The sequence below is a fragment of the Nilaparvata lugens genome, chromosome 2 (genome assembly GCF_014356525.2).
Source record: "Nilaparvata lugens isolate BPH chromosome 2, ASM1435652v1, whole genome shotgun sequence".
In the NCBI taxonomy this organism is placed as follows: Eukaryota; Metazoa; Arthropoda; class Insecta; order Hemiptera; family Delphacidae; genus Nilaparvata; species Nilaparvata lugens.
In genome coordinates, this window is record NC_052505.1 from 30,983,502 (window position 1) to 31,105,397 (window position 121,896).

The 121,896-nt window shown below is 34.2% G+C and overlaps 3 protein-coding genes across 4 annotated transcripts; all 3 read left to right on the forward strand.

The window, feature by feature from the left end:
• The first annotated feature begins 19,840 nt into the window (after positions 1 to 19,840).
• On the forward strand, positions 19,841 to 22,401 carry LOC120349850 (proline-rich protein 36-like). The gene is made up of 3 exons (XM_039421003.1): positions 19,841 to 19,922; positions 20,836 to 21,364; positions 21,755 to 22,401. The coding sequence occupies exons 1-3, from the start codon at positions 19,881 to 19,883 to the stop codon at positions 22,237 to 22,239; spliced, it is 1,056 nt and encodes a 351-aa protein (XP_039276937.1). The 5' UTR covers positions 19,841 to 19,880; the 3' UTR covers positions 22,240 to 22,401.
• A 9,748-nt stretch (positions 22,402 to 32,149) lies between these two features.
• LOC111047790 (phenoloxidase 1) lies at positions 32,150 to 120,647 on the forward strand. Of its 2 annotated transcripts, none has more exons than XM_039421002.1 (13): positions 32,150 to 32,285; positions 109,395 to 109,512; positions 110,817 to 110,997; positions 111,763 to 111,995; positions 113,099 to 113,301; positions 114,166 to 114,316; positions 114,754 to 114,855; positions 115,424 to 115,588; positions 116,118 to 116,246; positions 117,044 to 117,232; positions 118,396 to 118,531; positions 119,641 to 119,864; positions 120,270 to 120,647. In XM_039421002.1, the coding sequence occupies exons 2-13, from the start codon at positions 109,405 to 109,407 to the stop codon at positions 120,525 to 120,527; spliced, it is 2,079 nt and encodes a 692-aa protein (XP_039276936.1). In that variant the 5' UTR covers positions 32,150 to 32,285; positions 109,395 to 109,404; the 3' UTR covers positions 120,528 to 120,647. The 2 variants fall into 2 exon arrangements, with proteins under 2 accessions (XP_039276936.1, XP_039276935.1); XM_039421001.1 differs by lacking the exon at positions 32,150 to 32,285 and adding an exon at positions 106,728 to 106,882 and having other exon boundaries at positions 120,270 to 120,644.
• Positions 79,478 to 81,192, forward strand: LOC111047781 (titin-like). The gene has a single exon (XM_022333618.2). The coding sequence runs from the start codon at positions 80,347 to 80,349 to the stop codon at positions 81,190 to 81,192; it is 846 nt and encodes a 281-aa protein (XP_022189310.2). The 5' UTR covers positions 79,478 to 80,346.
• Positions 120,648 to 121,896: the final 1,249 nt, after the last annotated feature.

The following is a 121,896-nucleotide window of genomic DNA, read 5'->3' on the forward strand; positions in this document are numbered from 1 at the left end:
AGTACTCTGAAATGCTTGAATCTGATTGATGTTAGATGTTCTAGAGCAGCCCCATAGCTGAATTCCATACGTCCAGACAGGTTTTAGGATTTGTTTGTAAATCAATATTTTGTTGTCCAATGAGAGACGTGATTGTCGGCCCAACAGCCAATAGATTGTACTGTATTTGAGTCCCAGTTCGCTCCTTTTCATCTTGATATGCTCTTTCCATTTCAACTTGGCTTCAAGAGTCATTCCAAGGTATTTTGCTGTGTTGCTGTGTGGTACTACATTCCCATTTAGATTTATTCGAATCGGATCAGTGATATTTTTGTTTGTGAAGTTGATATGAATGGACTTCATCTCATTCAATCGAATTCTCCATTTTTTGGTCCAGTCACTGAATTTGTTGCCAGCATTCTGTAGTTTTGTGGCTGCTTCTTGTACTGTTCCCCTTCTGCTAGTATTGCAGTATCATCAGAAAAAGTAGCAATTGTCACTGCATCCAATTCAGTAAGATCGCTTGTGTACAGCACATAAAGAACTGGTCCAAGAACACTACCTTTTGGAACTCCAGACCTTATTTCCTTCAATTCAGGAACGTCGTCACCTTGTTTTACTCTGAATAATCTGTTCGTGATGTATGATTTTAAAAGTTTTACAAGTTGAGTGGGAAGAATTTTATGAAGCTTACTAATCAGTCCTTCATGTCACACTTTGTCAAATGCCTGTGCCACATCAAGGAAGATTGCTGAGCATATAGAATTTTTCTCTAATGAATTCTCTATCACATTGGTGACTCTATGTAATTGATCCAGGGTTGAATGCTTCCGCTTGGAACCAAATTGATGGACTGGTATCAGATTGTTAATGTAAAATTTTGCCACCAGTACAAATGAAATGGACATAGTCTTCATGCTGTAGGCCTATCATTGAATTTCATAGGAAAAACATGAATAGGTCACGATAAAATAAGTAATAATTTTTATTCTTCAGTTATAATGTACTATCATACACGAATTCGCAGTGAAACGAGTATTTTATATATTTTGTTTGGAATTGAGAAAACAAAAGGCTGCCTGATTCAAATTGAGGAGGATCTAATCGATACTAAAATTTATTGATGTATTGGAAAAATCAATATGATTCTGTGAGGTTTTCATGTATTATGTCTTCTTCAGTTTTCTATACTATAATAAAAGAAAGAACTGGCTTATACACGTAAGGAATAGGGAATTATGTTTGACGCACGAAATATCGTCACGTCTGAAATATACTCAACTGATTAATTTGAAATTTTGCATATACATTCTTAATTAACCGAGGATGGTTATTTATGCCTATTTTCAGTTCTTCAAGATTTCATTACGTCAATTTTCAATTTTTCATGCTTCCAGTTGTTGTATAGAAGCAGCTGAACATTTCTTTTAAAAGGGACATTAGATGATAGGTATGATAGTGATATGATTAGGATGGTAATGATTGGGGATCCTATTCGAATAAAAATAACTGATTTTCTGTCGCATCAAAACCGCACCGATTTCTCAATCCGTTCAAAAGTTATTCTCATTCAAAGATACTGATAAATCATCCATCTATCCATCATCTTTACTATAATAATGGAAAGAGCTGGCTCATACACGTACGTGATGTAGGAAAATTATGTTTGACACATCATCACGTCTGAACTACTGGACTGATTGATTTGAAATTTTGCATAAAGATTCTTCATTAACCGAGGATGGTTATAGGCCTATTTTCAAATGACGAATTTTTTTATTACGTCAAGTTTTCGTTTTTCAAAGTTTTAAAATAGACTCTTGCGAAGAACGGGTTACCTACTAGTAATCTATATAATACTAGTCGTCAGGCACGCTTCGCTCGCCATATCCGTCTAGCCAGGGGGCTCCGCCCACTAGACCCCCGACTGGATTGTCCAAGAATGAGATGAGCAGGCTCACTTCGCTCGCCTGCATTTTTCATTTTTATCATATGTTAGGACGATCCAGTCGGGGGTCCAGACTAAACGTTTGGCTGAACGGATATGGCGAGCAAAGCGAGCCTGACGGCTAGTAATATAATATTACCAGGAATAGCTCCGATTGAAGTAGCAGTGCCCAATCAATTTTTCCGCGATATATGCATTAATTTCAATTTTCAACTTGGTGCCAACCTAACAAAGACAACTCAACTTAATGCCAACCTGACAAAAATATTAATTTAGTTACCAGTTAACAACTGTTTCGAAGAGGTACTCTCTCTAGATTATATTTCTATATTTACATATCTATGGTATGGCCTTTTTTCAATTATAATTAAGAGAATAAGAAGAATATACATGCTAAAAGACAAACTTTAAATCCTTAAAAACCACCCTTAGAGTTAAAATATTGTCAAAAGATTTCTTAGTGCGCCTCTAAAGGGCTAACTGAACATACCTACCAAATTTGAACGTTTTTGGTCTGGTAAATTTTTAGTTCTGCGATTGATTGATTGATTGAGTACTTTATTTATGTAGATTACAATATATACTGGCTTATACAGTTATATACAATAGCTTACAATACAGCAAAATTATAGATGAATTAACATAATATAGACTAAGAAAATAATTATTGAACTGTATATGATATGAAAAAGCAGTTTGTAATATAATAACTATAGATAATAATCATATTGTTATGCATCTACATAAATTGGCGGAGCTTTGGACATATCAATGTCCATTCTTCGGAAAGAATATTAAAAATATCCTCCCCACTAACTCTCTACCAAAACGTTAATTTCGTTATTTAAACTAAGGATTTATTTATTAATGGAAATATTGTAAAAGTTTTAATCAATATGAATATTAAAGAGAAAAAAAAACAGAAAATTGATATAGTAAAATAATATATAGGTAGATAAGATCAAATAATTGATTAATAAAATGAAGTAGGCTGAAAGTAGATCAGGGTTATCAACTTTCAGTAATATACAGCATTATGCAGTGGATAATTGAAATAACATGAGTTTATATAATATATATATTATATATATATATATATATATTATATATATATATATATATACAATTCGTTCTATAACATGGTTTAAAGGTTTGTATTTGTGGGATGGGTGGGGGAAGGATGTCATGTGATCGTTCTAGGGCCGGACAGTTTCAGTCATTTGTTCCAAAAGATGTTTTTAAAGTTAGGATGAAGCTCGCTCGGCTCTCGATGGACCTGATAGAAACAGGAAGTGCATTCCATGCACGACAGGCACTGACTAAGAAGGATTTTGTGAAAATAGTAGTTCGATGATTGGGTATCCTTAAAGTTCTTTCTCCGGTTCTAGTATGTGAAGCATCTATCCTCCTACCTTCAGAGACAATTTGAAATCATCTTTAAAATAGTTCGGATTACCGTATATCAAGATATCTCTAACAAGCTTGACTATTCGAAAAAGCCTCTGATCGGGAAGCTTTAATGTTGAACTAGCAATGTGGGCTGGGGTGATATGATCATGGCGTTGGAGAGAGTAGACGAAACGTAGACAATAATTTTGGCAACGCTGTAGTTTATCATTCAGAGTGACTTGCATATCGTTAAGAACAGAATTACAATACATTAAATGTGGGAAGATGAGAGATTGAACCAATAATAATTTAATGTTTCTAGGGAGGATATCGTGCATTTTCTTCAATGCATGCATGGCTGAGAATACCTTTTTACAAGTTTTGTTCACTTGTTCTGACCAGTCAAGAGTATTATTCATAATAATGCCTAAATTTTTAACTGAGCTACAGTAAGGAATGTCATTACCGTCTACACTAATTTTGTGAATCGATTCAAGGTCAATATTGTTTATAAGACGAGAATATCCAATTATAATGGGTTGTGTTTTGATGGGATTAAGCTTAAGGCCATTTTTCTTTGTCCATTCCACTATCGAATTGATATCCTGATTCATTATTCCAACTGTTTCATTAATTTTTGTTATGGGACAGCTTAAATAGATTTGAAGGTCGTCTGCATAAGTATGGAAACTGGAGAATTTGATAATGGAAGAAAGGTCATTAGCATACAAAGTGAAGAGGAGAGGGCCTAAAATTGAACCTTGTGGTACTCCATGCATAACGTTTTTCCAAGTTGACTTTTTGTCACCGACAGATACACATTGTTTCCTACTTAATAGATAGGATTTAAACCAAACTAACGAGTTGTGACTGAAACCAAGAATAGCCAACTTATTCAGAAGGACTGTATGATCAACAGTATCGAATGCTTTAGAAAAATCAAATAGGGTAAGGATGGTGCATTTTCTTTGGTCCATAACTAACCTTATATCATCAGTGACACGAAGCAGAGCTGTCTCAGTTGAATGGAATTTTCTAAAGCCTGATTGAAAGTATGAAGCTTACTATGTTGTCTAGAAATTTTACAACTTGAGCATGAATGAGTCTTTCTAGCACTTTGGACAATGCAGGTAAAATACTGATTGGTCTAAAATCCTCAACTTTATTGGGTGATGGAACTTTATTTAGAGGGCGAACCAGAGCAAACTTCCAGTTTTCAGGGAAAATGCCTTCTTCAAGTGACTTGTTGAAAATGTATGTAATGGTTGGTAAAACAGCAAATAACATCTTCTTGATAAATTTAATAGGAATTTTGTCTACACCCATAGCATTACTATGAATACGTTGAATTGCTCTGAAAGTGTCTTCTTCTGAGATTGGATGGAAATGAAATTGATCAGTGATTGGTAAATCTAAGTTTGTAACCTGCTCTTCAAGATCATCAATGTGATTAGCAATGACAACTTCGTCGCGTTGGTTAGAGTGTGAAACGAAATGGTCATTTATATTATTCAATGGTAAGTCAATTTGTGGATTCGATTTCTCTTTGCCAAGCCCGAATTCTTTTATTCCCTGCCAAAGTGATTTAGAGTCTTGTCTATTGTTTGTCATAAACGAATTCAAGTACCTAATCTTTGAGTTCCGTAATTCCTGTTTAACCCTATTTCTAAGGCTCCTATACTCTATCAAACTGTCAAGTCAAATGTCTTTTTAAATTTTCTATGTGCTTTGTCTCTACGTCCCATCATCTTAAGTATGTCTTCAGTCATCCACGGTACTCGTCGTTTTCTATTAATCCTCCTTGTCACATAAGGTGCATGTTTGTCATACAAAGTCAAAGTCCAATTCTCGAAAGTCTTGACCATGTCATCAACTGAGGGTAATGCTTCAATTTGATGCCATGGAGTCTGAGCCACATCAGTCAGGAAGGCGGCTTCATCAAAGTTTTTGAAGTCTCTATAAGTGATAATTTTCTGTTCTGGCTTGGGTATCTTATTGGAAAGTACACAGTAGATCAAATCATGTCTAGAAATAGCTGGACTGAGATTTGGCCTGCTTGAACAACCTCATTGGGATCACTAACAATGAGAAGGTCAATGAGTGTGTCTGATTCATTAGTATGATGAGTTGGATCGAGAGGTAAAATAGTCATGTTTAGGCATTGGAAAATTGTAGTCAGTGAAAGTAGTCAAAGTTACGATTTGTCATGTTCAAGTCGGTGTTCATATCCCCCATAACTAGTATACGGTTATAACAAGGCATAAGAGAAAGCAAGGCACTTTCGAAATCTGTGAAATGACCTATTTTTGGTGGGCGATAACAGATACCAACGAGTAATTTATCAGTACTAGATAAGGATAATTCAAGTAGCATAAACTCTGGTCTGGAACAATACTCTTGTTTAGATGTGATTAAAACTTTTGTTTTGATACCTTCTTTCACATAAATTGCTACACCCCCACAAGCTTTATTTAATCTATCATTCCGGAAAAGATTATATCCAGGCAATGCAACAAAATTTGATGAAATACTAGGCTTTAAAAATGATTCGGAAATTCCGATTATATTGAAGTCCTGAAAACGGAAGATTGCTCTGAGTTCATCAATGTGGCAACTGAGGGATTGTACGTTAAGGTGAGCAGCCTTGAAAAGTTTTTTGAAAGAGTGGAGCTTATTTGCTAGAAACATTTGCGAGTGAGTGAGTCAAGTGAGTGTTGGCAACTGTTCTATTAAATCATTCACTACGAAGATATAGCAGACCTCGTGTGTCTCCAGCGTTATTGACCTATCACCAGCTTTCTTATATATTTGAATAGTAGACTTGAGATGCGCGAGAACACTAGCGTCAGGTGATCAATTTTCATAACGGCAAGGAAAGTTGTGTGAGTGTGCCACACCAGATTTTTCTGTGTATGTTTTAATAAAAGTAATAAGTGATTATTATATTTCCAAAGACAGTATTTTCAAAAATGTTCTCCACTTCAAATGATTAACAACCATTGTGAATCTTTTCGTGGAAGAGCTTAATAAAATCCTGACAACAGTCAATCGTTTCCCAACATCATCAACTTTGAAACCAAGACAACCTTTCCCAAAAATCAATCATCTAGCGAGAATAAACTCTTACAGAGAATTGATTCCAACTTCTTCAACATCTAGTTCCTTTAGTTGTAAAGCTTGCGATCGGTATCAGTGGTGCTGATGAATAGCCACTAAACTCAGACTAAAATAAGACTTGAATCGCCCGTGGCTATTGTTGCATTGAAAGGGCAAGAAAAACAGCCAGCAATGCATTCGCACCTAGCCCTCTTTCTGGATCACCCCCTCCGCCGCTCATAAGTTTTCTCAGCACGTACCTTTTCTCTTTTCTTCAACTATTTCTTCCATTTCTCATTCTCGTTCTCTTCTGTCTTGTTTTTCCTAAATCTTTTCTGTCTTGTTCTCTTCGTCCACTTTATCTTATTTATTGTTCTTGACTTTGTCACGTGGTATTTTAGCACCACAAAATATTTTTGAAATGAACTATTGAGCTTTAATGGAATTATAAAATAGAAAGGAAAGATAGCCTAGTCAAAGTACCACTCAAGTAAAATCGAATGTTATTAGTGATAAAGAGTAATCATATTATCTAAAGCGATAAGAAAAAACATGCAAAATTGTAACTCAACAATAATGAGAATCCTTTGGCAGAATTAAAAATTATAAAGCGGCTTATTTATTATAGGCAGATCATAAAAAATAAAAGTTTGCATGTACATTTGAGGTTGGAATTGTTTGTTTTTGTTTTAAATGAATCAATCGATCTAGGATAAATCGACAGTTCTTTGAAACGATACCTAACGAATCAGCTGATTGCTCGATCAACCCGTATAAATCTATATATATAAAAGCGAAATGGCACTCACTCACTGACTGACTGACTGACTGACTCACTCACTCACTCACTCACTCACTCACTCGCATAACTAAAAATCTACCGGACCAAAAACGTTCAAATTTGGTAGGTATGTTCAGTTGGCCCTTTAGAGGCGCACTAAGAAATCTTTTGGCAATATTTTAACTCTAAGGGTTGTTTTTAAGGGTTTAAAGTTCGTCTTTTAGCATGTATATTCTTCTTCTCCCAATCTCTTAATTATAATTGAAATTTCCATACCATGTTACTATAGAACTATAATCTACATAGAGTACCTCTTCGAAACAGTTGTTAACTGGCAACTAAATTAATAATTTAGTCAGGTTGGCATTAAGTTGAGTTGACTTTGTTAGGTTGGCACCAAGTTGAAGATTTAAATGCATTTATGGCAGAAAAATTGATTGGGCACTGCTACTTCAATCCTGGGAATGTTATATTACTAGCAGTGAGGCTCGCTTCGCTCGCCATATCCGTTTAGCCAGCCGTTTAGTCTGGACCCCCGGCTGAATTGTCTTAACATTATGATAAAAATACCCAAATGAAAAATGCAGGCGAGCGAAGCGAGCCTGCTGATCTCATTCTTGGACGATCCAGCCGGGGGTCCAGGGGGCGGAGCCCCCTGGCTAGACGGATATGGCGAGCGAAGCGAGCCTGACGGCTAGTTGAATTATAAAGTTTACTCACAAAATATTTATTATATACACTAGGGAAGGTTTATGAAAATAAATAGGGACAAATATTATTGCTCAAGGAAGAGATGAAATTTTTCTGAAAATCATTTCTCTTTGGCTTGTGATCCCGATCTGTGAGGACGCACATGGAGATTAGGGTTCTTTCTTCCTATTAAATTTTAAAATCATCAAGCCAATCCCTTTTTTAAATGTGAACTATTTGTAATTAATGTTTATTTATCTGTGAACTCAGTGTTGTTAAAGAGTTCTTAATTGTAATCGGTTCCCATAATATATTTATAATACTGAGAGAAATTTATAAGAAATCTGGACCACGCGCGAGCCCAGCAGAGATGAAAAGGACCTGCTTAATTAATTATTGGAAATAATTAATTTACTCTACAAGACCACCAAGAACATCATTACTGTGCGTGTTTAGTTCAAACAAGCTCGTTTTTTAAAGGCCTTTTAATAAGAATTGGGGAATTGATCAAAGCGCTATATAAATTAATTCAAGTTTAAAAAATTCGCAACGTGTTGAGTGCTATCATATAGTCTATAAGAACGTTTTATGAATTCATTTGATTTATGTAGGAAGCTTACTTCCATGCACGGCACGAACTCATAAAAAATCCTGAGATCATTGTATGGTTAATTATTATTTGCTCATTGATTGAAGTATGTCATGTTAAATCTACAGACCGAACAGGTTTTAAGTTGTAGAATTCTGAATTGACTTGAAGTCCACGTATCAGTATTAAATACAAATTTATAATTTCTAAAGCTCACAACGGTGAATGCTATTAAGCCTTGTGATAATCATTCTATTTATAGAAAAGAACTTATTTAAAGAAAATTATAGATATAAGAATATTTTATATATATTTATTTTATGGGAATATATTTTGTGTTTTATGTCAGCATATAAAATCATAGAAGTTTTTATTATATCCTAATTCATCTCGTGATATACAGTTTGAGCTGTCTTGGTACAAAGAAAAAATATTCTGCAGCACATAAAATTAGTGAATCAAATAATATTGATCTTATTAAGAGCATTCAGTACTTATCATCCTTTGATGATAGTCATACTAGTCCGCCAGAAAAAACATATTGATAATTATATTAATAAGGTTCCAGTTATATCATATAAGGATCCAGAGAACTTCAAGAACTGGCGTTGTAAGTTCTAAGGAATTTCAGAAGGATAAGTTGGTGAATACCTGTATTCATGACAAGCCTTTTAAAAATCAACTACAAAAAACCATAGTTGGTCTTCATTATTCTCGATTGGATACATGGTTACTGGTAATCAGTCATCAACTGTCTTTTTGATTTCCTTATTGGTATTCTTCAAGAACTTCACGGAAGCAGCGGTAAGAATTATTAATCACCAGTCATTGAACCCTGTGGTGATTAATTGTATTTGGAAAATTCATGCATCTACCACTGAGCTAGAGCTGTGGTTCGAACCCAGCAATTTTGTGAGCCGGACGGCCTTAACTTTTTGCGAATTTATTTGCAAAATAGGGACTTTAGCAACCGCTCTTACAAATATCAAAAATACCGCATCACCTGTAAAGGATTTACAATTTACCACTTTACACAATGTCACCCAACAAGTGGGGCAAAAATCTGAATCCTCATAACTTCCACGTCTTCAGTTATCTAAACTTATCTCCCTTTTTCTCCGTTGCATAATCTTCCTACCATCTCTTTGTCCTCTTAACTTTTCCATCTTTTTTAATGAATTTATCTTCTGGTCTATCAATTCCCAATGCTTGAGTAATTTCTTCAATCTAACATTGTAGTTTTTCCTGTTCTCTTCCCATTCTCTTTCACATCCTCATTTTATTCTTCTTCTTCCTCGGGACATTTCCTCTTTTCATGTGTCTCGTTAAACATCTTATTTCTGTCCCGCAAAACTCCCCCTCTCCAATTTCTCGTTGTCTATGTGCTACTCTTGTCCATACTCTTCTCATTATTAAAATAGTAAGCTCTCCTATTTCTCTTCAATCTCACAGACTTCTACCTTTTTGTGCCTATTACAGACCCATCTACTTCTATTCTTCTCCCCCTTGTTCTCCAGTCATCGACGCTTCCTCAATTTTTCTTCCTCTTCTTATCTCTCTCTACTTCTTCATAACATTCTCGCCTTATTCTTCCCAAACTCTGAATTTTTTCCTCATTGTCTTCTCTTCTTCACATCTTTCTCTTTTTTGTTATTTTTGCTCTTCTTCTTCTTATTCCTCCGATCTCCCATCCTTCTTCTTATATCCTCCTTTTCTTTATGCTATTCTTTCTTCCTTCTCCTCTTCTTAATTTTCCCACTTCACTTCTCCTCTTATTGGACCCCTGCACTTCAGTCTCTCCATAAATGATATATTGGAAAGTCTGTAATGTGAAACGCTCTTGTATGCAGATGAGCTGAAATTCTTCTGGAATATAAACACAAGAAAGCATCCACAATTTATTTCTTCAGCGGGATATTGATCAGGTGGAAGTCCAGTGGTCAAAAGAAAACTCAATGTCTACAATGTCCATGAGCACTTGGAAAACATTGGCAATGACCTTCACCAGGAAAACTGTCCCACTTATAGCCAGCTACAAGATTGAAGGTGAAGAGGCCAGAATAGTTGACAATATCCAGGATCTTGGAGTTCAATTTGATCTCAAGTTATTGTTCACTTCACATGAGGAGAATGTTGAGGCCAAGGCTAGAAAGTTTTTTGGTATTATGAGATGCATCTTAAGAGATTTCCAAAATGCCAATACACAGATGTGTCTCTACACAGCACTTGTGAGAAGCCATCTGGAATACGCTTCGGTGATCTGGACCGGGATACAGTCTGCACATCTGTAATGCTGGAGGGAATACAGAAGAAATTTGTCAAGTATTCGATGCGACGCTTCATTCCAGGCTTCGATGACTTATCCTACAGGAAGTTAGTTGTGCTTGGACATAAACTTGAACAGCTTGGAAAGGCGGAGAAAGGAGACCGATGCCATGTTTTTACATGCTTGCCTCTATGGTCAAATTACCGTTGGTGAATGTGGGATCGACTTGATTGTACCGATTCGACATTTCGGGCAGTTTCATGTACTCAAACCTGTCATACGAGGCTACACACCGCCAGTAGAAAGAAGCATTGGTATTGCAAATAAGCTTTCCGAAAGAATGGAATTTTTTGTGCCGGTAAAGGTCTATAAAGCAAAGTTGAAGTCTCTTAAAGAAATTATTATTATTATTATTATTATTATTATTATTATTATTATTATTATTATTATTATTATTATTATTATTATTATTATTATTATTATTATTAATATATAATTATAATCATAATACAAGTATAATATTTTTTAAATTATTATAATTATAATATATATATATAATTATTTTTCTTACAGAAATTATTTTTAATGCTTGCTCATTCGCTATAAAGTGAGTTTTTTTCCAAGAACAATATTATTATTCCTGTTTCTGTTTGTTCAATTTCAGATAACACCGCATTAATTACAATGATGACCTTTCTGGAGACACTTGTATAGATGTACTGAAGAGAAAATAACATAACAAGGACTGGATTCTTTCATATAGACTGATACATTAAATAACTCCTAGACACAACGTTATTCCGTTATTTCAAGCAACATGAAGACATTTCATTTAATTTTATCAATTTTATTCATAGACAATAGATACAATGCAGGTAAAAACAACAGGCATTCGCCCAAAACTGCTGTAAACCTTAATTTGGAATACAAAGTCTAGAGGTTATGTAAATGATAACTTAATTCACACACTATTTTGAGTCCAAGACAACAGGCATTCACCCAAAACTGCTTTAAACCTCAATATTTGGAATACACAGTCTAGAGGTTATGTAAATGATAACTTAATTCACACACTATTTTGAGTCCAAAAAATGTATGTACTACAATAATTTAAAATTTATCAGATTAATTATTCATGTATTTATTTATTATTAAAATATGAATAAAAACCTTTATTTGCACAGAAGCTTTTCTTTCTGTGCAAATAACGGTATTTATTATTATTTTAATTATTTTCCCTTCCCGTCCTCTACCACCGCATTCTCTCCTCTTCTCCTACTTGTCCAACTTCTTTCCCTTCTTGACAATTTTTCTCTATATTCTTCTAACTCTGTCTTTCTCCTTCAGCAGCATTTCTTCAAGAATTTGCTCTGGTCAGAGTGGAGAATTCGCGTCACGTGCGTACTCTCTTTCAGGCACATGTCGTGTCGTAAACAAAGGCATCCAATCAGCTCATTGTTCGCACATGGTTGGTTGCTTGGTGCCTTCTCACTCACTCCCTCCCACTCTCTTCTCGTCACTCTCTTACTCTATCTCTCTCTCTCTTTCTTTCTTCCTCACTCTCTTATTCTCACTCACTCCCTCCCACTCTCTTCTCGTCACTCTCTTACTCTCTCTCTCTTTCTTTCTTCCTCACTCTCTTATTCTCTCTCTCTCTCCCTTCTCTTTCTTCCTCATTCTCTCTCTCCTACCTCTTTCTCTCTCACACTCTCTTTCACTCACTCTTTCTCTCTCTGTTAACTCTTTCACTCTCTCCTGAAAGAGTTGCATTGTTTCTTTTCTGTGTAACTGGTGTGCCTCTAGAAAAGTTGTAGAATTAAATTAATTTTATAGAAATGTTTTTCCATATTGGTATCCCCGAATTTGAATAGTTTTCTAAGGAGAAGCTCAAAATCTCAATAATTTTTGTCAATGTTTAAACACTATCGCACCACAGATAATATAAAACAGAATTGGTATTATTAATTTATATGAACTTCAGTCCCGGACTCTTAACTTGATCCTTGGACTAATTTACCACTTCCAGAGCATCAAGACTCTACTACTCGTAGCAATAACATTTGATCATCCTAGCTGAGTTGTAAGCATCTATTTGATTATTTGTAAAGCCCGTATACTGATACTCAGTTTGAACGGAGAAATGTCAACTGTTCGTTTAAACCCAGAATGAAACACATTATGATCAATGCAACCATATCTACAAAACTTGTAGATGCTTTCACAAAGTTTGCCAAATTGTATCCCATGGTGAAAGCCAATGCAAAAACTTTAGTCAAAAAGGTTAAGAAGTATATTGATGAGTATTACTATGAAGTTTGACTTAGTATACGTGGTTTAGCATTGATCGTAGTTTTACTGTTAGCATATGGCCCTCAACCAGCCAACTTGCCGTCACGGGTAGCCGTCTAGTTGTCACCCCGACTACTTGACACCTGGTCATTTTGGCCATAGGCGACTACTTGTACCCTCGTAAAAATATGCCATTGCCGTCAAGTTGTCCCCCCGACTACTTGACACCTACTGGACCAAAGGTGCCAACTAGTCATGACCGTAAACGACAACTTGACACCTCGCACCCTCGCGTCAGGGTGTCCCCTCGACTAGTTGTCACCTCCTCAGAAAGGAGACAAGTAGACGGGGATGGCTCACGTTTACATGACACCTTGCACGCTGGTGTCAAGTTGTCACCACGACTACTTGTCACCTACAGAGCACCAGTTGGCACAACTTACACCCCCGCAGCGTAGGGAGGAGGGATCAATTAATTTTTATCACTGGTTAAGATGTCAAATTGAATTCTAAGGACTTTTGGTTCAGTAGCATTTTCCCGTCAAACGCACGGTTCGGGATATATTCGCCGTCTTTGCTATTTTTAGGACAATTTTTTTCGAGTTGGTTGAAAACAGGAAAAAATGAATAATAAGCCCTTTTGATGACTGAACCAGATGTAGAACACAATTCCAAACACATTTTGTTCAGTTACCCCCGCCATCATCAGTCCAATACTGTGAAATACTGTCCAATACTGAATCTAGAACCAAATCATATCAATTCAGTCCAGAAGAAACTAATTGAACTTGCATCATATTAATTTTGAGACTTATTCAATCTCAAATGACTGTATTATATTCAATGTTACACCTGCGTTAACTTGATGCAGTGCTGTTACATCCATATATTTATATCTAGCCACTAAATTCACATATTGGATAAGAAAATTCAACCCAGCTTAATATCGAAAATGCAATCCCAACTCATTTGAGAATCTAAATCAGAAAATTATAACACACATTACAGAACAATCACAACTCAATTTACAAATAAAATCAGAACTTAAACTGCAACCACTATCACCTCCCAATTGTGAATTAGGAAAATCGGGAATTGGGAATCAGATTGATCAAAAATTTAATATCCTCACAGCACCAATATCACAGTCAGGTATGACTCATAAACATCGGCGATTCCATTTATAAATCCGGTTATATTTTCCAATTAGAGCTGGGTAACAGCGCTAATAACCCGTTACTAAAGGGTATATACATCGTTATGTTCTATATTGCGACAGCGCTAATAACCTACAAAATCGCAGTTACTATGTAATATCTATGTAGTCACTGTGAATGGAATTACACACGATTTCTGGGCAACAGGTGATGGAATTATATAGTTTTACATGCATTTCACACGTAAATTGCCCCCGATAACGACGGCACGACATCTGTGTGCAAAGTTTAAAATTATTGATAAATCATCTCTCCAATATTCGTTTTGCTATTAAGCGAGCGGCGGACGATGAGTGCCATTGGAGGGGAAGGGAATGGTTAATCAGGCGCACCTGTCGAGTTTCTAGAGTGTTGGCTGGTGAGGGGGCGGAAGAATGGGATTGACAAGGTTGAAGAAGAGGTTGGAAAAGGTGATGATAATGAGTGAAGTGGTTGAGGGGGAAGAGGTGGAGGATGACGGAGAGAAGGAGGTGGAGAAAATGGAGAATATGAAGAAAAAGAAGAAGAAGAAGAGGAGGCAGTGGAATAAGAAACATGAAAAAAGGAGGAGAGAAGGAAAAGAAGAAGAATGAGAAGAAGAAGAAGAAAAAGAAGAAGGAAAGGAAATAGAAAGAATGAGAAAAGAAGATGAGAAGGCAGTGGAATAAGAATCTTGAAAAAAGGAGGAGGGAAGAAGGAGTAGAAGAAGAAGGAGGAGGAGGAGAAGGAGAAAAAGAAGAGAAGGAGAAGGTAAAAGAAGACAGGAATAATATGAAGTAGGAGAGCGAGGGAGAAAGGTAGATTATTGAGCAAGGAGGACATGGTGGTAGTGAAGGAGTTGGAGAAGAAGGAAGAGTGGAAGAAACGATGAGAAAGTGAAAGGAATTGAACAGCAACGAGTGGTGAAGATAATGAATAGGATGAGGAGGAACGGGTGGACGTGAGGCCAAATAAAAGAATACAAAGGAGCGATAAGAGAATTAGTAGAGAAGCAGATCGATGAGGAGATGAAAATTGGGAGAGAAGGAAATGTAGAAATTGGGAAATATAGTCATAAAAAAGGAATAGTAGGCTAGGATTTTTCTCTCTGAGGACGGGAGCATGAGACTGGACAGGACATTAGAAATGGCAATAATACAAATATATTGGATGAAGGGGTACATTGAACTTCTATCGATCTAATCAATTTGAAAAAAGGAAGAGATAGGACATAATTTTGAAGAACTATAAAAATATGAAGATAAAGGAGATTGGAGCAGTTTAATTGGAATATAGGAAGAAGAAAGATATAAATGTAGAGTTGCAGAGGGCTTTGCGGTTGGGATTGTAGGAGGGGTGCTTCAGAGTGAGGAGAGAGGGGGTTTTTGTAAGGTAGGGGCTGGTTTCAGCCCCCTCCCATGAACACGGTGTTTAATACTCGAGTATTAGCGTGTTGGATATTATCATTGATCGGCAAAGCTTCATTACCGATTACAACTGTCTCTACGTATTCCACTCGAACTGTGTGATGACATTGTTAACCTAAAATCTGTTCACGCTTGTACATTGAAGAATGTTCTTAAAAATCACTATGTTCTAAACCAAACACTATGTTCTTCAAACACTATTCTTATGTTGTATGATCCCAATGCTCTTTTCCTCATGTATAATAGCTTTCCCAGCTTCTAGTCTAATGAAAATGTATAATGAGACAAGTTTGTAACAACAGAGAGAAGTTTCACAAAATGATTTAATCAATAAGTGGTTGTGACAATTTAATGGTTATTGAAAAGAGCATTTTGTAATTTTGTGCCTATATCATCAGACTGATTGCAGCCAATATTCAAAAATATGTATTGCTCCAATCATACCAATATATATAATTATGTCGTGCTGCTTGATGTTGGTTTCAGTCTTGGCCATAGGCTTCTGTGCTTAAGCTTGATGTTTTCATATCATTATCAGCAAAATAGGTAACAGTGAGTAAAATTGTAGAATATTTCGAAGGGAATAGTTTCAAATTATTCTAGATAGATTAGATTGAAAACAACTCTAGGGAGTGCTCATTTTTAATAGTTGAAACAACAAATAGAAAATAAAAAACCAAACAAGTTGTTCAGTTCCACGTTGTGATATTTCCTAAAGAAAAGTACTTCAATCAAAAACCCCGTCGCTGAGATTTCCCTCAAAGTGAATGTTTGCTGTATTCTGTGATAAGGCCAGGCCACTATAGTGCGATTCACTTCACACTGCCAGTATCGATTGAATGGGAAGCATTGATATTATTCATCAAGAATGCTGACAGTAGAGTATCACCCTACTGAGAAACATATAATAGAGCATGGACTTATCCGCTGCCCTCTATTTGATCGCCTGTTGTAGAATAGTACTACTTTCCAGAGGCCGAGGAAAGAAAAAAGAAAATCTGAAGGAAAATAGAGATGTGTGTATACCCTCATTTTCCGGCCCATCGAGAACATAGGGGAACGGCTGAGAAACCTGTGGGGTGGAGTAGAAGAGGGGGATTAGGGAGGAAATAGAGAGAGAGGAATGAGTATGTTTAGGAAGAAAAGATAGGGACATGTGTGACCCTTAAATAAGCAGTAAGAAAAAAGGAGAAAAAATGAATAACATGAATATTGAAAAGAAGTTTGAGTATGAGGAGTATGGAAAAGGGTGGGAGAGAGAGTGATGAAAAGTGGGAATATGAATATGAGTAGCATGAAAATAAAAAAGAAAGGGATATGGAAACAGGTAGGAGAAAAAAGTGGAAAAAGTAGGAGAATAGAAGGATGGATAGAATAAAGTTTAAAAAGAACCGAATGGGTGGAGAATGAGGAGATGAATAGATGAGGGAGCAAGGAAAAAGAAGATATAAAAGTTTGAATATGTGGATGGGATATGTGATAGGACGGAGAAGAAAACGGACTTACATTACAAAGGATAAACTGAAATACAAAATGGAAGGGGGAACAGGAAAGTGAAGGTAAGTTGGGTGTAGGGAAGGAAAGGAATGACGAACACAGCAAGAGAAAGAGGGTGAAAGAGAAGAGTGTGAAGAGAAGAGAGTAAGCTAGAAGAGAAAAAGCTGAAATTGTGAAGAGAAAAGTTAGCAGGAAGGTTGGAAACAATTTGAAACAGTGAAAGAACTGGAGTAAAGTGAGTAATGGATGAAAATAATGATAGAAATCAGGCAAGTGGATATTTATATAGTAGAGAAGTGAGGATGAACCGCAAGATATCATATCAACTGAAGAATGATTTCTAGAAATATGAATAAACTGGTTGTCAAAGAGGAAGAATGAGAATAAGAAGAATCAATTATAAATCTATAATAAATAGAGCGGGAAATGTGAAAAAGGATGGAAGTTATAGAGCATGAAAGAATAACTGGAAAAACTGAAAGATGATAAGGAAAGAAAGCAATTTTCAAATAAAAAAATAACATAGTGAGTGAGACGAGGATAAAGTAGAAGAGATTTAAAAAAGGAAAATATGACAAGAGCATGAGAGGAAAAATGTATGAATTTATGGATGACGGGAAACCATAGTGAGAAAGAAACAAAAGGAGAGAGTGAATGATGATGGATCAAAATGGGATAAATCCGGAAACAATGTCCTAACAACTCAATTTTGTGAGCAAAAGGCCAACAGAGTTCAGAAGTACTACTTCTATAGTGAAGTCTATCATATAAGTATATATCTATACGTTCTCTTCCTAAGTGAGTCTGCTATAGAGAAATCATTTCAAACAGTCAGTGTTCTTTGAATTGAAAGTACTGATTCTATTCATGAGCAACGCTGACTGCTTAGAGTGAATCTCACTATACTTTTAACTCAATGAGGGTGCTGTACTTTCTGATCCTGAGTGGGCCTACTACATAGAGTCAATGAGGGACGAAAATCCAAACGAGTCTTTCAATGTTTGTGCTCTGCCGCTGTAATCCTCGGGGGAATGTCTGCAGAGTCTCTGCAGAGATCAGTTGGCGACAGAACATGATTCTGGGAGTATGTGGGCATATGAGTGAAGTGGGAGTGATCGGATTGATTTTAAAGATCAGGGATTCGAGTGAGATGGGAATCCTTGGTATGAAGCTGATTGGAATAAGACTCCCTGGAATTAAACTCCTTATTGTGATAAGTGGTCGAAATTGGAGTCAATGATAGGCTCTAGATCCAAGTAACTGATTTTGATCATGATATCATGATATCATGACTAGCATGATACTAGCTCAGCATCCCTGGTTCAGCTATCCTAGTTGTTCTTGCTATCCTTGTCTATCATTCCACAAATCAGATACCACTATTCTTTTCTAACTTCTTAGCCAGATCGATTTTAACAATGGAGAAACATGATTAATCAACAAAATGTCCCATTTCAATTCTGGCAATTTTTTTAAATCCTAGATAAATATATTTTCTTGACGAATCCAATAGGCTATAAATAAGAGCTGCAAATAACGAAAGCTTTACAGCCAATTCTGCTTGTTCCCTGGCAAAACCCACCTCGAAATCAGGAAAGGTTGTTTTCAAAGAGAATTTTACATTCAAAAATTTAAAAAACTTCCATTCAAAACTGTACATTTCACAATCATCGGAAAATGAATTTTCTATATCAAAATTTCACTTAAATATGGTTGAAACGATATGTTAAAGAAACTTGCATATAACTAAATACTAGATTCTTGAATAGAATAATTTATTACTGAGGTAAGAGAAATATCACCCAAGTAGTCACAGCACAAACTAATCAGTAACAAAACATGAACGATTGTTACACTGCTGTTTTGTAGGTAACACTGTCAGCTAGGGGAATACACGAGACTTACTATAGGCAGTATCAACAGACATGAACAACTGAATTTTCCATGCCTTGTGATGAAGGGTTCTAGCAACACTGGTGCAGAAAAACTTCATACATTAACACTGTAACCATTTATCATGTTGTTAGAATGGGACAAAAAATGTCAACTTTATTGAGTTCTGAGAATGATAGTGATTAATAATTGGTTTACTCAAGTGAGTCTAGATGTTCAAATTGTTGACCTTTTTACAATGAAAAATGTACTTAAATATTTGACATGGATATATTATAGTTAATACTACATGGGAAATTTCAGTGCATTAAGTAGTTATATGGATTTTTTTCGATAAATCAATAATTTTTTACGAACTCTACACAGTTCAGTAATAGTAATTTATTATAATCTGACGTTATAATAAGGTGAAGATTCAAAATTAAATATCGAAAATGCGTTTGGAATAATGAAGAAGTGTCAAAACGTCACCATTACTGCAGTGATTGTTAACAAGACGATTCATCATTCAACTTTACAGCTCATCAAAAAATGAGGAATTGTCATACATATTCAGAGCTTATAGGATATTATTCATCACATTCTGTAAGTACCACACTTTCCTGGTGTTAATATTAGTGTGAAAATTATATGCATAACCACAATCAAACTCCAAAGACAATAATAATTGCGATAGTAATGCGATATCATTAGAATAATTACAATAATTGTCTCAAAAAGTATTATTCATCAGCAAGTTTTTTGTAGAAATAATATGGAGTTTTGACATTATTCAACGAATTAGAATATTGGATTTGTAGAGTATAAATACAGCCGCAAAATAGGTTCCTATCACAGACAGATAGCTTGTGCAGTCAAACAATGAAGTCTCTGAGTTTGTGTATTTTTGTGGTTGCCGTTACGGTAAGTAGTGATTATATTGTTACCTCAACTTTTTATTTCTTCCATCAAGCATACAATTAGATGTCTAGTAACTGTATTTATTTCAAATTGACTAACAGGAAGGCCTCTAAAGCTGGATTCACACCAAAAGTATTAACAAAATGTTTATTTCTCCGTCCTTATAGATTCTATTAGATTGAACATAACTTATCATTCACATGATGAACATATGTGTTTGTCAAGTTCCGTTCAATCTAATAGAATCTATAAGGACGGAAAAATAATCATTTTGTTAATAACTTTGGTGTAAACGCAGCTCTACTGAACTCGAGAGTAACAATTTGAAAGTAAATTCTCATCTATGACATGTGGGTTCATAGTTATAACTTTCAGTTTGTCAACATAATACATAGACTATTTTGAGCTTCTTAAAACTATTCTGGAACCATTTATTTGGAGTGTTGAGAAAGATTTTTCTCAATTTTGCATTTTTCAATTCCAACACAATTTATGCTATATCTCTGGTTATGATATAATGTTTGTTTTCACATGACTCCTTGCTGGTCCAGACTTGTTGAATGGTATCAAATTCTTCGTGATCATGTCTAGAGAGATCCATGATACTGGTCATGAGATACCTATCCATGAATATTATAGGTCAAAAATATCAGAAATATTATGGGTCCAATCAGAGTATTACTGTATAACTGATGTTATAGCTGTCGTTTGTAGTTGTGTTACAGAAATATTTTTTCCCAAGAATGCTGAAAGTGGAAACATATCAGCACCTTATATTGTATGAAGAGATGACAAGAAGCTAACATGGTGGCAAACCAGCATGAATGCTCAAGTTACTATGAATCTGACTATTATCTTATAGAGAGACTCACTGCGAAGGTTTGACACACTCATTAATCTCTAGAATATTTTCCAGGTATCATCAGGCACTCCAATCATGAAGCTTGATGGACCAGTCGAACGTGCTGCAGCATACAAGCAACAAGGGCCACCAATCACAACTATTATGCCAGTTGAAGCAATGGATAAGCAACAGGGAGGTAAACAGCAGGTACCACCAATGACAACTATTATGCCAGTTGATGGACCAGTCAAACGTGCTGCAGCATACAAGCAACAAGGGCCACCAATCACAACTATTATGCCAGTTGAAGCAATGGATAAGCAACAGGGAGGTAAACAGCAGGGACCACCAATGACAACTATTATGCCAGATGATGGACCATTCAAACGTGCTGCAGCATACAAGCAACAAGGGCCACCAATCACAACTATTATGCCAGTTGAAGCAATGGATAAGCAACAGGGAGGTAAACAGCAGGGACCACCAATGACAACTATTATGCCAGATGATGGACCATTCAAACGTGCTGCAGCATACAAGCAACAAGGGCCACCAATCACAACTATTATGCCAGTTGAAGCAATGGATAAGCAACAGGGAGGTAACAGCAGGGACCACCAATGACAACTATTATGCCAGATGATGGACCATTCAAACGTGCTGCAGCATACAAGCAACAAGGGCCACCAATCACAACTATTATGCCAGTTGAAGCAATGGATAAGCAACAGGGAGGTAAACAGCAGGGACCACCAATGACAACTATTATGCCAGTTGATGGACCATTCAAACGTGCTGCAGCATACAAGCAACAAGGGCCACCTATTATGCCAGTTGAAGCAATGGATAAGCAACAGGGAGGTAAACAGCAGGACCACCAATGACAACTATTATGCCAGTGATGGACCAGTCAACGTGCTGCAGCATACAAGCAACAAGGCCACCAATCACAACTATTATGCCAGTTGAAGCAATGGATAAGCAACAGGAGGTAAACAGCAGGGACCACCAATGACAACTATTATGCCAGTTGATGGACCATTCAAACGTGCTGCAGCATACAAGCAACAAGGGCCACCAATCACAACTATTATGCCAGTTGAAGCAATGGATAAGCAACAGGGAGGTAAACAGCAGGTACCACCAATGACAACTATTATGCCAGTTGATGGACCAGTCAAACGTGCTGCAGCATACAAGCAACAAGGGCCACCAATCACAACTATTATGCCAGTTGAAGCAATGGATAAGCAACAGGGAGGTAAACAGCAGGTACCACCAATGACAACTATTATGCCAGTTGATGGATCAGTCAAACGTGCTGCAGCATACAAGCAACAAGGGCCACCAATCACAACTATTATGCCAGTTGAAGCAATGGATAAGCAACAGGGAGGTAAACAGCAGGGACCACCAATGACAACTATTACGCCAGTTGAAGCAATGGATAAGCAACAAGGGATATGTTGTATATAGTTAATATAATTTACTATGTAGTAATGAACATATAGCTATGAAAATATCAATTTGATTAATAGTCTTCCTGAATGGAATTTGCTATGTTGAATTGAATGTATATCCCCCCCCCAAAAAAAAAGCATTGAATATTGTTCATTCATTGATAAACTTTGTATCTGAGATGATGTTTTAGTTATTGTATTACAAATACCACAATAATTTTCAAATTGATACTAACCAATCCATATTTTGTCACGTTATTCTTTATATTTAAATAACGATTAGCCTCCTGCTTGGCATCAGTCGGTAAAGCATGAGATTTCATATAATTAGGTCGTGGCTTTTCTAATAGTATTCAGTCTTAAAAAATCTTGATAGGCCTAGATATGGGCTTCTCCTATAACTCTTGTAATTCAATAAATAATAAATATATATAAATATGATACTTATACTATAGTGTTGAGGAATAAAAAATAAATTGCACACCATGAACGTTTCATACATATATTAAACAAATAATGCAAAAAATAGATCGAGGCAAAAAATATATAAAGAGCGATAAAAAATATAATATAAAAACAGAACAATAATTGAAATCAATAAAATATCACAGGCTAAACTTTATATTCTAGATTTATGGCACGAATCATTACCATGTGCCTTTATCTTAAAATCATATGCATTCTTTTGCATGTAGCTGCGATATGCGCTTGCTAATACTTGTCGACTTGGACAATTCAATTAAAAATGTGTGCTTTAAGATCAGCTTGATAAATTAGCTACTAATAATCCAAATATATATATATATATTAAAATCTCTAGTACTTAGTAGATTTCTTTGTATCGAATATATATTTTTATCTCAGGGTGCAAGATTCGGCACCTGACGGAATAGGTAGAGCCATTCATCTAGTGAATTAGAGCTATAATAAACTATCGCAAATTATACTGCAAAAATTAAATATCATATGCATATGTTTTAATAGCCTAGATTTTGTACTTCTTTGATTTAATAGAAATTTCTGAAATATTGATCTATATTTTTCTTTCAATGAAATACCTTTAATACTAATTTTACTTGCGCAAGTATTACTCTTATTAATTTCTTAATTTATAATAAAAACCCTTTCGGCGAGCTAGCTTTGATCATCAGATTAATTCGAAGCACTAGGGCGCCCATCACTAATTCAAATTTATCACTCACGTGTCGAAAATCTTCTTGTAAGCCGCCTATGTCGATCCAACTCCATGTGGTCCGGGAATATGGTAGCCGGAATCGTTTCCTCCAAGGGGTTGTAAATTTAATTAAAAATGAAAATGACTTCTGCTTCACAATAGCATCACGAAGTCTTTTAAGAAATTTAATAATTTAATTTAACTTTAACTTTTACAAAATCATTAGTAAGGTACTACGCTCTAAAATATTTGGGGTCCTCTTATGGTGGCATTTGGTTGGCGAGTGCTGGTTCTCCTTTCTCAAGTTTTACAGATCCTATTTCCGACTTTCAAATTAGCATAAAATTTAAATATCTTAGTCCTCCGCCATTTAGGTTCAAATAGATCTTACAAAAAATACCAAAATATTACTTAGATTGTATGATTAATAATTTCTTTGCTTTCGAGCCATATCGATAACATAGACTATATAACAATTCAACATAGATTCCGAACATTTATAGAAATATATATAAATATTTTTGAATTGGCCTACAATTGCCGCCTATTAACTGCCGTTTTACTATTGGTGCATGCAAATTTTATTTGGTATTCATGCGCCTGGTACCTCTTATTTCCTGAATACATTAAATTATTTTTATTTGGTTTTTTATTTATGCTCTTTACATGCTAGCTAATATTCTATACATTAATATTAATTCCATGCTACTTAATAATTAGCCACGTGATCAGGTGTTTTTTCACATTGCACACCATCTGATTGCAATAAAGCTCTGCCAAGGGGTTTTGGTCAGATTCTACGTTTCTCGGTTTGATCGATCTCTAGGTCACCGATCCGTGAATACATGTACATAACCTCAATCTTCAAATATTTTATATTTATATTTATCCTGACAACACTTAAAACATAGTAATTTTTAAATTCGCCGCTTGCAGGGCCGCCAACCTAACTACACACATTTCATAATTCTCACAAATGATTCCTTTTAGACAATAATTTCGATTCACAAAACTTCTGGGCTTATATCTTATAGTATTTCTTAGGTCTTAATACAAATAATTTTCTATACATCAGGTACAATACTTTTCTTTTGCTAATGGCTCTTTGGTTTTTTGGTAGCTTGTATTCACTTTAGGTCTTTTCAGGTAACAAACGTGGCATAATTAAAAGTAATAAATATAAAACATATAAATAAATATACCGACATTAATAAATATAATAAATAACAATAATAAATAACAATAATAAATAACAACTTTGGGGTAACCATACTTTTTCATAATCATATGTTTGCAGGCATTACATATTTGATTCAGGTGGCCTTGCCCAGCTGGTCACTGGCTCTACAGAATTTGCTGTCGAATTTCATAATTAACCTAACTGCTGCATTTTTTTCTCTTTAAAGGTAATTTACAAATTTTAAATATACTATCCCCGCTTGTGTCCTTTTTTAGTGGATGTAGCTAATTTAATCACACATTTAAAAATTATTCTTTTTCTTATTGCAGGCTTCTACCGGTTGGAAGGAATTAAAACACTGGATTGTTGCCATGCGGTCCTATGCCAAGATTAAATTTATTAAGGAAGGTCAGTAATCGGTTTGATAATAATGTTTTCCTTGATTTCTTATCATATTTATTTCAAATTCAACGATATTGCATGTGGAAATGTTGTGATTTACTTGCATCTTCTTGCATTCTGTTTGTAGATGTTGTAGGCTGGTGAGGTTATCTGCTGTTGATTGTTGAGGCTGTCCTAATTGATAATTTATCCTTCATAAATTTAAAGCCCTGGTATCTTGTGTATCTTTTAAAACAATTCCTTGATCTGGTTCTGTTTTCTTCCTTATTATTTCTATTTATTTCGTTGAGTCTCAATATTTTCACTTTAGTGGCATTGTTTATAATTCTAGTTACACCAATAAACGACTTTATAATATAAAGCTTCCAATCATCTTCATCCGATACTTTCCACTTAAATTCATTATTAGGCTTCATCATCATAATAAACAATTCAATAATATAACACTTCCAATCAACACTAATAAATTCTTTCAACAATAACATGGTCTTAATTATAGCATCACCTTTCCATATTATCACAGCCATTATAACAAACATTACACACCATATCAAAACATTTATCAACTTCTTAACAATATAATCTTTCAACATATAGCCAGGTACTTCCATTTCCTTGTTGCCCATGCATGATTCCGTAATATTCCCTTTAGTAGCTCTGTTTTTATCCCATTTCGTTGGCCCATTATTCCGGTCACATCGCTGATTGGCTCTCTTAAAACGTATGTGCCGCGGATGCATGACGTCGGTGGTCTGTTCTCCAACCTGGTCCCGGTCCGGTATCCTCCTCGGGCGTTTGAACCGTGCATGCGGCCGGTATGCGCGCGCGCGGTTCCTCCGTTTCTTTCGCTTCTTTCTCCGGGCCTTACGATGCATGCTTCTTGTGTCCGCTAGTCCGTCCTCCTCGTCCTGATGCCGGTCGGGTGTCCTCGGGCGCCTCCGTCTCCGGGCCTTACGGTGGTCGCTCCTCTTGTCCTGGATGCCGTCCTCCCTGGTGTCGTCCTCTTGATCCTCTATCTTGGGGTCCTCTGTCTGCTTCGGTGGTGTCCATTGATAGGCGGTTGTAGGTTCAGTGCACGGATCTGTTACATTTTTAATTTGTTCTGTATCCACCAACTCCTTGATTATAGCATGATCCTGGTGGCTGTTGCTGTTCTCCGGCGGTGAGGGATCTTCGGTAGGGAACAGGATGCTTAGTATGGGTTGAGGTTTGCGGCTGGTTTTTGGTGGTGGTTTATCTGGTATTGGCTTTTGTTCTTCTAATAATATTTTAGGTAAATCATTTCTAAAGGTGGTGTATGATGTTGAAATATCTGGATTTTCTTTGTTTGTTTCATTGGAGCTTGTAGGTGTTATATCGGGGGTATCATATAGTCCTGGTTTATTAGCTGTAGCTTTCTGTGTATCTGGTGGCGGGTTGTTGGGTGTTGGTTTCTGTGTTTTTTGGTGATTTGATCTGGACGCATGCTCTAATGTGTAGTTTGTACTTATTTGATGAGGTGGCGGTTTGTAATTTTTGTCATAATTATTCTGAGTGTTATCATTATTTGTGTTAAATCGATCACGGCCATAATAATACTTTCTTTCATAGGTTTGCTGTGGATAATGGTTTGTTTGACGATTCTGAAAACTTCTATTATTCCAGCTGTTATTTTGATTATGATTATAGCAGCGTTTAAATTGAGGGGTAGATCGTGAGCAATCATATGGTACTGATTCATAATTTTGGCTGTTATTCTGACTAAATTTTGAGTTATGTTGATTTTGTGCGTATCTCTGGTCTGAACGGTGGTTTGATATTGCCATCACAGACTGTATGCCATATAAATGATTTATCAGCTGCTTGCAATCAGTAATGGGTTGTGTGGCGAGTGCCATTCTAACTTGATACGGTAGCTTCTTTAAAATAATACTTGCTAATGCCGATTCATTAATGGGCTCGCTCAATTGAGAATTTTTAAACTGTAGGGCAGTGACGAAAGTGGTACATGCACCGTCTAAGTTAGGGTTGAAATCGCATGATATAATGTCCGCTAGCACGTCCAACTGTTTACTTCTGCTCCAATACTGTTCCAGGAAGACAGCTACAAACTCATCCAATGATGTAAATTCATGGCTCTACTCCGAAAGAACATCAGGGGTTCGCCAATCAATAAATTAGTCAAACGAAGACGCCAAAAATTCCAAGAGGTAGGTGCAAGAGTTTGTACTAATTTTATCTGATCAATGAATGGTTGAGGTTGCAAATGGCGATCAGTATTATCAAATTTTCCTAGTCCTTGTAATATACTATGTACGTTGAGGTTGTCTGTTTGAATCCCTTGAGGTCGTTGTTGAATATGATTTTCTAATGCTGTTATTTTTTCCTGTGTTATCTGCCATTGACTATTATGTGTAATTTTATTTGCGTTTATTTCTTGATTTAATTGAGTCAGAGTGGATTTTTGAATTAGTAGAGTTCCGTTTAAAGCTTTACAGGTTCTGTGTTTTGATTTATGCTACCTTGCAGTTGGTTCATTTTTGTGGACATATTAATCTGTTTATTTTGTATTTCTTTAATACTGTTAATATTTTTGTCAACTGTAGTTGTTAATGTTTGATTGGCAACGGTAATTTGTTTGTGGATTTCTTGGTGGCAATCGGCCTTAATGTTATTTGTTATATCCTGAATGGGTGTAGTGATTTGTGTGGTTAGGTTATCTATCCTTTCATTGAGTTCACATGTAACCGTATCCAACCTTTCCGATAATCCTGCCGTAACTTTATCCTGACTTTCGTTTTGTAGAGTTATCATTGCTTTTAATTCTTCCCTATGATTCTCTACTTTAGTTTCAATATTATCCAACCGTTGTTCTACTGATTTTATAGCGCCTGCGGTCTCTTTCATGCCCTGTTCCACTGTTTGTTTATTTTCCTCTTTTACTGTAGCAATCTCTTTTTTAATCTCCTGCATCATATTATCCATTGTTTTTTGTAACATAATATTGAAAGTACTGCTAGTTTGTTCCATTATTACCTTTTGAAGCGGATCTAACTCTGTGATTGAAAATATACTTTGTTTGCTCAGGTGTGACTCGGCCTCCGGCGATGCGGGTTCTGCAGGCTGCTCCTCGCCCCCTTCAAAGTTGATCTCTACTATCCGTTGATTCAATGGTGTGTCAGCGGCGTCGATTCGAGTGGATGATAGAGGTTGCAGACCTGGTGGATCGAAGACTATCGACCCGACGCTTCCTGGTTCCCTTTCTCGTGGCGTATTGGCATCTACCGTGGTGGGGTTTGATGTGCTTGGAGTCGACAAAGTGGGATCTGTGCAACCGCCGTACATATATGAAACTTCAGAGTTTGCGGGAGTGTGATTCATTATGTCAAATATGATAAATGCTAATTAAAAGTGATAAAATGATAAGCGAAAATGCTTAAAAAAGAGACACAAACCGGGACTTACAGTGAAACAGTGATGTGTAAAGTGTTTGGATACTCATACAACAAGGTATTTATACTTAAGTTTTTTATAATGCTCTAGCGCCCCCAATGTTTTGTTTTAATTTATTCTTGGCTAGTTTACAGGCTGTGACTTATTTTCCAACCGGCTTAAACACATAATATATTTTTGACTAGAAAGTAATAGCAGTTTAGGCTTATAAAATATAATCTCTCTCTATAAACATGTATTTTTTTTTTTTACAGTACTAATAATATAAAATTTTCTTTAAAACATATAATTCTCTTTATTTAAAGCTATTGATTCCCCAAAAAGTAATACAAATTTCCCTTCGCCAGTTTTCCTCAAAACTCGTATAAGTTATCTATAATTTTCAATATGGTTATTGACTTAATTTCAAATAATTATTCAATGAGCTTGGCTCTCATCATCAGTCCCACGTTGGTACGGCATGTCTTTATGTCACGTTATTCTTTATATTTAAATAACGATTAGCCTCCTGCTTGGCATCAGTCGGTAAAGCATGAGATTTGATATAATTAGGTCGTGGTTTTCTAATAGTATTCAGTCTTAAAAAATCTTGATAGGCCTAGATATGGGCTTCTCCTATAACTCTTGTAATTCAATAAATAATAAATATATATAAATATGATACTTATACTATAGTGTTGAGGAATAAAAAATAAATTGCACACCATGAACGTTTCATACATATATTAAACAAATAATGCAAAAATAGATCGAGGCAAAAAATATATAAGAGCGATAAAAAATATAATATAAAAATAGAACAATAATTGAAATCAATAAAATATCACAGGCTAAACTTATATTCTAGATTTATGGCACGAATCATTACCATGTGCCTTTATCTTAAAATCATATGCATTCTTTTGCATGTAGCTGCGATATGCGCTTGCTAATACTTGTCGACTTGGACAATTCAATTAAAAATGTGTGCTTTAAGATCAGCTTGATAAATTAGCCACTAATAATCCAAATATATATATATTAAAATCTCTAGTACTTAGTAGATTTCTTTGTATCGAATATATATTTTTATCTCAGGGTGCAAGATTCGGCACCTGACGGAATAGGTAGAGCCATTCATCTAGTGAATTAGAGCTATAATAAACTATCGCAAATTATATTGCAAAAATTAAATATCATATGCATATGTTTTAATAGCCTAGATTTTGTACTTCTTTGATTTAATAGAAATTTCTGAAATATTGATCTATATTTTTCTTTCAATGAAATACCTTTAATACTAATTTTACTTGCGCAAGTATTACTCTTATTAATTTCTTAATTTATAATAAAAACCCTTTCGGCGAGCTAGCTTTGATCATCAGATTAATTCGAAGCACTAGGGCGCCCATCACTAATTCAAATTTATCACTCACGTGTCGAAAATCTTCTTGTAAGCCGCCGATGTCGATCCAACTCCATGTGGTCCGGGAATATGGTAGCCGGAATCGTCTCCTCCAAGGGGTTGTAAATTTAATTAAAAATGAAAATGACTTCTGCTTCACAATAGCATCACGAAGTCTTTTAAGAAATTTAATAATTTAATTTAACTTTAACTTTTACAAAATCATTAGTAAGGTACTACGCTCTAAAATATTTGGGGTCCTCTTATGGTGGCATTTGGTTGGCGAGTGCTGGTTCTCCTTTCTCAAGTTTTACAGATCCTATTTCCGACTTTCAAATTAGCATAAAATTTAAATATCTTAGTCCTCCGCCATTTAGGTTCAAATAGATCTTACAAAAAATACCAAAATATTACTTAGATTGTATGATTAATAATTTCTTTGCTTTCGAGCCATATCGATAACATAGACTATATAACAATTCAACATAGATTCCGAACATTTATAGAAATATATATAAATATTTTTGAATTGGCCTACAATTGCCGCCTATTAACTGCCGTTTTACTATTGGTGCATGCAAATTTTATTTGGTATTCATGCGCCTGGTACCTCTTATTTCCTGAATACATTAAATTATTTTTATTTGGTTTTTTATTTATGCTCTTTACATGCTAGCTAATATTCTATACATTAATATTAATTCCATGCTACTTAATAATTAGCCACGTGATCAGGTGTTTTTTCACATTGCACACCATCTGATTGCAATAAAGCTCTGCCAAGGGGTTTTGGTCAGATTCTACGTTTCTCGGTTTGATCGATCTCTAGGTCACCGATCCGTGAATACATGTACATAACCTCAATCTTCAAATATTTTATATAATAATCTATTTATGAGCAATAAAAATTCCTTCAAATCCTTTTTAGGTTTTTGCACCATTTAGCCAGAACAAGCTGATGCTATCTAATCTTAGTTATTATCTATTTGGCGATATTAGCCAGTTACTTTATTTTCAGACCTATTACTGTTTCTGTTAGGGCTTTTTATCTACCCAGATTTAATACTTTACAATTTTCACATAACCATCCAATGAAAATCAACCATAATTCATATCAATATTATCGCATAGCCTATCTAAATCTTCAATATTTTTTGAACTCATTTTACTAATACTTCCTCCTATCACGTTTTATACAAACGTGATACAAAATTGCATTGATACTAGTTTTATTCACAATTCTTCTTTTTAAAGGAGGACTATGAAATGTTTTTGTGAATCATTGGCGTTGAATGTGGAAATATGTGCTGTATCAAGTATATTTTTGAAAAGATAAAGATTAATTTGTTAATAGGCCTGTTAATGGTTCGTAATAACGATAATTGACATTCCATTTTTTTGTCAAAATCATTGATAATTGGTAGATTTGGAGAGACTGGAATTTTTATAATATGGTGTTGGTGACAACTTCCCGTTGGCAAAGTCCCTCGAAAGAGGAATGTAGGGATGGGAGTATCAAATTTAGGCCTACGTATTGGAAGAGATCAGATTGAATGATAAGAATAGGATGAAATTCAATTCAAGTTCATATCATTTTCATGAACATTTATTGAAACCCCACAACCCAAGTTATGATCAACCAGCGTAGTTTCCACCGTGGACAGGGGAATACGTCCTCCCAATAAGTTTAAAAATGGTTTCATTCATCCTTCCAAAAATTCAAGTTTGAGCATTATGGTGAATGATCATGAAAACTTGAGAAAATTATGAGTCAAGAGAAGCCAAGGCCTACGGTGTTGAAGTTTGTTCAATAATTACTTTGGAGCTGAAATTTGCAAGCTATTCAATAATAGGTATGCTTATTCAATAACATTCTATTTCATTCTATTCTATTTGTTATTTTATCAAAAAACCTTAAGCCTTGTGACATCACATTTCATAAGCGGGCTGGCATAGCTCAAATTGATAGTAGCGAGCAGCAATATCGATAAGATAAGATGCCAGCCAGCTATTACTTCGGTTCATGCAGCTTTAATATAATAAAGATTCATTCCAATACTGTGATATTATAAATGTAATTGTCTCAAGTTATAGTTTTAATTATTATTATATCCTCTCTCTCTCTCGGAAAGGTGTTCTTCAAATTATCCCTCTACCTCCATGTTCATTATCTAGTCCTCTTACATTGAGAGTTCTCCCTTTTGCAATTGAGGGTGCTTACCCCCCACCTCCATAACTTTCGGGAAGTATTAGCCTACGGCGTTATCTGCTAGAGTAACGGGACTCTCTCCCGGCAACTGAGAAGGAACTCGGCCTGTTCTTGTCACTCTTCTCCTAGACTTCTCGGGACTTGCAATCGTAAAAGTGTGCGGATAATCGAAGTGAATAAACGGTTTAGTGAATACGCGTGTGAAAGAAGGCTGGTGGACAGAAGACTAATACTCTACCGGAGGATTGCTGTCCGGGGACGAATGCTTGAAAAAAAAATCGGTGAGTCCATTCCGATTTATCGAATTGAGGACCCTTAGGTCAATCCCAAATTCTCACAGCCTGTAAAATTTTTAAGAGAAATTCGAAATAATAAGTGGCCTACTGAACTGAACACAAAAAACTAGTATGATTTTTAAGTGGAAATTGAGTAGAATCCTACCAAATTGAAGGTATATTTTCATAATTTTCCGGGGGAGAGCCCACATACCCCAGCGAAATTTTGAAAATATACTTACAATTTGGTGGAATTTCACGCAAATTTGAATTTTTGTAACAATATGTCTATCAAAGCAGGAGGACAGTTATAGGAAACACGTATAGGAAACACGTATATTTCTCCATATATTTCTGTATGTAAATAAATGTATCGTTGTAACTAATCACTCTGTTATATGGTCATTGTAGAAAAATTTACTCCCGCCTATATTCTCCTGATTGGTCAACCGTTTGTAATGTATCCAATTCATGTAGTGCCTCAACTGGCATGTAGCGACATTTGCTTATGGGAGAACCCCCACACCCCCCGGTGTCACCCCCAAAGTTTAGATGCTTTCTACACCAATGTTATGACCCACCCCTCAAAATTATTTCTGGAAACGCCACCTTTGGAGAGGAGAATAATATGTAGTCGATGAATGATATTAGATGAATTCCATCATTCAAAGCATTTTCCAATAGATAAATTTTCCTGTTGAAGATAATGCCAACTTATTAAAAACAAGAAAAGTTTCCTCATCCAAAAAATTCATTCCTCGTCCAAACTAACAAGATGTAACCATATATTATATCATAAATAAAGTACAAAAGTGTATCAACTTTTGAGATATAGAATGAAGGATAACAAAGTATCCTAGCATACAACTTTGTAACATTTCTGACAGGAAAATCATAATATTTTTAAACTTATAAGCATTGTTAAATACTTTGATCAGCATTTTCAGAATGATGGATTTTTGCTAGCTTATGATATGAAATAGCTTTTAGAAGTTTGAAATTGGCTATTTTGTAAGGTTTAGTCAAGAGCAATCACTAGGGAAGATTTACAGCTGAAAATTCTTCAAGCCACCACCATTTTCATCTTCCTTCCCTACTCAATTTCCATCCAACTGTTCCTCTCTCTCACTCTTTTCTTATTCGTTCATTTCAATCTTATTTACCTGTTTATTACTCCTTTTCTTCCTACTACAACCTACTTCTATCCTCATCCTGCTGCTTCTGATTATACCTTCTACTCGTACTATTACACCTACTTCTCTTCCGCCTTCTTATTCGCATTTTCCTTCCCTACACCATTACCACCTCTACCTATACTTCTTCTCGTCATATAATTCATTCTTTGCTCTTCTTCCTCATCTCATCTTTCACCTGTCGTTGTTGTGCCTGTCCCCTCTCTTAAATGCTACATCTTTGTCCTCGATTCTTGATTTTTTTCTCCATTTTCTGACTTCTCTTTTCAATAGCTAGAGTTGATTACAGTTTAAACTTCGCCATTCTATTCCATAATTTTATCCTCCTATACTTCCTCATTCTCATCCTTATTTCCTTTTCTCTAAATATACACCATTCCTCTTATCTTTCTTCCTCTTACTTCTTCTCATTTCTCTCATTTTTTCCTTTTTCTTCATTCTCTCTCTTCTCTCCTTTTTATTTATCACCATCCTCCCCTCTACATGCAAAAGTTCGTCTCATTCTCTTACACGTTGATCTTTCTATCCACGTCTTTTTCTGTTTCCCTTCTACATTTTATCCTTTTCGTTTATTCTTCATTCATTCTTCTTTCCATTGCTAATCTACTCGTTACATTTTTTCTCATTTATTCTCCACCTTCCACTACCCTCCTTTCAATTCTCCTCGTCTTCTTCTCTTTCTTTTCCTTCAGCAATTCCCTCCTCGCCATTTCTCCCGCACCTTATCTTCTTTTCTTTTTTGTATCTTTTTCATGTAATTCCAATTGTTCTAACGAATTTAACATTCTTAAAAATGTTCAACTAATCTTCAAGAATAATTCATCAAATAATTTACGAGAGCTTGAACTTAAGACAACATAACTTCGCTAAAATGATTCAGATTCTCGGAAGAGAGAATAAGTAAAGACATTGAGGAAGTGAGAGAAAAATAGTGATAGGGATTGAGAGAGAGATTAGGATAGATTTCTTTGAGTGAGTTGAAAAATCAACTTGCATATACAATAAGTTACAGGAACAATAATATAGCTTATTATTAATCAGTTCTTCACAGAATAAAGAATAATCAATCATAATTTGGGAGGAAAACTGCTATGCAATTCGGATTTCCATAGTATAATAATGAACGCTTTAAAATTGAGCGGATTTTCAACGAATGATTATTAATTCTTGGTGAAGGATAACGAAGAATATTGCCTTCATTGACACAGAATTTGAGAGGAGAGAGAAAATGAGAAAATAAATAGTAAGAGAGCATAAGAGGGTAGACGAGAGGAAAAAAGATCTAGCGTAACTACCATTACATACATCATCAAAAGTACAACTAAAAGTATATACATACATCAAAAGTGAAAGTTTATTCTGTTCAACTTTGCCTATATACGATCAAGCACGGGTTTCAAACCCTACTTACGCTAACAAAGTTTTCCAGTTATTCCATATAATATATGTACATCTGTATAATATATCAGATAATACATAAATATAGGCTTAGCGTACAGTCAGGAACATGGTAGTCTCTCACTATAAATTATGATGAACATACAGCTACAACCTCACTTTACTCCAGCGATTCCATCTAGGAATTTCTAGAGGAGAAGAGAGAAAAAGTGATAGATAGAGGAATGAATAAAGTGAGGAGGAAAAGGAGGAGCTAAGGTGTGGAAGGAGTAGAAGGGAGAGGAGTGGGAGAGAGAAAAGTAATGAAAGATATAGATAAGGGAAGGAGATGTCAAAGTGGAAGAGAAATAAGAATGAATAAAGGGGAAACACCACAATCACCCATCAAGGAGAAGGGGAAGGATTGATTGATTGATTGATTGATTGATTGATTGATTGAGTACTTTATTTATGTAGATTACAATATATACTGTCTTATACACTTATATACAATAGCTTACAATACAGCAAAATTATAGATGAATTTACATGATACAGACTAAGAAAATAATATTGAACTGTATATGATATGAAAAAGCAATTTGTAATATAATAACTATAGATTATAGTGTTAATTATATTGTTATGCATCTACATAAATTGGCGGAGCTTTGGACATATCAAGAGGAGAAGAGGAGAAGAAAAGAGAAAGAAGAAGAAGAAGAAGAAGAAGAAGAAGAAGAAGAAGAAGAAGAAGAAGAAGAAGAAAAGAAGAAGAAGAAGAAGAAGATGATGAAGAAGAAGAGAAGAAGAAGAAGAAGATTACATGAACACACCAACCAGCAAGCAAGATGAGTGATGCTCACAAAGTTAATTCCCGGCTAACAAGTATTAGTTGAACCATGTTGAATAGATTCTCAAGTGAATTGAAATCTAAGCTGTTTGATCCATCTTACCAATAACTTTTGAGTTTCACGTGATAACTTGACAAGCTGAGCCTGGAGATTTGATTTGATAGATTCTGCTATGAGTGGCTGAACTCAACATAACACATTTCCACAAAATCAAAGTTCTCGTTTTGCACAATCATGTTATAGAGAAAGATTCAATATCTAATTCAGGATATAATGCTGGATGGCCGGATCTAGAGTATAATAGTGAAGTTTAGAGAGAATAACGGCCAGTTGCACTAGAATCGAATTAAAATTTAACCGCCTTAGAACTTATTGATTGCAAGTCAATCAAAGCGAGCTTAGCAAAGAAAGATTTGAAAAATTATTTTTGAGAATATGGTATTAAGTATTCCTTCAATATGGAATTTAACTTTTAAGATCTTCTTCGCTGTCTCAAGCTCAATGATAATAATAATGGAACTTCATACCGGTATTTCAATATTACTCAACCACTTTTTCCTATCTTCAGAACTATCTATAAACCCTTGAATACATAATTATTATCATGAGTGTAAATGTTTCGAGCTCAACCTTGATGGAAAAATACAAAAGTGAATTTCCATTTCCAAAAACATGTTTTCGGAATTGATCTTGCAACCTTCAACTTCGAAGGAGAAACAGATTAAACCAAAGACCTTGAAGAGATATCTTAAGTTCTTTGGATTAAACAGAACTTGACAAACATCAACTGTTTGACATCATGTGTTTAATAGAATTTATAATGACGTCAAAAAATCGTACGTCCAAAAACGGCCATAGTTACTTCGAAGTGATATTGAAGAGCTCTCACATTCTGACAAAAGTGTACAAATAGCAAGATTTAGGTGAAAGACTTCAAATCACAAAATACATAGTTGGAATACTCTACAGTAACTATATTTTAATATATTGGGTAATATAGTTACTGTATAATACTCCAATTTTGAAGAGCATGAGCTCTATGTTAGCCACATGAGTCGGCAGTTTCCAGTTTGGTTGATCTTTGCGCCATGGTGGAATGATCATTACTGTTTCTACTACAGTATTATCATATTAGCTGGCCCGGCGAACTCCGTACCGCCAAAAATTTAATGCATCTCAGGACAAACTTTAGTTGGATGCACACCTGAGGAGAGCGATGCGGCAATTTTGCATCCAGGTGCAAATTACCTTCTAAGCAAGCTTCTTGCTTATTGGTTTGAATGGGAGAGCTCACACACCCTGAATCGGGCATGACGTGTAACGGGTGATAAGGCAATCTCCATAATATATATATATATATATATATATATATATATATAGATATATTTTCAATATGGACTTCCTTTGCTCTTAGTTAGTGTGCAGCCGTTTGTATTTTTAGATAAATAGTTGAATGCAGCTTGCTTGGAAATTGAATAGTATATATCTCCTTACTGCTGATTTTCCCATGAAAATTCTAAATAATTTACAGCATTTCGAGTTCTACGACCCAAGTTTGGACGTCGCTATTACCGTGGCTTTGTTATTAGAAATAAAATAATGTTGTGAATCAGTAGAAAGAAAAAAAACAGATCTTCCGACGGCTGTTGGATGACGCAATGATTATAACAGCTGATTTTTATTTCTGTGTGTGGCCAGCTCACAAATTTTCTCCCATAGGATTACATGTAAAATTTGAAGGACCGTAGGAAAGAGTCCTGAAGTCGGATCATAAATTTGATAGACCATAAACCTGCTCCTGAACATAACAAACACAGCTAAAAAATCATCAAATTCGGTGCAAATAAAGCACGAATTATTTATGAATTGCTCATTGAATTTTGAGGTTACACTTTGTTTACTATCGATCAGATGTTTTTAAAGCAGTTCGAACGCAGCTGACTGATTCAAAGTATTGTCAAAGGTCATGCCGGTTTCATGCAAAGTATAATATCATTTCCAAAAAATTATAAAAACTATCATTAAAGGACCAAGAATTTCGAATAAAAAATAAAATGTATGTATTATCATTGAAATTATTTATTATTTAAGAAATTATATTATATGTCAAGTCTTATTGTAACTAACTAGGTCATAGCATGAAATTATATTATTGATAAAGACTGCAGAAATTAATTATAACAGTCTCAGACATAATAAAAATTGTATAAGAATATTAATTTATTAATTATTACTTCAACTGAACCACATGGTAATTAAATCTCTTTGGCAAGCCTAAGCCAATCATAGTGCATAAAAATAGCACCAAAAAGGTGATCGTTTGAAAGCAACACATGTTAATCTACTATCAGACAACAAACCTGCCTTATCATATACGCTAGCACATGTACATTGTATGAGAGGAACTATGTCTAGAAGATTAAGCAGTTTTAAGAATTACATAAATTGAATTATTATTGTAATTAAAGGAATTATATTCTACTGCCTGCCACTGACGTCACGTCTACGTCACAATCGTTCTACCAATGGCAAATTTTCATGCAAATTATTACATCGAGATTCTCAGAAGAAAGGTCTTGCCAAGAAGCTTAGAGAAAAAGACAGCACTTCCCTTTTGAAATCCTCACCGTTCAGACCTCGTTATAGTTACCAAGACCTATTTGTAAAATTTTCGTTCGATTTTATATGTTTTATTTGTGAGCCAATATTTTTAGGCTAATCTATTTGTTATTTGTAAATTTATTTTCATCAATCGATAAATTGAAAGTTTAAAGTTAAATCATCCCTTAATTAATTTGGTGAAGGAAATATTTAATTAAAATTCCCCACGTGCTGAAACCGAAGCCTGGACCCGCTGCCGATCAAACGATTTTTGATCTAAAGAAGAAAACCACGACCGCCAAGGAAATTCACGTGAGTTATAAGTTTAAAGGGGCCCCAATCTACGCTTCGAAAATATTTCAGTGCAGAAAAATATAAAATTTTCTTCGTTAAATTATTGGCCACGCTGACAAGCACTTTTAGTTATTAAGAGCCTAGAATTTATTCCTATAGAATTTATAAGAACTTGTAGTTGATTAACTATCCTCCGCTGCCAGAACCACGACCCCGAGCAAACTTTTTAAAATATTTTATAATTTATTTTCACTATTTTTTCAAAACTGTTAAATTTTATCAATTGCAAAATTCTGTCGAATCACGCATGGTGTCATGCAAGCACAAGAACATTTTTAACTCTTTTGGTCAATGCTAAATTATTATCAATCTGTAAATCAAATTCTGAATCTGCACTGTATGATCATATATTTTATTATAATATATTTCAATTCTGTTAATTCGTTTTCTGAGTTCGATTATTTCTTAAGCCTGTCAATTATTGTGTCTGATACGTTCTATATCATCAAGAACTGATCGAATACGATCATTGGAATAATTGAATTAAGCTGGATATTGGAACAGGTCTAAGTGGATGTAGCGAGTGGGGTCAGATCAAGATATTTACTCTTTGTCCTTACCTGCTCATATATCAGCTTTTATCTGTTACCAACCTCGACTTAGGAGCGAATACATCAACAGTACCGCAGATGCAGCCAGAGATCATATAATTCCTACAATAGAGCATAAAACCGACAAGACTCTGTTCTCGAAGTATATTCTGAACGATATTTGGTCCAAGCACCGTCTTTTCATCCTCAGAACTTATTAGAGACGCAGTCCCGTAAATTATCTACATCGGGATTTTTGCTCGACCTGTATGATTTTGTATGCTCATTCTTCACAGGTAATAATTTTAAGGTATCCGATCTTCAGTGTTTAGCGGTCGCTACACTGCTTATAAAAATTTCATCACTATACAATCTGTCATTAGAAGAATCAAGGGTGAGCGAGCGTTTAGGCCTCCCGCGATTCCGACAATTGTATTGAATCTTGTAGTGAATCAATCAGTCTGGTGTGCACTTAGCGTCCACGCACGCAGTTACAAAATTTATAACCTCAACACCGTTGATTTAGTACAAGATTCACCCTACATGTGAAGTCGTTAAAAATACAGCACTACAATAGTTACTGTTTAATACTCCAATTTTGAAGAGCATGAGCTCTATGTTAGCCACATGAGTCGGCAGTTACCAGTTTGGTTGATCTTTACGCCATGGTGGAATGATCATTACTGTTTCTACTACAGTATTATCATTTGAGCTGGCCCGGCGAACTCCGTACCGCCAAAAATTTAATGCATCTCAGGACAAACTTTAGCTGGATGCACACCTGAGGAGAGCGATGCGGCAATTTTGCATCCAGGTGCAAATTACCTTCTAAGCAAGCTTCTTGCTTATTGGTTTGAATGGAAGGAACTCACACACACTGAATCGGGCATGACGTGGAACGGTGTGATAAGGCAATCTCCATGATATATATATATATAATATATATATATATATATTCTCAATATGGTCTTCCTTTGTTCTTAGTTAGTTGTGCAGCAGTTTGTATTTTTATATAAATAGTTGAATGCGGCTTGCTTGGAAATTGAATAGTATATATCTCCTTGCTGCTGATTTTCCCATGAAAATTCTAAATAATTTACAGCATTTCGAGTTCTACGACCCAAGTTTGGACGTCGTTATTACCGCGGCATTATTATTAGAAATAAAATAATGTTGTGAATCAGTAGAAAGAAAAAAGAAAAACAGATCTTCCGACGGCTGTTGGATGACGCAATGATTATAACAGCTGATTTTTATTTCTGTGTGTGGCCAGCTCACAAATCTTCTCCATAAGGATTACATGTAACTTTGAAGGACCGTAGGAAAGAATCCTGAAGTCGGATCATAAATTTGATAGACCATAAACCTGCTCCTGAACATAACAAACACAGCTAAAAAATCATCAAATTCGGTGCTCACAAAGAAAAGTTATTGAATGTCAAAATTTGAGGCTCACTTTTCATTTATATAAATAACTAATGCCCGGTTGCAGAGTCGTTACATAAAATCAAACATAGCTATGTGAGAAATAGTTTAAAATCACTAACATAAATGGTTGGTCGTTGCAAAGTGGAGTTATGGCTTCATAAATAAGTTAAATGACTGATTTCAACTTGATGTGACGACTCTGCAACTGGGCATAAGTGCTTGAGAAATTCTATAACACTAATATAAAGTATAAAAAGTTATATACTTGCTCTGAATTCAATCAGTTGGACACCTGATACACATAATCAAATTCAACATAAATCATGCACTATACCATAGTTTTTGGATAATGTTGGATGTGGAAGATATTATTTAAAAGAGCAACTGAATCATAAATGTATGAATACGAGTGTAGCAATGGCAGCTGTATGACGTTCACTGGAATGTATTTTTTAGATGAATAAAACCTGGTAAACTGAGCTCATACATGGTTATACAGCAGGTAAATAGTACAGATGGATGAGCAAATACTTTGAACAAATTTGATTGCGAGAAAGCAAGTTTTAAAATCCGGTGCAACGACTTTTTCAAGGATGAGTCTGCATTTACGTCCATTCAGCAGAGTGGCTAATTCGTAATATGTTGCTAATTGGCTGTAAGTCATTCAAACAGTTTCAATGTGTGCTTTTCCATGCTTAGTATAAAATTATATTGAAGTGTCCAAGTTCAAATCCCAGCGGAGTATCGAATTCATCTGGAATGAAAAGAGAGCCACAATTTATAATAAAAGCTCGTGCAATGTTTGGTCGTCAAGGCATGAGGACACATGCGTTTCTTTTCCTTTTGCATACATACATGGTGGAGTTTAATATAGGTAATGTGATAAATCTTATTATGAACACTCTATATTTACTGATGCGAATGTTCTAACACTAGAGGCAAAAGTGTTGCAGAAGTGTTGCATATTGTACATATTTTGAAAATTAAAAGCTTTCAAGTGTTGCTAGGTGAACAGGTGTTGCTTGTCGTGCAAATGTTGCAAATTTACTTTTTTATTCATTTTATATATAATTATTTATTTATTCATATATATATATATATATATATATATATATATATATATATATATATATATATATATATATATATATATATATATTCTCATATGTTCTTCCTTTGTTCTAGTTAGTTGTGCAGCAGTTTGTATTTTTATATAAATAGTTGAATGCGGCTTGCTTGGAAATTGAATAGTATATATCTCCTTGCTGCTGATTTTCCCATGAAAATTCTAAATAATTTACAGCATTTCGAGTTCTACGACCCAAGTTTGGACGTCGTTATTACCGCGGCATTATTATTAGAAATAAAATAATGTTGTGAATCAGTAGAAAGAAAAAAGAAAAACAGATCTTCCGACGGCTGTTGGATGACGCAATGATTATAACAGCTGATTTTTATTTCTGTGTGTGGCCAGCTCACAAATCTTCTCCCATAAGGATTACATGTAAACTTTGAAGGACCGTAGGAAAGAATCCTGAAGTCGGATCATAAATTTGATAGACCATTAACCTGCTCCTGAACATAACAAACACAGCTAAAAAAAATCATCAAATTCGGTGCTCACAAAGAAAAGTTATTGAATGTCAAAATTTGAGGCTCACTCAACAATTTCATTTATATAGATAACTAATGTCCGGTTGCAGAGTCGTTAGATAAAATCATACATAGCTATGAGAGAAATAATTTAAAATCACTAACATAAATGGTTGGTCGTTGCAAAGTGGAGTTATGACTTCATAAATAAGTTAAATGACTGATTTCAACTTGATGTGACGACTCTGCAACTGGGCATAAGTGCTTGAGAAATTCTATAAACACTAATATAAAGTATAAAAAAGTTATATACTTGCTCTGAATTCAATCAGTTGGACACCTGATACACATAATCAAATTCAATATAAATCATGTACTATACCATAGTTTTTAGATAATGTTGGATGTAGAAGATATTATTTAAAAGAGCAACTGAATCATAAATGTATGAATACGAGAGTAGCAATGGCAGCTGTATGACGTTCACTGGAATGTATTTTTTAGATGAATAAAACCTGGTAAACTGAGCTCATACATGGTTATACGGCAGGTAAATAGTACAGATGGATGAGCAAATACTTTAAACAAATTTGATTGCGAGAAAGCAAGTTTCAAAATCCGGTGCAACGACTTTTTCAAGGATGAGTCTGCATTTACGTCCATTCAGCAGAGTGGCTAATTCGTAATATGTTGCTAATTGGCAGTAAGTCATTCAAACAGTTTCAATGTGTGCTTTTCCATGCTTAGTATAAAATTATATTGAAGTGTCCAAGTTCAAATCCCAGCGGACTATCGAATTCATCTGGAATGAAAAGAGTTCCACAATTTAAAATAAAAGCTCGTGCAATGTTTGGTCGTCAAGGCATGAGGACTCATGCGTTTCTTTTCCTTTTGCATACATACATGGTGGAGTTTAATATAGGTAATGTGATAAATCTTATTATGAACACTCTATATTTACTGATGCGAATGTTCTAACACTAGAGGCAAAAGTGTTGCAGAAGTGTTGCATATTGTACATTTATTCATTTATCATTATTCATTTATTCATTATCATTTATTCATTTTTCATTTATTCATTATTCATTATTCATTTATTCATTTATTCATTTATTCATTTATTCATTTATTCATTTATTCATTTATTCATTATTCATTTATTCATTTATTCATTATTATTTATTCATTTATTCATTTATTCATTATTCATTTATTCATTTATTCATTATTCATTTATTCATTTATTCATTTATTCATTCATTCATTTATTCATTATCATTTATTCATTTATTCATTTATTCATTTATTCATTTATTATTTATTCATTTATTCATTTATTCATTTATTCATTTATTCATTTATTCATTTATTCATTTATTCATTTATTCATTTATCATTTATTCATTTATTCATTTATTCATTTATTCATTTATTCATTTATTCATTTATCATTTATTCATTTATTCATTTTTCATTTATTCATTTATTCATTTATTCATTTTTCATTTATTCATTTATTCATTTATTCATTTATTCATTTATTATTTATTCATTTATTCTTTATTCATTTATTCATTTATTCATTTATTCATTTATTCATTTATCATTTATTCATTTATCATTTATTCATTTATTCATTTATTCATTTATTCATTTATTCATTTATTCATTTATTCATTTATTCATTTATTTATTCATTTTTCATTTATTCATTTATTCATTTATTCATTTATTCATTATTCATTTATCATTATTCATTTATTCATTTATTATTTATTCATTTATTCATTTATTCATTTATTCATTTATTCATTTATTCATTTATTCATTTATTCATTATTCATTTATTTCATTTATTCATTTATTCATTTATTCATTTATTCATTTATTCATTTATTCATTTATTCATTTATTCATTTATTCATTATTCATTTATTCATTATTCATTTATTCATTTATTCATTTATTCATTTATTATTATTCATTTATTCATTTATTCATTTATTCATTTATTTATTCATTTATTCTTTATTCATTTATTCATTTATTCATTTATTATTTATTCATTATTCATTATTCATTATTCATTATTCATTTATTCATTTATTATTTATTCATTTATTCATTTATTCATTTATTCATTTATTCATTTATTCATTCATTTATTCATTTATTCATTTATTCATTTTATTCATTTATTCATTTATTCATTTATTCATTTATTATTTATTTATTATTTATTCATTTATTCATTTATTCATTACATTTCACAATTCCAATATCAAATTAAATTGTGGAAGAGTTGAGAGTTCAACAGAATTGCATGATATTGCATGTTAAACAAACGCTGCACGTTGAACACGTGTTGCAAATTGAATGCAGCAAGTTGAATGAACTTTGTACATTCTACTGGGCCAATATTTCGCAGAGAGTATAGAATGTTACATTATACCCTCTGATATCTCGTGTCCAACAATATGTTGCTGATTGTATAGGCAACATTCAACCTTGTAGCATGCAACTTGAACTTTGAATCATAAGTCCGCGACCCTCTGCCAATCAAACAACTCCAATCCAAAATGACTATAGTAAGATTCATGGCATACTGCCTGCACTCCTCATGAATGACTCACATTGGCGCTCCTCATTAATCTAATGCTGAGAGTTTGAAGTGAATCTCACTAAAGAGATATCCAATCAGTCCAATCAAGTCCCTAGGCTTCGTTGAGGATCAACCACTAATCCTGTATATCTGGGAGTCATATATGACCCTGGAATGAGGCTTTCATTCTTTACTCGACCTCAAAAACAGGATCAAGTTTTCAATTTCAGACCTTAGCTGTAAACCCATTTGATATTATGGTTGAGATGTTGATTGGAATGGAATTACATTAGTTAATAATACTGATATAATATTAAATTACATAGTTCATTAGAGTAATTAATTAATAAATTAACAGCTTGATATTATCTCCTTCTAATCAATCTACCAAATTAAAATGTAGATAAAATTTGTTTCTAAATTGAATTATCATAAAATAATGTGTAAATTGTTTCATGAAAAATGAAAGAATCAATATTGAATCGTTTTTACAAAGCAATTCATTCATATTATGCGGAAGTCACTAAAGCAATCATACAGGAGAAATAATAATAAATAATTTGTGAACAATAGCAAGTACTGAAGAGCTCAATAAATAAATCAATCAATTTCTTCTTTTTTTACGAACAAATATATATTTTGCGAAAAACACTGCATAGGATATCACACAAGAGAAATATTAGTAGATGATTTGTAAACAACAGCAAACACTGGAAAGCTAGATAAATGAATCAATCTCACTCCAATACCACAGGAAACATAAAAACATGTTCACGAGCAATACATATTTTGTAAAAAAAACATCACTACAAACATGAAGAAAGAACGAAATATTGATAAATAATAATCAAGTGAACGAAAACAAACACCCTAGCAATTGACAAATAATGAATCAATCACATTTCAGAACCACTAAAACATGGAAACGTGTTCACAAACAAATGATAAACACTACAAAAATGTGAGAGGGCATGAGAATAAAGAACACATTTTTGTAAGGGTTCAATGACCTCAGTCTCATTCGTTCAATTTCATCTCCCTAATAAATCTACTGTGATGATTCCCTGATTGGGTTCGGAAGCGTTTTTGTACCGAAATATAACTCACTCAATCCTTCTCTTACCCTTTTCCCAACTTCTGAACCCTTCATTACTTATCTCACTCCATCCCCCAGATTTCACTTTCCTTCTCACTTCTTCTCCCACTCTTTTTCACTCTTCGTCTGCTTTTTATCCCTCTCGCACATTGCAAGGCAGCTATTTCGCAAATGTTCTCGCTCCGTAAATGATTGGTCGCAGCTTTGAACAAGCAAACCGACGAAGCTCTAATTGAATTAAACTTTCGATGGATATTTATCATTCCATGGACGATTTGTCAGTTGCACAGGGCTTTTCTCATCATTTTTCTTTCCTGAACTTCTCTTTTTAACTTCTGAAGCTCTCTTCAACTTCATCCTTCTCCTCCCCCTCTTATTTCTTCTTCTCTCCAATTGTTTTCTCCTATCAACTTTCTTCTTTCTCTAAACCTTCTCCCAACCTGCTTCTTCCACAACATTTCCCTTCATTCAGTGATATACATGATTCACATGATATAATGTGATTTGTTGAGTTCTGAGTGTCCCAATGACAACAAAATGACTACTTTCTTATTGGTCAGCTCGTAACTTGTTGATTCGTTTTTACTTAACTGCTATAGGCTGTTGTCATGAAGAAAAAATATGTCTATTCTCCAATGTGTTAGTTTGTTATTGCAAGTATTCTCTTCTACTAATTTCCCACTATCTGATGACGGAATCGCTGCTCTGTTAGTGATTAATTTTTCCTACTCAACTCACATTTGTTTATTATTGTTTGTCGTGACTACTAAAATGCTGCTCTCTTATTGGTTAGCTTGTAATATTGTTAGAGCTTTTAACAATATTCCAATCAACTTCCTGTAGCTTTGGTCATGTTGACAAAATTTCTGTTTTGGTGAGCTTTACATCGGTGAATTTTTTTCTTTTTCACCTTCTATGTGCTGTTGTTGACAACAAATTTTCTACTTTCTCATTGGTTGATTGGTGATTCGTTGAATAATTTCACTCAATTCTCGAGTAGCATACTCTTCTCCCATTGGCTGTGGTCATGGAAACGGTATTTGTTCACTTTCTTAACTTGTGTTCGGTTGGATTTTCAGCCCATTGGCTGCAGTTATAACTGCAGAATCGCTGCTCCATCATTACTTATCTTGCTATTGGTTGAACTCTTTTTCACACAACTCTTCCTCACTGTCACCATAACAAACTGCAAATCAAACTGATAATTTTATTGTTATCGAATTGACACCCTTGATTAGCATCTTTTGCTCAAATTTAGCCTCAAATTGATGATTTTGAAAATGAAATGAAACTCGTGCTCTTCAGTAGATGGAATTGAAACTTACTCTACCTTGGCCATTGCTATGATCATATTCATCTCTTCTCATTGGTATACTTGTGATTGCTCAGGTTCTCTCTTTCTCAAGCCTCATTGACATGACAACAAAATTTTTAATTTCCGTTCAACTGTTATTTTCTCACCACTCACTTGAAATACTGATTATTATATGTTATAATACTTTTTGCCTACCTCCACTCAAAAAGATGACGAATTGATGTTGAAATTCATATTCACACAGAATTGATAGGCTAAATAAAGTCCAGGCCTGATGGCATTATACCAGAATGAATTTAATGCTCCAATCATTTATATTCTCACCGGAGAAAATCACTCTTGAAAAAGTAATATGAGAAATAAGTTATTTATCAATTTAGTTACAAATAGCATATCGTTGAAATGATTGGGGAAGGGCGAACAGACACAGCCCAAATTTTCCTTTTCCGAATTTTGATTAATACATAGTCCAAAATGTAGGTTATGTTTCATTCACTTGTGATTTAGGGTCCAATTTTTAGTGCAAACACATAAAAACAAACAATTTTGAATTCATATTGCTTAAAACCAAATCAAATAACAAGATTACAATCACTTAACACTTTTAAACTGTAAAATAATGAGTTACTTAGAAAATTTGATTCAAAAAATAATTAGAAACAAACTTATCCCCAAAAAGCAAGGCTTTTATGAATTTTGCATTTGGAAATGTTCCAGAACATGAATCGAAAAACACAAAACAATCTGAATATTTGAAAAATGATCAATCAATCATATTATTATAATATATACCTTACTATGAGAATGGATTTATCAGAATATTCCATTATTGTCAAAACTCTTAGAGGGTCTATAGAAATGTATGCGATTCTCCATTAACTGAGATGTTTTTTAGAAAAAAATATTTCATTTTAACTTCTTCCTCTTTCGTAATATCACACCAAATGCTACCAACTCCAACTCCTATCATCAACCCTGTCTTATAATGAGACTCCTGCTGAGGTCACAGGTTGACAATAATGCAGAAGGATTAAAAATGAATAATGCAACCAACTGGAGGCGTCTGATTCATGTGAATGCGACACCTTCATTCAAGTATCAGGATTTTACTTCCGCAAAATGAGGAGAAATGACTATGGCTTGATGAATTATTGAAACAGGACTGGTGGCACTGCCAAAGATGAAGAGAAATGCGAGAGAGCAGTCAGTATTCCACAAAGGGGTAAGGAAAATAACTGCTGAAGTATTTGTGGCGGAGAAGGTTGGAAAGATCGTGGATGGAGACCAAAATGAAGGAACTAAGGAAAAACATGAAAAAATAGTGAGAAGAGAGAGAAGACGGGAAAACCGACAGACCATGAGAAGGAGAATTATGGTAAGGAGGGTTGAGAGGAGGAGGATGAGTAGGAAAAAATATGGGAAAAGGATGAGAAGTAGAAAGAGGGGAAAAGATAAAAAATGAATGAGTGAGAATTTATAAGAATCAGCAATTGAATCATGAATTGATGAATCAGCAGAAGGTAAACGAAAAAGAGGGGGAAATGCAGATACAGCAGGAAAAGAAAGAGATGAGTGATAAAGGAATTGAAACTTGAACTTGTTGGGAAGAACATGTACTTCTAGGTAAGAAGCTTCATCATTCTCCTTCTCTCAGTCTCTTCCTATGCTTATCCTGTCTGCTACTCTTGCATCTTCTTCTAAATCAGATCTTTTTATTTATAATTGGAGAAGAATCAATTTCAGAAAAAAAGTGGTACAGTACAAAGAAGAAAACATGGATCTTCCTCTTTATTTCCTCTTTTTCTCAGTCCTTCCATTTTTATTACTTCGTTACCTCTCTCTCTAATCTTTCCCTTTTTCCCTGAATTTAGTTTATGCTCTTCCATGTTTTCTGTTTTGTACTGTTTCCCCTTTTTGTTTGAATCAAGAAGAGAATGAAATTATAAAAGTATTAAAAAGAAAACAATATTGTGTTCAGAAGAAAGATGAGAAAAAGGAAATGAATTTGAGGAGTTGCTAAGTATATAGGAGATGGAGGAGAAAGAAGAGAACGTTTTCGAATTATTGATAGTAGAATGATGAAAAATAGTTTTAAAATGTAGTCAACTAGAAAATGGAGGAAAGAAGCGAAGATGTGGTATGTGGAAATGAGGATGAAAGAAGACTGGAATAAGAATGAAGAAAAAGACGAAGGAGACGAAAATCGAGGAGAAAAAATATGAGGAAAATGATAGGAGAGTAGAATAAAGGAGAAGAACTATAACTAATCTAGGTTTAGACTGAAAAGCTGGATAACGGAGGTAACAAGCTGAGAGGAAGCTCTTCTTGGGGTGGAAGATGTTATTGGGCGGAGGATGCTCTCGCATAGAATGAGAAGAGATGAGACGAAATGAGAAGGAAGATATGATGAGAGATAACCAATGAGAAGAGAGTAATGAATGACTCGACAAGCTGTTGCCATCCTCATTCGTAATAGAGAAATAACTCAACATTTCGGGCCTTCTATCACCTCCCAAACTGAATTAAACGTTTTTCCCAAATCTAATTGAGCCGGTGCTTGCAGCTTAAATGGGTGGGAGAGATGGAGAAAAGAGAAGGAAAATAAGCAATGGAAAGAAAGAAGATGGGGATTTGTAGGAGAAGTACAAGGAGGGGGGGAGAGGAAGAAGTGCTAAAAAGTTCATTGTGAGCATAGAAAAAGGAGACAGAGACGACGCTGAATGGAGAGCGAGCAGAGTAAGGAAGAAGGAGAGGGAAATATTGAAATTGAGGAGAATAGAAGAGAAAAGGAAGGAGTTATTTCAGATTTACTTGATATTATTTGGGCAATATAATAGACAAGCCTAACAAGTGTTGTGACCTGAAATGGCTGTTTTTTAAATGTTATATTAATTCTGTTTTTAATTAATTGATTTCAATCAATTTAAATTGATTTGAAAGCTATTGAAATTTGAGTTTGAATCTTTCAAAGAGGTATCATAGAGTTTTCGAAATAAGATCTGACTTTTTAGTCTAAATCTAGATTCTAGATTTGGTCTAGATCTTTACAATATGTGATTCTCCATTGATAATCCACTGAATTTGAGATTCGGATTCTTTTAAAATGATGATCCCACTCAAACTTCAATACGTAGTATCGACCCACTGAAAATTCACATCATCTCATTGTCATATTTCTCCTATTTTATTTCAATCCCAACAATTTCCAGAAATCAGAATTTAATTACTCAATTTTTTAACACAATATTCGAATTAAGTGTTTTAAGACTGCCCATTAGATGCATACTACATCTTCATATTCTAAAGGTTCCTGGAATCCAAGCATTCCAAGGCTGACATCCTTCAAAATAACGACCAAATAATTTTCGACTTCAGTGGGAAGACAACCAAGTCACATTCTAAGTTGAGTTCGGTCAGCATTGTTTGAATGGGATCATCTCTGTTATGTAGGAGAAATTCTGACAGTTTGGAGTGAATCTCGCTATGGAATAGTGATGATTGCAGAGTCTAGCATGCTTTGCTTTGCTTTGGTAGAAGGAACCAACCACTTGCTATTCGAAGCCGCCACGAATCGATAGCTGAATATGAAATGAGGTTGTTACCATTTCAACAGAATTCCGGTCCTAGTCCAACACAGCTTTCAGACTGTCTTCTCATCCTTCAAACTATGATTGAGGTGGTCTTCTGTCTAGCACTTCAAAGCTGTTTATTTTGAACCTTTGTTTTAGAGTTACAGGGTTTGTTGGCTACAGGAAACCGTTTTTCAGGTTAAACCAAAATTTATCAATCTTTAGAGCAATTCTTCGCTTTGAAGATGAAGAGTCACGTGATACAGTGAAACTGAGTCAGATACATGATATCAATGAATTTAACGACCGAAAAATTACATCGTTGCATTACAGTTGAATTTGGATACTGTTGGTTTTTGGTGCATCAATAATTAACTATTTTCTACAGCGATTGAATTTAATAATTAAATATGAGCTTCTTGCAACTCGCTGTGGATAATGGGAAAGGGCTTTTAAAATTGTATCTCAATTAGTTTGGTAATTGGTTCTTGAATTTGAGATGTAGCCTCTTGAGTTTTCGAGATGTGCGATTTAGCACAATCGCAGGCTACAAATATGTCCTGAAGATGCCCCATGCCAATAACAAATTTTGTAGACTATAGCGTCAAATGAGTTGAGTAGTTATGATAGTTTTACTTTCCTTGACCTATTACATAGGTAAGGAAAGTATTGCTTTCCGAAAAAAATTAAGGTACCCCAATTCCTAAATTTCTAAACGTTTCAAGGTCCCCTGAGTCCAAAAAAGTGGTTTTTGGGTATTGGTCTGTATTTGTGTGTGTGTATAAGTGTATGTGCGTCTGTGTACACGATATCTCATCTCCCAATTAATGGAATGACTTGAAATTTGGAACTTAAGGTCCTTACACTATAAGGATCCAACACGAACAATTTCGATGAAATGCAATTCAAGATGGCGGCTAAAATGGAGAAAATGTTGTCAAAAACAGGGTTTTTCGCGATTTTGATTAAATCCATACATAAAATAGTCATTGATAAGCTATATCATTTGCCACAAGTCTCATATCTGTAAAAATTTCCGGAGCTCCACCCTATCTATGCAAAGTTGGTTTTAGATTCCTAATTATCAGTCTTCAGATACAATTCAAACAAAAAATTTCAAGTGGAAAAGATTGAGCATGAAAATCTCTTCAATTGATGGCCAGTAACATTTTCACCTAAAATTGAAAATAAGCTTGAAATTTGAGAAAATGTGATTATTCAATATTGCAAACTTTTGGCAACTGTTGATTCTATTAAATCATTCACTATGAAGAGATAGCAGATCTCGTGTGTATCCAGCGTTATTGTCCTGTCACCAGCTGGCTTAGATCTTTGAATAGTAGACTCTCGAGATGCGCGTCAACACTAGCGTCAGGTGATCAATTTTCATAACGGCAAGGAAAGTTGTGTGAGTACGCCACACCAGATTTTTAAGATCGCCTTCACAAACTATTATAAGGGATGGAATTGAGCCACGTACGATCAACCAATCACAGCAACCTTGTAACGAACACCATAATGACATTTCTTAAAATCTTCTATGAATAGGACATGGAATATCCCAAAAATGACGCAGCTGTTCTGTGACTCGATTCGTATTGTAATCTGTATCAGACTTAATTGCAGGCTGGGAAAGTGGTTTGAGGTTGTGTAGTGGTGGCAGGAAACAAGATGCAATAGATGGAACACCCGGACTACTAAAGAGGTAAACCAGGAGACTCCTCTGCGACAGGACTTCAACACTGTCACACTATGACATAATTACACAACACTTCAACACTGGTAAACGTACCTTCATTTCAAGTTCTCTCTATTTTCTTGTCCTTCCAGTTCCTTCGTCATGACGAACTCACTTTATCACGAAATCTGTATTCCTCTCTTCTTCCGTTGTCAAATGATTTCCTACCGTTATGAAAATGGTGTTAATTCAATTTGTGATTTCACATTCAGATTTCCATCAACAGTTTAATTTTGGTTGTTTATATTTAGCATCATTATCCATCTTTATCTTTGTATTGTTCCTCCTCCTCTATAATCCATACTCCTTCTCCTCCTCTTTCTTCTTGACCTTATTCTGTTAACTCACTTTATTTCTAATGTTACAATATTACTCTTCGTTCATTATTGATCTTCTTCTCCTCTACTCCAACTCAACCTTCTACTTATTTTATATATTCATTTTTTTCTCCTCCACATTCTTCCTCTTCTATTTATTTTTTTATTTCTTCTTCTGCTCTATTTCTTACCTTCCTCTTGGCCTACACACACTCATCCACCGCTTTCTCACTTCATCGTTTCCTTTTTTCTCCTTGTCCATGCTCTGCTGGCTTACATACAGACATTCTGTTCCAAATATTCAAATGTCATGTTTTCTATTATCTTCGTTTATCACCATCTCCTATTTCTCAGCTTTTCTCTTTTATGTGCACCCTATTTTCAATCTTCATCTTACTTTTACTCTTTCCTCATGCTCTTTTTCCCTCTTATTTCTCCTTTCCTCCGTTTTTAACTTACAAAGACTTCTTATTTCATCATTATCATTATCATCCTCCTCCTCCGCCTCCTCCTCCTCTCTACTTCTTCAACTCTTTCTTCTATTTCTTTAGTCTATATCTACTTATAACCTTCATATACTTTCCTTCTTTCTCCACGTCTTCTCTTGCTCCTTATCCTCTCTTTCACCCTTCTCTCTCCTTTCCTTCTCACTCTCTCTTGCTCTCCTTGCTCTTCCTGCTCTTCCTCCTCACTCCCTTTCATCCATCACCCTCTCTTTCTCGTCACTCCTTCTCATTCCTTCTTACTGCTCCTCCCTCTCTGTCACCCCTTTCTCTCTCTTACTCCTCACTCTCGCTTTCTCCTCATCCCCTATTCGTCATCACTCCCATTCCTCCACTCACTGTCTCCCACCTTTCTTCCTATTCCTCCTCACTCTCTCACCCTCGTCTCACCCTTTTACTCCTTATAACCTCTCTCCCTCACCACCATTCATCTTCTACTCCTACCCACCTACACACGCGTGCCCACTCCCAAATCTCGAATGTGTCTGGAACATGTTGGAGGAATGTAGAGCGTTGATTTCCCTCTCACTCTCCAGCCTCGAGTACCCCTCCAGTATAGGTGTCGTTATAGGACGCCTCTAGTAATGCCGGATAAGGCGAGTGTCGGATGAAGCAGACGACTCCCACGGGGTCGGTTCTTGTTGGTTCCAATTCATTGCGACACCTCTAATTCCGTTCTGATTGAAAACGCACATCTTTCTCTTTCTCTTTCTCACTCTCTCACACTCACTCACACTCACTCACTCTCTCTCACTCTCTATCTTTCTCTCTTCATCTATACCCTTATCTCTCTTTCTTCTTCTATATCACACACACTTTTCCTCCTCTTGAAGATTCCAGAAGCATCTTCTATTTCATCCAGTTACTCAACCTACTATGAAACTACCATCCTAGCTCCCAGAATCTATCAATTTGAGCCGTTAATTTAAGGTTGTTGAATTTCGAATTGGTAATGATACTGCAGGGGTGATGTTGAAATGTAGTTATCTATCATTATTGATATGTTTACTTTTTACATTATTTCCTTGATCCATTAACTCTATATACAGCTACCCTTATACGAAGTCTCTTATAATTCAGTAAACTGAACATGGTGACTTGGAAAAACCGGGTTAGTTTAGTTAGTTCTTGACTGAATTTGATGCAAGTATTGCTTAAACGAAGTTGGAATCAGATTATTTATATCCTTCATATATCAACTACTCAAGGTACTCTTTCAATTTTGGATTGGAAACTCAAGTTCGGAATGAATGTATTCAATCTAAACGCATTTGATGACGAAACAAAGGCAACATCTCAAATTAATCAATTTCTTGAATGGAGAATGAAGAATTAATCTCATTATTTTCCATGATACATACATGATTGGGGGAATTGATGGAAGAACTCTAGGATAAATTCAATTTCCCTCATCCAGTTTTAGTAAATACGAAGTTATTAGTAAATAATTGAAAATGACTGTCTTTGATGACAAAACAGTTGAAACAAGAGGTCAGCTTGATAATATGAAGCGACTCCATAATCCAAATACCTTGTTCCACGATCAGCGATTTTTCAAATGAGATCAATGAATATAATTTTGGAGAACAATTTTCTATTGAAAAAGAAGTTATCAAATGTCTTCAATCCATATACAGAGTAGAAATTAGTTGTAATTTTACTATTTCATAACTTACGTTGATGTTTAAATAATGTCGAGAAATAAATTGAATTTGAATTGAGACTTAAATTTCAATTTGAATCGTTCCAATGTAATCGTATCAAAATTTCTTATGTGCAGCTCTTGATTGATTTTTCTCCTTGATTCTGAGTTGAAAGTGGTTGAAAACTGACATTCACTGCGAATCTATTTTTATTCACTACGAAAATTTTCAACCCCGAATATATCTTTCCTTTTTGCTTCCTGCATTTAGATTAACATTACTCAATCAAAGTCAGCACAAATAGATAATCAGCTGCCTCTGCTACTAAAATGTGATAATGGACAAATTTCTCAAAGACAGCACTGAAATGTCAGCCGTTTTATAACGAATGTTGTCGACGAGAAATTCTCATAATAACGCTAATTCGGTCGAGAAGAGAGACAGAGTGGGAGAGAGAGAGAGCGGGTGAGTTTGAGGATGACTATTTGCATGGAAGTTTGTCTCCTACTGAAAGTTAGTCACATTAATTGCAATACTTGCTTGGCTGCTGCAAGATAGCGGAGCATTGAGAAGGAAACTAGGAAAGATAGGAGAATGGGAATAATTAAGGGAAGATAAGGATGGTGGTGATCAAGGAGGCCAGATGATGAAGGGTAGTAAGTTTGCAAGGAATAAGGATTGAGAACAAAAATGAGAAGGATTTGAATAAAGCAAAAAAAATAGATTTTGTGAAAATAGGGAGAGGATTAACTCAAAAGGAGAAGAAACTTGGAGAGAAACGAGAGATGAGGAAGAGATAAGTAAATGTCGATAATCAAGGAGGAATTGTAGATGAGGATCAAGACAGCAAAAAATGAGGGGGAGAGATAGAAGTTCGCAAGACATGTAGATTGGGATAGAAATGTAGAATGTGTGAATGAAGGAGGAAAGAAAGTACTAGGGGAGAAATGGGAAATGTCGAGAGGTGGAAGCTGAAAATTATTAAAAGTTGATATGATGAAGGAAAAACAGATGGATTAAGAAAATATTAGTAGGAGGAGAGAGGAAGAAATAGAGAAGAGGGAATCGTTTATGTGTAAGATAAGGAAAAGGGAGACGGTCAAGAATTGCGAAGTGAGGGGTGGCTGAGGATAATTAAGGATGGATGAGGGTAAGAAAGATGATGAAAGGGAGAGCAGATCGGAGAAAGATGAAAAGGTGACGATCGGAAGAAGAATGTAAGGAATATAGAAGGAGGTTGAAGTTCAATATGAATAGAGAGAAATGAAGATGATGAATAGAGAAGCTAGTTTAAGAAAGACTTGAAGAGAGGATAGGAGGATATGATTTGTGCGAAACTAGAAGAGAGAATGAGATTGGTTATTTGAAATTGAAATGGAGAGAAAAATATGAATGATAATAGAATATTAATGAGAAAAAGAAAACTGAGGAATGATGAGGAAAAGTTGAGAGGAAAAAAAGTTTTGAATTTTAAAAATATTGTTGCAGATGCAGTGTTAAAAATCTGAGAAACTTTTGAAACTACTAATGAAGAAAGCTGTAAGAGCTCCCAAAGTCGAAAAATGACCTGAGAGGAAGAGGGAAGTACAAAGAAAATAAGGGTTGAACAGACATGAGTTGTTTAGAAGAGTAACAGGAAGAACCCAGGATGACTAAAGAAGGGTATTTGATAAAGGAGGAAAAGAAACGTGAATAAGAATTACAACTACAGATGAGGGAAAAGGTTTAATGCAGGAAAATGTAGAGATTAAATTAATAGGAGAAAAGAAATAGGTTGAGAAAGGAAACTTGAGAAAGAGAAGATACATTTGATCTCAACGCATCTCGGCTGTCTCATTGATAAATTCTTGTTAATTAGATTTTAAGTCACCAAATATTTTAGCAGACGATCTGCAAAGAATCTTTCCCTCTTCTTCAGCCTCCTTTCTTGTCGTTTATTAGCATTCCAGTTGTGACTAATGCTTTGTATTCTGATTTACAGTTGCGTCCCGCTTGCTTGATTCAAGCCCAACTACAGATCAAGCATCTAGATTAATTGTTTCCATTTCAAGTGGTGTCAGAATTTTTGAGATGCTATTAAGCAAAGCGAGATTAGGCTGGCTTTTTCACAGTTGAGTTAGAAATTGAGATTCCGTTATTCTTGTAGTGGAGAAGGGCACGATAACCCCGATAGCTATTATGCCATTATACTGCCCAATGTATTACCGTAACAAATGAATAGATGCTAACAACATGTTTATTATTTTATTAGATCAAATCTGTACAATCACTCATGCACAAGCCTAGAGAATATTCGAGCATCATCTTTAGCACAGATATCTGGTTTCCGGATATTCTTATGACTCACAAATTTTCAAACAAAACAGAATCATTTTAAAGAACATTCTGTACATCATATTTCCGTAGAATGAAAAATCTGGTGTGGCGCACTCACACAACTTTTTTTGCCGTTGTGAAAATTGATCACCTGACGCTAGTGTTCCCGCGTATCTCAAGTCTACTATTCAAAGATTTGAGCCAGCTGGTGACAGGGCAATAACGCTGAAGACACACGAGGTGTGCTATCTCTTCATAGTGAATCATTTTTAATAGAATCAACAGTTGCCAACAGTTCGCAATTGGATAGTCACATTTTCTCGAATTTTGAGCTTATTTTCAGGTGAAAATGTTACTGATGATTAGTTTTAGAGATTCTCATGCTGAATCTTTTCCAATCTAAATTTTTTGTTTAAAGTGTATCTGAAGCCTGATAATTGAGAATCTAAAATCAAACTTTGCATAGATGGGGCGGAGCTCCTAAAATTTTTACAGAAATGGGACTTGTGGCAGTTGATAGAGCTTATCGATGACTATTTCAGGTATAACTTTAATCAAAATCGTTGGAGCCGTTTTCGAGAAAATCGCGAAAAACCCTGTTTTCGACAACATTTTCGCCATTTTAGCCGCCATCTTGAATCGCATTTGATCGAAATTGTTCGTGTCGGATCCTTATATTGTAAGGGCCTTACGTTCCAAATTTCAAGTCATTCCGTTAATTGGGAGATGAGATATCGTGTACACAGACGCACATACACACACACACACACACACACACACACACACCACACACACACACACACACACCACACACACACACACACACACACACAACACACACACACACACAGACCAATACCCAAAACCACTTTTTTGGACTCAGGGGACCTTGAAACGTATAGAAATTTAAAAATTGGGGTGCCTTAATTTTTTTCGGAAAGCAATACTTTCCTTACCTATGGTAATAGGGCAAGGAAAGTAAAAAAATAGAGTAAACCGCCAGTGTTTTCTCTATGACATTTCCACAGATTCAAGCTTGCGTTATTAATTGTCTGTGATGTTACTTTGTAATTATTATATTGTAAATATAACTTTGTAGTCAATCATTACTTTGTAAATATTATGTACACATTATAATATTTGTATGTTACGTTTTAGTCATTCAACCTTGTTCCACCGCACGTAATATTAATCTTTTTCACGTTATTCTGTATGTTACAATATAATTGGGAAGCATGCAACTTGTTCCAGGGATATGTTGCACTGAAAACAGTAGCGCCTTTATGCAAAGTAAAGGTAGGCTTGGGGTTTGGGTTGGTTTCAATACAAACATCATTCGCTATTCACATTCAAAGGGAAGTCAAGACAAGCGCTGGGTTTAGCAATATATCATGAGTGATGATAAGGGCCGGGGTTTAGCATATTCAACATCTTCCTTGATGAACTCAGGCTAAGGCTGGGAGGCTGTTAAGGTGGAGAATAGTTGATTTGGTAATTACCAATCAGCAAGGCTCTATACAAAATTTATCAACTATTTCAACAGACTAGAGTAGATAGAGTAAAGTAAGCACTTTAGAGAGTAGGTGGAGGAAAAATATATACTTTTTACTGTCTGACGATACAATATTTTAAGCTTTTATGTGAGTAATTACCAATCAGGTAGGCTCTATGCAAATTCGAACAACAATTTCATCAGCCTAATACAGAGAGTTACCAAGATTGTTTTTCGGTTCTTGTCAAAATTTTCTCCAATAAGTGAATATTTCCAATTTTGAAAATAACTGAGTGGTATAAATTATAAAAACAAGCAACAAAATTTTGTTGAAGTGTAAACCTAGAAGACATAAGCCTATTTCTGACTTTTCAATATTACCCAAATTTGAGAGAAAAAGTAAAAGGTATCATTTTTGTTGTTATCCTCTAAGAATAAATGAAAGTTCTAGACTTTAGCTCTAGATGTGCGTAAAGGAATGGTAATGATTATTATTATTATGGATATTATAATTATGATTAAGTTGTGAGTGATGAATTCAACCACAAATAATTTAGATTGGTTCTTAACACTTTCTTCGATTACTTTTTTCACTTTGGCCCTTACTTTTATTTCTTTCAAATATGTTGTGTTCTCTTGTGAATTTATTGAACATTTATTTTGTTCTGAATTATACTTTCTCTCCTGGAAAAATCAACCTTCACCAAACAGGAATTTATTCAAAGCACAGATCTTGAAATCCTTGATTTCACAAAATCGATTCAAATGACGGTATTTGGGAAGCAGTGTAATACTGAATGAATCTAATTTAGAAAGTATTCGTGATGTACATTACTGAATAAATCTCATTTCGAAGCAGACTATTGATGTACCAGTTCAAAATCACGTGAAAAATAGAATTGCAAAATAATTTCCAAGAAATATCAGTCCTCTCTCTTGTAAATCATATTTTCAATAACTTACCTTTGCGATCAGTTAATTGAATACTATTCGCGGAGACTAGATGCTGAATCCAGGATGCCAGTTAGAGAATAAAATCAATACAGTCTCCGATGTATTTTCAAGTAAAGAGCCTGTCCAGAATTGAATATTATTGAGAAATTATTAATTCAATCATCGCATTGAATAATATTATTGAATTTTCAATTTTATCGCAGCACGTACTCTCTTGGACAGGATCGAGATAAATAATCAATCTGTTTATGTTGGTGAAGGGATCGGGTTCACCTTTGACTGTATCAGATCATTCTACGGTTGAGTATCAATGAAAAATGCATTAATATGTTATAGTTACTCATGGAAGGATGGTTATCCCCCAATTTGTGTAGAACAACTAAATTACGTATATTCAATTAGCATCTCATCTTCATATAGTTCTGTATTACTTCAGTTCATACTTTGTGAAATGAATTAATTAGTATTTTCTCTTCAGGGCTACTTTTGAATACAAATAAAAGTATAAATCTGAGTACCCTTTTTAATTACAAAATAATTTTGAAAAGGGTACTCAGATTTATATGTTTTATTTATATGAATTAATTAGGTATGGTAGCAACTGTATATCATCAGTTATTGTGAACTAGTGTATAAACCTGCAAATATTTTAATCCACATAAATGAATAAATTTGATCAAAACCAATACTAGACATATCTATCCCCGAGTACATATCCTTCCAATGGGCGAACCGATAGCACGGCGCTTAACTTATCTGGGTGATTAGATAGCTCTGTCTGCAAGGACAACGACTCCCAAAATATTAACCAGAGAAAAGTAAATTTGAAAAACTTTCGTGTTTTACATGAAATAGGTGAGTTTTTTATATATAAGTGTATCTAATACCTAATACGGTATTATTATTATGAAAAGGTCGAAGGTTATATTTATTGGTTGTTTTTTTATATTATCATGTCATATATATACAATTGGATTCGAGTTTGAGAAAACAGACAGAGACAAATGATGTTGAGTTTACTCAACAAGTTGCATCCGCCCTTTCTTTTCTTCTCTCTCTTTTTCTTCCACCTTATCATTCTGTGAATCCCACTTCTGTCTGAAGTCAATTAGGGTGACAATTCTAGCAGCTTTCCCCTTTCTATCTTTTTTCCAACTTTTCCGTCTCTCAAACAGCCAGTTTTCTTTTTTGTTCAAGATCGTTTTCCGTTTATCTTTTTGTGCGTTTATTGGCTCTAACGACACGGAAGAAATAAACAGCTGGGGTTCAGATGATAAAAAATGAAATGTCATGTTCTTATCAATTGAATTATTGTGAGTGACTTGACTAAAGAAAGATGCTGGTGATTAGGTGTCAATGATAGATATTTATATAATTATATTTATGAAGAGTAATGAGAACCTTCCTCTTGAACTCTCCAACATCAATGAAAAGCATGGGAAATACTGTATACCAATGAGAAATATGCCTACTAAGTGACGAATCAAGTTATTAATAAATTGAAAAAATTGAGCTTGTTGATGTATAATATTTTTTCAAATCCCCTTTCTCTCAACAATTTAACAAGTACAGTAGAGCTCCAATTATCAACTCCAATTAGCAATTTTCAACTTCGATTATCCAAATCGCTTACAGAAGGGAAAAGGCGTAACTTTTCGCGATTTTTAGATTATGCTCAAAAACATTAACACTTTTTAGCAAAGTTCAATTTATACAGTAGAATAGTTTATCCAGTTATAATGCAATCATCATGAAAATTATATTGAATGATTATGTTACTATTATATAGAACATAATACTATAAATAATGGTGGTAATAAATAATATGGTGATTTCTTCTCTGAATTGTCGTTTATTGTGAGAACTCCAAAAATCAAATCAAAATTTTTTATTCACAATACAAACAGTGAAACCGATCTCCTGGTGACAAATGATTTTGTCGGAGAAGGCTTAGTTGTTGAAATTGTGCTAGGCCCTGAGGTCTGCGGATTTTTATCTGATCAATAATGTGATCCTAAATCTAGTGGTTTGAGGGTCTTGGAATGAAAAACATAGATATGCGGTTGACTGACTGCTCTTATAATGATGAGAATAACATAGAAAATATTACAAAATACATCTTTACATGGATAATCTAATAATCAATCTGTCTTTAAGATACCAACACAACATGTCTTTAAGAGACCAAATACAATGCGTCTTTAAGAGACCAAATTTACGGGGGCACATTTTGATATTGTAGTGGGGGGGTATCAAGTACTTATCTAAGATCTGTCGTCCTCGAGTCCGGTGTCCAAAGGGTGATGGATGAGGATGAAGGGTGACGGCCTCCAGTCATCGGGCTAGTGGCGTCAGATCGAAGATCGTCTTTCAGCCCCGCACGGCAAGGTCAGATGTCCGATATCACCGGCCATCTCGTCGGCGAATTCGTAAGCCCTCGTTCGACAGCAAGGCATATTTACAGCTCGATCCTCGAATGAGTATTCAAGAATACACACAACAAAAAACCTGCAACACAAGTCACAACTACTTAGTAATGCTAAAATAAATAACATACTAAATATTGTATTCAATGAATGATTTCTCAAGAAATCATCTAATGAATACAATACATACAAACAATTTACATTAAATATAAAATCAAAATCTGTAGAAAAATTATAGGTTTCAATTGTAGAATTTGAAATCTAAGTTACAGAGTTGCAGTTGAAGTACAACCAGTGAGTATTTCAAACTCTACTCACAATTACAAAAGGTCACAATTACGAAGAATTGTTGAATCAGGGGTTGTTACCTGATACATACAAGTAATATCAAAATAAAGACGATACAACAATACTATAAAATATTCATTACTTACCCTTAAATGGGTTTTCGACTGTCACTAATCCATAGCCTACAATAATAATAAAGTACAGCAGTCAACCGCTCTGAGTTAAATAAATACTTCAAAATAAGTATTGAAGAAAAGATAAGCAATTAAAAACTGATGGAATACATGATTCCCGATTATATAATTTTAGTCTCCAGGAGAGAACGATAAACAAGATGAGTATGTCATGATTCAATCAGACAAAAATATAATTTAGCTCAAAACATGTCTGTACTCTACAGAATCTAAAATCGACTCCTGTTCAGGTCTCCAAGTCGACCGAATCAGGCTCAAAAATAGGTATCAGGGATGGCAATGTAGCCAGAAGAAAATTACCAATTTCAAAGGACGTGGTGGGGACGATGATGAATTTCCCTCATTAGAACGAGAAAGGAATAAAACTAACAAGGAATTCAAAGTAGAAGACTCAGCAATAGAATGGACGTTCAACTGATTTTTTATAATGATTTTGCGTCTACAACAATTCTAAGTACTCTAGGAAAACGTTGGAAAACAATAGAGGAAATATTAGAATTCAAGTATGTAATGTACTGAATTACATCACGCAACTACTCTGATACTGTGGGAATAACAACGCTAATCCAGCACTCTAATAAAATTTTATCTTGAAGAAGTTATAATTTTGAAAAAAAATAAATTTCGGCACAACAGTTGAGGGTCCTGCCAAACCCAAAGGTTTTTCGGCGGGTGCCCAGTTACAGGAAAAAATAAGTTACAAAAGATAAATAAACTTAGACAAAAAAAATATTACACTTCAAAGATTTTAAGTAAAAAATGAAAGAAAACTAATACAAAATGCGAAAATAAAAATAAGAAATATACATCAGATTTTGATACAGAATTAATAAAAAAAGGGAAAAATGAAAATTTATTAGAAAGGAATGAAATAATAAGGAAAAGGGGAAAATTGTTTTACACAAGTAATAGTACATTTTTATCGTTGAGGCAGGACAATAAAAGGAAAATTTTAAAACTTCAGCCAGCAAAAATTGTAAAATTCTAATAATGTAAGCATATGCTGTCATTTTCTTGACTTGACGTTTCTTTAATTATGTGTACGTTTGTAATATTATTAGTTTTATAAATTGATTGTGCTGTTATTATTGAGATACAACATTACATCCTTCTTTGAGTAATCACGAATATTTGGAGGTAGTCTGTTAAATAAGTAGGGAATTACATAATGTAGGGATCTTCTACCAATAAATATTATTGAATCTGGGTACTACATATATTAACGGAGATCTTAAATTGTAGAGTGTAGGGTTTTAATTATCCGAATATCTGATTAACTGAATTAGGTCCCAATTGATTAGATAATTGGAATTCTACTGTATTGAGAAAATAAGCATTGCAGGAATGGATGTTTCCATATATTCAAAGGAAATTAAAAAATATCGTTCAGTATTATTATTGTTAATTATTTTTGGAGGGACGGATTCAAGGATCCAAAGGTTCAAAGAACCCCACACGTCAACCGAAGCTGAATTGTGTTCCCAAGTAGTATGTTAGTTAGGAAAACCAATACCTGTGTTCTTTACAAGAACCATGACTTTTCCCTATACTATCATCCCTATACATTCATCACCCGGTTGCTTGTTACAAAACAGTGTAATATGCTTGGCAGTCTCTTCAGACTGATTAGTCCTCATGACCTACGTGAGTTCCACTCCTGGCCTTCTTTGAAGGTCCTACCGCTGAGGAAGGAGTGGCCAAGTTTCCTCTAAGCCGCCCGGCCATCCTTGTCCCAGCCTCTTGACTCACATTCGTGCCTGGAGTTTCACCCATCTCTGGTCTCTTGGGTTTTTTCTTTTTGCCCCTCCGAAACCTCGCAGGGTCAGAAGCCTCACCTCTCCCAAGAAGTTTCGCCTGCATGGCCGCCCTTCTCTGAGCGGGGGTGAGTTTTGGTCTATCCACCAGCTGAGAGAAGGGACGCCAAACTGTCTCTAGGGCGCCCGGCGCCCGGCCACCCTCGGCTCAGCCTCTTGACCCACATTTGTGCCTGGAGTTTCACCCATTTCTGGTCTTTTAGTTTTTCTTTTTGCCCCACCGAAACTGTGCAGGGTCAGAAGCCTCACCTCTCCCAAGAAGTTTTGCCTGGATGGCCGCCCTTCTCTGAGCGGTGGTGAGTTTTAGTCTCTCCACCCACAAACTCGTGACCAACGTGAGTTTCACTCCTGGCTTCTTTGTAGGTCCTTCAGCTGAACGAGGGGTCGCCAAATTGCCTCTAGGGCACCTGGCCACCCTCGACTTAACCTCTTGACCTACATTTGTGCCTGGAGTTTCACTCTTCTCTTGTCGCTTGGGTTTTTCTTTTCGCCCCTCCGAAACTGCCCTGATAGGGCAGATCCCGTGGGTTTGAAGGCAAGGCAACCTTTGGAGTTGCCTTGAGATTCTGGTTTTCAACACATTCTTGAGTACGATGATCGACTCAAAGCTCCCCCAACCCTCAGGGGGCATCGTTCAGTAACATTGTATAGCTAGCTAATATGGATGAGTATTTCCATCAGTAAAGAAAATGAGTGATGAAATGTTGTTTCAACTTTATTGTGTAGGCCTATTGCTCTCTCCTATTTAACATCATAGTATTTTGTTTTCTTTTGTTCAACATTTAACACTAGTGACCCCCTGGGCTAGAGAACTCGCTCAAGAAATGTTATATTGTAATCTATGAAACCCGCAACTTTTAATTATACTGTACAAAGTTGATGAAAATCATTGAAACAGCTGAATATTTCTCCGACAAGAATAATTTGACAGCTGGTTCCATTGACGATCCTATTTGAAATGACAAATCCCTTTTCAAAAATTAGTCTGTTGCTTTAACAAATTCGCCTCTTAATTGAATCCAAATTCATTTTTGAAATGAATAGGTGGTCATGTGATAAATGATTTCGATACAGAGTACCAAGAGAAAGTAGATGGTGGAAACCGCATATTAATATCTCAACCCGTATCAGTTTGTTGATGTAAAAGTTGTAAATTATGTTGAATATTAACCAGCTGAAATCATGTGTGAGTGCATGAAGGACTGTCTGTGTGATCGTTCCCAAATGGCCTTAGCTGATTTTTATAATAAATGAATGGAAAAACTGAAGTAATTGCATGCAATGATTTCTATACCTGACTAAATCACAACAATTTTTCTTCTTATTCACTTTCAATGTAATTTTTATATCCTGAAAAAATGACATTTGTTGTCAAACAAACTTGACGGTGTAAAGAATACGGTTCAAAATTTGAAGCTGATTTATCAATTCTTCCTAAAGTTATTGTAGAACATACAAACAGACGGACAACGACTTTGGCCTTTAGTGAGTCAAAAGTGAAAACTCGCCAATGCTCGTTCAATTATTATATAGACTAATGTTTATTGAATTTTGTGTATTGTTTCTCCCGAAGTTGTTTTGTGCTTTTTGGGAAATAAAATTCATTATTGTTCTTAAATAAGACGTGATACTGTTTTCTGTTAAAACGAAAAATTTTCAAAAGAAAGCGAGTAAAATTTGTTGGGAAAGGAGAAGGAGAAAGTAAATTTGTGAAGAAAGAAAACAGGAGCCAATAAGAATTGGTGTGGCATTCATGTGATTCAACTGAATCACAATCAAGATATCCCCTGAGTGTGGTGGAGGGGGGTCTTGAAAGAAGGGGCTCCTGTAGGCTCGTGTAAGGGCTCAAGGTGAATAGAAGAATGACCCTCAACCCCTTGAGACCACGATAAAGTACAAATAAAATCCCTTGCAGCCCTTTGTTGAGCGTCAAGCCCTTACCTTACATCCCTTAGCTCAGCCTAATCTTAGTTAACGTCCTTCCTCACTCTCTAGCATTGAACAATTGGCTAGTTTTGACTCTTTCTGCGTCTATCAATAGTATTCAAGTCGAATTCAATGACATTCCTACAAACAATACAAATGGAAAAATACCAAAATTTCGAACTCATAATACATTGATAGAAATATTGAGTGAATAAATTGATGGACTTATTTTCAAAATTAAAACGAACATGTTAATCCTATCGTATTAAGCGAGAAATTTCTGTATATCTGAATATATTTTTATATTTGATTATTTATATTTATTTGTGGTCATTTATGTCCAGCGGATCTCAAAAACTAACGATTTTTACGAAATTTGGAACATAGTAGGTTTCTGATATGAAAATTTATTGCACTAGGTCTCACCCTTAAGAAAACCCGCTGAAGGACATGAAAAGGCTAATAATCGTTCATCCTTGGGAAAACAGATGATAATTTCGTCGTCTGTCGATAACAGATGATGCGTGTGTGTGCCTGTGTGGAAGATCAGCTGTGTAATCAATCAGCTTACCGTATCTCGCGAGACATCTAAAAATTTAATAGACTCGATCAAAATAATCTGTTTTGTTGACATGACATGGTATATCATAATATTCAAAGTTAATCACTATTCTACAGTTTTAAGTGATTAGTGAGTGTTATCTTGTTATTCAATTTGGTTTGTAAACAATCTGGATTAGAACTATTCTGTTTTCAAATATTTGGACTGAAAGTTGGACCTGAATTCAAGTGTATGGAACATAACCTACTTTTTGGACCATTTATAGTGTATAAATCAATATTCGGGGAAGAAAGAGTTTTGGGCTGTGCCTGTTAGTCCTTCCCCAATCATTTTAAAGAATTGTGTTCTGTTTATCAATAAATAAATAACGAGCGAAGCTCAGTGCCCCGATATTTATCCTAATACCTAATAACATTAATCATTGTCATTAACATTAATCATTAATCATTTTTTTCAGGTGAATTGTTTTGTTTTTCGCTTTTTTATAATTTCATTAAGCAAACAGACCTTGATGAATAAGTAGGACGGGAAAAGCAATGATGCCAGATGAACCATACATCAGTGTACTACTGAACGGTGAAATGGAGAGTTTATTTCAATTCCAGTTCAAGTTGAACTCATTCTGAAAAGTTGGATGAAATTCTCCCCGGTTTTCAGTTCTAGCTGATAGTGGAAAGATTATAGTCATAGTGTTACAGTAAAAAGAGAACTATATCCAACGTAGTATATATACTGTATATTTGAACGTATAGGATAGTAGCATATTTTGTGAGTATACCGAGTGTGTGTGCGCGAGCGGGAATAAGTTATGAGTTGAATTGAGTGACTGGTTGAAACAGAAAATAATAAAATAGCTGCTGGCAACTAACTTTGTACGAATGACGGTTTGCAGTTTTAATGCATGCTAGAGCAGACTAGTGGAGGGAAAACCACGGAGGAGTGGTGGAGAAGGAGGAAGAGCAGGGGGAAGAGTAGGGAAGGAAGATGTAGAGGAAATTGAAAGAAAAATAAATGGGGAATAGTGGAGGAGTATTGACGAGGGGGGGGGGGAAATATGGGTTTTGGTAGGAGAAAAGAGATAAAAGAGTAGAAAATAAGAGAAGGCAATTAGAACTTGGAGAAGCAGGATAAAAAAGGGAATGAAGGAGGAGAGAAAACGGGAGAAGAAAAGAATGGAAAGCAGAAGTGTTGACAGAACCGGAGAAAAATGAAAAGAGGCGTAGACATTGGGAGTGAGAAGAATACAACAGAAGGAGAAAAATAAAGAGAGAGAGATGAAAGATGAGTGAAGATGAATGAGGAGTAGTTGGAAAAGTATGAGAAGGAGAAGAACAAAGAGAGAAGGTACGTTGGTGGATGAGAAACAAAGGGAGGGAAGAGAATGAAAGAAGATGAGAGGATGAAGGATAGTGATGATGGAGAATAGTCAAGAAAATAAGAAGAAGGAACAAGGAAAGAAGAAGTTTATGGATAAGGCAAAAATGCTGAAATGGATGAAGAGAGGACGAAGAAGAAGAAGAAGAAGAAGAAGAAGAAGAGAAGAAAAGAAGAAGAAGAAAGAAGAGGAAGAAAGAAGAAGAGAAGAAGAAGAAGAAGAAGAAGAGAAGAAGAAGAAGAGAAGAAGAAGAAGAGAAGAGAAGAAGAAGAAGAAGAAGAAGAAGAAGAAGAAGAAGAAGAAGAAGAAGAAGAAGAAGGAAGAGAAGAAGAAGAAGAAGAAGAAGAAGAAGAAGAAGAAGAAGAAGAGAAGAGAAGAAGAAGAAGAAGAAGAAGAAGAAGAAGAAGAAGAAGAAGAAGAAGAAGAAGAAGAAGAAGAAGAAGAAGAAGAAGAAGAAGAAGAAGAAGAAGAAGAAGAAGAAAGAAGAGGAAGAAAGAAGAAGAAGAAGAAAGAGGCAATGAAAACAAATACAATGTGAACTACAGCAGATGCTACATGAAACATGACAGAAACAATCTAAACGTTCAGTTACCACGTTTCAGTTATCTCTCCGACAATTTTGATTAATTATGATAATTGAATTGAGTTTGTTGTTTGAAATGGATCCAACTCTAATCCTTGTTTATTATTCTCTTCTTATGTATAGTTGTTTTGTCTGCATGCTCAGATACACTTTATCTTCATTTTTAACTGGAGTTAGTAAAACGCTTCATTCTAAAAAGCTTCAATAAACTAGCATCAATCATGAAAAAAACTTGTTACTCTTACTAGCTATTACTTTAATTCTCACTACACGAGTGACGGTTAGTCATATAATTCAAATATTGCGCAGTTGGAGAAAAGAATACTGTATGAGTTCAAACATATAAATAAAATATTCCAGCATCATACATAAGCGTGAAAAGCAGCATTCACTGCTTTTGCAAAATTAAGAGTTTGGATATATTATATTTTTATTAAGTGAAGAGAAATTATTTTGCTTATTATAGACAGAACAGTCCTCTAATATAGTAGTTGGAGAAAACAGAAGCAAGTGTATAAAAATTGTGGAGTACGAGTTTACAGTATCTCGAGTATGCATACATACATGAAAATTATGAATTCAACATTCCTGGTAGAGCACCAAATTCGCAAAACCATAATTAGTTTTGTTTTCAAGTTTAGAAGTCAAATCTTGTGATTTTCTCTTGGAATTCTCCTTTTTTAGAACCTGAGATTCTAGTTTCCGAAAAACGACCTTCATTAAATTTAGTAGGTCTTCTTTATCACCCCCCCCCCTCTATATAACCCTGCGATGACGATTTATTTTAATTTAATATGTTTTGTATAGCATTATGCTAATGAAATATGAAATGTACTTGTTTTGTATGTGATATCGTATGGTGCACAAGCATAGACCCACTACTATTGACTCCATTCAATCAACTGAATTGACGATGAAAAGGAGCATAATATAATCATCTGTAGCACGAACGAATTCGTACTACAACCATCACTTTAATAATAAGACTATTGAAGTGGAAATGGGCAGGACATATTTCAAGACTTTAGGATGGAGGATGGACGAAGAAGATGACTGGATGGGAGCCAACATGGAGAAAGAGGAATTTCGGGACGCACTATAATTTGTTCACATTAGATCAGATGAAGATCATTATGATAATGATCACACCCATTTCAATTTAAAGTATTTTGAAGACAATTTCTGCTTTTTACTTTCCTTGCCCTATTACCATAGGTAAGGAAAGTACGGTATTGCATTCCGAAAAAAATTAAGGTACCCCAATTTCTAAATTTCTATACGTTTCAATGTCCCCTGAGTTCAAAAAAGTGGTTTTTGGGTGTGTGTATGTGTGTGTGTGTGTGTGTGTGTGTGGTGTGTGTGTGTGTGTGGTGTGTGTGTGTGGTGTGTGTGTGTGTGTGTGTGTGTGTGTGTGTGGTGTGTGTGTGTGTGTTGTCACGTGGTATTTTAGCACCACAAAATATTTTTGAAATGAACTATTGAGCTTTAATGGAATTATAAAATAGAAAGGAAAGATAGCCTAGTCAAAGTACCACTCAAGTAAAATCGAATGTTATTAGTGATAAAGAGTAATCATATTATCTAAAGCGATAAGAAAAAACATGCAAAATTGTAATTCAACAATAATGAGAATCCATTGGCAGAATTAAAAATTATAAAGCGGCTTATTTATTATTGGCAGATCATAAAAAATAAAAGTTTGCATGTACATTTGAGGTTAGAATTGTTTGTTTTTGTTTTAAATGAATCAATCGATCTAGGATAAATCGACAGTTCTTTGAATCGATACCTAATGAATCAGCTGATTGCTCGATCAACCCGTATAAATTGAATTATGAAGTTTACTCACAAATAATATGTATTATATACACTAGGGAAGGTTTATGTAAATAAATAGGGACAACTATTATTGCTGCATGAGTATTTATTGCAATCTAAAAAAAGTATGAAAACCAAGAGTACACAAAGCTCATATAAAAAATTAAATGTACACTACTTTATAGTATCGTATATCGAGATTTATTTATTGGAATAATCTAAGACAATCACTCCATTTATTTATATAAAAACTTTTTATTTATCTTTCTATAACAAAGTTGGAGAAACCCTGAATCTGAAGTAACCAATTGTATTGAGTCTTACTAAAATGTCATGTTAAATCTACAGACCGAACAGGTTTTAAGTTGTAGAATTCTGAATTGACTTGAAGTCCACGTATCAGTATTAAATACAAATTTATAATTTTTAAAGCTCACAACGGTGAATGCTATTAAGCCTTGTGATAATCATTCAATTTATAGAAAAGAACTTATTTAAAGAAAATTATAGATATAAGAATATTTTATATATATTCTTTTATGGGAATATATTTTGTGTTAATGTCAGCATACAAAACCATAGAAGTTTTATTATATCCTAATTCATCTCGTGATATACAGTTTGAGCTGTCTTGGTACCAAGAAAAAATATTCTGCAGCACATAAAATTAGTGAATCAATTAATATTGATCTTATAAAGTAGTACTAAAGTAGTACATTCAGTACTTATCATCCTTTGATGATAGTCATACTAGTCTGCCAGAAAAACCATATTGATAATTATATTAATAAGGTTCCAGTTATATCATATAAGGATCCAGAGAGCTTCAAGAACTGGCGTTGTAAGTTCTAAGGAATTTCGGAAGGATAAATTGGTGAATACCTGTATTCATAGCGAGCGTTTTAAAAATCAACTAGAAAAAACCATAGTTGGTCTTCATTATTCTCGATTGGATGCATGGTTACTGGTAATCAGTCATCAACTATCTTTTTGATTTCCTTATTGGTATTCTTCAAGAACTTCACGGAAACAGCGGTAAGAATTATTAACCACCAGTCATTGAACCCTGTGGTGATTAATTATATTTGGAACATTCATGCATCTACCACTGAGCTAGAGCTGTGGTTTGAACCCAGCAATTTTTTGAGCCGGACGGCCTTAACTTTTTGCAAATTTATTTGCAAAATAGGGACTTTAGCAACCGCACTTACAAATATCAAAAATACCACATCACCTGTAAAGGATTTACAATTTACCACTTTACACAATGTCACCCAACAAGTGGGGCAAAAATCTGCATCTTGACAGTGTGTATGTGTGTGTGTGTGTGTGTGTGTGTGTGTGTGTGTGTGTGTGGTGTGTGTGTGTGGTGTGTGTGTGTGTGTGTGTGTGTGTGTGTGTGTGTGTGTGTGTGTGGTGTGTGTGTGTGTGTGTGTGTGTGTGTGTGTGTGTGTGTGTGTGGTGTGTGTGTGTGTGTGTGTGTGTGTGTGTGGTGTGTGTGTGTGTGTATGAGTGTATGTGCGTCTGTGTACACGATATCTCATCTACCAATTCATGGAATGACTTGAAATTTGGAACTTAAGGTCCTTACACTATAAGGATCCGACACGAACATTTTCGATCAAATGCAATTCAAGATGGCGGCTAAAATGGCGAATATGTTGTCAAAAACAGGGGTTTTCGCGATTTTCTCGAAAACGGCTCCAACGATTTTGATTAAAGCTATACCTGAAATAGTCATCGATAAGCTTTTATAAAGTACCACAAGTCTCATATCTGTAAAAATTTCAGGAGCCCCGCCCCATCTATGCAAAGTTTGATTTAAGATGCTCAATTATCAGGCTTCAGATACAATTTAAACGAAAAATTTCGAGTGGAAAAGATTGAGCATGAGAATCTTTACAATTAATGCCCAGTAACATTTTCACCTAAAATTAAAAATAAGCTCGAAATTCGAGAAAATGTGATTATCCGATATTGCAAACTGGTGGCAACTGTTGTTTCTATTATTTAATGATTCACTATGAAGAGATAGCAGACCTCGTGTGTCTCCAGCGTTATTGCCCTGTCAACAGCTGGCACGAATCTTTGAATAGAAGACTTGAGATGCGCGGGAACACTAGCGTCACGTGATCAATTTTCATAACGGCAAGGAAAGTTGTGTGAGTGCACCACACCAGATTTTTTAAATTGGTTTGAAGCGCTAAAAATGTTTTAGTCCAGGCGCTGGCTTACATTGAGAATACATGAGAGAGGCAGAGAATTTGACTTCGGATTATTGTTAGGGGGTCTTTAGTGTATATGAAACTCGATGTCGTCACGTCCCAGGGTGGTCGACAGCTTGGGGGGAGGGGGGTAAGTTGTAAAAAACGCGCGTTTATAAAATCGCCTGTCCTGCAGTTACTATTCATATTACAGCTTTTAATTTTTTCTCAATATTATGTACACATAACTGGCTTTCAATGTGGTCTTATACATTTTTGCGATAAACCGCATAGTTTTTCCGTAAAAAAATAAAATATCTCGAAAAATGTATTTTTTTATTATGGACTTTTTTGTTATTTCTCGAATATTCAAGTGATTAGGCGACTTAGAGGAAAAGGCTCCCAATAAACGTTGTAGGCTGTTTCTTGCTGAATCCAATGATATATATAGTTTGGGGGTTACGATCATAGATGCGGCGGTGGGAGGGGGATAAGTAGCACTGTTACGCTGCGGCGCGGTCCTCCCCCATGATTAATGCGCGTAACGGCCTGTCTATCGCATCGCTCCTACTAGTCTATGCATTCAAATTATGTATTTCAGAAACTCTATCTTATGTATTTTCGGTCGCTGAACACGATTTTTCAACTCTCAAGCCTTAATAATTGATAATTCTCATCATAATATACTAATTATGGTCAAAATTACAAACTTCGTCTCATTCTGCAAGGAAACTAAGAAATGACTGTTTGAAATAAACGAAACTTGGGTTTCAAGAAATATATCAGGATAGAATAAAGATAATATTTATATATGTTTATGTTCTATTGTTTTTATCTCAAATTAATTTATTGTGATGCGCTGCAGGCTAAATTATATTATTAATTGCACACTGGCCACGCTTACTTGATATAGTGGTCAGTTAATTTCCAAGAAATATTTGTGGAATTTCTTAGTTCTTCCTGGTGGAAATGAATTCATCATTCATTCATTATCATAATGATTATGTTTAGTATGAAAATGTTAATCTTTCGTGAATCTTCAGTTTGTCGTGAACTTTTGAGAAATTATATCCAATATAATAATAGATATGTGTCAAATCAAAATGAAATGAAAATTCAAATATTCATTCATATTATTTCTAACAGTATCATTATAATGATATTTCACTAATTTTTGATTGATTCATCGATTATGGTATTCCCGTTCAGACTGTTTTGAAATGGTAACAAGTTATTCAGTATCAAAATTTGGGATTCGAATAGTTTTGGGCCATGACTGTTATTCTTTCCCAAACATATTTATATGATTTTTAATTTTATCCACAAATGAATGAATGAATGTATGTATTCCTGCACGTAGCTAACGTATGGATTATTCCTTTATAGACTCTTGCATGTCACATTAATAAATCTCTGCTACAGATTTAGAAATCAAGTCTCTATGGTTTGGAGAGCATATTATTGGAGTGATTCTCTTACTCTGCTGCTTCTAATATGTTCTTTACCTTTGTTTGATTTTAGACCATAGACATGAAAAGCTATGTCCACCTGTATCACTCCATCTTTATTGAGAATTCTCATAACTCTTCTCATCACAAAGTTTCCATAATCTTGCAGCATATTGAAGTTTTGAAAAGTGAAGTAGGAGTTGAATTCAGGAGAGCCATGTCATCATTATGCGAATTTGTCAACGATATTGGGATTTAGTCAAATCCACAACTATTTTCACTTACAATTTCATGGGCCATGTGAGATTAAGAGTTTTTTTTTCAAATATCCATCAGATGTTGACAGAGATTGCGGTTATTGTAGAAATGCATGCTGCACTAAAACTTCAATGCTGAATTATCTTTAAACAGCTACCTAGTAAGAATACAGAGATCAGATCTTTTTGTTAAGAATTAATGAAGACTAGGATTTTTGTTTGATTGCATCGTGGAGAATGAAAGAACTCTGTTTCTTTTTATAGGTGAGAATACACCTTTACAATTTGCCACAACTATGTTCAGATAAAAATCGTTGGAGACCGAATAACTATTTCTTTCTATACGTTCAAAAGAGAATCACACACTTCTTCACTTGCTTCCAGACCATTGATAACATTATGCAGATTCTGTTGTCCATCAGAGTGTTGAAGAAAAATGTTATGTTCTCTTGATAAGATTATGCTTCTGGAAATCATTCTCATCTCTCATTATTCTTGTTTTACTTCATTAGATGACTTTCTTCACAATATCCAGTGATATCCATAATGATGTCAACATACTTGAACAGAATATCTTTGATGGAAGATTTACTTATATAGTAGCAGCCATTTTGGGAAAGCCTTTGAAGAACTAGCTATTCCAATCACTCAGTTTTGGATGATCGAATGAGGGTTTGCTCCAAAGCATGATCGTTTGTCACATTTATTAAATTTTCAAGGTTTCATTTGACAGAGAGTCAATGTATTGACTGTATAGAGTTAATGTTTCCTTATTGGAAATTATTTTCTACTTCTATGGGTATTTTTTTATATTTTCTAGATATAACACAGACTCTATAACATAGTTTGTGTGATTGAATGAAAAAAGTATGGGATCTTTTCTCGTACAGTTTCTATGTGCAATACCAGAGTCCTTCCTTATGAGCATGAATACAATTTAAGATAATTTAAACTATGCAACAATAATCAGTCATAAATTTCAAGTAGTCATTGATTTTGATTCTAAAAAAAACTCCACAAATAGCTCCTGACTTCTTTCAAATATACTTTGACAATCTCTCATATTTGAACCGTTCATGAGTCCTTGTAGTTGTTTCATTGAATTGATTGCTTGCTCTCACACCTTAATTATACTGATCTCCCCTCAATAGATTTCCAACAGTATTCTCTCCAAATATTTCAAATTCAGCAAAGATATCTCTCATTCCACTTTCATTCAAGTACCACCCCAAGACAATCAGTCAAACTCAGCCAGATGAAAAGTATCTATCCGTAGATATAAGTTACAGAAATCAGTTGATATAGCAGCGTTTACACCAAAGTTATTAACAAAATGTTAATAACTTAATCTTTATAGATTCTATTAGATTGAACGGAACTTGGCAAACACATATGTCCATCATATGTATGATAAGTTATGTTCGATCTAATAGAATCTATAAAGATTAAGTTATATTAACATCTCCTTAATAACTTTGGTGTAAACGCAGCTTTAGAGTTGTATTTCCTTTGTCATCAAATATTTAGTCATATCACATGGGAGTAATTGGCATCATTTGTGCTTCAACTGTAAATTTATATTAAGAATATATTTTACTCCTGTTACACGGTGCTCTATATGGGGTAGCCTATATTATTTGTTTAACTTACTCCATTACTTGACTTTCGCAATTCCAAAGTGATCATTGAACTAAATCTCTCTTAATGGAATATCAGTTTTTTATCGACTGAGAAACACATATAGGATTCCTAACAGGATGGTTTATTATAACAATGTAATCGTAAATTATGATAATGAGATGAATTTTGTAATTTTGACCATAATTAGTATATTATGATGAGAATTATCAATTATTAAGGCTTGAGAGTTAAAAAATCGTGTTCAGCGACCGAAAATACATAAGTAGCGTTCCTGAAATACATAATTTGAATGCATAGACTAGTAGGAGCGATGCGATAGACAGGCCATTACGCGCATTAATCATGGGGGAGGACCGCGCCGCAGCGTAAAAGTGCTACTTATCCCCCTCCCACCGCCGCATCTATGATCGTAACCCCCAAACTATATATATCATTGGATTCAGCAAGAAACAGCCTACAACGTTTATTGGGAGCCTTTTCCTCTAAGTCGCCTAATTACTTGAATATTCGAGAAATAACAAAAAGTCCATAATAAAAAAATACATTTTTCGAGATATTTTATTTTTTTACGGAAAAACTATGCGGTTTATCGCAAAAATGTATAAGACCACATTGAAAGCCAGTTATGTGTACATAATATTGAGAAAAAATTAAAAGCTGTAATATGAATAGTAACTGCAGGACATGCGATTTTATAAACGCGCGTTTTTTACAACTTACCCCCCTCCCCCCCAAGCTGTCGACCACCCTGGGACGTGACGACATCGAGTTTCATATACACTAAAGACCCCCTAACAATAATCCGAAGTCAAATTCTCTGCCTCTCTCATGTATGCTCAATGTAAGCCAGCGCCTGGACTATTTGTATGTTTTGGAAAATAAAGGTTTTTTAATAACTTATTGTATGTGATATGCTAATGAAATTTGAACTACTAGTGAATGTTCAAATATAGTTTTACTCATAACTATTCTTTGATCATTACTCTTTCTATTGCAACGTTCTCTTTCTATTCAACGTTTCTCAATCTAGTAATCTATGAAAACATAAATATAATAATTGTGAGCACAAATATATTTTTGAATGTAAATAAAAAGTAACAGATTGCATGAGATTTCCAAGCAGTTGTACATTATCATTATTTATTCAGTCTATTTCTAGAAGTCTAGCAACTATATTTGAATAGAAACGACATTACATTTCGGAGTCGGCAAAATTGAAGATGAAAACTCCCGGTTGCTTATTCTCATTTTCCCCGTAGAAGGAGAATTCGTATGTGGAAAATTGCATCTGACACCAAAGCAGGGCGCTGTTGAAATAAATGTTTCCACAACTAATGATAAGCAAGTTTGATATACCGTTATATGGTTGCTACTTCAAACTGTCAGCATCCCTTACGAATAGTTCCAATGCTTTCCATACAATCAATACTGATATTTTGAATTGACTCGCACTATATAATATGTAATGCAACATCCTGTACTAACTGTCGTCATGGTTGCTTGATATGAGCTTTCCTAGGGAAATACTAGTTTTGTCGCTTAAAAATTCATCTCCGAATAATATCGCGGTATTCCCGAAGTTTTGCTGTGCTTTCAAGCTGGGGTTGGAAGTATGTAATGGGAGTTTAGTAGAAACTTTCAACTTTATTAGTTCCAGTCTTATCGGTCCAACTACTTTGTATGAAAGAGTATGAGGAACTAGTACATAGTATGTGTATTTTTTTAATGAGTAACTATATACTGAAAAATTGTAATAAGATACTATGAATATATAAGGGAGTAAGTACACAATGAGGGAGAATTAAAAGTAGCATAAAAAGTAATATAATTCACTATACTTTTATATTCTTATGGAATTAATTATTATTGCTTTGATCATGAATTCTTGAATAGGTATTGTAGCTATAATTCAAACTAAATTAGGTATTTATCGTTAAAAATCAATTAGTTTATTGGAAAGTTATGAATTAAGACAACACGTCTTTCTGAAAACAACTTTCCATCTACCCAGTTTCAAATTCCTTTGGTACTCTCCCTCCATCTTTATTGTGTGACAAGTGAATTATCAGGAAAAAGATCGAAATTTCAAATTTCAAACCTTAAATTTTCATCAATGATGAATAAACATTCATAAATAATATCAATCCTTAGAAGGCTTCTCAACAGATTATTACAAGAGTTACTTAACAAGGACTTGCAGCCTCTTGTCAATAAATGGCAAGTGATCAAGACCTAACACCTAACCCAACCTAACCGAAGACATTTTAAAACAAACTATCAATAATCCATTATCAATAGCTGTGCATGGAAATCAAAAAGTTGAGTGATCACCGTTAATAAGTAGGCTATTGGTCCATGATCAATCATTACACCTATTCATACAAATCACAGGCGCACTTTCCACTATTATAATCAAGTTGTACAATTTTCCGCAAGTCACACAATAAAGTTCAGAGGCTAAGTACAGTGCTTCACGGTCTTAGTGAGATTCACTTCAAACCGTCAGCATTCATTATAAATAGCATTAATGTTTCTCAGTCAACCAATGATGACAGTAGATCTCGCAATAGTAGCCTGGCGAGCTTTGCAAGTTGGCAAGTTGAACTTTGCAAGTTAGAAAGCGCTTAGCGCGATTCGCTCAACTTGAAATTTATAAAGTCCCGAAGTCCGCGTCAGTTCATTTCTCTTGTAAACATAGAGTGTTTGAGGTTGGTTAGTTGCTAATTATTGATTGATCATGAACTTTGTGTTCTAGTGTTGGAAGATTGACGCTTCTGGATAAATTGTTCAGTAACTATATGATTTGATCCCAAATCTCTATTAGTAAATTACTTAGTACTCTCTGTACTATTGAAAATTTACATGCTCAAGTAATACAGAAAAGGGACTCACAGAGTAATACAGAAAAGATATAAAGATAATACAGATTAGACTCACACTGGACAAGAATGGTGAGTCAATTATCATGGTATGTAAAAATTATATATGTTCAGGGTGCAGGAGCCTTTTTCCAATGTAACAGGACTTCAGAAATTTTTAAAGTCGTTTAGTTGATTTATTCGAATGAATGAATTTACAAACAAATAAAATTCACGAAATTCAAGGTATGAAGAGTATTCTTGATTTGTTTTTAGATCATTCACCAATTTTTTTTTTTTTTAGTTTAAATTGTGTCAATTTTTTCAGTTCAGTCTTAGTTTTCGTGAAGTGGGGGATTGCACCAGTGGTTTGCTAAGAATTGAGTACAAATTCAGCAATCTCCCCCAAGGGAGAGGACACATGAACCTCTCACATGAACCATCCCTGCTGGAACTTTAAAGTAAACTTTAAATATTCTCTGTACTTTTCCCACTTCATTTCATGAATTCATCGATTCATATTCATTGTCTATTTACTCTCATGCATGAATAGGCCAACAGTATTGTGATAATGGTTGAAAGTTGTTCTACATCTATTGGTTCAGAGTGAAGCATTGCAATGAATTACAATGATAACTCCGACATAAATAATTATGTCTTACTTTCATGACTCAGATCCATCTCCTCATTCATTATTCCATTTGATGAGACTCTCTGGCACGCAAGGTTTCACAATTGTTTCAATTAATTTTCTAATTAATCATATTGCTAAATCAAGCACTCATCTAAGTGTAGAAGAAGTCAGTTTGAATAAAAAACGTAACAGTGTAAAGAGAAAGCAGGGAATGAGAAAAGTGACGAAAGGAAGAGGCAGATCAAAATAAGATCTAATAGCAAGACATCTTATAACCATTACCAAAGAGACGAGAAATTCCATAATATTGTTCTTTCCTCTGAGCTATTGCATAACATGAAGATATGATACAACGATTTTTGCAGTAAATAATTCAGAGGAAATTCATGTGAGAGAGTATAAAGGAGGGGAAGTACAGTTCTGGAAGATGTGTATAAAAGGAAAGAATTTTAGTGGATAAGTATCAGTTGTTCTCAGTTGAGGTAACAATCTAACAATAATTTGCAAGAGTTCTCGAATTCAATCCCAGTGTTTTTGAATAGCTTGCAATACTTAGAAAGTAATATGTCGAGTTTTCATGGGTTAATAGTGTTATTGTGTGTATTAGGTCAGTCATTGAGTGTTCATCAAACTTCCAATGTGAGCGATAAGGATAGTAAACAAGGCAAGAGGGAGATATTTGATCATGCGATACACGAGGATCAAGGTCATCACATAAGTGAACATGGAGAGTTTCTTCGTTTGAAACCATTGGAGAACGGAAAATTTCTGGAGGATTTCCACCACGACCAAAAACTACATCATCATGGTTTGAAACTTGAAGATTCGACTCACAATCATCACGAAGATTTCAAGGAGCAGAAAACTGTAACAATCATCAAGAACATACCAGTTCCTTACCCAGTTCAGGTCGAAAAGAAAGTAACAGTTCCAGTGGATCGTCCGTACCCTGTTCCAGTTCTTAAACCCTACCCAGTCACCGTTGAAAAGCACGTTCCAGTTCCAGTCAAAGTACCGGTTCCTGTGAAAGTAGCAGTTCCAGTACCTGCTCCCTACCCGGTTGAGAAACGAGTACCATATCCAGTGACAGTACACGTGGAAAAGTCCTATCCAGTGGCTGTTCCAAAACCGTACCCAGTCTTCATCGAGAAACCTGTTCCAGTAACCGTTATCAAGAAGGTTCCAGTGAAAATCCAAGTCGACCGGCCTTATCCAGTGCATTTCCCAGTGGAAAAGCCGGATTTTCATCATCAAACTGTATATAATCCAGGTAAGGAACATTCTTCGGTAGGTTTTAAAGGAAAACATGGATCTTATTCGCATCATATAGCACATGATCTCAACGGAAGTCATGAATATAGTACCGGAAAATTTGAAGAAAGCAAGAGTGGTTATACAGTTCACTTCTAAATTGTATTTGAAAACTTAAATCTATTCGTATTTGATCAAATATTTTGTATGTTTTCAAATTGTTAATAAACTATCTACGTCACAAGCAATTCTCGTTTTTCATTTCGAACTTTTTGGAATTTTTACACCCACATTATTCTCTTAGTAGCCTTCTATTCAATGTGAATTATTCAATATTAGATATTATGGCAAACTCACATCCCAGTAAATGATTATTCAATCTCCACTTTGAGACTATCAAATAGGATTGTTGGATGGAACGATTTGTAATTATTGTCACAATGATTCAATTATTGAACAATTGAGAAATTTTCAATTTCTAGTGAACTATATAGTCCAAAAGCTGAAACATTTTTATTTTTCAATGAGCAGCTAGAAATTGTGAGGATTGAAATTCTTCTTATTAATGATAGATGTCCACCATATCATCTTTTCCAAAAGTACAAACGTACTGTTTGTACTGCTCGTACTGAGCAGGTTAATGTTTAACTTTTAGTTCGAGTCGCACCCGCAATCGACTTTCATGTGAAGGTGCGTACTGACTTATGCGCCACAAACACGAGCATTTCAATTTTCATCAGCTGATGCTATGCTGTATCTTCCTGATCCTGTACAAATAGCATCATCTGATAAGAAGTGGAACGCACGTGTTCGTGGCGCATACGTTTGTATGTACCTTAGCACAAACACATTGAAAAGCATGAGATTAAACAGAAAAGTTGAGTCCCGATCGCGTTTCAGCACGATGACATCCAGGTGTTTCATGTTTGCTACCTGATCAGTTGCATCGATCGGAACTGGAAGCTAAACCGCGACCTGCCCGTAATGTTCGTACAAGACATGGCAATTTATCATATGATTGTTGATTTGAATGAATTTCAAATAAATGAAGAATCAATTTCAAAACATTAATTCAAGCCTATCAATAGAAGAGCTGACCATTGAAGAACAGCGATTTCGTCATCACGTCAACAGCCAATAGGAGCTAAGTAAGTGTCAAAAAGTCGTACAATAAGTACTGCTCTGGAACTAGTGAATAGACAAACATACTTGTGAGCACGGTAAATAGAAGAAGACGGTAGGTGTCACGCGCATGTTTGTGCTAAATTTCCGGTGTCGCTGACGTCATTTTATATCCAATCATCTGTTTTTAACAAATAATTATCATAAATTGCCAATAGGTGTTATAAACCTCGGTTGGTGGCGATGACGCAATCTAGCTGGCTGGCCACTGCGCACACACTTCATGACCCCTACCGTTTTCATCTAAATACCGTGCTTGTGAGTAGACTAGCCTAGACTAGTCTAGAGTTGTCTTTGTCTGATTCACTAGACTAGTGAATAGACAACACAGCCGTTTGGACCCAGCTTCAATACTTTCCTAATGAATGTTAAATATTGGGCACCGAGCTTCGCTCTGGAGTACAAAAGCATAAAAAAATTATTACGAAAGAAGAAATTATAATAACATTCATACAGAAATGTTCTAGCTAATCACAGTAAATTGAGATTAATTCCCAGAGGAATGCAAAAATTTCCCTCACAAAGGCCCAGTTACACAAAAGCCGGTTAAATTTTAATCCTGATTAACTTCACGTGAACCAAATCAGAGAAGACCATTTCAAAAAAGATGGATCCACTGGAATTTATCAGGATTGAAAATAACCCGGCTTTTTTGCAACCGGCACTAAGTTGAATGATTACAAAAGTTCAATAGCTGAGTCATAATTTTGACACAGTCCCACACACATGAACTCGCTCACTCACTTCCATCACCAACAGACGACGAAAAAATTATTATCAGCTGTTTTTCCAAGGATGAATAATAATTTAATAATAATCCTTTAATAATAATAATAATCCTTTTAATGTCCTTCAGCGAGTTTTCCCAGGGATGAAACCTAGTGCAATCGAATCTTTATATTATAAACCAACTATATTCTGAATTTCGTGAGAATCGTTAAAGCCGTTTTCGAAATCCGGTGAATTACAAACATCTAAACATCTAAATATCTAAACATCCAAACATATAAACAGAATATAAAGAAAATAAAAATCTCAGTACCCTTTTTTTGAAATATTTTATCACAACATGTTTCGGACATTTATGCCATTTTCAAGTGATATCACTGACTTGAAAATGGCATAATTGACCGAAACATGTCGTGATAAAATATTTTAAAAAAAGGGTACTGAGATTTTTAATTATTTTCTTTATATTTATATTACAAGTAGCCCTATACAGGAAAGAGATATATAAACAGAAGTTGCTCGTTTAATAGTGTAAGATACTTGATACCAATATCTTATCACTATAAACTAAGTGGATCATATGGAGTTTATCACAGCAGTGGATTTAATTAACGTTCAACCGCAGAAAAAGGGGTTATCAATAACCACGTGGGTTATCTATTATAGTTTATTGTATTATCTGCGGTTTAACGCAGATAGAACAGCGCGATTTCAACACTTGTTCAACTTTCAACACTCAATATGATTAAAAGAAAATATCAATCTCTATTATTCTTATTATTAGCAGATTGATAACACTTTGATGTTAATAAATTAAATTCATAATATGAAGTGATATTCAGAATAAACACATCCTGGTGGAAGCTTTTTTATAAATATTGAGAAAATTTTCATTATTGAGTATGTATTATGTATACAACTTGAATAATCAAAATTTTCAAAATGAAGTGGAATGATAACATTCACACTGAGTTTGATTGTCTAACTCATGTAATATATTTAATACTAAACGGAAGCGAATAGAGAAAGGTCTCTCTATTTGCTTTGATACTAAACTACTCAAGAAAAAAGATTTTAAGTAGGCTTATTCATAATAATGGATCAATGAACTGTGCTGCGATGCATATTCTCTTTGTCATTTTACTTTTGAGGATTTAAAGAATACAACATTAATAATATAAATATAAAGAAAATAAAAATCTCAGTACCCTTTTTTTGAAATATTTTATCACAACATGTTTCGGACATTTATGCCATTTTCAAGTGTAATAATATAAATATAAAGAAAATAAAAATCTCAGTACCCTTTTTTTGAAATATTTTATCACAACATGTTTCGGACATTTATGCCATTTTCAAGTGTAATAATATAAATATAAAGAAAATAAAAATCTCAGTACCCTTTTTTTGAAATATTTTATCACAACATGTTTCAGACATTTATGCCATTTTCAAGTTCTTCATATTTATATTACAAGTAGCCCTATACAGAAAAGAGATGAACATTAATAATAGATTATGATAATCATTTGAATTCACTCTATTCAAACTACCGTACTCCAATCAATGCAATCACACCAACAATATTCACAGATTCATAACATAACAAATATGTACAGAGCTTCCTCCCCATTTCCAAACACATCAATCAATAGTTGGTTATTAATTTGTGTTAACTAGCTCTCCTACTAACTAACTTTGCACTAGGAACAATAATCCAATTTCATGCGAAGCTGCTCTATGATTTGAATTCGAATTGAAACCGGCTAACTGGTTGGTAGAAGCGAAACAAACAATAGACGATAGTAAGTTGGTCTGAGCCAACAACTATGACTGATTTTGGTGAATGAATTTCCTGGTAAAATTAATATTTACATATTTAATATGTACAACGTTCATGTGTTTCCTTTTTCTGTTGATCTATGTATTCCTATTCTTCTATATTATCTTCTTAAGCTGTTTCTTTTCTACTGCTTCTTTGCACTCCTCATTAATTGTTTTATTTTCTGAATTTTCTTCTTATTCTTCTTCTTTCTCCTCCCCTTTCTCCTCCTCCCAGGCTTAAAATGAAGGCAGCAATTCTATTCAATCCTCTTCCTTCTTTCTATCTCATCTTCTTCACTTGAATCTGTCTTTATAATTTTTATCTATTCCATATCACTTCCTTATTCTGTTCTCCATCAAAAACTCTTTCTCCTGCTTCAACCCAATCCTCATCTCATCTCTTTTCCTGGTCTCATTTCACTTTCCTTCTTTTTTGTCTTGCTTTTTCTTTTTTCGCTCTCATTCTCCTTTATCACTCATCATCATTTCCTCATTTTAACTTCACCTTTCACAGCCTTCTCCTTTCAACTATTCTTTATCACTCACGCTTATTTTTCTCTTTCTCATCCTCGTTATCCTTTCCCTCCCTTTTTTCTACTCTTCCCTTCCCCTTCCTTCGTCCAAAGTTTTCTTCTCCTTCTTCTCCTCCTCCTCCTCCTCCCCTTCATTTCTTCTTTCTTCTTTTTGCTATACTCTTCTTAATCGTGGACCACAAGGAATATACTTGTTTCAACGAAACTATTACACACATACAATTCAATCTCATTAAAACATTATCAACTCTAATGTACGAAGCTACAAAATCTAACAGAAATATACATATGAATGTCTTCATTTTCCACTTTACATATTACAAAGATAGCGTAGACGAACTTTACATATCTTCTTCTTCTCTATACTTATAAAAGGCTAAGCCCCGACAGACTGAAATCACACCACAGCCCAACTACTGAGCCTAAAAACTTGAAATTTTGCACGATTGTTTTATGGTAGCCTGAAACATCCACTAAGAAAGGATTTTCAGAAATTTGCCCCCCTGAGGGAGCTGGGCCCCCCCAAAATTTTGTACTTTTAACCGCTCATTGCACAGCAAAGTCATGAGGAATTTTTTTGTTCAGCTACAAAAAAAATTAGATCTATGCAGAAAAATTTCGATCAGGAGCACAGGGGGGTCCAGGAGAGGGCATTTTTCGAAAATTTTGATGTAAAATCACACTACAGCTCAAACTAATTGTCCTACAGACTTGAAACTTGCACAATATTCTTCAAACATGCTAGACGTGCACTAAAACACGGATTTTGAGATATTTTGCCTCTAAAAGGGTTTCAAAGGATGAAAAAGGATCATATTTAGTAAGGTTATGAACATGGTAAGGTGAATGCCATATGGAACTGAGATAATTGACACAATCATGATATTCTAACATAATGTTATAATCATTGGAAAGCTTAAATAATTTCATCATCAGCTGATCGAATTTAATTTTCCATGAATCGAAAGCGCTAGCTTGCCACGTGTTTGTTCCATTGTTGTATGAGTCTCATATATATTATCTCAATGTCATTCCGATTACAACAGAGCACAGATATTCTTTGGTTAGGAGTTTTGTTGATAATTCTTTTTCAAATTTTATTGCAAAAAAAATCACATTGAAAAATTTCTTAATAGACAACAAGATTAAAAAAACAAGATGTCAAACATAAACCTATATTCATTTGTAGCATGGCCAGAAAAAGACAAACTTGAGTACTAGCCGTGAGTTCATTCAATATAAATCATATTTTTGTGTTGATATTTTGTGAACAAGAAGTACGAGTTGATGAGAGATGTGAGTAATATCTTTTATTTGATCTAGATGGTTATTCATATTGTAGTAGTCTGGGTCACTTCAATTAAAGTTTTTTATTTTGTGGCTAATAAATGTCATACGTATTGATTGTCCATAATGCAAGTGATTAAACTAATCAAAATTAATGGCTTACTGGTCCTTCACAGAATTTATAGTATTCCTGGTGATTGAGCCTGTCTTTTTTCAGTGTTGACTATTAATAAAGCTTTATTTACAACTAGCTTACCTGGCGAACTTTGTACTGCCGAAAGTCAATGTACACTTCACTTTATTTGGTGAATCATGAAATTTATCTGACAATCAATATTTTCATTCACATCGGACTTCCTATGTGCTTATCATGTGCCTAAGAAGATAATTTTGAATAAAATTTAGAATTTAGAAATAGGCCGACACATCTAGAAAATACCTGAGTCTATACCTAATTCATGCAGGTGACGGGCTAGAGTCAAGAAAACTTCAATTAATCTTGCCATGCCTGATTTAATAGGTTTATACTATAGAAAATCACTACAATTTGAAATAATTGAAAAATACAAACAGTTTCAATAAACATTGGCAACTAAAATCGAACAACAGAAAGACATTTCATGTTACTTTGTTGACATTCTTCATCTGATTCGGGGGCGCATTACTATCCCCGTTTAGATAGCAATACGTCACAAAACCAAACATATCAGTCATCAAATAACAAATAATTAACTTCAACATAAAATTACTCAAGAAAGAAAAAAACCCGTTGAACCCAAGTTTCGTCGATAATAACCCATATAACCATTTCATAATAATTTTGAATACCCACTTTTGATTGACATTCTCGAATGAACCTTTGTTTCACTACACTGCACTTTCGTTGGTCTGTACGTTGCTTTATCGTCAGGGTTACGGTACCTTGTTTGGCGGTGAGCTTTTACCGGTTGAATTTGGCTTGACGGCGACGTCCTCTTACGTCCCTAGACCTGTCGTCTGAACGGGTGTCTTGAAGCGGTGTTACATAAAGTTGCGAACCCAAGGGGTGGTAGTACAAGAAGTTGGTTGGGAACACACATGAACCGCTGTAAATAAATGTATTACAGCATTAATTTCTACTCTTCCTACAATTCATCAAAAGCTAAAACAGGAGTTATCTATTGATTACAATTAATTAAATTCTTTCATTCTTTGAATCCTCATTTTATATAGATTTTATCTTTAAACTACTGATTCTTTTTATCAGAATTAATGGATCTTTCTTCAAATAATTCAAATTGAAATGATGCTAACTTATATGATATTTTTCGTTTGGTTTGCGAAACAAATATAATTTTTCATATAGTAGCTCGGCTAGTATTGTTGGAAACTTGTGCGCCAGCCAACATTTATTTTATTTATTATTATGAACTATAGGACGCAATCCAAGTGTAAATAACGGGCATTCGCCCAAAACTGCTCAGAACCTTAATTAAAAATGAACATTCCAGAGTTTATGATTTGATTTACCTACAAATACAAGTCCAAAAACTAGTATCAACTGAAATTATGAATTTATCACCTAATAAAACAAGACACTTTATAACACAATAAAAGAAAAAATATTGAAAATTTCACTTTAAGGAAAGATAATGTTTGCCTTATAAGATTCTCCTTTAATTAAATAAAATTAGTAGACACATGGAAAATAATTTAATTGTATTAAAATTTGAACATTCATTAATATTAATTTCCTGGAGAAGAAAAACTTTCTTCTTCATCTATTAAGATTTCTATCATAAAAAATTTACTAAATCATTCAAAAGCCTAATGACATAAGAAAACAGAGTCTGAAAAATATAAATTAAAAAATGTCATAAACTCAATATGAACAATTCTTAAAAGTTTCATTTCAATTTAAAGGCTATCTTCCTGACTTCAGCAATACTCTACGATAATATATCTCCAGGAACAATAACTCAAATGTAACGTAACTGAAAACTTTCTATACTTCTGTAGAAAAAATTTATAAGTATCTCCATCACTAATAAAATCAAAAGGATTATTCTCAATCAATATTATTAACTTGAAAATAACAGGCTTTGTTGATAAAATCTTTTGATTGAAGTTTCACTTAATTAATTTCCCTAAATTATATTTAACCTTAGTTTACGTACCTTAGCGGTTATTTGAAGAAACAATTATTCGTACATGAAGAAGAAACACAATTAAACCTTTCAGGACATGGCACTACTAGAAAATTTAAACATTAAAAAAAAATAAACTAGCTCCTACATTAACATTAACTAACGATATAAACTAATAAACCTGCCCAAAAAGGGCGAAACATAATGACTACATCTTTACTCTCGTAGTGCTCCTAGCAAAGTGTCCTCCGGAACGTAATCTGGTCTGTCGGCTGGGGAATCGCCCCACTACTGTATTTAGAAACAGGTCTCCTATTGGGTGAAGAGAATCAATTTGACCAATCGTCGAGTGCCTTCTAGAGCCTTTGGACCAAATAGTAACTGCAAAATCGGTAGTTTGTTATAATTTCAATGCTTGCTGTTTTCCAACTTATCGCATTTTATGTCGCGACAAGAAGGCTAAGTTTTAGAGATAATTCCATAATCTACATTCCTCGACGACTCGGAGCCACAATTTTTAAATATCTATCATGGGAAACTCGAAGTCATGGCCGTTCATATAGAGAGAGAAAATAATTTATTTCGCTAACTCACTTACAATAATGGCTCTAGTCTATTGCGTATTAAATTTACTATTATAACTTGGAAAAGGCCTGAACTAAAGAGAGTGCCCGGCACAATCAGTATTGCAGCATTCTTATTCCCAAACATATTCTTCTCAATCAATTGGTATAATATCTAACAGTAAAGTGTTGAATTAAAAAAAAATAGATAGGATAAATTAGTTTTTCAAGATGAGTTCAATGTTTTCATAGTTGTTGATTGTCAATAGATGGTCCAGGAAATATGCGATGTACGATGAATCATCACCAGGAATTACATATTCTTTTCATCTTCCATTTTAGGATTTTCAGGATGAAAATAAGCTAAGCTAAATAAGGTAATAAATAAGCTAAATAAGGCAAATAATTTTTTCAACATTTTCCAGTTACTCAATGATAGGGGAGTGATTATTATTTGTATAGGTCTTCTAAGGAACCATTATCTACAGCTGGTACCAATCAACTACACTTCAACTCCAAACTACCGTTGTAATAACAGTAGCCTACACAATTTATCATAGGGTGACGTGTTTATTACAGCTGGTAACTTTAGATGCTAAATCATATTATCTCAATATAATCTTGAATCATGATCATCTTTCCGTACTTCGGTAGCCGCTAGGCCGACAATTTCGAAAACATAGGTCTGTAAAATGATTAATAATAAATAATCATTATTAGCCACCTCATTGAAATTTCTGGTCAGAAAACTGTAACAATCATCAAGAACATACCAGTTCCTTACCCAGTTCAGGTCGAAAAGAAGTAACAGTTCCAGTGGATCGTCCGTACCCTGTTCCAGTTCTTAAACCCTACCCAGTCACCGTTGAAAAGCACGTTCCAGTTCCAGTCAAAGTACCGGTTCCTGTGAAAGTAGCAGTTCCAGTACCTGCTCCCTACCCTGTTGAGAAACGAGTACCATATCCAGTGACAGTACACGTGGAAAAGTCCTATCCAGTGGCTGTTCCAAAACCGTACCCAGTCTTCATCGAGAAACCTGTCCAGTAACCGTTATCAAGAAGGTTCCAGTGAAAATCCAAGTCGACCGGCCTTATCCAGTGCATTTCCCAGTGGAAAAGCCGGATTTTCATCATCAAACTGTATATAATCCAGGTAAGGAACATTCTTCGGTAGGTTTTAAAGGAAAACATGGATCTTATTCGCATCATATAGCACATGATCTCAACGGGAGTCATGAATATAGTACCGGAAAATTTGAAGAAAGCAAGAGTGGTTACACAGTTCACTTCTAAATTGTATTTGAAAACTTTAAATCTATTCGTATTTGATCAAATATTTTGTATGTTTTCAAATTGTTAATAAACTATCTACGTCACAAGCAATTCTCGTTTTTCATTTCGAACTTTTTGGAATTTTTACACCCACATTATTCTCTTAGTAGCCTCCTCTTCTATTCAATGTGAATTCTTCAATATCAGATATTATGACAAACTCACATTCCAGTAAATGAGTATTCAATCTCCACTTTCATACTATCAAAAAGGATTGTTGGATGGAACGATTTGTAATTATTGTCACAATGGTTCAATTATTGAACAATTGAGAAATTTTCAATTTCTAGTGAACTATATAGTCCAAAAGCTGAAACATTTTTATTTTTCAATGAGCAGCTAGAAATTGTGAGGATTGAAATTCTTTTTATTAATGATAGATGTCTACCATATCATCTTTTCAAAAGAACAAACGTACTGTTTGTACTGCTCGTACTGAGCAGGTTAATGTTTAACTTTTAGTTCGAGTCGCACCCGCAATCGACTTTCATGTGAAGGTGCGTACTGACTTATGCGCCACAAACACGAGCATTTCAATTTTCATCAGCTGATGCTATGCTGTATCTTCCTGATCCTGTAAAAATAGCATCATCTGATAAGAAGTGGAACGCACGTGTTCGTGGCGCATACGTTTGTATGTACCTTAACACAAACACATTGAAAAGCATGAGATTAAACAGAAAAGTTGAGTCCCGATCGCGTTTCAGCACGATGACATCCAGGTGTTTCATGTTGCTACCTGATCAGTTGCATCGATCGGAACTGGAAGCTAAACCGCGACCTGCCGTAAGTTCGTACAAGACATGGCAATTATCATATGATTGTTGATTTGAATGAATTTCAATAAATGAAGAATCAATTTCAAAACATTAATTCAAGCCTATCAATAGAAGAGCTGACCATTGAAGAACAGCGATTTCGTCATCACGTCAACAGCCAATAGGAGCTAAGTAAGTTGTCAAAAATCGTACAATAAGTACTGCTCTAGAACTAGTGAATAGACAAACATACTAGTGAGCACGGTAAATAGAAGAAGACGGTAGGTGTCACGCGCATGTTTGTGCTAAATTTCCGGTGTCGCTGACGTCATTTTATATCCAATCATCTGTTTTTAACAAATAATTATCATAAATTGCCAATAGGTGTTATAAACCTCGGTTGGTGGCGATGACGCAATCTAGCTGGCTGGCCACTGCGCACACACTTCATGACCCCTACCGTTTTCATCTAAATACCGTGCTTGTGAGTAGACTAGCCTAGACTAGTCTAGAGTTGTCTTGTCTGATTCACTAGACTAGTGAATAGACAACACAGCCGTTTGGACCAGCTTCAATACTTTCCTAATGAATGTTAAATATTGGGCACCGAGCTTCGCTCTGGAGTACAAAAGCATAAAAAAATTATTACGAAAGAAGAAATTATAATAACATTCATACAGAAATGTTCTAGCTAATCACAGTAAATTGAGATTAATTCCCAGAGGAATGCAAAAATTTCCCTCACAAAGGCCCAGTTACACAAAAGCCGGTTAAATTTTAATCCTGATTAACTTCACGTGAACCAAATCAGAGAAGACCATTTCAAAAAAGATGGATCCACTGGAATTTATCAGGATTGAAAATAACCCGGCTTTTTTTGCAACCGGCACTAAGTTGAATGATTACAAAAGTTCAATAGCTGAGTCATAATTTTGACACAGTCCCACACACATGAACTCGCTCACTCACTTCCATCACCAACAGACGACGAAAAAATTATTATCAGCTGTTTTTCCAAGGATGAATAATAATTTAATAATAATCCTTTAATAATAATAATAATCCTTTTAATGTCCTTCAGCGAGTTTCCCAGGGATAAACCTAGTGCAATCGAATCTTTATATTATAAACCAACTATATTCTGAATTTCGTGAGAATCGTTAAAGCCGTTTTCGAAATCCGGTGAATTACAAACATCTAAACATCTAAATATCTAAACATCCAAACATATAAACAGAATATAAAGAAAATAATTAAAAATCTCAGTACCCTTTTTTTAAAAATATTTTATCACGACATGTTTCGGTCAATTATGCCATTTTCAAGTGATATCACTGACTTGAAAATGGCATAATTGACCGAAACATGTCGTGATAAAATATTTTAAAAAAAAGGGTACTGAGATTTTTAATTATTTTCTTTATATTTATATTACAAGTAGCCCTATACAGGAAAGAGATATATAAACAGAAGTTGCTCGTTTAATAGTGTAAGATACTTGATACCAATATCTTACCACTATAAACTAAGTGGATCATATGGAGTTTATCACAGCAGTGGATGTAATTAACGTTCAACCGCAGAAAAAGGGGGTATCAATTATAGTTTATTGTATTATCTGCGGTTTAACGCAGATAGAACAGCGCGATTTCAACACTTGTTCAACTTTCAACACTCAATATGATTAAAAGAAAATATCAATCTCTATTATTCTTATTATTAGCAGATTGATAACACTTTGATGTTAATAAATTAAATTCATAATATGAAGTGATATTCAGAATAAACACATCCTGGTGGAAGCTTTTTTATAAATATGAGAAAATTTTCATTATTGAGTATGTATTATGTATACAACTTGAATAATCAAAATTTTCAAAATGAAGTGGAATGATAACATTCACACTGAGTTTGATTGTCTAACTCATGTAATATATTTAATACTAAACGGAAGCGAATAGAGAAAGGTCTCTCTATTTGCTTTGATACTAAACTACTCAAGAAAAAAGATTTTAAGTAGGCCTATTCATAATAATGGATCAATGAACTGTGCTGCGAAGCATATTCTCTTTGTCATTTACTTTTGAGGATTTAAAGAATACAACATTAATAATATAAATATAAAGAAAATAAAAATCTCAGTACCCTTTTTTGAAATATTTTATCACAACATGTTTCGGACATTTATGCCATTTTCAAGTGTAATAATATAAATATAAAGAAAATAAAAATCTCAGTACCCTTTTTTTGAAATATTTTATCACAACATGTTTCGGACATTTATGCCATTTTCAAGTGTAATAATATAAATATAAAGAAAATAAAAATCTCAGTACCCTTTTTTTGAAATATTTTATCACAACATGTTTCAGACATTTATGCCATTTTCAAGTTCTTCATATTTATATTACAAGTAGCCCTATACAGAAAAGAGATGAACATTAATAATAGATTATGATAATCATTTGAATTCACTCTATTCAAACTACCGTACTCCAATCAATGCAATCACACCAACAATATTCACAGATTCATAACATAACAAATATGTACAGAGCTTCCTCCCCATTTCCAAACACATCAATCAATAGTTGGTTATTAATTTGTGTTAACTAGCTCTCCTACTAACTAACTTTGTACTAGGAACAATAATCCAATTTCATGCGAAGCTGCTCTATGATTTGAATTCGAATTGAAACCGGCTAACTGGTTGGTAGAAGCGAAACAAACAATAGACGATAGTAAGTTGGTCTGAGCCAACAACTATGACTGATTTTGGTGAATGAATTTCCTGGTCTAAAAATTAATATTTACATATTTAATATGTACAACGTTCATGTGTTTCCTTTTTCTGTTGATCTATGTATTCCTATTCTTCTATATTATCTTCTTAAGCTGTTTCTTTTCTACTGCTTCTTTGCACTCCTCATTATTGTTTTTATTCTAAATTTCTTCTTATCTTCTTCTTCTCTCCTCCCCTTTCTCCTCCTCCCAGGCTTAAAATGAAGGCAGCAATTCTATTCAATCCTCTTCCTTCTTTCTATCTCATCTTCTTCACTTGAAGAAGATGAGATTGAATTTATAATTTTTATCTATTCCATATCACTTCCTTATTCTGTTCTCCATCAAAAACTCTCTCTCCTGCTTCAACCCAATCCTCATCTCATCTCTTTTACTGGTCTCATTTCACTTTCCTTCTTTTTTGTCTTGCTTTTTCTTTTTTCGCTCTCATTCTCCTTTATCACTCATCATCATTTCCTCATTTTAACTTCACCTTTAACAGCCTTCTCCTTTCAACTACTCTTTATCACTCACGCTTATTTTTCTCTTTCTTATCCTTGTTATCCTTTCCCTCCCTTTTTTCTACTCTTCCCTTCCCCTTCCTTCGTCCAAAGTTTTTATTCTTCTTCTCCTTCTACTTCTCCTTCTCCTCCTCCTCCTCCCCTGCATTTCTTCTTTCTGCTATACTCTTATTTATCGTGGACCACAATCCTTGTTTCAACGATACTATTACACACATACAATTCAATCTCATCTAAACATTATTAACTCTAATGTAGGAAGCTACAAAAGCTAACAGAAATATAGATATGAGTGTCTTCATTTTCCACTTTACATATTACAAAGATAGCGTAGACGAACTTTACATATTATAAGTATATATCATAGAGGAACTCCAGGCAATCCCTTCTTTTATGAAATATGTATATTTGATTCCATTTGATTCCTCATGATAGCTTATGTTTCGAAATAAGATCCTCCCAAATTATATTATAAACTTCTGTTTATTTTCGTTTTTACAACTTTCAATTTCACACAGCATAATTCTTTGAGCCCATTTCGATGACTGAATTTTTTTTTTTGGTGAGTTTGTTACTTTAATTAATAACATATAAAACACATGTTAAGATCATATGTGGGATGGTAACTTTCAAAATGAAATATTCCCTACAATTCGGCCAGTGTGATGAATTGGCTTGCCCTCAAGCCACACATTACCCTTCACTAAATAAAACAAACAATTTAAATTCTTCGGATTTCCGATAAAACTTGAACATTTGATCCTTAACCTTGTGGGCTCTATCGCGTCCCCATCAACGTTTTCTCAAACCTCTAAATCAAACAATACTCCGCTCAGCTATGCTTCAGGACAGACACACTTCCTCCCTGCCAGATAGCCATGCTTCTACAGTTCCAGACAGCCGTGCTTCTTTCCAGCCAGACCTCCATGTCTGCAGTTCCAGACAAGCCACGCGTCCTCCCTGCCAAACAGCCATGCTACTACAGATTGTTCCAGACAGCTGTGCTCCCTATCCTAAGCTACATGCTGAGGACTGAGGAGTCCCATTCGAGCTATAACCCATTCGAGTTATAGTGACACTCTCACTTTCTCCTAATTTTCTCACCTATACATACCCTAAAGCATGTCGTAACCTGCACACCCTATGAGTTACTTCTTTGAGGTACCAAAAAATGTTTCTTCCGACGGTCTGTTGCTTCCAACTCTAATACTCTATTCATCTCTGATACTCTAGGTCGAGAGATAGAAATACCCTTCTTATCTTGGCATTGGCATTGAATAACTTTTAATATTTAAAACCATTTCACAATCAGTCAGATAATTTTCAATCTATTACATTATTGCATCAACTCATAAATTCCCAGTTTGTCTATTTGATTGAAATAATTTTTCATTAATCAGACAAAGAAATTCAAATTAATCTCGTGTTTTAAAATTCATAAATTTTTCCAATCAGTTAAACCAGGTTACAAGAGCATCGATTCCAATCGCCTGTATCTCTTGTAAGCCTCTCTACGTGATCAAATTCTTGGGAAACTCTTCGTCATAGCCTTTTATTCGGTAATCAATCTTCTTATTCGTACCACTCTTGGGTTGAAAGGAAGATTCATATCAAGTTCTTTTGCTATTTTCATCAAATCGCATTATTTGATCTTGCTGAAGCTGTGTTTACATCGAAGTTAATAACACGAGTTATTAACAAAAAGTTATTAACTTTACTGAATCGTCAAAAATTTCTCTTAACATTTTCTTTGATCTTTACCGACTCTCGATGGATAACATATCTTGTTAATAACAATGAATGTTCTATTAAAAACATGAGTTATTAACTTTTATTAAGATCAATTTTTGTCGATTAAGTCAAGTTGATAACTTTTTGTTAATAAGTCGTGTTATTAACTCCAGTGTAAATGCAGCTTAACATGATATAAATGACTTTTGCAATTAACATCAGTTAATAACGAAAATGTTAAAAACTTGTGTGATTAACACCGGAGTTAATAACACGAGTTATTAACAAAAGTTTATTAACTTGACTGGATCGTCAAAAATTTCTCTTGACAAAAGTTAATAACTCATAAATATAAAGAAAATAAAAATCTCAGTACCCTTTTTTTTTAATATTTTATCACAACATGCTTCGGTCATTTATGCCATTTTCAAGTGATATGAATCAAATAAATAAATACTATCGGAAGATTCTTATTTTGATCATATGTTAGTGTATTCATATGTTTTTATGAACTAGGACTGTAAATTTTGGGTTTAAATTCGCATGATTCTATCAAAAATGGGGTTATTGGTGTCCAATTGGATTAAGTTTATTATTTTATCTCTGTTTAATTTTGCTGCTTTATAAATATGAAATTCTTATATGAAGTTCATAAAAACATATGAATACACTAACATATGATCAAAATAAGAATCGTCCAATAGTATTTATTTATTTAATTCATATCACTTGAAAATGGCATAAATGACCGAAACATGTTGTGATGAAATATTTTAAAAAAAGGGTACTGAGATTTTCATTTTCTTTATATTTATATTACAAGTAGCCCTATACAGGAAAGAGTAACTCATGTTTCTAACAAAAAATTCCTTTATTAACAAGATCTTCTTATCAATATAATTGACTTCCATATGATTTTATTTAACGAGACTATTCATATGATATAACAGCCGGAATAAAAAACAAAAAATTGTCTTCAAATTCAAATTGAAACATGTGAGTGATTATTAAAATAATTATCTTTATCTGATCTAATGTAAATAAATTATAATGCATTTTCACCAGAGTTTAAAACAAAAGTTTTCAACATTAGTTAATAACATTTTTCTTTTTGCTGCTAGTTTTGTTATCAACAAAAGTTAATAGCTTTGTCATGTGTTTCATCTGCAGCTGTAGCTATTAGGGAACAGCTGTAGTTGTAGGGTAGGGATGCTGGGCGAGGGGGTTGCGGGGAAGATAGTAACCTATTATTAACAAAAGTTGCCGACTCACGATGGATAACATAAATCTTGTTAATAACAAGGAATTTTTTGTTGAAAACACAACTTTTTTCAAGAGAATCTTTTGTCGATTCAGTCAAGTTGACAACTTTTTTTTAATGACTCATGTTATCAACTCCGGTGTAAACGCAACTCAACATGTTGTTATTATTAAATGTTAGAAAGTTGTGTTATTAACTCCGGTGTAAACTCAGCTTTAGTAAGACATTTTGTAGAAAATATTTCACTTCACTTTTTTACAAAACACTTCCCGTTGAATTCAATCTTGCACACGAGCCACCAAAAGTAGGATAATTATCTTATATTTCGAAATAAGATCCTCCCAAATTACTTTATAAACTTCTGTTTATTTTCGTTTTTACAACTTTCTTTTTTACACAACATAATTCTTTGAGCCCATTTCGATGACTGAATGTTTATTTTTGGTGAGTTTGTTACTTTAATTAATAACATTTAAAACACATGTCAACCCTTGGACTACCAACCTTCTTCACATACACGGAATACCAACTGGGGTAACTGGGTCACCCCAACAAGATTTCTGTTTTATTTCTTTATTCTATATTTTTTCCATCAATTCATCTATGAAATGCATTATAAAAGCTTTTAATGTAATTAAAAATAAATTTATTTTGTTGAAAAATATGTTTTCAATCAAAAACTGACAGGACAAAAAGATTGAGCATTCTATCAAATAGATGTAGGGGAAATGTTGTCAAATAATTAAATTATGGCTATAGAGAAGCAATTTTTTCAAATTTAGATTTCAAGTGATCATTATGAATCAGGTTTGGCGAAAAAATGATGATTGGACATTAAATTTATATCTTATGCATTCTGATAATGGATGGAATATACCAAAAAATTGCATGACATGGAATACCAAGCGGGGTAATAGAGTTACCCCGAGGATAAATCTGCTAATAATTGAAAAAATAAGAGGAATGAAATGATTTTATGAGAAAAAACAACTAAAGTGATATGTTTTTAACAAGTACTCAAGGTTTCAATGAAATACAACAACATTATCTACAAAAAAATGGGGGAAATGTGGGTTGGGGTAGTCCAATTACCCCGCTTGGTAGTGGAAGGGTTAAGATCATATATGTGTGGGATGGTAACTTACAATATGTACCTAATATTTCAATAGCGTACTGTTCTACTCCTTTTTTCACTTTTTCACCCCCTCTTCATTCTTCCACTTCCCATTTCAGCCCATTATCACCCTCATCAACCCTTCCTTATCACAACCATTCCCCACTATCAATCACCCCCCACCCCCTCCCTTATGACAATGCTATTGTCAAATAGCATATCCACCTACAATAGCTGGAAGCTGTCTGCTAATATAATAGACTAGACGTAACATTCACTTCATACTGTCAGCATTGGTTATATGGAAAGCATTGATGTTTTGCATGAGGAATGCTGACAGTTTGTAGTGAACTGACGTGAGCCAGGAAGTTCATTGTGCAATCTAATAGAGTACATGTTAAGGTAAGGAGCATACGCAGTCGAGTACATAGAGTACATAGACTTAAAATAGTAAATAGAGTACTGAGTACATAAAGTACATAGAATTAGAAAGAGTATATATAGAGTGCTAGAGTACCAGGAAGCGCAGCCACATCTCTCCTTGGGAGTAAATGCATTCATACAATGTAGTACCTATTGACTGAAAATTAGTAAACAATACAACATGCACAGGAGGGATGCACTTGTTACTAGTAGGGCCTGGTTGTACTTTATCCATTGTAACCATCATATGAAGTACTTGCACTTCATTCATTACAAACATTGTCACAATATGTATGTCACAAACAATAGGGGTGCATAGCACGGGTGCTTTATCATCAGTACTTGAGTGAGCTACTTGTACTCGTTTCATTATTTTATTTTTTATTTATTCATTTGTTAATTCGATTACAAATCATATGAATATGATCAGGGAAGAACAACATGCATAGCATAGCCAAAAACTATTATGTTCCCAAATTTTGATATATTATATAATAACATGTCCATAAAAATAGGTTATGTTCTTACCTTGGAAAGTTAAAGTTCAATTGTTTTAATTTTTATAGTATTCTAATTTGTGATGTAATTGTTTTTGATGAATTAAAAAAATTATGACCATTATTGCAAGTTATTATTACAACTTTATAACGCATAAGCAACATGGATAAGCTGATCACAATAATTAGTTCTTTTTTTGCTGAGGGTGATGCCCACTTGATCTTCAGGCTTGTGCGTGGGTAATGAGGCAGATGATAATGAGAGATGAACGGAGCTACAGTTTTAGGTGGGTTCCGAACCTATATTGCTATTATATTTATATAAGTTGACGGGTGAAAAGGAATGAGATGTGTATTAAATCATTCGCAACCTATTCATGATAATTCCCTGTTGTCAATATTTGCTGTAGCAGAAAATTTCAAGATTGCAGGATTTCTCATAGCAATTAATTTAGAATTTCGTTCAACATTATTGAATTGAATTAAAATAATTATAATGACGATAAGCCACTCTCCTGATGACAAATGATTTTGTCGGAGAAGGCTTAGTTGTTGAAATTGTGCTAGGCCCTGAGGTCTGTCGATTTGAATCTGGTCAATGATGTGATCCTAATTCTAGTGGTTTGAGGGTCTTGTAAATAAGAACATAGATATGCGGTTGACTGACTGCTCTTATAATAATAAAACTAATTTTGATAGATTAGTATTACAAGCACATCTTTACATGAATAATCAAATAATGAATCTGTCTTTAAGAGACCAACACATGTCTTTAAAAGACCAAATACTTGTGTCTTTAAGATACTAATGTCTTTAAGAGACCAAATTTACGGGGGCACATATGATATTGTAGTGGGGGGTATCAAATACTTATCTAAGATCTATCGTCCTCGAGTCCGGTGTCCAAAGGGTGATGGATGAGAGTGAAGGGCCTCAGGCATCGGGCTAGTGGCGTCAGATCGAAGATCGTCTTTCAGCCCCGCACGGCAAGGTCAGATATCCGATATAACCGGCCATCTCGGTCGGTAAATTCGTCAGCCCTCGTTCGACAGCACGGCATATTTATTTACAGCTCAATCATCGAATGAGTATTCGAGAATACACGAACACAAAAAAAAAACTGCAACACAAGTCACAACTACTTTGTAATTCTAGAATAAATGGCATACTTAATATTGTATTCAATGAATGATTTCTCATGAAATTATCTAATGAATACAATACATACATACAATTATTTACATTAAATATTAAATGACAAACGAAAGAACTATTATAGGTTCTAATTGTAGAATTTTAAATCTATAATGAATGGGATTATGAAAAGAAATTACTAGTTAAAAGAATGATGAACAATTTAAAATCATCATGATACAATATAGAATCCCTTTAATCCGTTAAAAAATAAAAGAAAACGAAAAACTGTTTAATCAGGTGTTGTTACCTGACAAGTAAAATTATCAAAATAAAGACAATACAACAATACTATAAAATATTCATTACTCACTCTTAAATGGGGTTTCGACTGTTACTAATCCATATAGCCTGAAATAAACGAATTGCAGCAGTCAACCGCTCTGAATGGAAATTAACTACGCCATTAATAAAGTTAATAAAAAGATTAGCGATTTCAAAACTGACGGGATGAATGATTTCCAATAATAATGAAAATAAATAACATTAGTCTCCAGGAGAGAACAAAGAACAAGATAAGTATATGTCATGATTCAATCAGACAAAGATATAATCGGACAGAGATATAATTTAGCTCAAAAAACATCTGTACTCTACAGAATCTAAAAGTGGTCTCTTTTTCAGGTCTCCAAGTCGACAGGAACAGGCTCAAAATTTAGGTATCAGGTTTGGTAATGAAGCCAATAGAATTTTACCCAATTACAAAGGACGTGGTGGGGACGACAATAATTTCCCTCAGTAGAACGAGAAAGGAATACAACTAACAAAGACAGAATGCAGTAAAATTTCCTCAAGCAAAGTAGAAGACCCAGCAATAGAATGGATGTTCAACTGATTGTTTGTGATGATTTAGCGTCTGCAAGAAATTCTAAGTACTCGAGGAAAACGTTGGAAAAAAATGGAGGAAATATTAGAATTTAATTACGTAATGTGCTGAATTACATCATGAAATTACTCCAATCGCAAGTTAATCCAGCACTCTAATAAAAATTATCTTGAAGAAGTTATAATTTTGAAAAAAAATTCGGCACAACGACTAATCATTTAGAGATGAACAGAGATTAACTAATTACATAGACTTGTATTTTTCATTCACAGACTTTCACACACATTCAGTTTTTATAATATCAATATTGTCATTGCAAATAGCAAGAACTGATTCCTCATTCAACCTATAATAGGGAATAACATAAGACTATCTGATGATGACCCACACCAGGTCGAAACGATCGTCACTACCAATAGTAAATGAATTTTCACTTCATAAGTGTTTTTAAATTTTTATTGAAATAAAGATAACATTCAAAGTACTCGTATCTTCATCCTTCATAAGATAATTTAAATACTTATTTTTCCTTTTTCTAGCTCAAAAGCAACAGATAGCTTAGTGAAGATTCCGAAAATGTAATAAATGTATGTGGAGTGTGGCAATAGAACCTTTGCAATGTGGTGTGTGTGAATTAGCTTGCTAAACTTGGAATTGGATTTCGCCAGTCGCTGTGATTTATTGAGTCGGACCGGCAAAAAATCGAGGCTCTGCCTGCCAGAAAAAAGGATAGAATGACAATAACCATGAAGGATAAGAAAGAAGATGGAAAGTCCAGGGCGGAGATAAAAAGATAGGGAATGAGAGAAAAGAATGAATAAGAAGAGGATTGAGAAGGATATTGGAAAATTAGAACAAAGAGGAAGAGGAATGTCAGAAAGGATACATATAGGGAAGACAAAGAAGGGAAAGGATAAAAGAAAAGAAAGGATAGAGCAAAATGGAAAATTGAACAGGAAAATGATAGGAGAAAAGTAAGAGTAGGTTCAAGAAAACGGATAATAGAGAATCGGAGGACAATATTATTTTTCTTCTTTGTACAAGAGAAGAAAAAGAAGAAATTATAAACGACAGATGACGGATGATACGGGATAAACGGGAAGGATGAACTGAGAGAAGAAGTTGTGAAATATTAAGGGTGTAAAAATGTTCAACTTGTCAGTAAGAGAGAAGAAGAAATTAATGCGGTTTATACAATACAAAATTAAGAATTAACAACACAAGATTCAAGACAGAAAAAAATGAGGATGCAGATAAAAAATCTTAACGAAATACCGGAGACACAAAAACCAAAATAACAGAAACATAGTAATAGTCATAGTCATAGAAGAACATAGCTGGAGGAAAATTTGGAGAAGAAAGTGGAGAAGAAGATGTCAATTAAAACAACATTGTAGTAATCACTGGCAAACCAATGAGAGAGCAACTGATATGTTGTCAGTCTATACGTGACAGCCAATCGGAGTTGAAAATTCAAAATTCGACCAATCACAAGCTAACGAATGAAGAAGCAGCTGATATGTTGTCACCATGGAAGCAAATGGAGAAAGGAAGTTTAACTAATAACAAAATAATTAATCGTACAAAAACAAGTATAACAAATAGTACATTGTATAGCAAAACATAATAATTGAACATGCAATCACTACTATTATCATCCATGGAAACGGTGAAAAGAAGAAGAAGAAAAGGAAGAAGAATAAGAAGAAGAGAAGAAGAAGAAGAAGAAGAAGAAGAAGAAGAAGAAGAAGAAGAAGAAGAAGTGGAAATATTGGAAAAGATTAAGAAGGATTTTGGAGGAGGAGGTGCTTAGAAGGGGAGGAGAAGGAGTAAGAAGATGGAAACAATGTGATGGAAGGAGATGGAAAGAGTAGAAGAGAGAAAAGCAGTAGGAAAATGGAACATTTTTAAGCCAATGGAAAGTAAAAGTGAAGAGAGGATACGGAGAAAGAGGAGAACTGATGGAAGAATCAGTTGGCAACAGCGGAGTGGAGTGGAGTGGAGAATGAACCGAATTCACTGCAAATTGAGCAATACTTTATTCAGTTACTCTTTTTCACAAGATCCAATCTCAACTGTGTTACGCTTGCCCCCATCTCCCTACCCAACCCTTCTCAACCAGAAATGTGTGGATGGAAAGTTTGCATATGTATGATTTCTTGCTCGATGATTGGAAAACATTATTCTAGTTTTACTATTGACATATTTGTCGGTTCTTTGTTAATTAGATCGAACTTTGAATTGGTTTGTTTTTTTCAGATTGATTTCAGTGATGCAGGTTTGATGCCTAGTGAGATCGGACTCCCCATTTATTATCAAATTTACAAGTTGGTTCATACTAGAATTAATTGAAAGGGTTATGCACTAAAAATAGCATATATCGGGTAGGTGGTGTCATGCATGTTTTATAACATACACAGTCATTCAAAATTGATTATTCAATTTCAAAAATATTAATTGATTATTAATAAAGGTTGTAGATTAACAAATTACATATAATAATAATCAATTATTCAGAATATAGACCAGAGATAAGCCCTGTTCTACTTTATAATGACTGGTTGCGACAATTTCCAGTCTTTCCATTTGAGATAACTTCATAAACTAAAAATCCAGAAACCAAAACCTCAAATCTCGTAAAGTAGCAAGAGAATCTCGCATTTACCGCACACAATTACAATTTTTCTGATTGTTAGAAAACTTTTTCGACATTTTCTTATTAGAATAACCTCGGCTACTTCCCCGAAACCATTTCCGTAATTGAGCTGCAAGTTAACAGAGCACCAACAACATCACAACATCCTCCTGTTTTAATCTGAAACTTGAATAAATTGTTTCAAAACAGCGTTTGTAGTGCAGTTGTGTTATAAATTCGGACTCGCGCAAGTTGAGATGGGGCTTGAATACATCACCATCACTTTTTGCCTCTTAATCAGGCCTCAAGCGTTTTCTGCCTCTCTTTTCCGCACTTCTAGTCTGTTTTCCTCTCTTTCCAGCACGTTTACTTCCTTCAGCCTCTCCTTTCAGCACTTTCACTTTCTTCGCTCCTTATCTTGACTCTCGTTTCCCATTATTTGTTCAAAAAACTTCTTTTCAGCTCTCTTCTGCACTTGTAATTTGTCGTTTCTAAAACAACAGCACAACACGCTGTCTGATGATGATATTGCTTTGGAAAGTCGCCGGCGCGTCACAAGTTTACAACAACGTATCAAGTTTCAAATTGATAAAGAATTTCACTCGAGACGGAATTTTTGACGACAGTTTTTTGTTGGGATGGAGGCCCGTTCAAGAGTAGCTCACACAGTAAGAGTATGGCCAGAAGAGTTGTCTTTGAAATTGAAAACTTGGAACAGTTTTTTTATTCATTTACATATTTGAGTGCAACAGCATTAATTATTTCATATTATTCATTTATTTCCATATTAGAGTGCAACAGCCAGACCCCAAAATGAATAAATAAAATTAATTAATCAACTAATAGATAAATGAATAAATATTGTAATGAGGCTTATTATATGAGGACTCCTCTCCAGCACTACAAATAAGAGCGAATATGTAAGCAGAGTAAGCTTGAATTTCCCTATTGCGGTTTGCTTTTCCGCAGTATTATTCCATTTTAAAATGATTTCTCTGAATAAAAGAATGGTAGCCTCAGGTTACTGAGGACCAGTCCAAATTACAACCACCGTCTTATTCCTGTACATTACGGTACCTACCTTAGGTGAGTTGCTTTTTTCCTTGTCTCAAGGCAGAACTTGACACTAATCCATGGTCATGAAGAAAACCGCCCCTAACTGCCAGTTAAATCCTTATTTATTGATGGCATTTGTCAAGGTCTTGTGGTGAGTGAGCCCTACATTCATTCCTATCTTGTCTTAATTCCAAGATTCTCATTTTTAGGTTTGAAAATTTATTTATAATAATAATATTGAAGTAGATATCCATATCGAATGATAAGAGCTGAATTAGTCCCAATTATTACAGAATTATGCATAAAAAGATTTGGGCATTGAGAAATCAAGATAATAGATATAAATCAATGAAAACCATGGTTGGAACTCGAACAATATTTTCAAATACAGAATAATATTCATTCAATTTATTTTTATACACACATACAAGTTTGATACAGAGATTACATAGCAAAAACAATACATGCAAATAACAACAATAAAAATTAGAACAAAATAAAAAGAAAGTGGTGCAAAAAATATTAATACAACCATTCATCAATCACAATAACAAGGAATTAGTCATTTCACTTTATTAGATAGTTAATGGTGTATCAATATCAATCCAAACGAGTTTGTTGCTATTCTGGTAAATTATTAGTTTGGCAATTCATATCTTTACAACTCTCTGTATCCAAATTGAATAAAAAGATAGGTATTTTCAATTATCTGTTTGGATCCAAATAACGTGAATCTATTCAGATCAATGGTAAATTATGCTTGTATCATTGTAGCATCGAATATTTCTTTAAATTAACATAAAAACAAAAACCGATGGTGAGTTTGTAATGAAACTAGCATAAATTCAATTTATTAATCAATCAGTCAACCCAGTAGAATAGTTCACAGTATAATGTAAAATTAAAACATCATTTTTGAAGAGTTCAATTGATAATCCATGAAGGGCCTACCAAACCGCATACCTATTACCTATCAGGCTACGATTAAACAATAGAAACTTGAAGTATTTTTCGTTCCAAAAAAATCCACCCAATTCTTCTAATAAGCATATTATAACAATTGAATAGTTACAGTTATCTCACATTCAGTATTTGTTTGTCAACTTTCGAATTCAATAGTTAATGAAAATATTATAGTAGGATATATTATCATGGACTAATCAAAAAATTTATTCTTGTCTTATCTGTCTTTTTGAAGTTGACCAAAATGTGTTAACCACCGGCTCTATCGGTGTGGTTTTGATTGTTTTCATATTGAATTGTGTTTAGGGTTTTCTTTTGTGTTCTATCTATTGTCATATTTGAAAATTAATGTTGTCAGTTTTGTATAAAAAGGCCTCCCAAGTTTCAATTATCATCAGTGCCTTCCAGTGTGAGCTGCTATTAAGGTGTTAGCCAAGCTAGGACTTCAACTCCTCTAAGTAGGCCTACTACACTGAAACTACCTCCAATATCTATTTAGTCTTCTGTTCAACTGGTATGTACAATAGCACATTTTTTTATTCGGGAAATCGAACTATTCAGTAAAAACTGATTCAATACATACGATTTTTTCACATAGTTTTGCTCTGTGTAGTGAAAACAATGCTTGATTATACTCATTCATTATCTGCATCTGGTTATATTGTACCTAATTATTACGAAACAATCACTCAGACCAAAATTATGTCTATTTGATATTCTGAAAATTAAAAATTTGAAACATGAAGTTTTACAATGGGTAAAGCTACTGTGCTCCGTTCAAGTATAATCGATAGAAATATCTCGGTAAAATGCATCTACAAAATATTTGTTATTAATTATTTATCATTTCTCGTCATAGAAAGCCTCTCTTGTAATGCATTTATACTTCTTAGAATTTTTTTGCAGTTTATTAATGAATATTGATGGAACTCAACTGTCATAACTCATTGAAGCTCTATTAAATCGATTTCAATATTTAGCAAGAATTAATAAATTTTCAATATATTCTCTATTTCACATTCAAATTTTGAAACACTTCAGTCATCAAAGAATTTCAAAACTATCAAAATCAGTGATATTATCCAGTATTTTGTAGAAATAGAACACCAGAACTCATGAATATGGCCTAGTATCCAGAATACTAATATCCTAGTATTCTCATATCCAGATTTCTACTATTTTCAATAAAATCAATTTCAAATTTCGAAACAAGCAGATATATCGACAAACGTGAAATCTGTTTGACACCGAGTATTTATAAAACTAGAGCACAGGAACTCATTCTAATTCCTGAATAGTTAAAGATGATGGTTTCTCGATCCATTCCGAGCTGCGATGTATCAACACACTTTTATGATTTTTTGATGAATTCCACATGTAAGGCAATCAAATTTTTTAGACTGCAGGGGGACACTTTTTTCTGTATTTCGTGTGAAATAGCCTACATCAAAAAAGTGTAGATAGGCTTAGTTATATTTCATTCCAAACCAATACATTAAATATATAAATATATGAATGTAGAATATATTCGCAATCGAATTTTGAAAAGAGACATCGATCGTAAAGGTAAACGATTAGCAAAATTCGCCTCTATTTGCAAAACTAGAAGTGAGATGAATCGGCGTGAGTAATTTGGAGTTGGGCACTTGATTGCTTAGTAAGCCGCAGCCGAATCTGTCCACGTCATGTGGGATTTATCAAGAAAGCCACAACCCACCCAAATCCCAAATCCCACCGCTAGCCTACTCTGCTCTTGTCATTGATTCGAAAGCGATTTTGCTTCATATGGGGTAATTAAACCACACTGTTCTGACCTATTTTCAAAATTAGCTGTAATTTCACTATCATCATCAGATAATCTACCTTGAAGTATAATGATGCTAAAAATTATAATTCCATAGCGGTCTTTTTGCAAATATTTGTAAGTGATTTTTCACTAGGAGGCTTCCTTATACGCAGGTTCAAGCCCCACTTACTTCTATTGGCCTATCCTCGCAATGTACCGTATATCGCTGTATGGATTTCTTCAAATTATGAACTTGCTCATTTACCTGACAGAACAATTTAGAGGGTCATTATTGTCATTAAAAATATTAAATTCCTGAAATGTTTTCCAATTATTTGAAAGTGAATTTGTACATCATACAGACCTGCACGGGTATTATTGAACCACACTTGTACTGATCGCTATTTTGACAATAGAATTTTGTACGGTATGTAACTTACGTCATTGAATAACATAACTGGTAAATTAATTTCCAATTGCTCATCCATCAACACCACAATTTTGGATCCACTAGCCTTTTCCAATAGTTTGGAAGTGATATTGTATGGTACTGATTTTTTAGGCTACATCATACTGAGTCATTAAACTACTTTACGTGGTGTTTATAGTTTACTGGCCTAATTCTATTTTTTACTGGCCTGTTTTCATAATATCAATATTTATCATCCAACATAATCTACTTTATAACTAACAAATTCATTTTTATTGATTATCTCATAATAATTTATCATCTGAATTACGGTAGTTTAATACATTCGTAGATATATTAGTTAAAGATGAATATATTCACTAACGCCTCAGGCCGCATACGCATATGAAGAGAGAATTAAATCTGATCTTTGCAGATTTTATGAAAAAGAGAAGAATTCATTTCATAAATTGTGCAATTGCATGAGAATTCATGTGTTTGCCAATGTGTTATTTATTGCATATTATTCAAAAGTTTTATAACATTGCGTGGCCCAAGAATCATTAAGTTATGCAACCTCGTCAGCTTTAAGATGAGTAAAGACTTTTGGGTCACTCTGTGAGTTATATTATGCATGGGAAGAGTCACATTGATTTATATTATTCCCAAAGTCTAGTCATTAAATATTAAATCAATAGGATTTTTCAACTATCGTAGTTGTTTTAGCTCTGTAGAGACTCAAATTCTTGTTCCAATTAGTTTTGTAATTGAATTTCCCCATAACTGAATTATAATGTTATTTTTTTATTTTCATAATTTATTTCCTGACAGATTGAGAACAATGGCCAACAAGAACAGACTCTTGGCTCTGCTGGACCGACCCAATGAACCCCTCTTCATTCCCAAGGGTGATGATCAAATCACATTCAATCTTCCCGATGACTATCTGGTGAGTAAATGTGTTACACCAATTCTATTACAAAGAGCCAATGAAATACTTCCATAGAAACTAAAATCAACATAATATTATTCCTTACACTGCATTACGGTATATAATTTCACACATATATTATTAATATGAAATAATTTATTTTTGTATTCTAATAATAATAATTATTATTGTATAACTATCAAGTTTGAAAATTATTATTATGGTACCTAGTTATTATTTGAACAATCGTCGATAGAGTATTTTACTGTACAAGATTTCCTTTTAAACCAAGACAAGGTTTGATTTAATCAGTGTAGAATTATGTAAACTTAATGTTGATGTAAAACTATTTACACAACTTGTCTCATACTCATAACTGATGGACTCCATAAATTAGAACGTAATCATTAAAAAATTGTAAATTAAAATTAAAAATTTATCTTCAAAATTGTTTCAAAAATTAGCCTATAACCTATTCTATTTTTATTGGGGCTATAGTAAATTATAGGTTACAGCACAAGAGATTGAACTATAGAAGTTCTTCAACGCATTCAAACAAAAGTCTCTTAATATTGTTGTTATTTTACAATCTGAAGATTCTCCAATTCAGATCACAATATAGGCCTATATGCAATAAGAATACGACTTAACTTAGGATCTCATCTCAATTCCATCCACATATTCATAAAAATAAAAACTATTCATTCATACAAAACAAAAATATCAGTATTTGCCTTGGATACTTACATCAAATATTCAATAACCTTAGTTACATTAAATTCTACTTAAGCTATAGTTATATTACAAGTAAGAATCGTTCCACACACGGGCCACAATACAAAATCAGGGTACAAAATAAGAAAACTTTTACAATCGAGGAATGAAAATTCACTTTATAGATGAGAATTAATACAATACAATGCAATGCAATACAAAATACAATGTATATATTACAAATCATACAACTTTTACACTATGAGTGATTGGAATTGGAATTTTTCTAGATTTCTACATTTCTAGATTAGAATTTTAATATGATTAGCAAGTCATAAACAACTAGGAGCCCATTTATAAATATCATTATACCCATGATTTTTATATTCTCTTATGTGACTATGATAGAATAATATACGGTACGGTATAAGATGATAATTCAATATAATAGTAAATACCGGAACCGTATTACATTTTAGTAATAAATTGGCCTAATAGCTTTTAAATAAACTATTAAAGCTCTATGATGAGTAGCCTAAAGAATTATTGTAGTTTGATTTCAATGAGGCTAGTTGAAATAATTCATTTGTTGTGGTTGATTTTGACAGGAGGACCGCTACAAGAACACGAACATCTCTAACCGATGGGGCTCCAAGAACCAGGTGAACCTGAAGCCAATCACCCTGCCCAACCTGGACTTGCCCATGCAGTTGGGCAAGACTGAGCAGTTCTCCACTTTTGTGCCCTATCACCAGCAGATGGCCGGACGGCTCATCGAGATATTAATGGGTGAGCTGGTTTCAACCGAAAAAAACCTAGATTAAAAAATAATAGAACATGTCATAATATAGAATAAGTCTGTGGCATGAAGAAGAAGTTCAATGAGTATACGATAGATGATCACAGGCAGTACTTTTTTGTGACGGTACGCGCCTTTACCGGTAACTCATTGACAAAAAAAAATAAAAAAGAATAGAACAATTTGCTACATTTTCCTGAAATTCTTATTTGTACCCAAATAGATTGAGAACACCCTCTTTGAGCCTATATATTTTAAAAGTTTTCCTGTGGTAGACGCCCCTTCTTTCACTTCAATTTGAGCTCGATTTTCGTTCCAAATATTCCATATAATATACAAAACAGAAATGATGTGTTTAAAAGGATTAGAAGCCAATCGAGCCGGAAATTAGCATTGACAATAGAATGCTAAATTGCAAAAAGTGTTAAAACTTGACAATCCTTGTAAGAATAAAATGGATTTGTACTAATTGCAAATGTCACATACCTTCTGACAAAAGAAGGAAGTCATGCTGGAATTTGAAGTTGAATTTTATTGTAGAACCCAATATCTAACCTATAAACTTGAGTGTTAAAATAGGAAATTACATTTGGTAACACAATGGTAAGGCAGAACATCCAAAAGGGTCTCTCTGCCGATAAAAGCTATATGAATAAGTACAATTTGTATAGTGTTAGTTTTCTCTCAACTATAGTTGATTTTGAATCTGACTTGAATCCCTTTTCCTGTGCATTTTTGCCATGTTTATGTGGCAGGTCTCCGCAACCTGGATGACCTGGAGTCGTGCGCCGCCTTCTGCCGCCAAAACATGAACCCTCAGCTGTTCAACTATGCGTTCTCCGTCACCCTGCTGCATCGCGAGGACACCAAGGGCATCGACATCCCTCCCCTCTGCGAGTTCTTCCCCGACAAGTTCATGGCTGGATCTGTGTTCGGAAAGGCACGCCAGGAGGCCAACCTCAACGATGTGGTGCCTGGAATTGATTCGGTAAGATGCTCGAGTCAGATCATATACATACTTTTTTGTACTATGTTTCAAGAGCACGTTCCCTAAAATTCCAATAGAATTTTCTGTATTGTAGATGAGGTGATAGTATGCTAAATGTTCACATTGAATAAAACGACTTGAAAATTGGCGCAACCACGTAACTTTCATCTAACAAAACAAATTTTAGAAACAGGTTTCGATTCTTACGCTATTATATTAATCTCTCTAGTAGAATGGAAGCATATAACCTTGAAGTAGCAAAATTTAATAGATTAAATTATGAAAGTCGTAATGCTTGGTTTTAATAACCGAAAGTTTTCCATCGAAAATGTGTTAATGATCAAGTGGTTGAGAAATTATTCAAATCGTTTCATTTAAATAATAATAATCCATTTCACTTATAATATTAAATTTTATCGAATTTTGACACATTATAATTTGCCAGTTGTTGACCCACCAGACTAGAATCAGCATATACTGTACTTCTCCAGCAATTAAATATGCACAATTTGTGACCTGTGAATGTGTACGGCATTTGTGAATAATACCAATCATTGATAGTGGGTTACAAAAATTATTTGTATATGATAATATTAATATTATGAGTAGACTACTGTATAAGTAATAAATAAATGACACTCACTATTCATAAGATACAAGTCATATTTGTATCTGTTGACATTGTGTGTTACGTACTCTATAGGCCTACTCGTATAATGAATTAAAGTACCTAATGACAAATATATTCTATTCGATTTTTTTTAAGAACCAGACTGTTAGTGAGCTGATAGTATCTTGGCTTCACTAGTCACATTTTCAACAGTTGCCTACCATATTAAAAAATGCAGACCAGAGTATTATTTATATAGAAAATAGAATTGACAGTATTTAACAGAGTTAACATTCATTAGTAACAAGAAGTAATGTATTTTCAAACTAATAAGTCATCATTATTGATTCAATTTCAAAATTTCCCCATTATTCGTCCACCTTCAAGGGCCCGATAGATATCCCATTTTCTCTTATTCCTATGCATTCACTTTGGATTTTTCAATTGTAGATTGTGCATTTTTTTATCTCTCAATTTAATTTTCTCTCTTAAGGACCCGATCGAGATCCCGATGGACTACACGGCGTCGGACCTGGATGAGGAGCACAGAGTGGCCTACTTCCGAGAGGACCTTGGCATCAACCTGCACCACTGGCATTGGCATCTCGTCTATCCCTTCAATGGCCCCCGCGCAGTTGTCGACAAGGACCGTCGCGGTGAGCTCTTCTACTTCATGCATCAGCAGTTGGTTGGACGGTAAGAAATGTATTATTCAGAACTATAGCTTAACAATATCTTTAGAACTAGTGAATTTGGGGATATCAGTACCTATACAGTAGTACAATTTCCCTTTGGAATTCATTTAAGCTCAACAAATTGCGGTGCTCGGCTTCGGTTGATTATAAATTCCACATTTAATACAAAAGAGTTACAACTCTCTAACCAACAAGACAGACACCACATTTCAACATGATTTCATCAATTAAGATTTGAAAATCTGAAGCATCTTTCATTCCTACAATCATTTATTTAAAACTAGTGTATTTTGTCTATTGAGTAGTAGTATTACGGTACCTTTGGATCTGATTTGTTCACTAGACACATCACAACTTCTTGTAGAATCTCTGTCGATATTGTGGAACTGCATGATAATCTATATAACATCGAATAGGTAGGCCTTTTGTCAATGTCACATTTTATTCCCAGCATTTGACTGCAACTTCCCGACATCACCAGTCTCATTATCAACAGTAGCCTACTGTACTCAAAATAAAAATTGGATTATCGTATTCAGGTTTTTTCATGTGGCTACATCAACATATTACCTACTTAAAAAAGCCTTGAAATAACTTCATAGCTTATGCATTATAGCTTGCTACTTTATACCTTGAAATACTTTAAAATAACTGTTAAGCCTATAGTCTACACTTCCCACCCAATGACTCTGTTTTATTCCTCAACAAATTTCACATAGGATTCATTCATATTATTGTAGTCTTACAACAATATTTTCTCTTCTTTGTAATCTGATCCTTATTTTCAATCTATAGCATCTTACTGCCCTAAGAACCTGTTCTTACTTGGTGAAGTTGAAACAATTTTCTACTTTCATTTCTTCAGATACAACTTTGAGCGTTTGTGCAACAAGCTGGCTCGTGTTGAGAAGTTCACAGCGCTGCGCGAACCGATCCCTGAGGGATATTTCCCCAAACTGGACAGTCTCTCATCCAGCAGAGTCTGGCCTGCCCGTACACCCAACACAATTCTCAAGGTACAGTATCCATCCTATAACTGATATCAATGCATTGATTATTTGCAATTATTCGAAGAAATACCCTTGTCATATGGAAGAACTCCCAAGAACATGATAATGCTGAAATATTTGTAAAAAAATATCCTTGTCAGCTAGAGCCCTATTCTATAAAGCTGTGATTTTTATAGCCTTATTGAATTTGTTATTGATTAAGGAATGTTAGCAGAGCTTCTGCATACTACTGAGATGAACAGAATAGAATAAATCATTTTTTATTATTTCATCTGTGGAATTTAAGATGATCATTACCGCACTTGTAAGCTCTGTGCTGCTTGCTTATGAGATTTGAGTAGAGTACGGTAGGTAACTCTTTCTACTGAAAGAATTCAGAATAGCATGACTTTATGTAACATATATCAATTTATAAATAATTTCTTTTTATTATTCTGTTGCAGGATATAAACCGTGAAGTAGACCGTCTGGTATTTGACATTCAAGATTTGGAACGTTGGAGAGACCGATTGTATGAGGCTGTTAGTACCGGCCAAGTTGTGAATGTAAGTAAAATATTTTATTTCTCTTATTCTCCAATTTCATTTCTCACATAAAATAATGTTTATTTAAAAACCCATATTATTCTACTTCTGCTCGTTGTAATTTAATAGAGAATAAATCATTTTAGCACTAAAATCAATAATAACTGAATAATATAAATCATCTGAGAGTTATTAGGACTATCATTGTAAATAATATAAATCATTTGAGTATCATTAGGCCTATAATTGTAAATATCATATATCATTATCATAAATCATTACTATTTCCATAGAGGAAATATAGAAGTAACGTATACATAACTTTAATCGTATAACGTAATATCTTTAACGTATCCATAATCAAAGCTATTATTGAATAAAAATCATTTTTGTACCTACAGTAGTTCAGTTTTTTTGCGATTATTCAGTTAGTTATTTCATCAATTCATACAATTTATAATTTATTTGGTTAGTTATTTTATCAATAATTGATGATTAATTTTGTTTAAGTTTGTGTAATTACGTATTAATAATCAATACTATATAAAATTAGTTGGGCTATTGTAATTTTTTCAATATTTGTCTCCAGGAACAAGGCCAGACCATGAACCTACTAAACGACAACGGAGTGAATATTCTGGGTAATATTTTGGAGGCCAGTATCCTTTCTCCAAACCGAAATCTGTATGGAGACACCCACAATCTTGGACATGTGGCTATTGCTCTTTCTCATGACCCTAACTTCAAGCATTTGGTGAGTTTAGTGAATAATAATATTATATAGATACTGTCCAACTTTATCAAATAATTTTATCATAGTTCATTTTGAGTCCAGACACGTTTTTTGAGACACTGTGAAAAAAATATTATGTTCATTAAGCCAGTTTCAGTGAATTGGAGCATTTATAAAAGCATATTTTGCAGAATTAAAAAAAATACTTTAAATTAAGAACAAATCCAACATTTCTCTGAAAAAATGCCAGTAGTTTTAGTAGCCTGATAATATTATTACAACTCTCTCACAAGAATTTTGACTTCAAAATATTGAGAAAGATTGCAAATTTCTACATTAAAGATTTTTATTATAATAGGATGATCTCATTTCCATGATCTTGAGCTACATCAAGTAGCTTACATTCTATAACTAGATTCTTTTTTTCAATAATATACATGCTCTTGAATAACATTTAGACAAGACATATATTATTTATTTATAGGAGAACGAATCTTAAGAATTCCTTGCAATGAATTTTCTCTCAATAGATAATGTTTGTAATTTTCAGGAAACATTCGGTGTGATGGGTGACTCAGCGACCGCCATGAGAGACCCTATCTTCTACCGCTGGCATGCTTTCATTGACGATGTTTTCCAAAAACATAAGCAGACTTTGGCACCATACACTACTCAACAGGTAACTGACCTTCATTTACTCTATCCATCTCCAATTAAACATTTTATCTCACATAAGGTTTCTATTAAATATTCCATTTTCCTAGATTTGATTTCTCCATTTCTATTACCTAAACTCAATTCATTTCATTCCTCATTTCCATTCCACATTTCTGCTTCACCAACTCAAAAACAGCTTTTCTTCATTTTCCATTCTACTCTTCAAGTCACAACAATTTTTTGACAGTTTTTCACCCCTTTCATCTACCGTCATTCCTTGATTGCTATAATTTTTTTATTGCGGATGATGCCCACATGAGCTTTTTGCTTGTGCGTGGGTGTGCGTGGGTAATAGAAAATGTGTGGGTGAATAGATTATCAAACGTCCATGCCAACGTCGGGATTCGAACCAATTAACTAGATAGACAGTACTAACAGACTGAAGTTTGTAACGATCCTAACGCTACTAGACCAACCCGGCAGGCATGTATATGTATTTCATACCTTCATCTTTATTTCATTGATAGAACAATAAAAAACTTCTGACATTTTCTATTTCAATTTTTATAATGATAGGTCCCTAACAACAATATTTTTGTTGTAGCTCGATTTGAAATTGAGCAGCATACAAGTACCTAGCCTAACAACCACCATACATCGATCATTTACCTCAACCAGAAAGAAGTTAGTTCTCAGCTTAATTATCTCTGCCTCAACAAACCAATCCCAAAACTCTTCATTCCATATTTCATGTCCATACATAAATATAATATATCAAACATTGCTGTATACTTCAACAACCTCTCCCTTGTTTTACAGTTGGAATTCAGCGGAATGCGCGTGACCAGTATCGAAGTGAACAGCATGAATTCGCCCAAAAACCAGTTCTCCACGTTCTGGCAGCAGAACGACGTCAACCTGTCACGTGGCATGGACTTTGCTCCAAGGGGCAACGTCTTTGCCAGATTCACGCATCTCCAGCACAGGCCGTTCGAGATCAAAATTCAGGTGAGACAACATATTTATACATTATAAAATATATAAGACAATACTGCTTCAACTATCTAATATTCTCAAATATAATAATATATTAAACTTATATTGTCAAATTTCAGAATCCTTGAAACTATAGTTGAAAATTATATAGTGGACTAACTTGACAAGAGGAACACGACTATGTCAATGTATTTGCAAAATTTGCTTCTGTTCCAAAGATATAAACATTTAAAAATGTGTTATTTTCTTTTTGAGAAAAAAAATTTGAAACTCAATATTAATTTTGAATACAAATAACTATAATATAGAATATTATTGATTTTTCTCCAGACTTCATACATCTTATCCGTCATGTTGCTCTGGTTGCTGGTTGACTATAAATGATTCAACAAAAATCCAATTACTCACTACGGTATTGATTCTGAAGAAATTTGCATACAGATGTTGGTGATGATAGGAATAGCTGTACAAAATTCAATTTAAATTCTGGTCAATTTGTATATTTGCACAGAGAAGGTAGTAGGGCAACACACTTTAGTAGGCCTATTTAGAGATTTACAAACTGAATATCACATCGTATAAAATAATTATATTTTTAGAAAATCCAAGAGAAATAATTGCATTTTTGACAAATTATAATAAAATTAAATATATGTACAATAAATTAAATACTGTAATCAGAGATGTGTATTTTTTCCATTTCAAAATAAAAACAGAATAAATCTTCCAATACGTCTATGTGGTACTCTGATTAATATTGACAAATAACATTTTTATATTATTATAATTTTCGAATTCCTTGAAACGTAAATTTATTGGAAACATTGCGTTTCTTTCCAACGCAAAACAATACTATTGCTGATAATATTATTGGAATTAATTCTATTGAATTTCATTTCCTAAAATTAATCAGTAGTGAATTTATCCCAACTAAATTTATGGAAAATTAGAGCATGAATCAATTTGTTCCAAGTATCGTTCTGAAACACACTTCACGGAAGTTTATATGATTCATATTATTTTTACTAATAACTAAACAAATGCATATTTTGAACATTCATATTTAAAATTTAGCCTTTAGTAGGTTTTTCTGAGTATTTTTATTTTATTCTGCTGCATTGTGCTGGAACTGCTGGTTTCTAGGGAATAATCACAAACGATTTCTGATTTATTAGGTGGCTAATAACGGCCAGGCCAGACAGGGAACCGTGCGCATTTTCCTGGCTCCAACCATGGATGAGCGTGGTGTGCCGTTCCTCTTCAACGATCAAAGAAGGCTCATGATTGAGTTGGACAGATTCGTACATAACTGTAAGTAGTTTGAATGTTTGAATCAATTCCTAGTAAACTGATGCTACTGAGGCTACTAGTAGCTTGAAATAGTTCATCCAGTCTAATAAATTGGTGGTTGTGAAAATTCAATTCGTTTTAATCAATATTAATATCACCCATCACAGCACAGTAAGTACACACTGCAGCACCAAAAAAAAGATTATTGATTCGAAATGAATTCTGTAAATTGAAGCAGTATAATTTTAAAATATTCTAATTCAATAAATTTGTATCCTTTGAGCTACATTCTCTACTTAGACTCCTCTCAGTAGAGCTAATATTTTTTATTCCTCTAAAACTTCTACTTAACAATCTAAGTGACAAAATATCACATTATAATGGTACTCGTCCCACACACAAGTCTCAGACTCATGTGAGACTATTTCCTTTGTTGTTGTGTTGGTGCAATTTAATAATGTATTGTGTATGTTCCGTTTTGTATAATACTGTTTTGGGTCATCGGTTAGTGGCTGTATCGTGGTTGTGTTTGTTATTAATAAATATAGATATAGTGGGCATGCTTGCGATGCAGTCATTGAATTTTTTATAACGGAATTACAAATACACAAATTTTACAATTTTTTCATAAAACTTACAAATTTTGTATATCCTAGCAATAATATATTCTTGGTTATAATAATGAAATATATTTTTTTTATTAATTTTTATTCCTATGGCACAAACACATTTATGTAGCCTATGTTTTCTTGTGCACTGTATATGACAATAAAGAATTATTGAATTATTATTGGTAACATTTCCAAGAAACTCTGAACCCAAGTTACATTTTCTACAACGTGTATCCTATGTCACATTATTTTGGATCCTACATAGAAACACATCTAATCTACATGGAATCTTCACATCTAATATTCCAGACTGAATGTTTATAGACTATCATGCTCCTGGTACATCTCCCAAAAAGAAATTAATTTGAATAATCCATGAAAAAATATGACTTTTTTATTCAAATTTTATCATGGGAGATGTTGTGCTCCTTAATAAAAAAACAGACTCTGATATTGTCAATATTACTATGGTATATTTGTATTCTAAATCAAAATTGTGTTATTCTATTTTGTGTGTAGTCCAACCAAAGAACAACACAGTGACCCGACGCTCGAACCAGTCGAGTCTGATCATCCCGTTCGAGAGGACCTTCCGCGACCTCAACGTGGCCAACAATGCCAACCTGGCCGAATTCAACTACTGTGGATGTGGCTGGCCTGAGCACATGTTGATACCCAAGGGCACGCCTGAAGGATTCCCCTGCACCCTGTTCGTCATGGTATCCAACTATGCCGAGGATCGGGTGAGTTGAAAATTCCTCCATTCCGATCCACAAATGATTACTGTAACAATAAGCTCAGTAATGCTGATGTATCAAAGGCTTCCAATTATTGAATCAAAGAGTTGAAAACAAAGAAATCCATATTTCTGGAACGAGTTGGAAAATTAAATTTTCAATTCTGTTTATAATTTTAGTTCTACTTCACTCTCCTGTTCAGTTAGTTAATAGTTTTATCATTGAGTAGAATTGATGAGTAAAGTTAAATACAAATGCTGGTTGCACCAGCTAGAATAGGCTACCTAGTTCTTGATTTGTGTAACCAAATAATGTAATCTGTTATCTGTGTAATCTGGAGTCCTAAATATACCATGCTCAATATTCTATTGATAATTTCTTCGATTAATTTTTGGCGATTTCTTTCCCCAGGTGGACGTACCCAACCGTCAACCTACCAGCTGTGAGGGAGCCATGATCTTTTGCGGAATGAAGGACTCCCGATACCCCGACAAGCGACCCATGGGCTATCCGTTCGACAGGCTGCCCCGAACCGGGGTGGACACCATGCGTGACTTTTTGCTGCCCAACATGTTCACCCAAGACGTGGTTATCAGGTTCAGCAGCATTGTGGAGCCACCTGGTGGCCGCCAGGGGAACCGCGGAGCGGCGCCGCCTAAGCGCAACTAAACGGAGGACACTGTGACTAAACGGAGGATCAGATCTGGCTCCATAACATAACGAATACTTTTTAGTTGACATGATTATGTAGAACAGAATTCAGAAATAAAATGTGTATAAAAATGACATGTTTGGTTATTCAGTATTCTTGGGAAATTTTACATTTAAATTTAGAACAAGCATACATCTCCTATACGCCTGTCATATTGGTATAAAGTGAAGAACAATGTGGAAGAATAACAATTGGGCTACTATTTACACAGTTATTCCAACTATAATAAGCTTAATTTTTCATCTATGGCTCAGCCATACAGAGGAAAGAAAACAATTTATTATTAAAACCTACAGAAGGAAGGGCATTTTCATCTTCTGTGATATTGGCTACTTTGGTCATAAAATATCATGCAGCAAAATATAGATCTGACATACATTCTACTCTATTTCTCACCTCTTGCATCGGATTGCTCGATTCTAAGTGATGATATGACCAGATTATAGTGTCCAGTCAACAGACGAGTGGTCTCATTGGACAATTCACCACTTCAATAATTCTGTACAAATGAGCTTGCAAATAATCGAGTACTATTACCATCCTGGAAAGTGCAACACATTATTTCTTCTTTTGTAGTGAAGAAGGCACGTCTACTTGAACAAATTGTGTTTCATGAGGTCAACTGAATACGATTATTGCTAAAAACTTGTATGAAATATTAACTGATACCGTAAATGAACTAAATCAGCTTCAACGATTTGCAAAATTTATGCAAAATAATAAATAAAATAAATATGCAAATAAAATAAAAAACAAATCAGTATTTGTCTAATCACTAATGCTCTAGCTGCCCTTGATGCGAAGTGGGAAACTTCAACGAAGTAGCCCCAAATACAACAGAAACATTCAGAAGCTTCAAAATTAATTTCATCAAACTAGAATTTAATACTTGAGAAATTCTTATCTCTGGGTAGTGGAATCAGTGATTTGAATTATATTGAAAAAAAAATCACGAGAAATATGCTGAGAGGCTAACAAGTCATATCAAAATAGCTGGAATTTGATATTCAGCTTCAAAAATTAAAGTCCAAATGGTGAATTACTGTTATTTAAAATACAGTATGAAAATTATTTCAAAATTTTGATAATCATCATAGAGTCGTCCATTTCCAAAAGTGCCCACTTGCCAAGAGCAAAATTTTTCAGGAAACAAGAAAAACCTTCATTTTATTGAAATAATTAATTACTGTAATTTTTTTTCAAATCTGTGAATAAATTAGAAACACAATTTACAAGGTCTCAGATTAATTTTTTTAATATATAGTAGTACCTGTTAATTAAGCTTTTTTAATATGAACTAGGCAGTTTTGGAAAAAATATTTGTAA

Excerpts from the sequence above, each read along its gene's own strand:
- LOC120349850 (XM_039421003.1), top strand. The coding sequence starts at position 19,881 with ATGAAGTCTCTGAGTTTGTGTATTTTTGTGGTTGCCGTTACG. Across the intron at positions 19,923-20,835 it reads TTTTTGTGGTTGCCGTTACG|GTATCATCAGGCACTCCAAT; the intron begins GTAAGTAGTGAT and ends AATATTTTCCAG. Across the intron at positions 21,365-21,754 it reads AATGGATAAGCAACAGGGAG|GTAAACAGCAGGGACCACCA; the intron begins GTAACAGCAGGG and ends AAGCAACAGGAG.
- LOC111047781 (XM_022333618.2), top strand. The coding sequence starts at position 80,347 with ATGTCGAGTTTTCATGGGTTAATAGTGTTATTGTGTGTATTAGGTCAG.
- LOC111047790 (XM_039421002.1), top strand. The coding sequence starts at position 109,405 with ATGGCCAACAAGAACAGACTCTTGGCTCTGCTGGACCGACCCAATGAA. Across the intron at positions 111,996-113,098 it reads TGGTGCCTGGAATTGATTCG|GACCCGATCGAGATCCCGAT; the intron begins GTAAGATGCTCG and ends TTCTCTCTTAAG. Across the intron at positions 119,865-120,269 it reads CCAACTATGCCGAGGATCGG|GTGGACGTACCCAACCGTCA; the intron begins GTGAGTTGAAAA and ends TTCTTTCCCCAG.